This window comes from Choloepus didactylus, chromosome 3 (assembly GCF_015220235.1).
Source record: "Choloepus didactylus isolate mChoDid1 chromosome 3, mChoDid1.pri, whole genome shotgun sequence".
NCBI classification, from domain to species: domain Eukaryota; kingdom Metazoa; phylum Chordata; class Mammalia; order Pilosa; family Megalonychidae; genus Choloepus; species Choloepus didactylus.
The window spans coordinates 193,723,617-193,867,795 of NC_051309.1; positions in this window are offsets into that span (position 1 = coordinate 193,723,617).

Sequence of the window (144,179 nt, forward strand, 5' to 3'; positions counted from 1 at the left end):
ATTACTGTCATATAAAACCTACCTATTATTAAAATCCCCTTTTTCAAGTAGTAATTATTTCCTTATTATAAACCCTGTGAAGTGATACTCCTGTGTCAATAATTATAAATATTTTGAGGCATTTTTTGCTACAAAGAAAATGCCAGGGTTCTCTTCCCTTAATATCTTAACATTAATAATACAGAAATCCCACTTAATAAACACTCATCAATATGGTCAAATATTCAGTAAAGATACAACTATATGGGGCCAACATATGTGTGTGTGTGTTCTTGTGAGTATGCGTGTGTGTGTTTGTTATTTGAAAAGTTTGAGATAGCCATAAGAAAACAGAAATACCACATGCATACATCGTATGAGTGTATTGCTTTTTAAAGTAAAATGTCTCCAAAATTTGAATATCTTGGGAAAAAAAAATGTGTTTGTGAGATGCAAAATTGACAATGACAGCATCTTTTATTTGGCTTTATTTAAACAACCATTCCAGTAAAATTAAAGGGTAAAGAATAAAAATTTGTAATGCACTATGACTTTACAGAATAGAATTTTAGGATTACCAAAATAAAGAAATTCAGTTTGTTTTATCAGGACTCTTTAGCTGCAATCAAGTAACCAATATTAGAAGTAAAATTTCCTTCTCAGACGTAAACTACAGGATAGACAAGAAAGGTATCCAAATAAGAGACATGTAAAATGACATGTAGGAGTAGAAGGATCATTAGCAGGCAAGACTTGACTATAATATGACTGAATATATTAACATAGAAAAAACGAAACATCAGATTGCATGTTGGTGAACCATGGCACTTATATGAGGGGAATTAATTTAAGCAATCATTGGCAGTGTTTGTCTAAAATACTGTTTAGGGTGAATGTGCCTTGACATGTATCTATGTCTCTAGCTTCAAACTCTGTGGAATTCAAAGCCCACTTATGTAATGATGTAGCATAAGTATCCACAGGAGCATTAATTCAGATTGACACTGTCCACGTGTCAATACCAACTGCTTTCCACTTTTTATTTTTTCTGTATTTTGGTTTTAATTTTAATCAGTGTCACCAACATATATCTATTTTCTTAGGCCAGAACTTTATAACAATCTTAGACACATTCCTCTCTTTCAGCCCCTGCACCAGTTAATATATAGTTAGGAATTACCTTTGAAACTTCTCTCAATTTTTCTGGCCTGATATTTCTATAATATTTAGTTGCTATTCCATATCCTTGAGATATCCTACCCACAAATGCTGATAAGTTAGTATTACAATTAATATATGTGCATGTCATTTACTCGTTTAAAGTCATGCCAATATTTGCCCCTTTCCACCCAGGTCTGGTCCAATATAGCCGTCTTGATTTGACAGGCTGTTAAGATAAATACCATTCAACAGGTTGGCTTAGCAACAGGAATTTATAGGCTCATGGTTTCAGAGTCTAGAAGGCTTCCTTCCTCCCAGAATCAGTATCATTATGGCTTCTAAAACTGTTATGAACATTAAAAATACTTTTTTTTTCCTCATCTGACCATACATTGGATAAAGGTAGTGTCAGTTGCAAGGTTTTCACAATTATACAGTCACCTCATAAAAGCTATAATTATACAATCATCTTCAATAATTAAGGCTACTGGATTACAGTTCAACAGTTTCAGATATTTCCTTCTAGCTATTCGAATATGCTAAAAACTAAAAAGGAATATCTATATAATGCATAAGAATAACCTCCAGAATGAACTTTTGACTCTATTTGAAATCTCCCAGCCACAGAAACTGTATTTTATTTCAATTCTCTTCCCTTTCTTGTTCCAAGAAGTCTTTCTCAATCCCAAAATGCCAGGGTTAGGTTCATCCCTGGGAGTCAAGTCCCACGTAGGGTGGAGGGCAGTGAGTTTACCTGCAGAGTTGGCTTAAGAGGCCACATCTGAGCAACAAAAGCTGTTTTCTGGGGGTGATTCTTGGGCATAATTATAAGTAGGCTTAGCTTCTCCTTTGCAGGAATACATTTCATAAGGGCAATCCCCAAGTTCAAAGGCTTGGCCTATGAAATTGGGAGTCCCCAATACCTACAAGAATATCAGGGATTCTCCTGATGGGGAAGTTTAATATTTCCACATTTTACCCTAGTCCCTCAAGGAAGGCTTTAGCAAATACTTTTTATCCTTTACCCAAGTTACTCTGGGATGTATGAGGACATCATACTAACCTGTATAAACCAGTAAGATCTCATTCCCTATTTAAGATCCCATGAAATAATGGTGTTTGAATAAACTGACTGTACAAGTTATATTAGATAGTGTGCTACAGAAAATATAAATTTTGCACAAATAAATATCTCTTTCTTTGGTCTCAAACAGAAGTTGAAGTTTTAAAACACAGTAAATATTGTCCTTTACCCTTTAGTGTGAGTTGCCTTAGTCCTAACCAGATCAACATCATTCATATCTGTAATCAAAGTCTAATCTCTTTTTCATCATTTTCAATAGTTTCTGTGTAGGGTAATGCTGATTTTCATAGCTCAGATCTCTACCTCTAAGTCTCAGGTGTCACACAGATACCAGAAGTTCCAGGGAATGACCAGGTTATGCACAAAGTGCTCAGCATCTCAGAATTTAGAAATAACTGTAACAACTCAGGAATAGATATGACTGCTTTAAGAGGTTACAATCTAGGAAACTTTACAATAAGCCTTCCCCTGATAACCTATGCTATCAAATTCAATTCTCAGAGTTTGCATATTATAGTTGTCCATATTAGTGAGGCATTATAGTATCTTTTTGTTTCTGCATTATTACAGTCAATATACTGTCATCAAGTCTCATTCACCTAGTTGCACGCCTCATAACTTCATTCCTTCTCACAGTCACTCAGTATTCCATTGTATATATTCACCACTTTTCACAATTCTGTTCCATCAGTCAATATATCCTTAGGATACTCTATCCATTGCAAATTGTGAATACTGCCACTATAAACAACAGTTTGCAAATGTCCATTTGTGTTTTAGCGTTCAGTTCTTCCAAATATATACCTTATAAACAGTATTGCAGGATCATATGGCAACCCTATCCTTAGACTCCTGTGGAACCACCATTCTGCCCTCCAGATGGGCTGCACCATTCTACTTCCCTAACAGTGAATAGGTACATCTCTCTCTCCACATTTTCTCCAGCACTTGTATCCCTCTGTCTATTTTTCAAACAGTTTTATTCACACATCATACAATCCATCCTAAGTAAACAATCAACAGTTCCTGGTATAATCAAATAGTTGTGCATTCACCACCACAATCCAAATGAGGACATTGCCATTTCTTCCACAAAGGAAGAAGAGGGAAAAAAAATGAAGAATAAAAAATTAAAAAAAAATAAAAAGGAGAAACAGCAACAATAGTACCAAATACTTTCTCTCATATCCCCTTCTTATTGACATTTAGCTTTTGTATATTACCTTTGTTACAATTCGTGGATGTATATTGCAATGCTGCTAACTATAGATTCTAATTTGCATTGATTGCATTTTCCATATACTATCCCATTTTCAGTGCCTTGCAATGTTCACATTCATTTTTATCTCCTTCATTTAAAAATATTCTATTTGTACATTTAAGCACCATCATTGTCCATTCTAGGTTTTTCTAAGCTATACCATCCTAGCCCTAATCCTCTATCTTTCATTGTGGTGTCATACATGTCCCTTGCCTTCCTCTTTCACCCATACTCACATTCAGCTTTGTTATGTGTACTTACAATATTGTGCTACTGTCTGGTAGTATTGTCCTATCCATTTCTGGATCTTTACAATCAATCCTGTTAGACATTCTTTACCCCTTCAGCATCAAATGCCTGGACTCTACCCTCTTTATACTTCCTGATAACCTGTGTTCTCAACTTTAACTCTCAAATTATGCTCATAAATGATAGTTCATATTACTGATTTTTTTCTCTCTTTTTACCCTTCCTGATAGTCTTCATTTCTACACTCTTCTCCAGACATTGCTCTTCTGTTTTTTCCTATCTACCTCTAGTGCTCTCTTTAGTATTACTTTGTAGAGTGGCTCTGTTCTTCACAAACTCTCAGTGTCTGTTTGTATGAAAATGTTTTAAACTCTTCCTCATTTTTGAGGGACAATACATCCTACCACTGCCTCCCCCCCCTCCATGGTTTAAATTCACACATAGTTTTATCAAGCTTCCCTTTTATGGGATAGATGAATTTTCTCTTGATGCTTGACAATCTGCTCAATGTCCTGGAGTAGGTCTATTCAGATCTGTTCAGCTTGGGGTAGGTTATGCTTCTTGGATCTGTAATTTTATGTCTATCATAAGAGATGGGAAATTTTCAGTGATTATTTCCTCCGTTATTCTTTCTGCCCCCTTTCCCTTCTCTTCTTCTGGGAAATCCATTGCATGTATATTTATGTACTTCATGTTGTCATTTAATTCCTTGAGAACCTACTTATATTTTTCCATTCTTTCCCCCTCTCTGTCCTTTTGTGTGTAGAATTTCAGATATCTTGTCCTCCAGTTCACTGATCTTTTCTTCTCCCTCTTCAAATCTGCTGTTGTAAGCCCCCATTTTGTTTTTCATCTTTTCTAATGTGCCTTATATTCTAATAAGTTCTGCGATTTGTTTTTTCAAACTTTTAAATTTCTTCCTTAAGTTCACCCAATGTTTTCTTTACATCCTTCATCTCTTTTGCCATATCTTCCCTCAACTCATTGACTTGATTTTTGAATTGACTTAGCATGTTTACTGGAACATCTTTAATTAGTTCTTTCAACTCTTTGTATCTCATCTGAGGTGTATGTTCCCTTTACTGAGCCATATCTTCATTTTTCCTAGTGTAACTTGTAATTTGTGTGTGTGTGTGTGTTTGTGTGTGTGTGTGTGTGTGTGTGTGTGTGTGTGTCTAGGCATCTGGTTTCCTTGATTAGTTTATTCTAGAGGTCATTTTCACTCTTTTACCTAGGGTTTTATTATTGGTTGTATTTGTTCTCTATCTGTTCTTTGGCATTCAGTAGAACTTATTCTAGATGTATAGCATAGCTTCTGTTTACCTGATCAGAATTTTTCAGCTCTTGTTATTCTGGTTCTTACCCTGCCTATATGGAACTTTTTTTTTTTTGAAAAGGGTTTACCCAGATATGAACAACCCCACTCAGATTTACCTAGACCAGAGATGCACAGGACTCAGGATATGTGTGCAATCAGTATCAAGTTTCCCTTAGAACGAGGCTCAGCAGGTTGTCAGAATTTCCTGTGAAGCCTCTAGGCTTTGTTCTTTTCCTATCTTTCCCAGCAGATGGTGCTTGTCAGCCCTCAACTCCCCACAGGCTTAAAGAAGGGCATTGCCTTTAGTTCTCACCAGACCCTGTCCCTGTCTGGGGTGTAGTTGAGTCAGAGTTGGCAGAAGTACAAATCAAGCTTAAGCTATTTCTGTTTTGTTTTGTTTTTTTTTTTTTCTTTTTTTTTTTTTTTTTTTCTTTTCCCCACCTTTGGGTTCTGAAATCTCTGAAGGAGGGCATCCATTTGAGCTGGGATCTACCCACTTTTCTTGGGGAAAATATGCCTTTTAGACATTATTTCCCTCATTGGAGTTCTCACTTTGTTTCTCAGACCTATGTTAACTCCATCCTTCCCTAGGTCAGTGTTGACAATTGAAAATGCCTGAGGCTTTCTCTAATGAGCTACCTAGAAGAGTTTTTAAAAAAAGAAATAAAGAAGGAACAAATCCCCTCTTCAGAGCTATTCCCCAGACCCCAAGTTGCACCAGTCAAGAGCCAGACTTGGTACCTGTGTCTGTGTGCTCCTTTTCTTGGGGCACAGCCCTTTTCCAGTATTCTGAACTCAGCCTTCTCCAAAACCTCTGTTTTTATTCATTTATTTATTTATTTTCTGTCAGCCCTGCCTCTTCTCTGCAAGGAGAGACTTCAGGGTCCATTTCCTGCTTGCTCCAGTTTTATCTGTGCTTGTAGATTGTATTCAGTTTTCCAAATTTGTTAATTAAAACTGCAATTGGAGCTTGACCGAGCTACTTTCCCTTGCTCCTAGTAGAGGCTGCTTCATTTTTCCCACAGGGAATGTTCAAACACAGCTTGCTGTGCCAGTGGAGAAGGGGTGCCAGCTTCACAGTTTGAGGGCTTTACTTACAGTTCTATTCTGCTATCTTGGCCTTTATACCCATTCCCAGACTGGTGTATGATGTGTGTCCAGTCATGGGTATCTCCCAAAGAGATGTTCAAGAGAGTTCCTGGCTATTTACTAGCTTATCTAGAGGGCTAACAATTCCACATCCATATTCTGCCATCTTTTCTCACCCCTGCCAGACAATGTTTTTGTGAAATTTATATGAAGAGAAGTTCTGCCAACCTGTATGAAAGGGAAAAGAAGGCCACATGGAGAAGCCAAAATTTAGTGGGAAACTGGAAGGGCAGACACAAGAAGGAAGAGATCATTGCAAAGTGATGAGAATGACAAGGAATCCCACAGCCAGAACTAAAAATGTGATAGTCTTCAGGAAGAGGGAAGCTTTGTTGATATCTAGATTTTGGAATTCTCCTAGCCTCAAAACCATGATCCAATAAATTCCCACTCTTTAAAACATCCATCAAGGGGTATTTGTGATAGCAGCTCAGGCAAACCAAGACAATGGCTATCAAAGGACAGAAAGCCATTCATAGTGTAACTTGCCTGGGTAATAAGCCTCTAATCATCTCTCATTCTTTTGGACTTTATTGTCTAGCCACAATAATGGCCTTATTGTTCCATGACAATGCCTTATTGTTTCATATATCAAAGACACTTGCTAGAACACTTCTTCCTCTTCTCATAGGAGTTGACTGACCAACACATATGCATTTATTTTCTATAGACATGTCTACTTGATATGTCAAAGTAAACATTATTTTTACCTTATATATGATTTTTTGCTGCATTATTGAACCTTATATGACTTTTTGTCTTTCTTTATCTGTCTCTTTCTCTTAATGTACAGTCATATTTTAGAAAGCAGGAACTCTGTCTAATTTGTGAAATCCCTAGCACCTCCTACTTCTGTTTCTCTCATGTCATCCACACTGAACACATAAGTATTGATGGAAAGATAAAATGTATTTTATCATAATTAACCAAAAACTTCAAAATAAATACAATGGTATTTAAATATTTAATAACTATTTTACAACCACAGTTTGCTAATTTTAAAAATCATAAGACATAAAATTACATTATAGGAAATCACATCAAGGATTTACATATATACTTAATATGTTTTGCAGTCAAGGTTCAGATGCAAGTGATGGAAGTAATTCTAGGTACTTCAAACAGAAATGATTAAATATAGAGAACTGGGTGCTTATGAAATTATTGAGAAGGTTGTAAGGACAGGCTGTAGCTTTGACCTCAATGATTGCCTTACTGTAGAACACTGCAAAACTTGCCTACCAAGAGAATTGCTGCAGCTACTATATTCAGAAAGCCATTGTGCCAACTGCTAAAATACACAACTACCCCCATTTAATCCACACTGTGTAGATAAGAAAATACTTTCAAAACTCTTAGACTCTGCAGGAAGTGGGCTCCATAGCACTTGGCTGCTAAATCCAAACAAAGATTGAGCCAGTGCATCAAGAACACAAGTGCCAGGGAGTCTAGGAAATACAGCATAAATCTTCCACACAGTTCCTAATGGCAGATGTCTATGCAAGAAGAGCAGTAACAAAACTGAGTATAATGATACAGTCAGAAATTATCTTAGTCTTTGTCATTAAAATTTATATACAATATTACCTCACCTATGCCAGAAGACCTGAGCTTATTTACACATTTCAGAGTTAGAATCAAGAAATATTTACTAAACACATTCTATATAAGAATTCTCCAACATGTAAACAAAATGTATACACTTCAAAACTTCTTGTCAAAAAATAAGTTACATAAAACAAGTAAATTTAAACTTTACTCAAAATTTTGAATAGTACAACCAATCTTAATAATTTCATTTGCACAATTCATATTTACCAATACTGCCCTTTCCTGTTGTAAGCATTTTTATTTTCTGAGATTAATTACTTGCTACAGAAATACTTTGAGTCTTTGGGACTATATATATGTGTGTGTGTGTATATATATACATATATATATATATATGTATATATATATAGATATAGAATCTCATCCTTATATCATTCAAAACCACTCAATATATATACATATATACATATATATGTATATATGTATATATATAGATATAGAATCTCATCCTTATATCATTCAAAAACACTCACAAACATATGATATATGTATATGCATATGTATGTATATGCATATACCTATATACATTTATTTATTTATTTATTTATTTATTTATTTATAACCTGTCACTGAGTTCAGAGTGTACTTAGTAGGAACTCTAATTTACAGAAAATTTTATTCTTGAATAAACATAGTAAATTTAATTATGATTTTTCTATCTTGGTATTACCTCATTTCCTAAAGCTCTCCACCCCCAAATTCAAACTCTTTAAACTTCTGCTTAATTTAACTCTTGTGCAAGACTTGAATACAGAGTCTTAGGCAATTCCTGACATGCATAAGCATAATGATTCATGTGCCTTGATCTAACAAATGTCTTTACAAGCCTATGTTATAATTCAGCACAGCTGGTAGAAATCTGAGACATGGACCAGTTGCCATATGCATAGTTGACTTAATCAAAATTAACATCCACCTTAGAAAATTTTATTCTCCATTTGTAAAACTCAGTGGTATAACATAAATGTCATGACATCTTAGGTCCTGCATCAGTAATTGAGTTGTTTATGATACAAACTAATTTTCAATATTCTGCTTCCTTCCCCAAAAAAGCAGGTAGAAGCATGAACAGGGAAGGTTATTATTTACTAGCCACAGCTCAATGCACCATGTAATCAAATCCTTTGTCAGAGCATCCTGCCACATAATCAGATCTTGTGAATTGTCAAAGGCAATTTTATAAATATATATTCATTTAAAGCCTTAGTAAGCCTGCTATGGTGTAGGATGATTACATTTTTCTTCCCTTTTTCCTGTTGTTTTTGTTGTATTCTGAATTCTTATGTATGGAGTAATTACATTTCTTAAATATATAATTCTACAGCACAAACTAATGAATTCACTATTCACCTATAACAAATATTATTCTTCCAAGCCTTATTCATTAAATTATTATGATTTGGTTTGCTTATAATTTTATCCCAGGATAACATCTTTGCAAAGTATTTAAGTGCATTTTTTCTAAGATTTTAATAATTATTTTTGCTGAACCATGTTAGAGTTTAATAACAATTCAGTGCACAGCCCAAAGATGATAAAATTTGTTTGGGTATATACACACAGACATTCACACATCCCTTTACAAAGAACATGCTTCTGTGTAATTTGTGTCTTTGCTTAGTTTTATTTGTTCCAGACAAACTGTTGAACACCTTTAGAATTTTGTTTATTCTTGGTCACAGTGATCAGCTCTCTTCACAAGGTTCATTGTATTGATTAAAATGACTAAGCTCCACATTGATCTGCACCTCCTAGCAGAGGCCAGTGACTCACTGCTAATAATAACAAGGTATTACATGGTTTTTCTTACAGGACAACAATTACAACGTCTCTGAGGAATAATAGTGAAAAGATAGGCCCTTGCTCTCTTAAAAATTACATATATGCCCTTGAAAATAAACTAGGAGACTTTTGCTCCTTCAATATTAACTTCAAAAAACTATGGAATATCTTCTCTTGTACTCAGTACAATTAGGAAGAAAAAAGGGACCCAGAGGATTCAGTCTATATTCATAAGGAGTGTTGGTTGATGAAAACTAGATACAGAAAATTGCAGAGGACTACGAAGGACAAAAAAGTACAAGTTAGTGGAGAGTGAATGGGAAGATAAGCCAGTGGCTAAGAAGCAATCATCAGGGTATTGTGGCTTAATCAAATATAATTAAAGAATAAATTGATTGAATGGTTTGGAAGAGAAAGCGACGTTGGACTTCCTAAGCAAAAGTTGGCAGTGGGCTTAAGAGAGATAGCATTTAGTGGAAGGGAGAAAATGTTCTCATTTGGGAACATCCTCTCCCCTAGCTGCATGTTTCCTCATGCAGGGAGATCCCCTAGTGTGACAGCCCTGATCTCTTGCTGCCCCTTAATCATCCCCATCATGGAGGCAGTGATGGATATATAACTGGTGGGTTTGGCAGAAGGTACTTAGCATGCTTGATTAAGACCTATCCTCTCCCTTTATGAGGATCCTTGGCCTGAAGACTGTGTGCTCCTCCCTTCTGTAGGTTGTGTAGGCAGATTCCCATGATAGTGGACCACAATCGTGCATTAACTTCAGCACTGCCTGTGATCACAACAGGTATAAATGTTAAATTCAAATGACTGATAAAGTAATTTGAAAGGCCTAGGCTTTAGACATCATTAAAATATGTATTTAATCTACATTTGCCTGACTTCTATGTCTGTCTCACAATCCATCCTCTACCTGGGCAAGGAACGGGGGTTAATTATTTGTTGGGCCCCCTCAAATGCCATACACTTGTCGCTAATAATGAGAAAAAGTGCAGCACAATGCTTCATAGATCATTTCCGTCTCTCAATGTTTATGATTTAAACATGTTTAAACACAAATACCAATTTCAAGCTGACATGTTATATAAAAATAGTATAAAATAGGAATAGACATCTATTTTTATATATACACAACAAATATGTACTTAATACTTGTTATTAAAGAGAAATATTTAAAGTCTATAATTCCCATTTTCAAATCACACATGCATCGTATACTGAGAGATGGTGGAACACTTTTCTGGATTCTGGGAAGGGTATGGCAGTGCTATTACACTGTATGATGCTTTTATAAGATCTCAATCTCATCAGAAGAAATAAAGGTGTTTTAGTTTTGTTCAGTAACACTATAAATGTAAATGCTTTTAAAAATGTTTATTTACTTTTAACTAAAAATGGGACATTAATAACTAGGAAAATTTATTCCATTGTTTAAAATAATTTCATCTTTTTTTGTTTTAAAAGTGCTAATTTAGCATGAACGGTTAATCAGTTATTAGCCGTTGGTTTTTGGTAAAAAACATTGGCATAAAAGTTAAAAGCATATGAATTTTGGAGACGGATGCATTTTCTTCCATTTCAAAAAGAATTCGCCTAACTTCAAGAGTGCCAAAGGGAAGAAGATAAAATCTCAATACTTTATTGGATTTTTATGTGAAGTTTTACCTGCAAAAGGAATCAAGGATACTTCAACCTATCATGTTTGAAAATTTAGATGCACTTAGTAAAACTTCACACAATAAATGTGAATAAGAATCAAACATCATGAATCCTATAAAAATTACTTCAGCAAAGAAGTTGAGAGAGAAAAGGCCATTTTTGAGGCTGTTGTTAAGGGTGGACTAAATGCAGACAAACCCTCCTGCTGAAAACAAACAGAAATCTGGCAAAAATAACAGTAATCTACATTGGAAAGCTAGTAAGATAGTTAGAAATTACTACATCAAAATATCAAAAGGACAATGTGTGGGATATAAGCCCAGTTTGAGGGATGCTGTTCCAGAGGGTGGTTTGCTGAAAGCCCCCTGGTTTCCAGAGGGTGAAATGCTGAGGGGCTGAGCAATACTCGTAGCAACACTGGAGGAAATGAAACTTAGAAGACAGCTCTGTTTAGTTTTTAAATCCCTCAACCACAACATTGGTTACCTTTCTCAAAAACAAAAACAAACAAACAAAAAAGTAGGGTTGGGCCACATATAATGTGCTTAATCCTCTGGATTTTTTTTCTCTTCTGGCCTTGTTCCAGATATCCTTGATGCCTTGTTATCTTTCTTATACTTTCAAGGAATTTAATTTTAAATGTTATGATATTTTATTGAGTATATTGGTGCAAAACAACTTAACCCACTATTGCTCAAAAAAGAACTCCCTCCAAGCTGACTGGCTGGATTCATGGCGAGATAGGAAGGTGGAAAAAGATAATTTATAGATAGATAAATAGATGGATGGATAGATAGATAGGTAGATAGATAATAGGTAGAGATATAAGTACAGGTGTAGGCAGATATAGATACAGGTACAGATAGAGGTATAAATGAAGAAATAATTCATGGATGCAGAAAAAAATTCATGGTATTGTTCTGTTAGGGCATTATTTAAAAGTATGAAAAAATATTAAGAGAAGAGTTTACCCACTTTTCCCAATTCTTTTTTCTGAGGCTAAAGGATAGTTTTCTTCCCAAATTAGTTTCATGCCAATCTTTTACCAGGAGGGAAGCTCTATAGTTGCTTTTCTTCTTTATTAGTTTTTTTTTTTTTTTTTTTTGATGCAATATGAGAAGGAAAGCAAGAATGATGGAAGAATACAATCTCTAGTCTTGAAACCATGTGGAAGAGGTGGACTTTGGGAAAAGGAAACAATGCCTGATGAAAATTTGTGAATGTTTGAGTTTAATGAAGTCAAACAATGCCACTCCACATCCTCAACAAGTCCCTTTAATTAAATGTACAATAAAAAATAAGATAGCTGCACTGAGCTTGTTTGAGTCCTACTCTGCACCGGTAATGAGAAAGGTAGATCTGAAATTCATCAGGTATAAGTGAAGAGAATAAAAAGAGTTAAGAAATGAAAACCTGAGTCCGAAAGGTGAAAAACAACATTTGATGGCAAATTTTTACCTTCCACGTTTCCTGTGTAATCCAAGATTTAATTTCTGTAGAGCTACTCATCTTTACACACTAAATTGAAAGGTTGCTCTGCTCTTCCCACAACCTGATATTACTTGTGTACTTTGGCATTTTATTGGCCATATATGACAGATGGGGAAACATAAATAGATTAGTTATTGTAGACATTTTTGTATGTCAACTGACTCAATCTTGAGAGAAGGCGATGGTGATGAAGCACTTAGAGCAGGCTCTTGTTCACTTACATTTCCTCGTATACATGCTACCAAAAATGAACACTGACATGCCAGAAAGCATGATTTCAAATTTGAATGGGGTAGAAATACTTTCGCGTTATAACGACAATCTTCGTCTCATTTTTCGTGTGAAATTTCTTGTTTGAAAGAAAACCAAATTACAGGACACAATGTGACAAAATATATTTTACTATTAATAATCTCAAAATACCAGTGTTAAAAAAAAGCCAAAATAAACTCTTCTCAAAAGTTTTAATGTTTCAAATTCCAATAGTAAATTCAGTTATTACTGTGCATGCAGGTAATTTAGTTTCTGAAATTTAAAGCAAATAAGAATACACAGTTAATGAAGAGATACTAAAATAATGCTTATTTACTAAGAGTTGCATCTCATTAAAACTAGATTACTTTCATTAATAAACTAACCTAGAGTTTTATGTTTTTCTCCACAAAAAGTTTGGTCACTTTTGTTTTACTCTTACTGCAATTCATGAGCAAGATAGTAATATACATGCAAACACATGCACACAGATTATAGAATGCACCCACGTATTGAGAGAGAAAGACAGAGCAAGAGAAGGAGAGAGAGGAAGGCTAGATGAGACCTTATATGGTTGGCACTCACTGTCTCATGGTCTCACTTTTTCACAACACCTCTGAAAAATGGATACTCCTCTCCCTATTTTGATGAAGAAACAGGATCAGAGCTGTTAAGAAAACCACTTAATTGTAGTTTTATTTTCCTTTAAAGTTATCTGAATTGTTTTATTCAGTGTCTTTTTTCATTACTTATTTTATGCAATTACAACATGAGTTCTCAGGCTTTGAATTCTTGTTTTGCTAAGTCAAAGACTATCAATTTATCTCTGTTTACCTCTGTAGCTCCCCAGCTACTTATAAGCTAGTTTACTTTCTCTAAGCTGCACTAAGAGATAAAAACTATTCAAATCACATGATAATAAATTGATGTATTATGGAATTGAATATCAGATTTTACCATTTTGTTTGTTTGTTTGTTTAGTAGGTGCTTGTATTCCATACCCAAGGAAAATGATTTAGATTTGGGATAGAAACAAGAAGTCTGAAATTTTGATGCAAATGGTTCCAGTAACATACTTTGGGAACAATATCTAAAGGAGAGAGCTGAATTTAAATTATGCCATCCATTACGGGAGCTTCTACTCCACTCTTATTTGGTAATGTTTTGTGTGAGATAAAGAAAGGAGGAGGAAAAGAGGAAAGACAATATATTCGTATACACATAAATATATCATTGTAGACAAAGTAATCTTTCATCATGAAAGATTAAAGCCAGGTGCTTCTAATAACAAAATTTAATGGAGAGAATGAGTTTATTTAATTTTGGTAGCGATATCTGCAGTGTCTGCAAGTATAATTTAATTTAAAAAGGAAAACTTGATATTCAGGTAATGTGTTTTTGAACCTTCTATCTAATTACCAATTATAAGTGCACTGACCTCATGTGGCTACTAAATGACTGAAAATAATATAAAAAAATATTTCCCTTAGTTTTCCTTACGAATTAAGTGCAGTTAGCCAATTATAAATAAGCATTTTCTTTCACATTTCCATTTAAGCTTATATGTGTGTGTGTTAACATTTAGAACATTGGAATTGAAGGAAGATGGCAGAGTAGGGAACTCCAGGACTCAATCCTTCCACCAAAACAACTATTTATCAGGCAGGAACTGTCTGAAGCACTATTTTAAAATTCCAGAGGCCAGAAGAACACTTGTGCCGGTTTGAGTGTATTGTGTCCCCCAAATGCCATTATCTTTGTGGTCTTGTGTGGGGCAGACGCTTGGGTGCTGGTTGGATTTGCCTGGAGTGTGCCCCACCCAGCTGTCAGTGATAATTTTGATGAGATGTTCCCACGGAGGCGTGGCCCCACCCATTCGGGGGTGGGCCTTGATTGGTGGAGCTATATAAATGAGCTGACTCAAAGAGAGAAAAGAGAGTGCAGCTGGGAGTGATGTTTTGAAGAGAAGCAAGCTTGCTGGAGAGGAACGTCCTGGGAGAAAGCCGTTTTGAGGCCGGAGCTTTGGAGCAGATGCCAGCTGCCTTCCTAGCTAACAGAGGTTTTCCGGAGGCCATTGGCCATCCTCCGGTGAGGGTACCCGATTGCTGAGGTGTTACCTTGGACGTTTTGTGGCCTTAAGACTGTAATTGTGTAGTGAAATAAACCCCCGTTTTATAAAAGCCTATCCATCTCTGGTGTTTTGCATTCTGCAGCATTAGCAAACTAGGACAGATTTTGGTACCGGAGAAGTGGGGTGCTTTTGCTGCTGAGTTTGCAGATACCAAACATGTTGGAACGGCTTTTTAAATGGATAATGGGGAGTTTCTGGAAGAGTTGTGAGGAGCTTGATAAAAAAGGCCAAAACTGCTTTAAAGAGACTGTTTGTGGAAATATGGACTCTAAAGATACTTCTGACGAGGTCTTGAACAGAGATGATCAATGTGTTGTTGTGAACTGGAAGAAAGGCGATCCTTGTTTTAAAGTAGCAGAGAATTTGGCAAAATTGAGTCCTGGTGTCAGATGGAAGGAAGAATCTGGAAGCAACAACCTGGAATACTTAGCTGAGGAGATCTCCAGACTACATGTGGAGGATGTATCCTGGCTTCTCCTTGCAGCTTATAGTAAAATGCGAGCAGAGAGAGATAAACTTAGAACTGAACTCTTGGGTTCAAAGAAACCAGAAGCTGATGGCTTGGAAAATTATGAGCTTCCAGGGGGTGGAATCCCAGAAGCTACAGCCCAATGTGAGGATGTAACCAAACATGGAACCCAGCCGCCATTTCAGTACAAGCCAAGATTGGAGATGGAATTATCCAGAAAGGATTTGTGGAAAGTCCTATTGTCTAATGGCTTTGACCCCTGTGTGCTTCATGCAAAGCCAACAGAATTTTTGCGAGATCTTTATAGACAGAGCCATTGCCAGTCTGGACTGGAGGAGACAGACAGGAAAAAATTAAAGGAAAAATCTCTTCAAAGACAGAGCCATGGAGGTTGAGGTCTGGAGTCAAGAGGCCTTGGGCTGGGAGAGCGGAGCAGCCCACACGCATGGAAAGGGTGAGTTTGCCCCGGAGGTCGAGGGTGGGCATTCCACCTCGATGCTCTGGAAGAGTTTTGCCACCCGAGGTCCCAAAGAGGGTGGAGCACATTCCCAGGGAATTGGGGAGAGCCTGGCTGCCACCACACTGTTCTGAAGGGGTTGAGCGTGTGCCCCGGAGATGGAAGGGAATCCGGGAGCTGCCCCGATGTTTGAAGAGGGTGGGGCCGAGAAGGTGGTCTCCCCAATGTGTGGGTATGTTCTAGCACTCACCTAAGCGTTTGGAGAGGAAAGAGCCGCCGAAAAGGCCCTTACGAAGGGTTAGGCTCCCGCTCTCTCAAGCCCCAAGGATGCAACGTTGTTCTGTAAATGACTCTCAGACTTTGAAATCTAATGGAGTTTGTCCTGAAGGTTTTAGGAACTGTTTTGCTCCTGTTAACCCTGTTTTCCTTACTGTTTCTCCTTATGGCAATGGAAATGTTTATCCTATGAATGTCCCTCCTTTGTATATTGGAAGCATATAACTTGTTCTAAGTTCACAAATCCACAGCTAGAGGGGAATTATGCCTGAGGACTGACCACGCCTAAATTGATTTTGATGGGATTTTGTACTTAACTTTTGTTACTGAAATGATTTGATTTTTTGTGGTATTGTGATGGAATGAATGTATTTTGTATTTGGAAAGATAATGTCATTTTGGGTTCCAGGGGGTGGAATGTGCCGGTTTGAGTGTATTGTGTCCCCCAAATGCCATTATCTTTGTGGTCTTGTGTGGGGCAGACGCTTGGGTGCTGGTTGGATTTGCCTGGAGTGTGCCCCACCCAGCTGTCAGTGATAATTTTGATGAGGTGTTCCCACGGAGGCGTGGCCCCACCCATTCGGGGTGGGCCTTGATTGGTGGAGCTATATAAATGAGCTGACTCAAAGAGAGAAAAGAGAGTGCAGCTGGGAGTGATGTTTTGAAGAGAAGCAAGCTTGCTGGAGAGGAACGTCCTGGGAGAAAGCCGTTTTGAGGCCGGAGCTTTGGAGCAGATGCCAGCTGCCTTCCTAGCTAACAGAGGTTTTCCGGAGGCCATTGGCCATCCTCCGGTGAGGGTACCCGATTGCTGAGGTGTTACCTTGGACGTTTTGTGGCCTTAAGACTGTAATTGTGTAGTGAAATAAACCCCCGTTTTATAAAAGCCTATCCATCTCTGGTGTTTTGCATTCTGCAGCATTAGCAAACTAGGACAACACTGTATACCATCCAGGGAAGAGCAGGAAGAAGAGGTTGATAAATTATGCTAAGAACAGTCAAATTGCTCTCTGCACAGGGATTATCAGTATCCATCCCTCCCTCTCTTGGTAGACTTCTAAGATATCCAGCCCCTGGCTAGCTCACTTGTGTCAAAAACGGATGTAAAAACACTCTTCCCAAGAACCAGGGGTAGGCACAGCCAATCACAGATCACAGCTTTGGATTAGAGATCTTGGATTGCAGGGAGCCTGCTCTGAGGGCAGCCATTGCTTCAATTCATCCAGACAGGACCAGCAGCTGCCATTATTTCAAACCACCCTGGACAGGGGTGGCAATGGTGGAAAAAAGATTTTGCACTCCCTTGGGGATGCAGGGGGAAGTTAGTTGAAGGGCTGCATTTGCTAGGCAGGACAAGAAAGCTCAGCTTTGGAGAGCTGTGCAAGAAGCTCTTGGTAGTCTTCCTCTTTCCCTTCTCAGGACACTGTGGAGCTGTTCTGTGCTTCATTTGAGACAAAAAAAAAAAAAAAAAAAAAGAGTTTAAGGAACTTCAGAGGTGGAAAGTCTGGGGTAAAAGTTTGCCAGCTTCAAACACCCAAGAGAGGGAGATCTGCCTGCCTCCTGGGCCAGCCAAACTCCTGTAAATAGGGAATCTCCAAAACAACTAACAAGCATAAGCCCAGGGCAAGACAGAGGCCCAGTAAGACAGGGAAAACCCTAAACACTGCACTCACCTCGGGCAGACCTTCCTGACAGGAGGGCTGAAGCCCAAGAAAATCTCTTTCTTATCAGCAGCTGGTTGCAAACTAAAAAACAGATATCTCAGGGAATAAATTCAAGAAATATCATTTTAAAATATTAAAATGTACAGTGTGCAATTAAAGAGTAGAAGACAAACAGAGAAATGGGAAATGATGGCTGATCTACGGGTAGAGGATAAAAATCCAGAAAATACCAATGAAGAAGACCAGAATGTGGATATAGCCAATGAAGCCTTTAAAAAGATGACTGAAAAATGCTCAAGGAGATAAAGGAAAATACAGAGAAAGGACTAAAGGATATCAGGAAAACAATGAACAAGAAATATGTCATAAAGTAAAATGACAACCTGCACAATGAGAGAAACTATTTGGAAATCGCATAGGAGATAAAGGTTTAATATGCAGAATATATGAAGAAATCCTTTAAGTTAAAAAGACAAACAGCTGAATTTTAAATAGGACAATAGACTTGACTAGACATCTCTCCAAAGAAATATGCAAATGGCCAGAAGACACATGAAAAGATGCTCAACATCATTAGTCATCACAGAAATTAAAATCAGAACAATAATGACATACCATTTCAAACCCATTAGAATGGCAGCTATTGATAAAATGAAGAATGGCAAGTGTTGGAGAGGAAGCAGAGAAATAGGAACAATCATCCATTGCTGGTGGCTGTTAATCATGTTCACAATGTGGTGTTACCATCACCACCATCCATTACCAAAACATTTCCATCATTCAGAATAGGAAATCCAGTGCTTTTTAAGACTTAACTTCTCATTCACTCTACCCAACCTGTAAAATGGTGCACCTGCTGTGGAAGGCAGTTTGGTGGTTCCTCAGAAAGCTAATTATAAAACTACGATATGAACTGGCAATCCCACTACTTGTTATATACCCAAAAAAATTGAAGGAGGGTCTCAAATTTTGCACACTACTGTTCATAGAAGCATTATTCACACTTGGCAAAAGATAGAACCAACTCAAATGTTCATCAGCCAATGAATGGATAAACAAAATGTGACATATACATGCAATGGAATATTGTTTAACCATAAAAAAGAATGAAGCCCTGATACATGTGATAGTAAAGATGAACTTTGAAGACATCATGGTAAGTGAAATAAGCCAGACACAAAAAGAATTAATATTGAGTGACCTCACCGATTTGAAACAATTAGAATTAGCAAACTCATTTTTCAGAGTCTATCTAGAATATAGGGTATCAGGGGACAGAGTGAGCATGGGGAAGGTATAGTTAATGCTTAAATTGTACACAGTTTCCGTTTGGAATCATCACAAAATTTTAGTAATGAATGGTGGTGATTGTGAACATAATTGACAGCACTGAATTATATATGCAAAATATCCTTTATCTCTTTCACCATATTTTCCTTCATCTCCTTGAATTGATTTAGGATATTTTTTTGAACATAATTGATTAGTGTTTTCAAGTCCTGTATCTCATCTGAAATTTTATTTTTTTTCCTTTGACTGGAACATGTCTTTCTCTTTTGTAGCATGTTTTGTAATTTTTTCTGGTGTCTAGGCATCTGATTATCTTCAAGATTTTTCTCTGGAAGTCAGTTTCTCTCTCTTGGTAGTCTTCTCTTGTTGATTGGCTTTGTGCTAAAGCTCTTCTTTGACACTGAGTTCAACTTATTTTAGACCTTTAAAATTGCTCATGTTTAATTGATCCTAATTTTTTCAGCACTTATTCATCTGATTCTTGTCCTGGATATACAGTACAATGGTTGAGTTTACACTATTTGTGCAATTTTTTCAACTCCAGAAAAAAAGCCTCCTTTCCCTATTCCTCCTTTGGGAATGCTGATCTATTCTGTTTGTTTTTGATTCACCTCTGTATGATTTAAACCCTCCTTTTCTTATCTCTAGCCCCCATTCCTTGCCTTTGCAGTGGCTATAGAAACGTGATCCAGAGTACTGGGTTGGCCAGCTGGGGCCAGGAAAACCTTGTACTCCATAAGTTGGTGTTGAATGTCTGGGTCAATATGGGGTATCTATAAGCGCCCAGTGCAGATGCTAGTCCTCTGGGCAGCAGCAGATTCTGGCTTCTAGCCAGTATCCAGTGGAAAAGCAAACATCCAGTTCTCCTTCTTTGGATCTTTCTTTTTCCTTCTGTGTGTGGGGGTTTCTTCATCTGTCAGATCCTTTGGGATCCAACACCAGTGGTAGCCTTGGTGTCAACTCTCTTGACAGCAGCAGTTACAGGCCTCACATCAGCATCTACCAGGACATAGAGTTGGAGTCAGTGCAACAAATAAATACACTCTGAGACTGTATATATATATTTGTTGTTGTTTCCTTTCTTTTTTGTGGTCTAGCAGATCCTTGAGGGACAAGCATGGGTGAAGCCTAGGTTTCAAATAGACAACACCAGCTCCTGGCTTCAAACTAGTATCATCCAAGAGACTTGTAGAGTCAATACATTACTTTTTTTAGGGTGTTAGTATTTTTTCTGTTTCCTTTTTTTTTTTTTTTTTAATTTATCTCTATCTTTATTTTCTTGTTTTTTTTTTTTTTTATTTATTTATTTTTTATGGTTATTGGTCTGGCAGACTGAGGCATGGGAGTACAAACCTTCTAGAATGCTTTCAAAGACTCTGAGATTATAGAACACTTCCTATACAATTTTATGAGGCCAACATTACTTGGTTACCAAAACCCAGTAAAGACATCAGAAGAGCTATCCCTCATGAATATAGATGCAAAAATCCATAACTAAATATTAGCAATGTGTATCTAACAGTATATTGAAAAAAATATTCATTATGTCCAATTGGGATTTATCCCAGGAAAGCAAGAGTGGTTGACCCTGAGAAAATAATCAATATAATAAACCACATAAATAGAATAAAGGAAAATATCCATGTAGCTATTTCAATATGTGCAGAAAAAGCATTTGAGAAAATCCAGCAATCTTCCCTGATAAAATCACTCAGAAAACTAGGAATAGAAAGAAATTTTCTCAACATGATAAAAAACATTTATGAAAAACTGAGAGGTAACATCATATTCGATGCTGAAAGACATAAAGGCTCCCTTTAAGAACAGGATCGAAACAAGGATGCCCACTTTCACCACTGTTATTCAGTATTGTACTAGAAGTTCTAGCCAGAGAAAGTAGTCAAGGAAAAGAACCAAAATGCATTCAAATTGGAAAGGAAGAAGTTTAAACGATCTCTATATACAGATGGAATGATAGTGTGTTTAGAAAATCCAAAGGAATCCACCATAAAACCACCAGAGTTAATAAATGGCTTCAGCAAAGTGGTAAGATACAAGGTTGACATGCAAAAATCAATTGTGTATCTATAACCTAGCAATGAATATTCCAAAGAGGAAATTAAGAAAACAATTCCATTTTCAACAGCATCTAAAATAATATAATATGTAATAAATTTAACCAAGGATATAAAAGACTTGTACACTAAAAACTAGAAAACACTGCTGGAAAAACTGAAGAAGACCTAGATAAATTGCAAGATGATCGTGTTCACTGATTAGAAACCATAATAGTGTCAAGATGTAAACATTACTCAAAGTTATATAGAATTAAAAATGGGATCCCCACTAAAATTCCAGCAGCCTTTTGCAGAAATGGTAAAGCTATTGTTTAAGTTCATATGGAACTGCAAGGGGACTCAATAGCCAAGACAATTTTGAAAAAGAACAAAGGTGGAGGATTCACACTTTCCAATTACAAAACTTGATACAAAGCTACAGTAATCAAAACAGTGTATTGCTGGAATAAGGATAGACAGATAGACCAACCAGACAGAATTGGAAGTCCAGAAATAGACCTACCCATTTATGATTTTGAAAAGGTTGCTAAGTACATGCAATGGAGAAAGGCAAGTGTACTTTGAAAATGGTCTCAGGAAAACTGGATATATACATTCAATTGAGTGAATTTAGATCCCATATCTCCCACCATAAAAAAAATTAATATGATCTAAAATTATAAAACTTTTAGAAGATAACATACAACTTCATGAACTGATTCAGTAAGGGATTGTTACATATGACACCAAAAGCATGAGTAAGAAATGGAATAATATATGAATTCACCTTCATCAAAATTAAATACTTTGTACTTCAAAGGACATTATCAAAAAAGAGGAAAGAAAGTCTACATAATTGGAGAAAATAGTTGCAAAGTATAGAATGGATAAGGGCTTAATATATAGAATTTATAAAGAACATTTATAATGCAGCATCAAAAAGAAAAACAACTCAATTAACAAATGGACAAAAGATTTGCATAGACAGGTTTCCAAAGAAGATTTGTAAATGGTCAATTAGCATATGAAAAGTTGTTCAATATGTTAGCTATGAGGCAAATGCAAATCAAAACCAAAAGAAGATATCACTGTTAAGTGACACAAGAACTGCTATTATTTAAAAAAAAAAAGAAAAAAAATCAGAAAACATGTCAGAGAGGATGCAGAGAAATTGAAACTCCATTCCATTGTTGGTGAGAATGCAAAATGGTGCAGTCACTGTGGAAAGCAATATAGTGATTCATCAAAAAATTGAATATAGTTATTGTATGACCTAGCAATTCCACTTCTAGGTATGTACCCAAAGAAAGTGACAACAGGGTTTCAAACAGATACTGGTACACTTATGTTTATAGCAGTATTATTCACAATAGCCCAGCAGTAGAAACAATACAAGTTTCCATCAACAAAAGGATGGATAATCAAAATAATAATTCCCACAATGAAATACTATTTGGGCATAAGAAATAATGAGGTTCTGAAACATGCTGCAGCATGGAAGAACCTTGAAAATATCATGCTAAGTAAAATAAGCATGATACATAAGGACAAATATTGTATGATTCCACTTGTAAGAGATGTGTTGAAATCACAGATTTGCCAAGAAAGTAGACTGGAATTTTCCAGGGGATGGGGGAAGGGAGAAGGGGCAATGCATGTTTGGTGTATATGGAGTTTATGTAAATAAAATTAACTTTATAAAAACAAGAAGTTTTCACATATGATTACTATCTTTTCTTTTACTTTGCATGCCACACACCATCACAACAAACTTTTAAAGCATTAATATATATATATATATATATATGATGCTCCAAGCTCATATATAGATTTCAAAATGGTCATTTTAGCATGAAGCCACATCTCTGAAACTTTAGTTAAATCTGTGACTGTAGTGGCTATATCAATGTGCACCAAGTTCTTGCTCTCAGTCACATTTTCTAGAAACAGTGTTCTAAAAAGTATCTCAAAACCCCCAAAATATGCAACTTTATTTAAAAATAAACCTAGTTTTGCATCTGGCACTTGGAAATTAACTGAGTCCCACTCGAGTCTTATGTCAATGCATTGGGTCTATATCCAACATAGGTATATTAAAGAAAACTTTTCTCTAAGTTGTCAAAGTGTGATGGACATATTTGTCACTGTAGAGGTCAGAAAAAGTATAAGCTATATTTCTCTTAATTTAATGTTTTATTTCTAGTGGAAGATATGCCAAATACTTTTCCAAATTTATCTTTACTAAGTATATATCCTCAAGATATAGATACAGGCATAGCTCTCATCTGTGATCATGTTAGCATATTTTTTTAAAGAGCAGATTACTTTCCTTTTGAATGGTTAAAAATTATATGGCCCTTATTATTTTATCTTGAAAGAGAATGATAATATTAACAGTAGATCAAAATGCTGTTTAGTTCAACAAATAGTCTAGTACATACATCTTAAAATTTTATTAAAGGATATGCTTATTAATAACTATGTTCATATGCATCATGTGCTTTGCAATTTAAAATACTTACACATGTATTAACTCATTAAAAGAAAGTTGGCAGGCAGTATAATGAAATGTGGACAAGTGAAGAAAGAGAGGATATAGACAGTAGATGCTCTTGCATCATTTTTAAGTTTCTCAGTAAACTTAGTCAGTCCTTTTCAACTAAAGTCCTACCCCAAAGTCATCTAATATTTTTCCTTCTCATTAGAATGGAGTCCTATACCTTTACATGACCACAAGGGCCTACATTGGAGCTTCCCAACATAGTGTCAGCAATTGGTGCCACTAATGCTTGGCTATGGACCCTTCCCTCTCAGTTCTCACATCATCGGGATGGGCCGTGGGGCAGCTGCACTGCAAGCAACCCTATCCCTAGAGTCCAGTGTGTCACATTTTCTCTCTGGGACTTTAGGGGGAAACTGTTGGAAACAATGTGTTCTGATTATCTGGCTTCCAGGAACCTCTCTACTGCATCTCCTAACATTTTTCCCCTTGTTCACTCCTATGAGCCATGCGGGTCTCCCTGTTATTCCTTGAACAGAGAATAGAAACTGTAGGACCATTCACTCTTCCTGATCTTCCCCAACTATCTGCATGGTTTGAACCCTCATTTCTTTTAGTTCCTTATAAAATGCCACCTCTTTATGAAGCCTTTCCTTAACCAACCTACCTGAAATAGCATACCATCTCCTAAATGCCTAATTTATTTTTTCTCCATAGCATTTACAACTACCTGATATAGTATATATTAACCAATTTGTTTATTGAATATTCTTCTTCCCTTGTGGAATGTGTCATGAGAGCAATACCTTTGTATTCTTCACTGCTGTACCCCAGCATCAAAAATATATAGTTAGTGCTAAATATTCATAGGCTAAGTAAAGACGGTGGAATTCAGACTGTAGTGTTTACCAGAAAACTGTAGCAACCAAAACAACTAAATTTTTAAGACTGGACCAAAAACAGAAACAGAAACATTCCTGTTAATCCAAGATATTAACATGTTTTCAGCACATTGCTATTAATAGCCATACTGCATTTGATTGCATGTGTGTGTGTGTGTGATTGTGTGTCTCATAGCTCTAGCTTTCAAATTAGTAACAATTTACAATAGGAAGAAAAAATACATATACATAAAGCTGAGAGTGAAAAATTAAGTGCTGAATTGTATGATTTAGGCAATTGTTTACCAAAAGGAGCTAGTCATTGGAATCAAAGTTGTAAATATTCAGGTTTTAAACCACAGATTCGGTAGACATGGGATTAAGAACTGAAGACTTGCCTTTAAAACCTCCCTGGATGCATATGTGATTCCTTAGATTTTGGAATCACTGCTGAAGATAATCACTATCTTAGGGTCTAACATGTAGGTGTATCAGCCGTAATAGTTCTGTTGTAGGAAAAATTTAAAACCTTGAAAAACATGGGATTTAGGCAGCATGCAAACATAAGGAGAACTAGTCAGGAAGCAAAAATATGGGAAGTGATTTGTACTTCTCCAAGAGTTAAACCAGAATGTGCTACTGCCCTTTTACTACAAACACTGTCTGAAGAGACTAGAAAACAAGAAATCTTGAATCCAAAACACAAATGAGAATCCCCTAGGGAGACTTGAGGTTGAACCCTGATGTAGTATGGGTGGTAGATGGCTGCTGCACAGGGCAGCAGGAGCATGAGGAGGTGGTTAAGAGTATGTGGCAGATACTTTTGAAGTTCTGCTCCTGCCCCTTCTCAAAGTTGCAGAAATTGGTCGCTGTAGTTCAGGCCATCAGGCCAGTGCCTAAGATAGGGGTGTATCTTGCCATTTGGGGAACAGGACTTGATGAAGTCAAGGGGTGAATGGACCACATGCTCTCAGACAGTTATTCCTTTACCCTTTCTCCCACAGCCTTTCTTTCCGAGTGCTTTCAGGTGGAATCTAGGACCTCAGGAAGTGCCCTGGAAAAATGGCTGCAAATGGGAGAGACTAGCTACTGTCTCTGGTGCCTGGGAAATCCTTTTCAAACTTATACTTGCAACTCATCCTTATCATATATAAGAAGTCAAAAACACATGACAAAATTCTTCATGTATAAAATACTTTTTTAAAAAAATCAAGAAAAAATGTAGAAAATATGTAAAGAGGGTGAACAGACAGTTCATACAATTGGCCTTTAACTCCATTTCATGCATAATGAGGGAAATACAAAATAGAAGCATACTAAGATGAAATTTTTCACCTGTCAAATTATAAAAGTTTCTAAAGCTTGACAACAAAAAGGTGGTTAAGGCTGGGAATATAATGTTGTCAGTGGGATATTTCTTCTAAGGACAAAAATAACTCCAAAGAAATCTTGAAATTTACTTAGTATATTTATTATAAGTGATAGTATAGCTATTTTTTATATTTCACATTTATTGTAGGATAGATCAAATGAATAAATATGTTGGTATTGTTGTGAGCCAGGATTCTCAGTGCTACAATTCAGTAAATAAAGCAGAAAAATATTAGTCCATAAATATAGCTATTTGTGAACACTTAGTAAATGACAGAGACAGTATCTCAAATTAGTGGTAAAATGAATGAATTATTCAATTAATGGTGATGAGACACATAGCTAGTTCTTTAAATAAAATGTTGGATCACTAATTTGATCATCACATCGCAATAAATTCTATGTGGATTAGTTTATGTAACAAATTACTAAGAAAAACATTTGAGCTTATTTATAATCATAGAGGTGAGAAAATTTATAAGTAAGAAAGAAAGCCAAGAAGAAACAAAGAATGCACAAAAAGTGTAACCAGTAAAATAAAAAGAACATTTTGAAAAAGTGGTATGGTAAAAAGACATCATGAATTTTTAAAATATTTCTTTATGTGAAGAACATTTGTAATGCCTATGAAGGATGATAGTGAAAATTCCTTAGTTTGCTGGGAAATTGCAAATTCATAGAAAATAGATGAAACATACAAAAGGAAAATTTGGCAAATGAAGCAAACATTGGATAATTAAAAATAGCAACTTAAAATTTGCTCACATTTATTCTTAATTGAAGACATGCAAATCAAATAAAGATGAGGTAACATTTTTCCTGGGTTGGATCTATAACAAATACAAAGTTTGATAATGTCCCATATTGCCAATTGAGTTAGAAAATAGTAATTTTCATGTATTGCTAGTGCAGTGCTGATATACAGGTAGAATGCACAGGTATGATCTTATGTTCTCATTATTACCAGTATCTGTTCTGATTGGTGAGTGTCTGTGATCTAGTAATTAAAATACTTTAAATACCTCCTATCAAGAAAAGGAATATAAAGTGACCAACATTTTTTATAGCCTACTTGGAATTATATATATAAATAAATATGCATGCATGTTGATCCCACAATTTCATTGCTAGGAATTTATCATCCAGTTATATGCAGAAATTATTTGTGTCCAAAAACTTTTACAGCTTTTTTTGTAATAGGAGAATTTTGTTGGTCTATTTAATCATGTATTATTGGAAGAGAGTTGATAAAGCAGTGGAAGGGCTTGAGGGGATTGACCTCAATTTTGAAAGTTCTACTGTGTGTAAAATGGTGTCAAACAACATCACATGCTACAGAGAAATCTTTCATGAAAGGAAGAGTCAATCAATGTGGCAAACTTCATTGTTGTCTTATTTTAAGAAATTGCTACATAAGCCATCACTCAGATCACTAAGCAGCCATCAACATCGAGGCAAGACTCTCTACTGCAAAAAGATTATAACAAAAAATGCTCAGATGATGATTAGCATTTTCTAACAATAAATTATTTTTAATTAATTAAAGTATATATGTTGTTTTTTAAAGAAATATTGCACATTTAATAGATTACAGTAGAGTGTAAACATATCTTTTATATGCAATAGGAAACCAAAAATATTCAAGTGAATCATCTTATTGTGATATTTGCTTTGTTTTGGTGATCTGGCACCAACCCTACAATATCTATGAGGCATGCCTATATAAAGTTGTCCTACATCTGAGCCAATTTCTCAAGTGTCACTTCCATTAGTGTTGGCTATGATCTTTTCTCCATCTGCCTATTTTTTCACTCTTATTGATTAATTGATGTTGAAATAAGATAGATAAGAAGGTTAATATTTATTACGCTTCCCAGAAATTCTGTCATTTATAATAGAATACTGTAATTCAATTTCCTTACCTATAGTAGAGGATAATAATGCTACCTACTTCATAGTATGTGTTAAACCAAGTTTATGCACTTAGATTCAGTTTGCTCCACCTGCTCCTGGGCTTCAGTTACTTTTTTAGTAAGACAACTTTCAACCAAAGTAGTTGCTTCATCTTTCCAAGAAGATCATATGTCCAAATTTTCCCACTTTATGCCTGTGACCTTAGTATAATTATTATTAAAGATCCCTTTACATTTCAGAAGTGTCTCCAGTTGGACAGTGGATTATACGACAGCCTGCTTATCTTTGCTGGCTCTTTTAGCCTCCTATGGGATAAAGGCTGGGCTTTGGCACAGCTTCTTTCATTGCCATTCAGTGGGAGCTCCAGTAGCACGAACAACCAGGTTCAACAGACCCAACATGATGAGAACACAGTCTCAGAACCTGCCCAGAGGGCCATATAATTCAACACAGAAGAGCAAAAACATTATGCACCATAGGTGAAAACTTATTAGTGAAAGGAGGCAAGAAGAGGCTAGAGTCAAATTCATCACACTTTTCCCTCTTACAGCTGATTTTGAGGGTCAGTAGTTTCTTAAGTCTTCTCCAAGTTTCCAGATAATCAGCAGTATTTTGACAGACTATGGCCAGCTCAGTAAGGCTCCTCTTTGAATTTGCTTTCCCATTTTCCTTGACTCACTGTCTTTTCTCCTTTATTTGATGCCCTGGGATTTTGTTCATGGACATAAAACATTATTTTTTTTTTTTATCTGGTCATGAAAGAAAAACACTCATAATGGGGACTTGGATTGTATTTCTTACCTCTCTGGAAGTAATAAAGTCCTCTTGGCCTTTTTATAGTATAGTAGTTATGGCATGCCATAACGTAACCCATTATTAAAGTTTTCACTTGTTTTATTGTCATGAGGTGTATATGGAAGCAAGGCATTAGAAGATCAAGTGGCTACTGAACTAATTTACTTAGATGTTATGATATATAAAAGATTTGTGGTATAGCATGACTGTTTTTGATGATATTGCAGGTCTTCCAAAAACAAAAAGAAATTTATATGCTCGGGGCACTTAATATCTAACTTTAGACATGTCCTAAAATCTGAGAGCTTTTAAAAAGCTTCAAAGGAGACAATTATATCCGGCAAACATGGTACAGGCCCAAGATGTGTCAGAGCAACTCAGATAAATATGTCATGTTCTAGACCAAATTTAAGGCCCCAGAATTGAAAGAGTGGAAGTCTAAAAGCAACAATGAGAACATTTGGGTAGTTTAGCTTGGGAATATTTAATCCCTCATATTTTCCTGAAACTTCTTGGTTGGAAGAAGCATCCCTATCCAACTAACAGAAAGAAAACATCCGCCTCTTGCCTGAAGACTCTGAAATGATCACAATTTAAGCATTTGCTTTACAAGTTCTCACCTTTTCACCTCATGGTCCACAACACTACTCTGCTTTGCCTTCAGGAAAATGGCACTGTAAGTCTCAGTACAGTCAGGGCTAGGGATGATGAAGTCTACTCTGGAAAGAAATAGCCCAAGAGATAAAATAATTGGTGAAAGTAGAGAAACATTTTTGGGAGTGGATTTTGAGAGTGTTAGTTGATAGGGACAAAACACAAGGCTGAATAGGGGAGAAATCATCCATTGAGGCACTAGCCTATGACGTGGGATTCAATGTTCTGGCAGGGACCCCTAGAGTTGGTCACCAGGTCATCATATTTTGCTGCAGTGACTTCTTGAGGCCAGAGACACAAATAAATAGGCACACTAAATGTGGTGGAGATGCCAGAACTAGTGTGAACATAATAAACCAGACTGTGGTAGGGATCTGAAGATTCAGAGAAGTGAAAACCCCAGAAGGGAATTCTGAATATTCACCACCTCAATATGTTCCCCAGAATTGTTCAAGAAACCAGTCTTTTTACTAAAGCTCTATGGACTGCACTGGATGCAGGGGCACTAATATGTATGAGAAGCTGGGTGGTGGTTTCCCTCTGTAGGCTGGAGGTGAAGTGGGATATGTTGCAGACTGAGCTCCTTTACATTGCTTCCACAATGGCAGAACCTGGTGGCAGTCCTTTAGTGAAAAAGATACATGGATGCAGTTATCTTAATGGGAAGTGTTCCAGTTTGTTAGAGCTGCTGTTTGGCAAAATACAAGAAATGGATTGGCTTTTATAAAGGGGGTTTATTATGTCACAAATTTATAGTTTGAAGGGCATGAAAATGTCCAAATTGAGACATCAACAAGAGGATACCTTCAATGAAGGAAGGTCGATGGCATCCAGAACACCTCTGGCATCTGGGAAGGCACGTGACTGTCTTCTGCTTATCCTTTGCTCCCGGTTGCATTGCTTTCAGCTTCTGATTTCTCTTAGAGTCTGGGAGTCCTTTCTTGGCTTCTCAGGGATGAACTCTGGGCTTTATCTCTTATCTTAGCATGTCCAAACATTCTTTTGTCTGCATCTCCAAGCATTTCTAAGCATCTATGCCAGCACCAGCTCCTGTCTCTCTACCTGAGTCTCTTAAAGGACTCCAGTGATCTAATTAAGATCTACTCTGGATGGGGGTGGGGCACTCCTCCATGGAAATGATATAATCAACAAGTCACACCCTAATCAAAAGACTAATAAGTCTGCCCCCACAAGATTGCATTAAAGAACATGGCTTTTCTGGGGGCTATAATATATCTAAACTGGTACAGGAAGCAAAGCTGAAGTTGCAAGCAGAGCCCACAGAAATATATGGCATTGGCTAAATAAATAAATAAATAAATAAATAAGAGGGAGAGAGAAAGAGAGGGAGATGTCCTCACTATAGAAGGTCAGAATTCCTAGTGCATCTTTCAGATCTAGACCACCTCACAGACTCAGAGCCCATTGCTAAATAGGAGACTGGAACTCTCAGATAAGGTCCTTAAAATGTCATCAGAAGCATATAGGGCTAATAGTGTTCCATTCCTTTTCCAAAGGGCACTGTGATCTTTTGCTAAGTAACAGCTTCTGAGTGAATGTCGAATAACCTAACTTTTTTTGAGAACCATTAGGTAGAAACCAGAACACCCTCATAAGTTGGGTTTTACTGTACTGTTTAGGTTAAATGACTCCAATTACTCCTAGAAGCTAGGGTTGGTCCTGCACAATAGAAGGAAGGAAGAGAAAAAGTCTAGAATCCAGGGGATTATGTGAGCAAATAAATAAATAAATGAAAAAAATACTAATAGAATTAAATTGCCTCCTTATCTCTTTGATGCTCAGATCTTATGTTTCTCAGATGGAATCAGTGGATATATATTTGCTCTTCATGGAGTTTAGGAATATATTTATTTTATATATTGTATTCTAAAATAATGATCAAATCTGAAATAATCTAGATGACCATTTAAAAACAGCATTTTGCTACCTAATTGAAGAGCTTACCTTTGTATCTACCACTATGTTCCACAAAAATGTGTTTTCCTGTGATTGAAATAACTTACTTGCAGTTGAAAACATTTTTATAGATTAAGACTTTTGATCACTTGATTACTGAAGACAGTTAATACATTGATATTTCTATTTCCCTTTAGGAAAATAACAGTAGAATCTAATAATCAATCCTTCTCATTGTAATAGGCTTATAGGAAAATAACAGGGGAGATTTAATATGGAAGTATTTCCATAAAATGCAGGGAATAGGTATCACCAAACATTGTATAACTCCATTGTCAGAGGAGTTATTTTCATTATCATACTTGTTTATTGAGCAGATCTTGTCTTTACACATATAATTGGCAACAGTTCATTAGATGTAAGCTTACAGGAGTTTTAAATAAACAGAATTTTGTTTTCAGTTTTGTCTTTGGAGATATTCTATTATATTGTTTCATAAAATAATGATCTGGTGCTTAAAATAAATTCTCTGTTTGAACGGAGAAATATTAACAATTATTAAATTGATGGTCGTTCATGCTCAAAAGCAAAATATTGAGTTGACAAGAAAAGCAAAATATAAGAAAAGACACTACTTTATTATTGAGCACAACATTGGTAATTTATTTTCAAAAGCCAAACAATATCACTTTTGTTCCCATAATTGTTTCTAACTTATTATTATTTTAAAAATCATTTTTAGGATTTTTTAAAATTGTAAACTTATAATAGCCAAAAGCATAAATGAATATAATCTACATTTGTTTGTAATATTCAAATATCATTATAATATAACTTTATCCATGAACCATGAGTATCTCTTCTGATTTTTTAAATGTCTTTTTTTCTAAAATACTCAAATATGAAAGTCTAATTCCACCCTGAAAAACTGAGCTGTGATTTTCTCCTATAATGAATCCTAAGATTACCATGACTCTGCCCCCAGGTCCTCTGAAACTGAGGAGATTTTGTTTACTCCAAGATATTGTTTGGAATTTTCAACTCTTTTTATATAAATTCATGAACTATTACAATCCTCAGAGTATATCAATCTCAATTCTCTTCCTATCCCTTACTTGTTCTTGAATTCACATCCAAGAATCTAAGGGCATTTCTTTTACATGTCTGTGTATATACTATTTTAGACTTTTTTAAAACCACTTGATTGTATGGGAATTGATTAAGTGAAGGCAAAGAAAAGACACTGACAGGCATTTAATTTATATCTTCATTTAAGGAATCTTAAACTATTAAATTAGTTATATTCCCTGGAGATATGTCATTTCCTTATATGACTTTGGGAAAAGATTCTAAATTCAAAATTAATGTAACAATAAAATATTTGACATTTTTCAAAAATATTCACATTGAACCCTTAATTTGGGAAGGAATGATAATAATATTGTAAAATTCATTATTAAAATTATGAATCTATGTTTGAATAAGACAGATTCAGGCACAATTTTCAAATATTCTATAAAAAGTCATTGGATTTTTAAAAATTGTTTCTGCTAGGAAGAAGAAGAAGGGAAACTGGAAGTTGTTAAAGCAGAGGGTATTTAACAGGTGTTTGAAGTAGAATAATATCATTTGTTTTAAAATACCAAATCATTTTTTAAAAATATACATTAGAGAAATGTGTTTTTATTATTTGTCTCTCAACAAATAATACAAAAAAAGATCAGTGCTGGATGCTGTAAGGGTGAACATTGACACTATACTAAATTACTCCTGAGCATTGTATGATATATACCCTACTAATATGCCTTATTTTTCAAAATAACTACCTAATATCCACCATTTTGGAAGGGTCAGTAATTACAAAGATTGTACATTATTTTAATAAAAATTGATTTTTCTTGTTGATGAAGAAAACTTTTATTATTAAAACTTACCTGTTTTTGACTCAGGTGAGTTTCAGTGAGAGAGAGAGAGATATGCCATGGATTAGAGTAGAATAGGATATCTACATAGGACCTTTTCTTGTCATAGTATTATATAAAACATATCAAGAAATTCCCGTTGGACTACCAGAAATGTAGAAATTATGGACATTTGCCTGATAGTATTCTCTCAGAAAGTTTATCCACATATTCTTTCTTCCTTGCTAAAAATGATACTTTAAATATTAATTCTTTCACTCCATACTACTTTTTATAAACTGAAAGCAATTTCTTTGCAGAAAAGGTGAAATTACTAAAAAGCTGCAAAAAGTTTCCCCTTGCCGGAATTAATTTGAAAAGTGACATTTGTATCAGTAGGAAAATTTTATTTGAGGAAATATGTCAATTAATGTCACTATTGTCAAAAAGTTACTATAAATATATGTTCACAAAATTAATTAGCTGAATTTTAAGTGATACACTATTTACAGTTAACTCTGCAAAAAGTGGAGTTAGTGTCATTAAGTTTCACTGCGACTGTCTCACTCCAAAGCAGACATATTGTAGAAGTCTGAGTTTTGAAAACTGTATTTGTGCATTTTCTTTACTTGTCTTATTCTGGCCAAATTTAAAGAAAATTGTGTATCTCTTATCACACTGACACAACAAAGAAAGATCAATGCTGGATGCTGTAAGGGTGAACATTGAAACTATACTAAATTACTCTTGAGCATTATATGATATATATCCTACTAAAATTCCTTATTTTTCAAAATAACTACCTAATATCCACCATTTTGCAAGGTTCAGTAGTTACAAAGATTGTACATTATTTTAATAATGAGAAAATCAATTGTAGTCAGTTTCGTTTGATATTGTTCTACTTTTCTGGTATTTCTCACTTGAAATTTCTGGAATATGTTTTTTATCTATGGGAGATAAAGCACTCCATTTTGTATGTCTATATTGAATAGGAAGTGGGTGTGGGGATTCAGGGAGGTGCACTGAAAGCTTGAGTAGACCTGACAATTAAGCAAGAAATAATCCTAATTATATTCTAAGAAATATAGTTAAGCTATAGGCTGAGTATGTGCAATATAACTGTAGCAGAGCTAAAAGAATTAAAAATCAGAACCCAGAATTAAGAATTGGCTTATGTATAATTCTTTTTTTATATTAATTGAGGCACTTCAAGTGGGACTTGATCTTTATACAGCCTAAAATGAAATTGAGAGATTGAGTCTGATTCTGCCCTACTTTCAGCTAACAGATCCCTGATTCCTTTATCTGCTGAGGCTAAATAATTTGGAAATCCTAGTACATTGATTGATGGTTTGTCAGTAAAATAAAGTAAAAGCAACTTTGTTCAAGTCCAATCATCTTTTTTTTTTAAAAAAAAAATATTGAACCCAGATACCTATGTTTCGATCTTATTTCTTAGGGAAAATAGACTTATTTTACTTATGAAGAATACTGGCATTTAGTCCCACCTCACATATGTGTACCAACTAGTAAAATTTCTGAAAAGGCTTGTTTTAATTAAACTTATTTTTTTATTATTTTATTGGTTTTTAATTAAACCAATTTTTTTGAATTATAACTTGTACATGACAAGATCAAGAAGAACTAATGATCTTTAGAAAATTGTTGGAAGTCTAAGTGTTTAGAAGTTATGGTTTTGTTTTAAATCTCAAATCATGTTACTTGAATCAAACCAAACTTCTACTTTGGAGCACTAGATAAAATTCTCCCTCTAGAAAGTGTGATTGTGCCACATTTTTGTATATGCTCATTAACTATATCTCAGCTTTCTCTGAGTGAATAATACAAAATTTTTATAACATCTGGAATTCTTGGCCCAATGATTTCCCAGAAGAGGTACTTAAATAATATTAAACAAAATAAAAGAAGAGAGAAACTCAGAAGAAAATTTGGGACTTAATCTTCATTTCTTTGAATTAAGAAATGCTTTCTTCTTCATGATCTTTGGTTAGGGGATAATATTTTTAGATACTAAACCAGAAACACATGTAGAAAAAATTTGAAAAATTGGTAATTTTTCTGATAATTCAGAAAAATTAAAAAACATTCTGCTTCAATTCACACCACCAAGAAAATGAACAGAAACACACTAAATGGAAAAAATAACTGCACATCATATATTTGATAGAAGATTTATATTCAGGCTATGTAAAGAACACTTACAATGCGACCCTTACAAAACCATTAAATTGTGCATTTAAAAGATGCTCAGCTATATTAGTCATTAGAGACATGCAAATAAAAAGCATGAGATATCACTCCCTTACCACTAGAATGGCTACAAACACAAAGATAGACAATAGCATGTATTGGTGAGGATGTGGAGAGATTACACGCTATATACATTGCTGGTGGGAATGCAAAATGACACTACCATTTTGGAAAACAATTTAGACATTCTGAAAAATCATTTTAAAAGTTACCATATATACAAACAATCCCACTCTTAAGTAAGAGAAATGAAAACATATGTCCACACAGAAATTTGTAGAATGCAAATAGTAGCATTATTCATAATAGCCAAATAGTGTAAACAACATAAATGTTTATCAGTTGATGAAAGGATAAACAGATGTAGTATATTCATAAATGTAATATTATTTGTTAATAAAAAGAATGAAATGCTGATAAAGGAATAAACCCCAAAAATGACAGTGGTAACCAGTCAGAAAAACATAAATCCATACATTGTATAATTCAATTTAATCAAATTATTATAGACAATCTATAGGGAAAGAAAATAGATTAGTGGTTGCCTAGATCAAGGGAGGAAAGGAACAGGCTTTGACCACAAATGGGTTTCAGATTTTTTTAGAGGGTAAAGAAATTGTTCTAAAATTATATTTTGATAATAGCTACATACTTGGTAAATATATTAAAATAATTAAATCGTTCACTTTAAATTGGTGAATTTTATGTTAGGTGAATTATATCTCAATAAACTTGTTTTTTTGTTTTGTTTTGTTTTTTTTTTAAGTGGAGGGAAACTAAAACCAGGCTTCAAATGTTGGAGGATGAAAAGGTTGAAGAAATAGTTCAAATATAAGGAGAACTATAGCATTTTATTAAGATAGCTCAAAACTACAAAGCAGAATCAAGACAATGCTTCCGCATGTGTACCTGTATGGATGTGTACACATACTTGGAACACCAAATGACAAGTTTTGTGTGGAGATTGTTGCCGGGAGGCTAAGTTATATTGGAAACTTCCTCTAATGCTGAGATGCCTGAAAGATAACACCTTCAGCAGAAAAAGTAAGAACAGGGGACTCTCCTACTTAAGGAAATAATAGCAACCTCAGGGTTTCAGCTTTAGTTCTGAATGGAGCAGATAAAGTCTTCCTTGAAAATAACTAAGCACAAAATTGAATGAATATTGGTTTGGGTTTGAATTCACTCATTCATACTTTCTCATTCTCCACACACCCCACCAAAAGTAAAATTGTTAAAATTTTTGCTCTTTGGGTTCTTCCCACTGTCCAAGTAAAAGAATGTAAATTCTTTGTGAAAGAACAGACTTTAAATTTGGGCCTCAAGGGAGTATCATAAATAGTTTCAAAGAAGAGAACTTACAATAAAAAAAATTAATTAACTGGAGAAAACAGCTCAATTAGAAGGGCCAGTTGAAAGAAACAAACAAAAATTGTACAATAAAACCTGAAAAGTTTAAAAATCTTGAAATCATAAGAAAAAGAATATAAAATGAGTTCTAGAAAGTAAAGAAATTTAAAAGCATTTTGAAGGAATGATAGCAAAAGAGATAATAAAATTGACCAGATTTCCTTAAAATAAAAAAATATAATAACTGAAATTAACATTTCAATGGCCAGCAGGACACATCAAATTCATATGAATTAATCATATATATAGCTGGCATTTATTTTGTGCTATATAATAAGCTACATACTTTATGTGAACATTCTCATTTCTTCTTCAAAAATATACTAGGTGAAAAACAGTCATTATCTCCTGTTCATAGACAAGGAAACGGAATAAAAAAAAAAAGTTAACATTTATCTGAAGTCACACAGCTAATACATAGTGGAGTCAAGATTCAAAAAATGTAGTCTGACACACTTTCAGCTACCTGTATTACTCTGGTGAAAGTTAGTAGCACAAAAGAACAAAAAAGTAGAAGCCATAAAGACTTTATAAAGACTCAAATCTTAATTTGGTGATATAGGAAGCAGCTGCAAGGAATGAAATTTTAAAGAAATGCAATTTAGAAATACAAAAAGGACCAATTTAGAAATTGCAGGTAATCAAAATTGAGTGTTGAAATCAGGTAAGACTTTTACAAATAAAAGCTGTGATAAATAACGTGTTTTCTTTTCTTTTTTTTTTTTTTTTTACTTTTGAGTGCATATTTTCCCCTTTGTGGTAGTTTGAATTCTGTTCCCTAATTAGACATGTGCTTAGTCTTACTAGAAGTCCCTGTGGCATGTGAACTTATTGTAAATAAGATCTCATGGAGATGTTATTTTAGTTATGGTGAGGCTAAACTGAATGAGGTGGGCATTAACCTAGATTATGGGAGTCCTCTATGAGCAGAAGAAATTCAGGATAATCAGAGGAAGCCACAGGGAAGAGTTGGAAACTGGAAGTCAGAGGGAACCTGGAAGAGAAAGGAGAAGACATTACCATGTGAAGGGAAAGCCAAGGACTCTGAGATTGCCAGCCAGCTAGAACAATACCAATCCTGGAAAGGAGCAAGACTTCCTGCCTCCAAAACTGAGAGACACAAGTTAACACTTTTTAAGTCAACAATGTCAAGCAGCCTTGAAACTAAGATACTTTTGGTACTGGAAAGTGGAATGCTGTTATTAAAAATACCTAAAAATATGGAAGCAGCTTTGGAATTGGGCAATGGGTAAAGAATGGGAGAATTTTGAGGTGCTTGACAGAAAAAGCCTAGATTGCTTCAATGAGGCTGTTGGTAGGAAGAAAAATGGATCTTAAAGCTGCTTCCAATGAAGTCTTAGAAGGAAATAATGATTGTGTTTTGGAAATTGGAAGAGTGATGTTATTATTGTAAAATAGCAAAGACTTTGGCTAAATTATATCCTAGTGTTGGATTAAAAGTGGAATGTGTAAGCAATAAACTTGAATATATAGTTGAAGAAGTTTCCGAGCTAAGTGTAGAAAATGCAACCTGGTTTCTCCTTTCAGCATATAGTAAAATGTGAGAGGAAAGGGAGAACTTGATAACTGAACATTTAAGCATGAAGAAACCTGCAATGGATGGTTTGGAAAATGCTCAGCCTACCCAGAGAGACTGTTCTCAGACTAGAGCCAAAAGCAAATTTATCAGGGCCCTCCTTGAGCAGAAATCTAGAAAGTGAGTCTAGAAAGAGAACAGGTCAGTACATGAGGGTTTAACTGAACAACACAAATATGATAAAAGATATGAATATACAAATCCAAGATGTTCAACAAACACCAAGCAGAATGAACCCAAAGAGAGCTATACAAGGATATGTTATAATCAAACAGCCAAATGCCAAGAACAAAGATAGAATCTTGAAAACAGCAAGGGAGGAATAAAGTATCTCATACAAAGGACTGTTAGTAAGACAGACATCTGACTTCTCATTAGACGCAACAGAGGCCAGGATGCAATGGGGTGCCATATTTAAAATTCTGAAAAAAAAATAGTTACACAAAAATAATCTATCTGGCAAAGCTGTCCTTCAAAAATGAGGGGGATATGAAAATATTTCCAGGTAAACAAAATCAGAAGCAGTTCATTACAACTATGTGTGCATTTCAAATAATGTTAAAAGGAGTCCATCATGTTGAAAGGGAAGAACACTGAGAGTAACTCAAAGTTGTTTGACAAAATAAAGACCTCCATTATAGGTAACTATGTGGGTGAACACAAATGCGCCTATTACTGCATTTTCTTTGGTATTTTGTAATGTTTTCTTATACTTGCAAAATGGCTTAAAATTCAAATGCATAAAAATAAATGCAAGCCCCTTTTAATGGGAATATAATATATTAAGTTATAATTTGTGATAAGAACAACATAAAGTGGAGTGGCATAAGATATGGGAACAGAGAATGTGTAGGCTATTAAAGTTAAGCTGTCATCAATACAAACTGAGTTGTGATAGTGTAGGATATTAAATTTTATCACAATAGTAGCCATAAAGAAAATATCTAAAAATTTAAGTAAAAGGAAATGAGATGTGATTCAAAATGGGCCCTTATAAAAGATCATGTAAAAAAAGAGAGTAATAGAGAAAAGGAGGGACAAAATAATATATAAGACAAAAAATTATCAAATTGTCAGAAGTACATTTTGCCTTATCAGTAATTACCTTAAATGTAAATGAATTAAACTCTCTAATCAAAAGGCAGGATCAGCAGAATGGCTAAAGAAACATGACCCAAATATATCCTGTTTAAACATAATCATCTTGGATCCAAAGATGCAAACAGGGTGAATGTGAACGTATGCAAAAAACGTCCATGCAATTACTAATCAGAGATGATCTGGAGTGCCCATGCAAATATCAGGTGAAATACAATTTAAAGCAAACGCTATTATAAAATGCAATGAAATATATTACATACTGATAAAAGGGTCAATTCTACAAGAAGGTATGGCAATTGTAAATATATATGCACTTAACAACTGGGCCCCATATATGTAAAGCAAACCTTGACAGATTGAAGGGAAAAATAGTTCTAAAATAACAGTTGGAGATTCCCACAAAATGAAAGACCTGAATAACATTATAAATAAACTAGATATAACAGACTTACATAGAAAACTTTACCCCAAAAGAGCATAATAAACACTCTTAATTTTTTTTTAAACAAAACCAGATTATCCCTTAATGGCATGCATAAAATGCATCACATTTTCTGTTGTGCTCATGCATGATTCTCCAGTCACATTGTTTATGAGCTAAAGTACATCATGTAACCCCAAATCTCTTAAACAAGAGTGGAAGCTGCTAGAGAGTAATGCTGCTTCCTTTGATTATGTGACCACTGAACATCCGTTTTCCTCCTCCTCAGATGACTTCTTCAGCACGTTAGAGCAGTAAGGAATGGTTTTAGTCTCATGATCATGTCAGAGTGAAAACATTGGCCACATAGAAATAAGCTCCTTTAAAAAAAAAATTATGAATCTTGGACAACTGTTCTTTTTAACTAGCTTACAGGTTCTAAAATCAGTTATTGTCCAAAGCTGGAAGAATTTAATTCTTCTCAGATAAGCATGGAAATGAGTGGCGGGAGGTAAACAAAAATAAAATAAAGTAAGATGAAATCTGAGAGAATAACAGCCAGATAAGAAATTACTTAAAATTTAAATACATCATTTCAAGTTTGGTAAAATTGTATGTTTGCAATTTTAAAATAGCATTATTTTATACTGTTATAAATGAAATATATGGACAAGTTTGAAAATCTGGAAAATACAGAGAAGCAAAAGAAGAATTAAAATATCTCCTATATATTACTATTTGTGTTTTACTGCACCCAAGAGTGCTGTTGAAGTAGCCTATTTCATTAGATTCTAGTGAAATTGGCCCAATCTCCATCTTTATATTTTTCTGTTGCCTTTTCACCTCAGCACAAAGATAAAGCATCATTTTTTACAATGTATTCCAATGTGGTGCAAACTTTATTGAAGGCTAAAATGACAATGAGGGCTTACTTCATGGTACTACACAAAAAACAACCAAAATTGAATATCAGATGCAAGTACATAAAGTTCTTTTGCATATGGAAAAAGTATCCTTTCTTCTGTTAAAAAATGGGCCAATTTTCCACATTTATGCTTTGTGAGAAAGAAGAATTGGCAGAAGAATTACAGTCTTCCCCTGTAATTTTCATAACTTCTGGCACTGAGAGTACAAGGAGGCAGATTAACTGTTGAATATATCAATAATTCAGTGTATCACTCTATAATTTACTATATTATGTGACCTAATGGGTATAAATGACCAGTTACATCATAAATATTTTTCTTGTGAATCATTTATCTCTTAATATTCTCAATGATGCAGGTAGGCATATAGAAGAGTTTTGGTAAGGTTTGCTGTAAAACATAGTTGGTTTTAAAGTTGTCATTTTCAACTTACAAATAATTCTGTATCTTATAAATAATTCTGTATCTTTATATCAGATGATTACATACCTACATGACTTGTCTTTCTCCTTTGCTTAAAATATCCTACTTCATTTGAAATAATTTTAGTACACCTTATGAATAATGGATGTTAGAGGTAAGGGCATACACCATGAATTACACACTGCAGGCTCAAAAAGAAAAGAAACATTAAAAAGAGTAAAAAGAAACATTTATAATCACAGGTCCACCAGGATATTAGAAATGTGGTGGTTCCCAAGACACTCGACATTTCATGGAGAGACAGACTTGCATCAGTGAGAAAGTTTGGTTGTGCTCCAGGAGAACTTCAAATCCTCCACTGCCTTGCCTAGTCAGATTGGGAGGGAGCATGAATAACAAGACCAACTCAGAAGATACTGAGCTTTGCAATCAGTGTATGGGCTTGATGGTATGAGAAACATACTCTTTCTAAATGCTGAAAACTGGCAATTTGGCATATTAGTATTGGGTTCAGCTAAGGGTAAGAATTCCTAGCTGTTGAGGTATTTCATTGCTAGGCCACTTGAGGGAAAGCAGCCAGGGTTATCCAGGAAAAAGAAAACTGCTTTGACTTTTGACAGGGGAGTTTATGTGATACTTCTTCCAAATCTTAATCAATGTCCTCAGACCATTTATGTACTTTTTAAAATTAGTCCTTTACTCTTGAAATGTGATTAAATATCATTCAGAAGATATACATATGTGCATGATTGTGTGTTTGAAATATGTTTTGGGGGGAAAGACTCTTAATTTGCTCCATTAGTTACAAACCACAGACATATAATCTCAGACAGTGCATATAATATGGCTATAATAAATAAATGTTGCCATGGGAAAAAATCAATGAAAGATGTTATATATAGATAAAAGGACCTTTTCTACTAGAAGATGCAACAATTGTAAACACATATGTACTTGACAACAGGGCCCCAAAGTATACAAAGCAAACACTGACATGTTGAAGGGGGAAATAGCTGGTTCTAAAAAAATAGTCGGAGATTCCAACAAAATGGTAGACCTTAACAACATTATAAACAATCGTGATATAACATACATATGCAGGAAATTTCACCCAAAGAGAGCATGATACACATTCTTTTCAAGTTTACATGGATTATTCTCCAGGAAAGACCATATGTTAGGCAGAAAAGAAGTGTTGATCAATTGAAAATTATTGAAATCATACAAAGTAACTTCTTCAACCACAATACAGTGATGCTAAAAATCAATGACAGTAGAAAAGTGGAAAAAATTTTAAAATATGTGGAAATTAAACAGCAATTCTCAGGTAAGACATGGTTAAAAAATTACAAAGAAATTAGAAAATAGACAAATAACTAAAATCAGAAATATCATGACTGATCTTAAAAATTTTTTAGAAGATTGTAAAAGAATACTATGAACAATCATATGCCAACAAATTAAATAATTGCAATTAAATGGAAAATTCCTGGAAATAAGCAAATTATATAAATTAATTAAAAAAAGAAATAGATAACCTCAACATATAAGAAATTCAGAAGACAGACCCAGAAACTCTGCCACTGCCACCTCAAAGCCAGGCCCCTCAGAGGCCCCCATCCATCCCACCCACTCTCGCACCCCACCATGCTATCCAAGAGGACCTTTAAGCAGCACCATGCACCTTGGAACAGAGAGTAAAATATGTCCAACTTATCCAAAAACAGCATCTTACCAAAGTCCTCATTCTAATAGAAATACATAAGGGCAAGAAGCAGCTTCCTGTACTGGATAAAATCAAGCCTTTTACCAGATCATGTCAATGTGAGTTAGCTAATCAAAATAATTAGAACATGCCTGCAGCTGAATGCTAATCAAGCCTCCTTCTTACTGGTGAGTGGGCACAACATGGTGAGAATTTCCACACCATTTCTGAGGTGTATGAAAGTGAGAAGGTTGAAGATGGATTCCTGTATAGGGAATATGCCTCTCAGGAGAATTTGGAATGAAATTGTTGGTGTAAGATTGTCAGATGCATCTGTTCTAGAATTTATAAACCCTTACACCAAGGCAAAAAGAAAAGGGGGGGGGGTGATGTTACCAACTGAGATTGATTGGTCATCTAATCACAGGTCATCAAAACAATAGTGTTCCCACCTAGGAGTGGTAGGAAGTTGTTTTTTTATATCAAGAAGAAAAACTGAGCTCCACATGAGCACATTCAGCTTTGGAAAACTGTTTTATTTAACCTAGGGCATCTTGTTTCAAATTTTAGAAGTTTTAATATAAAATACTTTACATTTTAAATTGCGCTTTGAGTTATTTTAATGCACTTTCCTCCACAGTAGGAACTTGGCAATGTGAGCCATAACTTAAAGGCATTCTGAGAGGCACTGCCTTGTCTTTTAAGTTTACACTACCTTCCCACTTTTTATAGAAGTGTTTTCATTCAGCTAGAGAAACCTCCATAGGAGGATCTTTAAGTATATGTTGTCAAACACAACCTACCAGAAAACCATTTGCCATAATAATTAATGCAAAGCAGGGTACATGGGGATATATAAAAACAATTCTGACTCTGAACTGCCTGTCAATGTTCCTGATTCCCAATAGGACATATACCAAGTCAGGTCTACTGCTGCTTTGGTTTGTTCTCTAGACAATTACTTGCAGAAAAACACCACAGCTTTCAGGAATCTTAAATAACTTAGAATTTTGGACTGTCTTCTAAAAAGGTCTAAGAGAAAAAGGAGTGCCATTTCTTACCTAGGATTTTTGAAGAACTCAAACTGATTTGTTAAAAAAACAAGAAGCTTTATTACTTTAATTAGGACAGTGGCAAAAACTAAAACTCAAGCATTAAAACTCGGATGCACTCCATTCTACCTTTTGGCTTAAATGTATAGATGATTCATGTTATCTGTTAAGTGTGTAACTAAAATGTTATTAAATATTGATCACATTTTTAAGAGTACTTATCGTTAGGTGAAACAACCAGCAAAATTCTCCCGCTCTTATGTGCATGTTAATTGTGAAGAAAATGTAGAGAAGAAGTTCATAGCTCTTTATGAATATTAATGTTAAGAATACAACATCTTCCAAGTCCTGACTAGAATAAGTGACTTGATGCTCCCTGCTATGTACATGGGGTTTACTATTTGCTATTTTCATGAGAGTATCACAGAATTATCAAAGATATTTTGATTTAGACTGTTTATGTAACAGCTCAAAATTTATTCTGCATCTTTAGGTGTGTGTGAAATTCCTGTATCTCCTAGTGGGAGTTGTTTGCTGTAGTGGTGGGGAAAACAGTCTTACTTCTGGGATTACTTCTACCCAGCCTTGAAGGGACCCACCTCCTCCTCACCTCCCCCACCACGGGTCTGTTCACACTGCTAACTTTGAATATGTGTATTTTTACCACCTTACGTAAATTCTGAATCAGCTTGTCTTGTTTAGATTGTGTATGTCATTATAGCTGACATTCTTTTAACTACTGTGTGCTGGTTTGTATATATTATGTCCCCCAGAAAAAGCCATATTCTTTACTGCACTCTTGTATGGGCAGACATATTAGTGTTGATTAGATTGCAGTTCTTTGAGTGTTTCCATGGAGATGTGACTGCCCAACTGTAGGTGATAACTCTGATTGGACAATTTCCATGGAGGTGTGGCCCTGCCCATTCAGCGTGGGCCTTCATTAGTTTACTAGGGCCTTATATAAGCTCAGACAGAAGTTCAGCTAGCTATAGCTGAGACGGACATTTTGAAGATGACCATTGGAAGCTGATGCAGACATTTTGGAGAAAGCTGTTTTGAAACACAACCTGGGAGCAAGCAGATGCCAGCCACGTGCCTTCCCAGCTAACAGAGGTTTTCTGGATGCCAATGGCCTTTCTCCAGTGAAGGTACCCTTTGTTGATGGACACTTTATGGCCTTAAGACTGTAACTGTGTAACCAAATAAACCCCCTTTACAAAAGCCAGTCCATTTCTGGTGTTTTGCATTCTGGCAACATTAGCAAACTGGAACATACTGTGTGATCAATAAGACTCCTATAAGAAATACTGTTTTTAAAAACACACAAAAATAACATGCTGAGAGGGGTGACTTCTATCATACATTAGTGAGTTGTTGCTTTTTTTTATAGAATATTTAAGTGAATAAAGGCACAATTGAAAACTGTTAAAAAAAAAAATAAAGAGATTGAATCAATACTCCAAAAAATTCCATCAAAGATAAGTCTATAACCACATGGCTTCACTGGTGACCAACTATTTAAAGAAGAATAACAACAGTCCTTATCAAAGTCTTTCAAGTAATTCAAGAGGAGGGAATACTTCCTGATTTATTCTACAAGGCTAGCATAACTTTGTCACAAAAGCCTGGTAAAGATATCACCAGAAATGAAAATTATAGCAAAGTTCCCTTATGAATATAGATTTAAACATCCTTAAGAAAATACTACCAAACCAAATCCAACACATATTTAAAAGATGATCCATTATGACCAAGTGGGATTTATCACAGTGATGCAGGGGTGGTTCAATATATGAAAATCAATCTATGTGATACACCACATAAATGGAACAAAGAGAAAAGACCACGTGATTATTTTAACAGGTTTAGAAAAAGCATTTGAAAAAATCCAACACCCATTCAGATAAAATTACCCAGAAAACTAGCAATAAGAGGAAACTTTCTCAACATGATAAAGACCATTTATGAAAAACCCACCACTAACCTTATACTCAATGGCAAAGACTTAAAACTTCCCCTTAAGATCAGGAACAAGACAAGGATGCCTATTTTCACCACTGTTGTTCAATATTGGATTAGAAGTTCTAGTCAGAGAAATTAGGCAAGAAAAAGATATAAAAGATATCCAAACTGGAAAGGAAGAAATAACACTATCTCCCTTTGCAGGCAACATGATCATATATGTAGAAAATCCAAAGCAATCACTAATAAAACTACTATAACTAATAAACAACTCAAGTAAAGTGGAGAGTAGAAAAGCAACATGCAAAAATCAACTGTGATTCAATTCAGTGACAATGAACAATATGAAGAGGAAGGTAAGAAAAAAATTCCATTACAATAACATCTAAAAGATACAATATCTAGAAGTAAATTTAACCAACGATACAATAGATTTGTACAAGGAAGACTACAAAAAACTGTTGAAAGAAATTAAAGAATACCCAATTAAATGGCAAGAAACCCATATTCATTGATTGAAAAACTGTTAAGACATAAATAGTGCACAAAGTATCTGCAAGGTCAGTGAAATACTTACCAAAAAAGTTCAGCAGCCCCCCTTTCTTTTTGCAGAAATGGAAAATCTGATCCTCACATCCCTATGGAATTTCAAGGGGCCCAGAATAGACAAAACAATTTAAAATAGAAGAACAAGGTTGGAGGACTCACACTTCCCAATTCCAAATTGTACGACAAACTACACAGTAATCAAAATAGTGTGTTATTGTCATAAAGAGATATATAGACCAATAGAATAGAATTGAATTCCAGAAATAGAACCATGCATCAATGGCTAATTGATTTTCAATTTGGTTGCTATATACATGCAGAGGGAAAGAACAGTCTCTTCTACAAATGGTATATGGAAAACTAGATATCCACTTGCAAAAGAATGAATTTAGATCCCCTAACTCACACCATATACAATTTAACTCAAAATGGATCAAGTACTTAAATATAAAATCTAAAATTATAAAACTTTAGAAGATGACATACAACTTCATGAACTGGAATTCAGTAATGGATTGCTAGATATGACACTAAAAGCATAAGCAAGAAATGGAATAACATATAAATTCACATTCATCAAAAATAAATACATTTTTAACATCAAAGGACATTTATCAAGAAAGTAAAAAAAGAACTTATATAATGGGAGCAAATAGTTGCAAAACATACAATGGATAAGGGCTTAATATCCAGAAGTTATGAAGAATGTTTATAATGTAACAACAAAAAGACAAAAAAACTCAATTAACAAATGAACAAAGGACTTGAGTAGACCTTTCTCCAAAGAAGATGTATAAATGGCCAATTAGCATACAAAAAGTTGTTCAATATTATTAGGCAAATGCAAATCAAAACCAAAATGAGATATCACTAAATGCCACAAGCACTGCTGTTGTTTAAAAAAAAATCAGAAATTTAGAAGTGTTGGAGAGGATGCAGAGAAATTGGAATTCTGTTCCACTGGTGGGAATATGAAATGGTGCACCCACTGTGGAAAGCAATATGGTGGTTCCTCAAAATGTTAATATAGAATTACTGTTTGACCCAGCAATTCCACTTCTATGTAAATATCCAAAGAAAGTGACAACAGGCTCTCAAACACATACTTGTACACCAATGTTTGCAGCAGTGTTATTCCCAATAGCCCAACAGTAGAAATAACCCAAGTAGCCATCAATGAATGAATGGATAAGAAAAATGTGGTACATAAACACAATGGAATATTATTTGTCCATAAGAAACAATGGAGTTCTGAGAAATGCTGCAATGTAGAAGAACCTTGGAAACATTATGCTTAGTGGAATAAGCAAGACACATAAGGACAACTATTGTATGACATCACTTTCAAGAGATGAGGAGAAGCAGCAATTTTGTTCAGAAAGTAGATAAAAGGTTACCATGAAATGGGGTCATGAGGGAAGAGGAGGTGGACTGTATGTTTGCTGGATATGGAGTGTGTGTAAATGCAATTAATAAAATAAATAAATTATGGAAATAAAAAGGCAACCCACAGTTTTGGGAAGATATTTACAATATATATGAAAGTTATTATGTCCAGAATTTATGAGGAAATTTTACACATCAAAAATAGAAGGAAAAATAAAATAATGGAAATGGTTAAAATGCTTCAAAATTTGTTCCCCCAAAGACGTTTTCAAGGGTTAATAAACACATGATGTGGTGCTCTAATTTATTATTCATCAGTGTAATATATTATATATATATAATATATGTGTTATAAATATATTCTTTATAATATATAGCTGTATATATATAGCATATAATACCACTACATATCTGCCAGCATGGCTAAAATGAGAAAGATAAATAATCCCTAGCATTTGAGACTACGTGTAGATGTAAGAAGTTATACACACAGCTAATGGGAGTGTAAATTGATAAAGCTACATAGGAATACTATGTGGAAATAACTATTTTAATTAAATATATATATATGCCCTGTACCCCAGAAATCTCTTCCTTATGTGTATCTACAAATCTATGAATCAATATATTCATCAAAATACGTGTACAATGTGTTTATTCCAGTAGGGTTGATAAGAGCCAAGACCTTCTCAATACTCAATATTAGAATGGATATATTCATTGTGGTATATCCATATGTCAGTCATATGAAGGACTGTGTACGAACAAAGTAAAACTGAATGCAATAACAGGGATGAATTTCCTAAGCTTTATGTACAAAAAAGATACCAAACACACAAAAAAGAGAATATCAATGATCCAATTTATATGAAGTGGAAACAAAACGCAAAGCTAAACTATGATGTTAGAAGACATGACAGTGGTTATCCCTTGTGGAGTGTTCCTCGGAGTAGTTACAGGGTGTTGGTAAAATTGTTTCCTATTCAGGTGCCAGTCACATGGATGTGATTCCATTCTTGAAAATCCATCCAACTATTTGCTTATTTTTGCATTTTTATTTTTGCATGTTATACTACAATAAAACAATGTAAAATGCATATGGCTTTTGTAAGCTATCTTCATTTTACATGATTTTTCAGGGATTTTCTTAAGTTCATTGTAGCAAAATTTTTTGAATCATACCTCTTATAGATTCAAGTTGAATTACTAGTGACAAATTTCCTCAAAACAACTTTAGATACCTTTTGATACAATTAAACATGAAAAAATGTATGTCATTAAGATAAAGATATTATAATTTGTGACTCCACAGTCTTTTCAGTGACAGACTTTAGGTACTATGAATAATGCTTAAGTAATAAGCCATTAGGGTATAATAGTTATCATGACATAATATTACCCTGGAGGGAATATATGTGCCAGATGAGGTCATGTGCATTCAAGCACTCAGGGGTGTGTTATCTGAAAATTATACCTGCTGATTTCCACCCCTATAGTATAAACTTCCTGTATTTAAGAACAAACATTATACTCATTTTAGGTATATTTCTATGATCACAAGAAAATACAGATTAATGTTAGAATAGATAAATAATTGAGGCTATAATGTTATTAAATAGCTCACTATAATGTAAACTAGCCTATGAGATCAAAATCATCTTTTTTACTTTAGAGAAAACAAACAAGCCCTTCTCTCTCCCAACTTAATAAAAGACAAATAGCAAAAAATACTTTCATTTGCACATTCATAGCTATAAATAAAAAGTATCAGCTTATGTAAATCAATTAACTTTATTAACACTAATCATTCTTCTATATTGTCTTATTAAATAATAAACAGGGTGAATTACTTCATTAAATAATTATGGTGCTATTATGTTACCCTCATTATTTGAGAGGATAGTTATAACCTAACACAATGAGAAAACAAGTGAATTTAGCTGAATTTAACTTCAACAAACTTTTATAGATTATATTTCATTAATTGATGTTTCAAAAGTTGAAAAGGTTTTTAAATGATGTTGTTATAATAGTATGACATAGGAAATATGTACAAGATTAGTAAATAAATCAGCTAAGATCCTTTCATGATTATTACACAAAGTTTTAAGATAAAAAATTTCAAGATAATTTAAGATAAATAAAGTTTTAAATTTAAAGAAAAACACATTCACTATAATAATGATGGCCATCTTTTCAAAAATGATGTTCTATTATACGAGGGGAATTTTTCTTTCTTCCATGCAGTCATCTCAAAACCCTCTATGTTTTTGGGCTCTCTTTTTGCAATATTTAATTATTTTTTTGCATTTTCAACTAGTTATATTAATATTTAAAATTTCAGAGAAATCAGCACATTCATACACCAACAGTCAGTCTACAACTGATATATGGTTTGCTCTATTCTTTCTCCAATTTGCTTTCCAATGGAATTCACTGCCTCATTAGGAGCAACACAGGAAACACGAAAAAAATGTTGACATTTTAATCAAATCCCTTATGCAGGTAAAATATTTCCATTACTGTTTGTTCTTATGTCAACCAACCATTAAACACATTCAGTTCCAAAAACACCCCCTACTGTTACAGACTATATTGTTTGACTAGAAAATTGTTCCATTTTAAAACTCTATTCTAAGTTTCAACCTTAATAAAAAGCAAAATTTGTGATTTAAGTTTCACAATAAGATGAAATACAATGGGAAAAAACTTTCCAATTTTATTTTTCCCATAAATCTGATGCTATCAACTGTCTTTACTGAAAACAACTGTAAGCAAGTAATAGAACAGACATCATCAGAGCCAGAAAGAACCTAAAAAGATTAATCGTGGAGACAAATAAGAAGAAAAGGTTGATGTGAGGACAGGTATAGATTGGAAGAAAAACACACATTTCTGCGTGTGGAACATGTGCACACACACACACACACACACACAGCTCTCTAATAGCTATGTGTGACACAAGAAATAATGGCAGAGCTATCTTTTTTAAAATTATGGCATTTAATCATACAGCAACAATACACAAGCCACTAAGATGAAGTGAAAATAGGATAACATTGGAAATATTGCAAAGCAGGATTTTAGCAAATTTAAAAATATATAAAAACAGACCAAAAAAAGCAAACAAGAGAAAAAAGGAGGTAGCAAAACGCAAAGAATATCCATCTATAAATTGTTGTACATGTATCATTTCATTAAAACTTAACAAAAAGTCGCAGGCAAATACTTGCGAATACTGGAAAACTTGAATTCTGGGGCAATTTTTCATTGAATTGTCAAAGTTTCATATCCTCTAAACCTAGACATTTTATCAAATGAGTCTTGTTTTTATTTTAGCTCCAAGTTTTTATTGAATAAACTTCTGTATAATTTAGTCTCCTTGATAATCTCCAGATTTAAAATATTTTCAGTCTCTAAAGACCATACCATTTGTAATGTCTAACTGATAAGTATATAACTTTAAAAGGTCACTCTCTTTTTACTCTGTGGTAAGTTTGACACTGGCTTTAAATTTGGACTAAGCAATCATAATTTAAATATGGCATGAATGTTTAGCAATGCTTTAAAAATCCATTGTTATGGTTCCATATCAGTGAGGTCACTGAGCAAATACAGTCGAGATTTACAGTTAATAAATCCTTAGAGAGTTGAATTGCATGGCCAAATATCATTGGCAAGCTGATATGATAATTTACAAGAGACTGATTCAATTTCTTGCTCAATATAATTCTTGTGCTTATAAGATCTGGTCAAATATGTTTTAACCATAAATTTTAAAAATTCTGCCTATTTCATATCAGTATTTGTAATATGAAGTAGTAATATTTGGACTTGTGTCACATAAATTCTAAAAAATATTGAATTAATTGTTATACAATATGTTTGTGTGATCATATTGAATAATTTTATGTTTAGACCTAGTCTCTTTACAGTCCATATTTAGTGAATACTTTCTGAGAAATAGCATGCACACTCAAAAGGAGTGAATGATTCGTTAGTGGCATTGGTGATATGCTGACCATATTAAATTATTTTATATGAAAAACGTTCCCTTCCAAAATTGGCTCTACACTTGATGAGCACTCCTTTGATAATATGTTGACATTCATAAATATAATAACTAATTAACATCTTCTGGACAAAGAATATGTTCCATAATACCTCTTCCTAATACAGCAGAGTTTCAAGTTTGACTTATTGCCTGCCAGTATTTTCAGGATTGCAGTCATAGTGAACTCTCACAATAATATTGCAGTTTTTTCATTTAGGATTATAACATACATATTTTACACCTCAACAATGAAACATTAGTTATACAATTTAATAGATAAACATTGACCATCTTGCTGTCCAAAAATAGTGATAAATATTAGGTGCTTTTTTACAAACTGCCCCTCCAACAAGCATTATTTTCTGGAACTTGCTTCTTTTATTCTTTTTTTTAATTTATCCAGGAAATTCCCTTAATCCTCAAGAAAATAAATGAGTACTATGGAAAACAGAACTACATAAAACTACATAAAGCATATAAGAACTATATAATACAGAACTACATATAACATTGGTTTTCAAGTTGGGATGTATATACACTTCAAAAATATTCCCCTTAAGGATGGCCTACTAATCATAATTTAAATACTGCATGGATGTTGAATTTCAAAATATATTTTTGAAGATACAAAAATGTGATGGCTGCTTGTTTTACTTTTTAAAACAATTTATTTTAAAAACACTATCTTCAAATCTCTCAAGAAAAACAATGCAAGACTGCTAAGGAAATCTTTAGAAAAGAGAATCTAGCTGTGTATTGTATGCAATTAATTAAAAGAAATAGGATTCTATTACAGGACTAAAAAAGAGACATATTTAACATGTTAATTCATCAAAATAGAAACCATATCCATTCCATAGATTCTTAAAAAATATCAAAAATATTCAGCAGGTATAATGGTTAAAGCATATTCTATAGAGTAGGAATAATCACAAAGACATAAAACACAGATTATAAACACACATACATATATTTATCTATACTGTGTGTGTGCATGTGTGTGTGTGTGTTTACTATTACCTATTAGCCAGGATAGCTGCTTATATTCAATAAAAACCAACACCGGATAAGAAATTTTCCAACCTACACAATCTACAGGATTGCTGGAGTGCCAGATTTGGAAAACAGACTGGACCCAAGGAAATCTCAAAAGCCAAATCCTGAAATCATAACAGCTTGGTCAGAACTTTAACTCTGGCACCACCAATGATGAAATGCAACTGTGATTTCCTAATTCTGTAACATGAACAAGTTTAATCTTCCTGTGTTAATAATAAAACCCCTGAGGAAATCCATCCAATTTACCTAAAATATTTCAGATACCCTTCTGCCTGGGCAGATGGTAGTAGTGATAGCTACATATTTCATTTTTTGTTTCTACAGTGGAATTATGTACATTCTTATGTTTCACCAAGAATGTACCATACAAAGTTAATAAGATCTTTACTCGTTTATAATTTCTAACTCACTATAATTGTCATTTGATATGCAATCTTACTGATTATTTGTTTTATAGTAAGCAGATTGCTGAGCTAACTGATTCCAATAAATTTCTGGTTTATTATTTTAGATTTTCCAGGAATTCATATTATACATTACCTGAATATGAAGATAATTTTTCCTAATCATTTAAAATATATTTATATGTTGATACATATAGTTATATAGTTGATTCTTTACAATATAGAAATGCAGCAAATACATTTGACAATAAAAGAACAAAGTAGTGAGGAAACAAAGGTATACTGGAGTAAGGAAATGACACCAGGTGACACCTCAATTCCACAGGAACAAATGAAGTAAAGCAGAAGAGATGAATAAGAGGGTTAATATAACAAAATTAAATACATGTTTGCTTTAATTTTTTGGGTTCTTTAAAAGATAAATATTTATAAATTAATCATTACATTTTATAATTTTGTTTGTATGATTGTATCTATTAAAAACAGCACAAAATGGGTGGAGAAAATGGAGCTATATAGGAATAATGTTTCTATATTTCACTGTAACTATGTCAGAATAAACGTGAAGTTAAGTTTAAGGATATGTGTTTTTCTGGGGCACATAGCTCCAAACCACCAAACAGTCTACAGGAGTCAGGATTTCAAAAAACAGACTGAGAATGCTGCATATAGGAAATGGAGTAGAGGTAGGGAAAAGAAAAATTAAAGCTATATGACTAGAGAAATACTTGTGAGGATCACAACTAAGAAATACAGATTCACTAAAAGAGAGATTTAATTGCACAATGTTCCCCTTCCAACACACCTTACCACCACCACCACAGGGCTCCAGCATAGTAATAGTGAATTATTGGTGAAAGACCTGCAAGAGTCAGGTTTTCTCTGGGGAGACATCCGGAAGGAGTTGACGTTTCTGCCAACCACAGCTGCAGCAAACATTAAACATAGCCTGATTCAGCCAGACTGGCACAAAACCTCACACTAAATGCCTTTTTATTTTAGTTTCTTTGCCTAACAGCTCATGGTCTGAATTTCAAAAAAAAAAAAAAAAAAAAAAAAAATTACAAGGCATGCTAAATCACAGTATGAAAAGATAAGGCATGTATCAGAACAAGACTAAGATATGACACAAGTTTGGAATCAGTCAGGGGATTCAAAGTAACTATAATTAATATTTAAGAGCACTAATGAAAAGGTAGACAACATATAAGAACAGATGGATAAGTTTGCAAGAGATAAAACTCTAAGAAAAAATAAAGGAATTATAGAAATCAAACATTCAAAAAGAATGAGAAGGCCTTTGATGGGATCATCAACAGATTGGACATGACCAAGGAGAGAAATCAGTGAGCTTGCAATTAAGTCAATAGAAACTTTGGAAACAAAATTGCAAAGATAACAAAGAATAAGAGTGGGGGAGGAGAGAGAGAGAGAGAGAGAGGGAGAGAGAATGAATATTCCAAGAATTGTGGAAAATTTCAAAAATAGTAACAAATGTGTACTTTACAGAAACAGTTTGAAGAACATGAGCAGAAGAAATACTTGAGACAATAGTGGCCAAATCTTTCTACAATGTCACACAGCAAAAGCACAGTTCCATGAAGCTAAGGACCACACTCGGAAGGATAAATACAGAAAACCCCACACTTACCACATAAAGTTCAAATGGCAGAAATAAAACAATGAAAAATTCTATGAATAAGCTAGAGAAAATCTATAGTGGGACAAAGATAAGAATTACATCAGACTTCTCATCAGAAATCAAACAAGCAAAAAGAATGAAACATTTAAAGCATTGGAAGAAAACAAAAAACACCAACCTAGAATTCTGTATCCATCAAAATTTCCCATGAAATTAAAGATAAATATTTTCTCAATTAAGCAAAAACTGAGGGAATTCATTGGCAACAGACCTTCCCTGCAAGAAATTTTGAAAGAAGTTCTTAATGTGGAGGCAAGATAATATAATTCTGAAACTTGGAACTACATAAAGAAATGGAGAGTATCAAGGAAGTAATAAATTCCTACAAAATAAAATATCTTATTTTTCTTAATCATAATGATTTTAAAAGATGACTATACAAAGTAATAATAGTAACAATGTATTTGGTGAATATAGCATGTGGATATGTGCAATGAGTGACAGCAATGTCACAAAGAGAGGAGGGAGGGATTTGGAATATTCAGATATGAAGTGCAGTCAACACATGAAGTGGTATAATGGTATTTGAATGTGGGCTTAAATTAGTTAATACATGCAGAAAAATCAGCTGAAAAAAAAATCCAACATCCTTTCATGATAAAAATGCTAAAAGAAATAATGAATACAAGAAGCCTTAGTTTGCTAAGGCTGCTATGATAAATAACATACAGTGGGTGGACTTAAACAATGTGAAATTATTGTCTCATGGCTTTGAAGGCTTGAAGTCCAATGTCAAGGTATCAAAAAGGTGTGCTTTCTCCCAGGGCCCGTAGCATTCTGGTGCTAACTTGCTGCACTCCTTGAGGTTCCTTGGCTTGCATTCTACCTCCATCACATGACTTCTTCTAGCTTCTGTTTGTCCTACTTAGTCACCTGTATCTCTATCTGTATTTCTTCTCCTTATAAAGACTTATAAAGGCTATGGATTAATTTGGCCTCATTGAAACAGGATCTTTGAAGATTCCAAACCTTAACTAAATGAGTCCAAATCTTAACCTTCACTAACAACTTTCAGAGCTTCTAATTACATATAGGTTCATACTCAAAGAAATACAGATTAAGACTAGAACGTGTCTTTTGTGGGGGACAACATGATTCATTCCCCAACAGAAGGGAAAATCCTCAACAATCTAATAAAGGGCATCAACAAAAAGTACAGAGATATCATCACACATTGAATGCTTTGTCCCTTAGATCAGGAACAAGTCATAGATATCTGTTTTCAACACTCATAATTAAAGCTGAGCTGGAAATTGTAGCCAGTACAATTAGAAAAGAAAAAGAAATAAAATGCATATAGATTGGAAAGGAAGCAATAAATCTATTTGTATTCAGATTTAACATGATCTTATATGTAGAAAATCCTAAAAAATCCACTAAACACCAATTAGAATTCATGAACAATTTCAGCAAAGTTGCAATTACAGAATCAATATACAAAAATAAATTTTTATTCTATACACTAGTGATAAGCATTCCCAAATGAAACTAAAAAAATCATTAGATTTATAATAAACTCAGGAAATGAAAACACTAAGATATAAATTTAACAAAAGAAGTTCAAGACTTGTACAATAAAACTACAAAACATTAAAAGATATTAAAGAAGATTTAAATATCTAAATGCATCCTATGTTTATAGGTCAGAACACAATGTTAAGATCAGAAATCTCTCAAAATTCTTCTACAGACTCAACACAGTCCCTTTCAAATCTCAGCTGTCTCTTTTTGAAATTGACAAGGTGATTTCATGATCCAGAAGGAAATGCAAAGCACCTTGCAGAGCAAAATAATTTTCAAAGCAAAGACCAAAATTGGAGGATTCACTCTTTCTGAATTTAAAACTTACTAAAAGGATACATTAAGAAAGGGAGCATGGTTCTACCATATATATGAGCTAGATGAGATAGATAAGGGTAGAGACCAGACCAAGGGAATAGAATTGAGATTTCAGGAAAAAACAAACAAACAAACAAACAAACAAACAAAAAAACTTGCATTTACAGTAAAGTGAAAAATCAAAACCAAAACATGGGAGGAAATATTGTAAATCATGTCTTGTAAGGTACTTGGATTCAGAATATGTAAAGAAATTTTACAACATAATAACCAAAAGATAAATAACTCAATTTTAAAGTGGCAAAGGATTTGAACAGACAAGTCTGAAATGAGATACACAAATGACCAGTTATCACATGAAAAATGCTCTTGACATCATTAATCATAGGTAAACGTAAATCAAAACCATGAGATACCACTTCACTTCAACTATGATGCCTTATGTAAACACACATACACACAGAAACAGACACACACACAAACAGAAAATAACAAGTGTTGGTGAGGATGTGAGAAATTAAAGCCTTTATTCATTACTGGTGGGAATGTAAAATGGTGAAGCCACTTTGAATACAGTTTGGTAGTTCTGCAAAATGTTAAGCATAGAGTTACCATGTGACTCCACAATTCCACTTCTAGGTAGTTTTAGCTTCCTAAGGCTTCTGTAACAAACTACCAGAGAGTGGGAGACTTAAAACAACAGACATTTGTTTTCTCTAAGAGGTCTGGAGACCAGAAGTCCAAAATCAAACAAAGGCTCCAAGGGAGAATCCTTTCTTGACTTCTTCTGCCTCAGTTACTCCAGGCAGCCCGTGGCTCTGGTTGCATAGCTCCAATCTCTGCCTTGTCTTCACATAGCCTTCTTCTCTATGTCTCAGTTCTCCCTCTGCCTTTCCCTTAAAAAGACACCTCTTATTGGATTTAATATCCACCTGGATAATCCCAATGGTTTCATCTCAAGATCCACAATATAATCTCATTTACAAAGACTTTTTTCCCAAATATGGTTATATTAAGAGGTTCTGGGAGTTAGGACATGGATCTGCCTTTTGACGGGCACCATTCAGTCTGTGACATAGACATATATGCAAGAGAAATAAAAACACATGTTCACACAAAGACTTGTGAAGTCTTCCTAGTCCCCTTATTCGTAATAATCAAAGAGTTGAAGCAACCCAAATGTTCGTCAACTGAAGAATAGGTAAATAAAATGTGGTATATCCCTACAATTGAATACTATTCAAGAATTAAAAGGACATGTTACAACATGTCTACAACATGGATAAAACTCAAAAATATTATGTTAATTAAAAGAAGGTACAAAATTACACATATTTTATGATTATTTTTATATGAAATATTCAAAATAAGCAAATATATGGAGAGAGAAAATAGATTAGTGGTTGCCTAGAGCTTAGGGTTTGAAGATGAGGATGTAGTGACTACCAATGGGTAAGGGTTTCTGTTTGGGGTGATGTAAAAATGTGGTAAAATTACATTGTGTGGTGATTGTTGCACAACCCAGTGAATATACTAATAAACACTGAATTGTTCAATTCAAAGAGGTACATTGTTTGCCATGTTAATTTATTTCAATTACTCTGTTCAAAAAAATAGATTGGACACTCTAGAGTCAGACTGCCAGGCCAAATTATTACACAGCTCCAGAAAACTTTAACTTTATCTCTAAAATGAGAGAAATATTCTTCTTCAGGTTAACAACACAAAGACTACATGAAACCATAGTCGCAGAGCACTTAGGGAAGAATTTAAGATAAGGCAAAAATTTAATCATTGTTATTTTCATACATCTGTATTCACCTTTTGTTATGAGATCTTGAATTTCAAAGTTTCTATAAAAAGGAAAAAAAACTCTCTGATAGAGAATACTGAGTTTTGAATGAGTTTTGAATAAGTTTTCAACAAAGAGAATAACACCTAAAAAATGCAAAGTGAGGATGTTATGGTCTCTTCTTACAATTCCGTTATGCTATGTGCAATATTTTAAATTTTGTGCATTTTAATAAAACAGTGAAAGGAAAGGCTAAAGAAAGAAGATATACAAAATATAAATAGAGAAGCGCTATGGAAAAACAAGGGTACAGAAAGAAGCAAAAGGCATAAGAATCAAGGTCCCATAAGACACATCTAAGACTTTAAATTTCACCCTGTAAGGCAAAACAGCAATTGAGAAAAAATAAATTTCAGAGTAATATTTTCTAGGCTATAAATATTATTGATAATTCAAATAAGTCATAGATAAGTAGGTGGATAATTGGGGTCAGTGAATGAAATAATATAAATAAATCTGTGTTGATATGAGAATACAGAAAATGTTTTATAAGAGAAAACCTGTTCAGAGTTTAAGAAGTATGAAGCAAACGAATATGTATATTTGTGTTTATTTTTTAAAACTGAATATAATCAACTGATTTCAATGCATGACATAGTTTAAAGGATCTGTAAGATAGGTCTTAGATTTAACTGAAAAAAAAGCCTTTAGATTATGCTTAAATGTGAGATGATGAGTTAAATCAGAGCCTTGCAACATCAGCTAAACAGTAAGTAACTTATAGCACTATCAAAAACAAGCAGTCTCATAAAACCAATTAAATCAGTATTTCTGGGGGTTGGACAGGATATAATTTTTAGATATTTGATTTCTAAATGTTCCAAATGATTCTTTCATAAGAAAGGCTTGAGGGCCACTAACTTTAGTAATTTAAATTGTAGAGGGATTATACACAAAGATAAGTTTTGATAACTTATTATTAAACACATAGGTCATAATTAAGATAATATCTTCACTTATAAAATGTATTTTGGAATAGAATAAGTGTAAATAAGTGTTAGCTAGCCAGGGCTGCAGTAACAGAGTACCACAAACTAGTTGGCTTAAAGAATGGAAATTTATTTTCATTTCCTCATGGTTTTAGAGGCTGAAAGTATAAAATCAAAGTTTTGGCAGGATCATGCTTTTTCTGAAGTCTGTAGCGTGATGGTGGCTGGGTGGCAATTCATAACTCAGCGCCTACCTTCATCGTATGACCATATCGTTCTCTGTCTGTTTTCTACTATCGTGTCCAAATTTCCTATGCTTTAAAGACTGTTGTAATATTGGATTAGCACTCCTCCCCCCCCAATAAAGTTTGGCCTTATCTTAGATAATAATGTCTTCAAGGTCCTATTTTAAAATGTGTTCACATTTACAGGACCAGGAGTTAGAATTTGAATATGTCCTTTTGTAGGACATGATTCAATTCATAACAGTAAATGAATAGATAAATATTCAGTGTAACTTTACTTTAAGCCAATTAATTTTTAAAAATGCAGGTCAATTTAAGTATTATTTCCCTGAAGGCTAACTAGGAAAAATTTGGTATATTTGAGGGTATCACCATCATTTTAAGATCAGAATCCAAGTAAAAAATTGGCAAACTTTAATAAAGTTATTGATTTTGTAAAAGAAAGAGCAAGGCAATGAAAAATGCATCTGGGGAGTTAATTTTATATTTGTCCAAATTCCACCCTATTGAATATAGGCAGATTTCTAGCCAGTCTATTGTGTGTATTATTAAACATTAATTTATTGGTAAGTGACAGAAACTGAAATCAAATAGGTTTAGCAAAAAGGATTTTTTTTTCATAAGTACAGAGTATGCATATAGCTCACGGGATCAAAGAGCCCAGGCTGGATCTAGTGTTGTTTATGCATATCATCTCTCATTTTTGCTGGTGTTTGGCTTTCACTCTGCCCACAAGTTCTGTCTAAATGGTTCAAAGCATGGTTTTTCAACATCACTAGGAAGAAAAAGAATCTTTTTCCCCATATTCACATCAAATTTCTGGATTAAAAAAAAAAATTCTGCTACTTGTTCATTTGCCCATTCCCTGTACTAACTGATACTGCCAAGAAGATAGAAAAGATATTTAGATAGCCCTCAGATGCATGTTCATCCCTGTGGGCTGGATCACACTTTCTGTAACTAGAATAAGTTGAGTAGAAAAATTTATACGCAGAGCAAAAATATAAATAGTTCACCCTACTATGACTAAGAAAATAGTATAAGTATTGTGGTAACCACTTCTCTACTTTATCAATAACCCATTTTGAAAAATCAATACCCATTTCTTCCTTCTTGAATTATGTTACTATGAACAATAAATCTGCTTTACCTATGAAGTTTGCCACTGCTGGGTGCTGCACATTACTAAATTTATTTTATATTGTGAGGCACCAAATAGAAACTACTGATGAGTTGGTTAGATAATAGTAATTAATCTGTTCTCTTAAATCAGTGGCTTTCAAACTTATGTTTCTATCAGGTTTATAGGTGTTGATGAGGATGTTGGTCTGAATATCACACTTTAACAACTACTGCTTTAAATCATTCCTACAATTCATAAATTCATATATCAATATATTAAGAAATGTTTCACTTCGTAAATTATATTTCAACCTTACAAACCTCATGGATATCAAGAAATATATTAAAATAATTTATGAAGAGCAAATGATAAAAGTCCAATAGCATATCACATAGTTTTCATGAAATATTGAGAGTTAAGTAGAGGTTCTAACATTCTATCAATGATATAAAAGCCAACTCAAACCAACCTTAACAAAAACAGATTTATTGATTTTATGTAACGAAAAAGCCAAGGACAGGGTTGGCCTCAGTCAAGAATAAATCCAATGACTCACATAGTATCACTGAAGTTGTAGTTCTTTCTTCTGCTATATTTCTGCTCTACAGGCTTCATCTTCAGGTTATGAAGTGTGCCTTTCCTAGCCTAAACCATGACTGACTACTCTACCCACAGCTCTACTAGTTAAAAAGAGTGGTGGAAGACACAAACTTCACATTTTTATGGCATAGCATGCAAGAAAATAAAACATTTATTTTGTTTTCCCACTAGTTATAACAATTTATGCTCATATCTTGCTGGCTCTGCTTGAGTAACATGCCCATCCACAGAGACCGAGAATATCCGATACAATGATATAATTAAGGAAATCAGAGGTCATTCCTGTAGCCAAGAGTGGGGTTAATCCTTCCCAAACTCCATGAGTGAAGAGTAAGGGAGGTGTTACCTTTAGAAGAAAATTTAAACACCAGTTTGGAGAGGAAAATTGACAGAAGTCTATGACACTAGCTAATCAATATCAAACATATAATCTTTAGGATTATATTCATATATATGCAATACTATACAAAAATGAATAATTTCTAACACATTATTATACACAAAAGGAGAGAAACAGAAAAGCTATATGTTGGCAAGTATTTCTGTTTTAATTATTTATCATTAAAAGAAAGTTTCATGAAGCAATTTGGAATTTCATAAAAAATGCAGATTTTTGTTATTCACATCAAAGATTTTTGTTCACAAAATATAAAGTGGTTCCACAAATATGCATGGTTAGCAAGCACCAAAACGATAACTCTTCCATTTAGTCAATCTCTTAATATACCATTAAAAAGTTTTATTTAAATTTGATATTCATCTATACATTCAGAATTTTAAATGAAAACCAGTTAGAGTAAACATGAGGTTAATCCTTCCCAAACATCATGAGTTGTGAGTCAGGGAGGTGCTTCCTCCCTGTTTACAAAAAGAAGTGTTAGATTGTTTTCCCTGAACATTAGAGAAAATAAAGTCAAATTCATAGGAACAAAAAAAGTAAGTTGGAAGCAGAAAGGATAAAAGATTAAATTGATACCCATAGGATCTATATCTATTCTTAGGTTCTGTGGGGTGCCATGTTTCAGACTCTCCACTCGGCCACCAAGGTGGATGCAGACTCAGAATTTAAAATCTCACCTCTCCAAGTTCCATGGAAGAAAGAGAAAAATGTAATTTATTAGCAACTCCAACAAATAACAAATATGTCCCTGAATCTCTTTGGTTCCTATCATCAATTGCTCATTGCTGAACCAAACACATTGTGTGTGTGTGTGTGTGTGTGTGTGTGTGTGTGTGTATGCATGAAGGGCACAAGAAGGACACAACACCCTTGGGAAACAGACCTTTTATTACTCACAGCAGATACAGCTGCCAGAGCGATATCTCGCCATTATGATCGCTGGATATTACCAGTGCGTGTAGTGAGGTTTCCCACTGGAGAACCCCAGAATCAAGAAACAATGTGCTTGTATGGAGTTGCTGGCATATCTTCCTATCCTCCCCTCCAGAGAGAAAAATAACTCAGTATCCTGAAATGTAACTACATTTCCCTGGGGGGAGAAGGGAAGTTGTATCAGGTTATTGCTACGGAATATATTATGAAATATAAACAAGCACCTCTGGAGACAGCAAAGAGAAGGCTTAATATTTACTCTCTTGAGTTTTTTTTAGGAAGATAGGATTCTCAGTTATTCTGGAGGGTACACTAACTCCAGCGTCTAAGGCATATTTGCTGTGCAAAGATGTGCTTTACGCAGAAGGCCCAGGCAATTCACGAATGCCAGAAATCCATGGAGAATTGTCTTCTCTTTTTTTACTAATTCTCTATATGACACCAGATTTAATTATTCAAATCTTCACAGATAAGTAGAATTTTAAGTGGAGGGCTGTTTTATCTTAAAGATGCACATCTGACATTTCTTTGCATGTCTCAATCAATAATTGGCTATGTATATTATAAATTATAAACTAGACTCTCTCTAGGAACTTAACATATTGAAAGTTTAGAATGACTCATACATCAGTTTTCACAATGTGGCAGTGAAAAAAAGAACAGTGATATAAGTTAATGATAACTTCAACCAGTACCCAGCATATTTGAGTTTTCCAGGAAACTTTTGACCCATTTATTAAACCTTGTAGGTTTTCTTTAACTCTTTTGGAACATTACCTTGTAGCCTATAAAGGAACTGTCATTTCTTTAATTTAGTTATGAAGGATCAAGAAAAAGTATTTATTCAAAGAAATATATTCTTTAATAACTGTACAAAATATTCTTTAAAATTTGTCCTTAAACATATTGTGTTTAGCTAGTGTTAACTCGCTTATAAGATATAGACTCAAAACCAAGTAAATTTTAATCTTTGCAATGTAATTGTCTTAGTTTTCCAGGGCTGCTATGAGAACTACCACAAACTGGTTAGATTAACAACATGAATTTATTAGCTGATAGTTTTGAAGGCTAGAAGTGCAAAATAAGATTATTGTCAGGCCTTGCTTTGTACAAAGTCTATAGTGTTCTATTGGAGGCTTGCTGGCAATCGATCTCTGCCTCTGCTACATGTCTCTGTCTCTTCTTCTGGCTTCTATATCCATGTCCAAATTTCCTTTGCTTATAAGGACTCCCTCCAGTCATATGGATTGAGGTTTAACCTGAGTGAATCTGGTCTCATCCTAGAAGACCACATTCACGAATGAGCTCAACACACCCACAGACCAGGGCTTACATCTGGAACAGGTCCTTGTGGGAGGGGGCATGATAAAATCTGCCAGTCCGGTTAAAAAAATCTTCCATCCATTGTAATGTGGTTTCTTATATTTTCTTTTATATTATCACAAATAAAGAATAAAGATGTTAACATTGAATTAACCTCAATAATTTCTCAATTGCTTCATTTTTGAAATCACTCAGCCATAGGTTTTTCTCAGTATTTTATCATTATCTGCAAAAAAATTCCTACTTCTTCAGGGAGTCTAGAAATGTTTCATTCATTTTAATCAAGCAGATAAAAGTAGTTATCATTTTAATATTTTAATGCATTTTACACTCTCATTATAAAGCAAATACCGTGGTTGCCACTACAAATATTGGCCAAATGAACAATAAACTATAGTAAAATAACAGAAGGAATCAGTGACTTTTCACATTTTAATATACTCTTAATTCCACACATTGAAATGGCATCTCATTTTTCAGTCAGTCCCAGAACAGCAGGCATATACAACTCCATCAAAACACATGAGTCAATAGACTAAACAAATTACACTGTAGTGGTTTATACATCAAAAACACTTGTCTATTTCTGTGAGCAGTATCATCAAAATCAATATATCTCCCAATCTACAACTATTCCCCAAACTACTCTTTCATATTACATATTCAAATAGCTGTAAACAAATTAATAAATTGCTCTGGACTTTTGTTATCTCTCCTCCAGAATTTTAATTGATTCCTATCACTGGCATATCCATGCAGGCTTGTTATCTTGGCTTTTTTCCCTTTTCTGGCATGAGAGAATACAGTGAATAAGAGCGTCAACCTCACACTTCACTAACCACTGGTAGTTTTGATGTTAGACTCCAAAGAGAGCTCTTCTCTTAAACATTTAGTATGTAATTTTATTCTATCATTGAAAGACAGAGTAAATGAGTTTTGTTATCCAGACCATAGTGATGAGTCCTAGAATGCCAGTGAAGCACAAAATGTACAGATGCCATTAGAAGGCATCCAATCTATGCAAGCTAGTAAAGTACCGATTACATAACTTGCGTCTGCATAAGCTAAAATATGCAAGAATGGTTAATTACTAAAACTTTTCCTTGCATGTCATATTAAGGAAATTATCCTATTGAATTCCATTTTCTTAGTTTTTATTGTTTTTATTTTCTTTTTTGGTGGATCTTTTGTGTTTGTTTTTTACAATGAAATGGTACTATTTACTTTTGTAAAATTATATCTAGGGAACAAACTTCAACCAATGCCACAGTTTAAGTGCATTTACATCTTAGTGTTGTTAAAAATATTTGAATTGGTTGCATATGAGGCTTGTATTAGTTCTGATCCTAGATACGGGATTATAGATATAGTGTGGTGGCAAAAAGAGAACAGAAAAGTCATGGTTTTGGCATGTCAGATGCAACATAGTTCGACAGCATGGCCATGTTAAATGATTCACATTAACCAGATGTTATTCAACTGTCAAATGTGGATTATGACACATACCACTTATGATTATTTTCAAGACTAAAGATGAAATATTTAAAGTATCTGGTATAGTATTCAATGATGTGCTTTTTTCTGTACTCCATCTGCCACTTTAATTTACTTTAGGTGATTAATAGAGCTGTACCTCTTCTGTGATAAGCATTAAGTGGCCTGCCCAGGAATCCAAGGAAGTGTCTCAGACAGGGTCACATAATGGCCAGCTAAATCAATTCTAGTCACTTCTCTATTTGTGATAAATCTGAAATATAACACAACCGCTATGTCTAAAAGGGCAAATGTAAACACTGATGTGCATTTAATTTCAATAATTTTTCTCTTCGGAGTTTACAGTTGGGAGGGAATTCCTGGGTTTTGAACAGATACAAGTGCTCATAGAAAATATAAATAATTGTACTTCCACTTCTTAAATAATCAACAAAGACGATGGCTGTCAAACAACCCTTCAGCAACTGTACTAGATTCTATTGCTTCTAAAACAAATTACCAAACTTAATTGCTTAAAATAACAAACTGTCTTGATAGCAGGCATAAAGACACCAAAAATGAGGGAGACTTTCTGTGCAAGTTTAGCAGACTACCTCCGACCTACATCACAAACTACCAAAGACACAATCCTTGAATGAATTAGCAAGAAGTATAAATGTTTGAAAATGATTTATGAGCAAATCATTATAGCCATATTGAAAGTTTTTTTAATTATCCATAGTGAGTGAAAAATTTTGGAATCCAACTGGGATACCCAATGGTAAAAGGGAACTCAAGATAGCATGATTGGGGACAATTAATTTAAAAACAAGTTTTATTGTTTTAAATATATTTGACACTTCTCAATCAAGATCAATACATACACATAGGAGGTAGACAGAGTAAATGGAGCTGGAGAAGGGATATACAGGCAAATGAGAGCTTTAAATTGTAGAGTTGGGAGACTATGAGAACATAAGAGGAAATGAAATAGAAAAAGGAAAAGAAGGAATCTGAGTGAGTTGTTTCATGGTGCATCATGGAAACACAGGTTCAGACACAACAGAAACTTTCAGCAAATGATGAGTTTATTATTTACAAAGCACAAAAGTTCTAAGGGAGCAGGGTAAAAGATCCCATCATGGTTGGTTCCTTGGGAGGGCCAACTGCTATGGTGAAGGTCAGATGAGACGCCCTGTGCTGCTTGAGGCCTGAGTATTTATACAACCCAGAGAGAAGGGACCCTGCCACAGAGCAATATGCATACATTAAGCAACCTCTGAGGCCTTGCGCTGATAAGCAACTGGGGCTTCTTGTTTCCAGTTTTGAGTTCAAGGTGCAATTAGACCATTCTGTTAAGTCATTTCCTCTGGGCTGCTGAACGGAAACATATTGAAACATCTGTATGCAATAGAAAAGGAGGGATGGGATAAACAGGGGCTGGAAGATATCTGCTGAGCGAATTCCCAGAGGAAGGAAGGAAAGGGGGGAAGGAAGGAAAGAAAGAAAGGAAAAAGAAAGAAGGAAGGAAGCAAAGGAAAGGAGGAAAGAAGGAAGGAAGGAAACAAAGGAAAAAGAACAGAAACAGAGAAGGAAACAAAAAGAAATGTAAAATGCTGAAGCATGCCAGCAAAGGGGTGAAGAAAGGTCAGGAAGTGAGGAAGATTGAAAACATTGTCCTGATAACCACGTTAATGATCTTGGAATTTATCCATAGGGTGGATGAAAGCCACTAAATGGTTTTCATTAGGGATCATGACATGATTGTATTTGCATTTTATAACCACCCCTCTGATTGCCATCTTATGTCCAAATATGAGCTAATTTCAATCCAAACAAGATTTCATTATTGCCTAAATTATTAGAAGAGCAAATGGAATGTAACAAATGGTCTTAAGTTTGAGAAATAACAGGAGAAGTATTTCTGGTCTTATTTTGAAATCAGAAATGAAGAATAAGGTCTAGAAAAGACTTAAAGATAAGCCCAAAGTTTATGTCCTGAACAAGTGTTTGTTTTGTCATTTACTATTCCAGTTGCTATTGCCACATAACAAATCACTTCAAACTTTGTGCATTCAAGCAACAATAATTTATTATAATCTCACAGTTCCTGGGATGGCTGAGCCAATCCTGGCAGTCTTTGCTAGGGATCACTTACATGGTTGCAAGAAGACAATGGATAGTTCTGGAGTCCTCAAGAAGGTTGTCTCGCTCACATGTCTGGTGGTTGTTGCTGGCTGTAAGCTAGGTCCTTAGCTAGGGACACTGTCCACAACTCCTCTCCTTGTGGTCAGGGCTACTTATATCTTGATGTATTGAGAACAAGCATCTCAATAGAGGGAGAGAATCAGGTGGAAATTGCATAGCCTTGGAAGTCAGGAACCTCAATTTTTCTGCATTATATTTGTCAGAAGGGAGTGACTAAGGCAGTCTATATAAAAAGAGAGGTGAATTAAATTCCTCTCTTAATAGGAGAGGTATAAAGGAATATGAAGAGAAGTTTTAAGCCCCCACAATCTCTTCCCTGGCCCCAAATTGTTTACTTTCCTTCCACGTGAGTATACACTGGCCCCTCCCCACATCCCACAATGTGCATCTAATCTGGAATCAGCCTCATACTGGAGGTCCAGAATCTCATCATGTAAATCAGATCCAAATACTGGTGAGACTCCTCATTTGTGTTTCCTGGAGGATTGATTCTTGAGTAATATTCCTCTTGAAAAATCCGTGAATTTAGGAATAAGTTGTTCACATACCACACACCCAAAAATACAATGGTGAGATAGGCATATGATTACTACTATAGCTATTCTTGTTCAAAAAGTGAAAAACACGGGAGTCATAAAATAGTTAACGGTTCGTATCAATTTTGAAACCCAGCAAGAAAGCTAGGGTCCTGTCCTACAGCCGGGGAATAATTCTCCAAGGCTCTTGGCCCTTGTCTTTGGGCTTTTGGTTCATCCTTCTGAATTATACTTCCTTTCCATAAAATGTAGCTAGCGTTTGCAGCTAAGTCTTGTCGTCCTGCTTTCTGCCCATAGATATTTGGGGTCTAAAACCCTCTCCTCATTTTGTGTTTTCTGTCCATTTTAGTCCAAGCTGCTTTTTCTATCAAAAATGTACACACATACTTTCCTTTAAGCATTTTGACTTGTTTTAAAACCACCACATATGCTTGAATAGGAAACACCAGTGAGAGAGCATATTACAGGTGGAATAAGAGGAAAGAACAGGTGGAGGTGGGCATACTGAATTTGCGGCACCTTTTACACATACAAGGGGATGAATGTTTGAAAGAATGTATAAACACTGTGTTTTCCAATTGTATCGATCATGTTTCTGGCAGGAAATAATACTCAAAAATATGACTTAACGTAAAGAAATTTTAATAAATGAACCACTTCATTGATGTTTCAGGGTTAGGGAAAAAAAAGGAGGAGCATTGCAGTCCAGTAATAGCTGAAAAATCTAGCAGGGCTTCCAGGTGGGGGTGTAGATATAGACAGATTATTCAGTTTTTTAGTTTCTTGATGCTCAAGTAAATATTATCAATGGATCAGCTTAAACAATAGGAATTTACTTGATCATGGTTCTGAGGCTAAAAGAAAGTGTAAATCAAGGCATCATCAAGGTGACTCTTTCTCCTTGAGAACTGTGGCTTTCTGGAGCTGGCTGCCAGCAAGACTCAGTCCTCAGCTTGTCACATGGCAGTGCACATTGTGACCTCTTCTGGTCTCTCCCCCCTCTTCCATGTTCTGTTGATGCTCAGGTTCTGTAGCTTTCACTCTGTCTGGATTTCTTTCCTATTAAAAAGGTCTCCAGTAATAGGGTTAAGGAATGAGGAATGAAGATAGTCAGTTAAGGTGCTTGAGTTGGGCCACACGCCTTAACTATCTTCATCAAAAGGTCCTACTTACAATGGGTTTTCACCCACATGAATGGATAAAGTTTAAGAACATGTTTTTCTGGGGTACACACAATACTAGACTACCATACTAGATGTGGCTAAAAATGATACCAAAGTAGGAGGAATCAGGGAAGAAATATTACAACCTCTTTCTTCACCTTCTATTGTCTTGCCGGTGCCTCCCATTAGCTGAACCACAGAAACTGCATGGAAACACGCGTGATTCAGTCCATGTGGCTCAGCATCCTTGAGTTCCAAGCAAGACAGAAAAGGACAGAGAGTTGATGGGGATGAGGTGACGATGGCACTAGTACTTAGTGCAGTGGGTGACACAGTGGATATTGAATACTATCTACTGAGTGAGTGAATGAATGAAGCAATATATGTATTAAATCAATGTAGAAAATTATATATATATGGTTTTAGAACTCATGAGGGAGGAAGAGGAGTGTAGTACTTATTTGGGGGTTATTGACATATATGAGTATGCCATGTCTCAGAAGACAGGGGAAAATAGCGATCACAAGCAAATTTACTGGTAGTTTCCAGGCAGCTCCAGGTTACAAAATACTGCGTGTGTTTCTTCTGCAACAAGAAGCATATGAGATTCACTTTCAGGAAAATCATAACCTCAGACAAACCATTCAGCTGATACCCGTTCAAGGCAGTTAAATGCATTGAGGTTTAATGAAAACAGAATGTACTTTTAAGTCAGTGACCTCTGCTCTATTCATTGTTGGAAAATTAACCCTGAAAAATGGGCAGAAATCATGTTTACTTCACAGGTTTTTGGATTGAGCAAGGCTTTATTACTCTAAAATAAAGAGAAGATCCCAGCCTGTGAAAAGGTGAAGGAAAGATGGGAAACAATTACTGTGTACCTACTGTATGCAGAGTACAGTGATAAATAAGTCTTATATGTTCCTAACCACTATTTATGTGTGACAACTGGTATATTCATCTGCAGTGCCGAAAAAAAGAATCAAAAGTTTAGAGAGGTGAGCCAGTGTCCCCTTATTTACCCAGCTGGTAAGGGACAGGGTCTGTATTTGACAAAGTGTAATATTAGAGAAGAAAAGTGCTATTATTATGACACTGTGGAGAAATTAAAGCCATTTTTAAATATGATTACTGTGACAGAATGTATAAAACCCCTAAAGATGTCCATACTCTAATCTCCAGCACCTGTGAATATTTGTAGTAAATAGAAAAGGAACTTTGCAGATGTAATTAAGGGGACAAACCTTAAATTGGTGAGATTACCTTGGATTATCTAAGTACATCCAATCTAATCTCTGAAACCCCTAAAAGCACAAAATTTTCTCTGGATAGAATCAAAGACATAAAATTGAAGAAGTCAGAGATTTGAGATGTGAGAGGGATTCAGCCTAGCATTGTTGGCTTTGCAATTCAGAGGCTGAAGCCTAAGAACTAGGGAAAAAATAGAAAAACATGAGACAGAATTTGAACATTTTATTGGAGTAAAGATTAACAACTGGCTGACGGCCAGCTAGGAAATGGGTATCTTGGTCCCACAACCACAAGTAACTGAACTCAGCCAATAACTTGGATGACCTTGCAAATGGATTTTCCCCCAGAGCTTCCAATAAGGAATGCAGTCTTGATGTCACCTTGATTTTAATCCAGTGAAACTAGTATCAGGTGTACAAAACTGTGATATACTACATTTTTGTTATTTTAAGAAATTGTGTTTGGTAATTTGTTACAGAAACAATAGAATCTAGTACAGTTATTGAAGGGTTGTTTGGCAGTTAGTAATTTTTTTATTGCTTATTTAAGAAGTGGAAGTGTAACTATTTATATTTTTTATTTATATACATATTTATACTTTGTATTTATATGCATTTTGAGCATATATGATATATTTTGTATTTTTATTTTCATACATATCTTAAATATCTCCTTCCAGGACAGATGGGTGATATGTTTGCTCTCTAAAATAATAAAGATAATATCCTCCTGTGGTCAAAGTGTACAAATTTACAGCAACACCCTTATTAAAAATGGTGGCTTCCTAAATCCAGCACTCTACTCTTTTAATGCAACCCACTGAACAAGCTTCACCTGCCCCTTGTCACATCACTCTATGGGAATTGGAGCTTGGGGATCCAGTGTGAAAGATTTTATTTGGATGACAGTTATTGAGATGAGTAATAAACTATCTTTTGTTCCTAATTCTGGAGTCTCACATCTTTTAAAATTGTCTATGAAATTATGTAATGTTTACTTGTTAGCTTGCAGGGTAAAATCTCAGATATTTCACAGTTCTTGAAAACTGCTTCTGGCAAATTGCTGTCATCATTTTTTAAAATTTTATTATATATTTTGGTTGCTGCTTTTTTTTGTAAAATGCTGTTCCCTTAGGTTAGAAAATCTGTATTATTATTGAGGCTACTTTTTTACTTCATTTAGGGGACATCCAGAGAAACTATTAAAGAAGCTCCAAATTCAACTATTCTTGAGCCTCGGAGATCACTCTAAGAGGTCCTGGTGACCCCTAGCTGTGTTACTCTGATAAGCATGTAATAATATCCAGTGGGATTTCAATTCCCAATATTTTCTACTCTCCTTGTAGCCTCGATTCTGGTCTATCAGTGCACAGGATCCACCTTCCCTCTTTCCCAGAAATATAGTAATGCAAAGAGTGGTGTCTGGTCTGGGACTTGATTTTGTCTTACTTATGTTAATAAGTCAGTTTATTTTTGTTTCTCAGATGCTGGCAGAAAATATGAGACTCTTTTCTCAGAGGCAAGGGACACTATTACACACAGCATGAGCAGTAGTGTGTGCATTGTTTCCACTGTCCCTAAAGCCCCATGGGACTGGATCATGGGCCCAGATGGCTGCTGCACATACAGTGGTTTGTGTCATAGCTGAGAAACACTGGGCTTGGAGGATCTACCATCTTATATTGAGCAGTAAACATTTCTGCTTCTTGTCCTGGGGCATGATATTTCTTCATCCCTCAAGACTGCTCACTGCAAACACAACTCTAAAAAATGGCCTGGATGAAAAGCAGTCAGGGCCTTGCACTCTTGGCATACCCCAAAAGACATGTAGACACATGAGAGACCATGGATAACTCTTCCAACAATGGACTATGCTTCTTGGACCCAGGCCCTTCATCTAGGTTCTCCTTCCTTTAGTATTATTGACACAGGTTAGTAAGCCCTTTGATTCTGCAGACATACAGGGAGGGATGGAGAGATCAGTCACTCTGTATCAGAGACAACACAAGCTGCATAAGCAATCCCCTTGGGACTTATTCTCTCAATTGTGGACACAGAAATGAATCAATATTTTCCACTCTCTTTTCCTGTGAAGAATTGAAGGAATAGTATAGTTCTTCATCAACTTTTACTCCAAAAATGGCAACACCACTATTCAAATACTCTTACTTTATCTATATCATAGGAATAGGAAAATACGTTTTACCTGTTCTCAAAAAGTCTCACTTTCAACTAGCTCAATATCTGGTAGTTTAATGAATTAAGAATTTGGGGTATTTAACGTCCCTTACCCTTTTCTCAGGATCTAATAATCAATTTCGGGAAAAAATAAAATATATCCTGCCAAGTAACTTTTTCTACTTTCTATAAGTCACTTGCTCAAGGAAGTCCCATAATAGGTGAGGGATTTCTTTCCACCTACCCTGATAACCTGATAGTAATTTCCACAGTGTTCAGTTCTTCTACATTAGTCTGAAAATCTGTGTGGACTGGAACCATGATTTGACTTTTTAATTGTTATATCTCTAGCAACTAGCATATTAACTAGCAAATATTAGATGCTCATAGTATAAACGCTGGTTGAATAATAAAGAAATGAAATTGATATTTTTATTTGAAAAATTTTCCTTGGACTAACTCCCCAGACTACCTTGCATCATTTAAAAACAATCTTTTCAGTAGCCTCATATATCAATGGAAATGTCTTTACAGTAAGAATTTAAAAATAAGGAAGGAGAATCTCATATACCAGATGGTAAACAGAGATGTTAGTGGCGTCAACTACCTGACCTTATTTCTCTTTCCCCCTCATTTCAGAGTAATATATTGTATACACTAGGCATTCTTTCCTTCAGGATGGATTTGACTTCTGTGGAAGTTGCGGTCTCTTCATAGACATCATTTGCTTTTTTTTTTTCTTTTTTTCTGACACAGGAAGAACCAAAGGATTAGGGTTTGATCTTACTTTAAGTAGAGAAATTTGATGTTCAATAGAGTCTGTGGAAAGATTTAAGACATTTGACAGAAATCCCGCTTGCCCCACTATTTTAAATCCACCAGAATTTCTCTCAGTAAGGACAGTTCTTTAACAGGTTCTTTTCTGCTCACCTTGTTATATCACTAGAGGCTTATCTATAACTGATTGTTTTACCCTTAGCTGGGTTCTAAGTTTAAGGATTAAAATCACTATTTTGCTGTGCCAGTTTGAAGCTGCTATGGACTGCAGAAAAGCTGTATCTTAATCCAATCTTGTGGCATAGGAACATTTAATTGTATATTTCCATAGAAATGTGACCTAACCCAGTCAGGGTGGGTCTTATTTAGATCACTGGAGCCACTAAGAGAGCTCACAGAGAGAGGGAGCTCAGAGAAGCTGAGAAGAGACACTTTGGAGAGAAGCTAAAATATGTAATCCCGAGTTTGTAACTGGTGGAAGCTAAGAGCCAACACAGACCTAGACCCTTGTAGATACAGACAGAAAGACATATGGGGATGCTAAGCTAAGAGATGGAGCCCAGAGGTTGCCCTGGAGAAGCTAAGAGAGGACCTCAGATGCTTATAGAGAAATACCCTGGGGGAACAAGCAAGGAAGCATAGGAACTGAGAGAGAAAAACTAAGAGAGACAGAAGCCCAGAGACATTTTGGAGAAAGCCAATTTGAAACCAGAATTCAGGAGCAAAGGAGCAGGAGATTCCAGCCACATACCTTCCCAGCTGACAGAGATATTCCAGATGCTATCAACTTTTCTTCAGTGAAGGTATCCTCTGATTGATGCCTTAGTTTGGACACTTTTGTGGCCTTAGACCTGTAAATTTGTAACCTAATAAATCCCCTTTATAAAAGCCAATCCATTTCTGGTATTTTGCGTAATGGCAGCTTTAGCAAACTGGAACATTTGCTCAAACATTTTGACTGACTTAGGGAGTCAAGTGTAATAAATCAAATACTCTTCTTACTAAATTATGATGATCACTATAAATTTATTTTGGCTTCATGATGTGTTTTATGCTGAAACATACTCCCTATCTAAACCAAGAGCATACCAAAAATGCAAACAGTATCCATATAAAATGATTTTCATAGATGACTGGCATCTTCTTTATTCCAGGTTGCCTGTTGACTTAATCACAAACAAAATATCTTAAAAATACCAAAAATTAGCATTGAAAAAATCAGTCTACACACTGGAAAAAAGGGAAGATAATTTTCATTTGGTGAACACTTACAAGTAATTTCCACTGATTTCCTTATTTAAATCTCAAAACATTGTATCAAGTAGGTATAATTATTTCACTTTTACAGATGAGAAGACTGAGTAAATAATTCATCTGAGATCATGCATCTAGTGGGACCAAAATACCATGCCCAAACTGTCATGTTCCAAAGCCCATGCTCATTACCTAGACCATGCTGGGGTCCTAGAAGGGCATTTGCTTTTGCATTTTATAATCTTTCAAATTCATATCTAATCACTTGGTTAAAATTAGCTTTTTTTAGGCTCATTACGGCATAAAAAATTCCTTTTTGAGCTATTAGTTTCTCCTTAATGGAGCACACTTAATTTTTCATGGTTTACTCATTTAAGAAAGAATAAATTGTCTCTCATAAAATATAGGGTTTGAAATAGGTATAATATACACTTTCTTTTGTCAGCATAAATCTGGGAATTTTGACAGCACTTTACCTATACTTATTGAAACTGGAAATTTGTGTTAAAACTCAGATTTCATTTATAAAAATTTTGAAGGCGATAAGATTAGACCCAAAGTTAAATGCAGATATATATCAGCACCATTCCCCATTAGAATTCTACATGTCCAAACAATTGGATGCATTTAATTTTCCCTGATTATATTAAAATCCTGGATCCCCAAGATTAATATTTTGAATTATGGGAAGCAATTTAGAAGTGTCTCTTTAAATCTTTTTTTGCCTAGATTACTAAAATTTTGTAAGATATTTCCATGACTAAGGAAGATATTTAAAAATAAATTCACTAATTCTCAGGTATATTTCATACCTCTAATACCTGTCATTTTATAACATTTTTACCAGCATATCTGACCACCATTCAATTGTTGCGTAAGCACAAATCAGATTCAAAACTCTTTTCCATGTATCCTAGGACTGCCTGGTCTGAGGATCACTGAGTGACACATTGTCCCTCCATGTAATTTTTCTCAGGAATTCTTTATGCTAATATTCTTCATATTAACTTTTAAACTTTCCAGTCTGTTTCTGCACCTGGATGATTTTTTACTAAGCCCTTCTCCTTCAAAAGCTCTTCTCCATCCATAAATTACTCCATTATGAGCAATTCTCTATTATAGTCCAGATGACTTAGACCAAAAACAACCTGACAGAATATGTGTGTGTGTGTGTGTGTGTGTGTGTGTGTGTGTGTAATCACATCATAACTGTGGAAAGACATATGAGATAATATAGCATAGTTGCAAATAATTTGAATTCTGGAGTTAGAAAACTTTAATTTATAACCTGACAGCACCAAATAATTAAAATTATTCAGGGAAAGTGATTTAATCCTCTCTGTATCTATTGCTATAAAATGTGGATAACAGCAATACCCACATCAAATGTGAAGAATAAATGAAATAATACATGTAGAGATATCAGCACATGGCTGCCACAATTTTATTGGATTAACTCAACATGTGTTAAAATTCTAAGTCCATTCATTAAACCATGCAGGTTCAAGGTGTATCACTTTCAACAACTAAAATTCTTTTTCTGGTGTATGGCAGGAACAGAAAATACCAACATTTTGATAATCAACTTCTTAGAAGGCTACTAATATATCTGGATTTTAAATATCAATATCAGATTTGCAACTTCAGGGAATTTCATACCAATTCTCTTTTCTGAAAGACTACCTTTGGGGAAATAAATTATGGGGAGTTATACTAATATGTATCCAAATCTCACTCCCCAAACTTTAGTCTTCATTCTTTTCTTCATAAAGAAATAATAACCAAATTTACCTCATTTTCACCCTAGAAAACTGAGAATCACTCTTGAGTTTTCTTCATCCTGCAATTCCTACATTCCATTCAGCAGCACATTTCTCTAATTCTGCTTCAAAATGCTTCTTAAAGGTATCTATTCTTTTTCACCTCTAATGCCAACACCTTAATCTATACTGTAGTCATTTTTGTTCAAGTGGACAATGAGAAGGCATTCTAACCCTTCTTTCTACTTAGATGTTTCCCTGCTTCTCTGAATTCTCTCCAAAATGTCCTTCTATCACTCAGAAATATGAATATGGCCAGTTACAGATATTATTCAATTTCTTCCCATTATACTGGGAATAAATCCCCATTTCATTTCATGATATGCTAGACACAAACCTTGTGTGTCTTCTCAAATGCCCTCAATTGCTTCTCTCTGTCTCCTTCCTTCTCTGTTTCTCTCTGTTTTTATTGTTTATTGCCCTAGCATTTTCAGATCACCCCTTCAGTTATGTACTTCAAAGAAATGGCAAATCGCAGGAAATTCTGAATACTATGAGAAAACCTAGAAGCGAAGGGGTGTCATTACCCCACAGGGAGAACTTGGACTTACAGGAAACAGACAATGGGAGGAATTCACATAGATCCCCTTCACTTTTTTTTAATTTGATTTGTGAGTTTGCATAACAATCATATATAAAATAAAGGATTCCCATACACCACCAACACCTTGCATTAGTGTGGAACACTTGTTACAATTTATGATAGCTCTTTTTTATAATTGTACTTTTCTACTAACAGTCACTCATTGCCTTTGTTATAATTGATGAGAGATTATTAAAGTAGTACTATTGACTATCTGTCCATAAGTTCACATTAGGTGTATCTTTACCATATGCCACCCTATTATTAACACCTTGTATTAGTGTCGTACATTTGTTATAAACCATGAAAGAACATTCTTATATTTGGACTGTTAACTATAATCCATCATGTATAATAGGATTCACTGTGTTATACAGCCTCTGTTTTATCTTTTAATTTTTAATCTAGTAACGTATACAACCTGAAAGTTTCCCCCTTAACCACAAACACCTATATAATTTGGTGCTGTTAATTGCACTCATAATATGCTACCATCATCACTATCCTTTTCCAAACCTTCACAATCATCCCAAACAGAAATTCTTCATATTAGCTATTGACTCCCCATTCTCCAAACCCAATCTATCCCTTGGTAAACTACAGTCTAGTTTCCAACTCTATGAATTTGCTTATTCTAATAACTTCATATCAGTGAGATCACGCAATATTTGTCCTTCAGTGTCCGACGTATTTCGCTCAGCATAATGTCCTCAAGGTTCATCCATGTTCTCACATGCATCAGGACTTCATTCCTTTTTATGGATAAATAATATTCCATCGTATGTGCATACCACATTTGGCTTAACCAATCATCAACTGATGAACACTTCACGTATTTCCATTTCTAACAATTGTGAATAATGCCAGTACACACATGGTGTGCAGATATCTGTTCAACTCCCAACTTTTTGATTCCTCTGGGTATATACCTAGTAGCAGGATTCTACTACCTAGGTAGAATCCTAGGTAATTTTTTACTTAGCTTTCTGAGGAACTGCCAAACTGTCTTCCAAAGCAGCTGCACTATTTTACATTCCCATCAGCAATGAGTGAGTGTTCCTATTTCTCCACATCCTCTCCAACACTTGTGGTTTTCTTTTTTTTTTTTCAGTAGTAGCCATTCCAGTGGTGTGAAAGTATATCTTAATGTGATATTGATTTGCACTTAGCTAATAGTGATGTTGATGTTTTTTCATGTGCTTTTTAGCTATTTGTGTATCCTCTCTGGAGAAATGTCTGTTTAATTCTTTTGCCCATTTTTTTAAATTGGGTTGTTTGTCTTTTTACTGCTGAGCTGTAAGATTTTGTTTTATATTCTGGATATTAAAACCTTATTGGATGTGTGGTTTCCAAACATTTTCTCCCATATTGTAAGTTGTTATTCACTCTCATGAAAAGTCTTTGAGGCAAAAAGATTTTTTAATTTTTAGGAGGTCCGATTTATTCATTTTTTTTTCTTTCATTGATTTTGCTTTGGCTGTAAAGTCTAAGAAACCATTGCCAAACACAAACCCTAAAGATGCTTCCCTACATTTTCTTTTAAGAGTTTTATAGTCCTTGTTCTTGCATTTAAGTCTTTGATCCATTGTAAGTTAATTTTTATACAAGGTGTGAGATAGGGGTCCTCTTTCATTCCTTTGCATATGGCTATCCAATTCTCCCAGTACCCTGTGTTGAAGAGACTATTCTTTCCCAATTGAGTGGACCTGGAAGTCTTGCCAAAAATCAATTGGCCATAGAATTGAGGGTCTATTTCTGAACTCTCAATTCAATTGCATTTCATAAATGTATTTATCCTTGGTCCAGTACAATGCTCTTTTGACCACTATAGCTTTGTAATATGTTTTAAAAATGGGAAGAGTGAGTCCTCCAACTTGGTTCTTCTTTTTCAAGATGGTTTTGGCAATTCATGGTCCCTTACCCTTCCAAGTAAATTTGATGATTGACTCTTCCATTTCTGGAAAGTAGGTGTTGAAATTGTGATTGGGATTGGGCTGAATCTGTAAATCAATTTGGGTAGGCTTGACATCTCAATGATATTTAGTCTCCCAATCCATGGACAAAGAATGTTCTTCCATTTATTTAGGTCTTCTTTGATTTTATTTAGCAATGTTTTGTATTTTTCTGTGTACAGATCATTTACATCTTTGATTAAATTTATTGCTAGACATTTGATTCCATTAGTTTCTATTGTAAATGGAATTTTTTCCTTGCTTTCCTCCTCAGATTGCTGTTTACTAGTGTACAAAAACACTGCTGAATTTTGCATGTTGATCTTTTACCCTGCTACTTTGATGAATTTGTGCATTAACTTTGTTGTAAATTTTGTGGGACTTGCCATGTATATGGGATCATGTTATCTCTATATATGAAAGTTTTGCTTCTTCCATTCCAATTTGAATGTCTTTTATTTCTTTTTCTTGCCTAACTGATCTAGCTGGAATTTCCAGTAAATGCTAAATAACAGTGGACAATGAACACCCTGGTCTTGTTCCAGATCTTAGAGGGAAACTTTCAGTCTTTCACCTAAATGAGTACAATGTTAGCTGTGGGTTTGTCATACAGGCCCTTTATCATGTTGAGGAAGCTCCCTTCTTTTCCTATTTTTCTAAGTGTTTTTATCAATAAATAAAGTTGGCTTTTGTCAAATACATTTTTTCTGGGTCAATGGAGATGACCATTGTTTTTTCCCCTTTGTTTTGTTAATGTGGTGTGTTACTGTGGCAGTTCGATGTATTTTGTCCCACAAAACACCCTTATCTTTGATGCAGTCTTATGTGGACAGACATATTAGTGTTGATTAGATTTTTGAATCCCCTGGGTGTTTCCATGGAGATGTAATTCAATCAACTGTGGACAAGACCTTTGGTTGGATAATTTCCACGGAGGTGTTGCCCCACTCATTCAGGGTAAGTTTGAGTTAAATTACTGGAGCACTGTATAAGCTCAGACAGAAGAAGCAAGCTTGCCACAGCCAAGAGGTACACTTTGAATAATGCACAGAAGCTGAGAGAGTAGCTGCAGATGAGAGACAGTTTGCAGATGGCTGTTGAAAGCAGACTTTTACTCCAGGGAAGCTAAGAGAGGACAAATACCCCAAGAGCAACTGAGAGTGACATTTTTGAGGAACTGCAGCCTAGAGAGGAACATCCTGGGAGAAAGTCATTTTGAACCCAGAACTTTGGAGCAGACACCAGCCATGTGCCTTCCCAGTTAACAAAGATTTTCCAGACACCCTTGGCCATTCTCCAGTCAAGGTACCTGATTGCTGATGTGTTGCCTTCAACACTTTATGGCCTTAAGACTGTAACTGTGTAATCAAATAAACCCCCTTTTATAAAACCAATCCATCTCTAGTGTCTTGCATTCTGGTAGCATTAGCAAACTAGAACAATTACATTAATTGATTTTTTATGTCAAACCATCCTTGCATGCCTGGGATAAAACCCACTTGATCATGGTATACAATTTTTAAAATATTTTGTTGGATTCAATTTTTCAAGTATTTTGTTGAGGATTTTTTTAAAAGCTGGAAACCTCAACATCTCTTTATTTTTAAATGCAATTTTATTGAGTTATATTCACATACCCTATAATACATCCGAAGTATACAATCAATGGTTCAAAGTGTTATCATATAGTTGTGTACTCATTGCCACAATGAATTTTAGAACATTTTCATTACTCAAAAATAAGGAAAACAATAAAAATTAAAAAGAATACCCAAAACATCCCATACCCCTAACCCCCTATTATTTATATATTTGTTTCTGTATTTTATTACTCATCTGACCGTACACCAGATAAAGGGAGAGTCAGTCACAAGGTTTTCACAATTACATGGTCACACAATAAAAACTATATAGTTATACAGTCCTCATCAAGGAATCAAGTCTACTGGATAACAGTTCAACAGATTCAGCTATTTCTTTCCATCTATTCTAATACACTAGAAACTTAATGGGCATATCTATATAATGCATAAAAATAACCTCCAGAATGACCTCTCAACACTATTTGAAATATTTTAGGCACCATAACACTATTTTGTTTCATTTCCCTTCCCTCTAATTTCTCTAATGCTGGTCAAGAAAGCATTCATTCTCAATCACCCAATGCCAGAGCCAGGCTTATTCCTGAGAGTCATGTCCCATGTTGTCAGGGAGACTTATACCCCTGGGAGTCATGCACCATGTAATGGGGAGGGTGGTAAGTTTATCTGCAAACTTGGCTGAGAGAGAAGAGAGGATACATCTGACCAACAAAGAGGTTCTCTGGAGGTGACCCTTAGGCTTAATCATAAGTAGGCTTAGCTTCTCCTTTGCAGGAATAAGTTTCATTGGGGCAAGCCCCAAGATCAAAGGTTTACTTATTAAATTTGGAGTCTCCAAAGCTTGCAAGAATATCAGGAATTCCCTTGGTGTGGAAGTTTAATAGTTTTCCTCAGTCGCTCAAGAGAACTTTGCAAATACTTTTTTTTTTTTATTTTCTGCCCCAAGTACTCTGGAATGGATCAGGGAATTGTATTAACCTTTACAGAATAACAAGATCTCATTCCCCATTCTAGGTTCCATGTAATTATGTCATTTAAACAAACTGACCATGCAGGTTAAAATAGATAGTGTGCTATAGAGAACATAAATTTTGCATCAAATAATCATCTCTTAAATAACAGTTAAAAGTCAGGAATAGTTATGACTGCTGTAAGAGCTTGTAATCTGGGAACCTTTACAATAAGCCTTATTGAATATTCTGTACCCCTGCATTGTTGATTGTCCATCTCTGCCCACATTCTATCCCCTGATAACCTGTTCTCTCAAATTCATTTGTCAACTTTGCTCATTATAGTTAGTTCATATTAGTGAGGCGTTACAATATTTGTACTTTTGTTTCTTATTTATTTCACTCAACCTAATATCTTCAAGTTTCCTTCACATAGTTGCATGCCTCACAACTTCATTACTTCTTGCAGCCACTCAATGTTCTGTTGTATGTATACACCACAGTTTGCCCTACTGTTCACCCATGGATGTACCCTTGGGCCACCTCCATCCATCACAAATCATGAGTCCTTGAATGTAGCTCTGTACTACCATTATTATATTTGCTTCCTCATTCCCAGACAGCAAAATCAGGCATACAGTAAACTCTTTCTACACAAAGTATAAGGTTTTGAATGAAGGAGACCTCATCAGTGTTGTAGATAATCTGGAGTCCTGAGGAAATCATTTCCATGAGATAAAGGAGATAGTGTGACACTGTGTTTACCTGACGATGATCATATTCTTCATAGGAGAGGAGTTCATCTCCTGTATGCACATGGAATATAGTGAAGACATGTTGTTGGGCAGGGTTCCCACTTAAACTGCTGGACCTTATCAGCTTGACACATATAGCAGTAGAGAATTGCTCTCATACATTTTATAGCTGAGTGCTCCAACTCATGGGTCCTTCCCTTATCATCATCAATGTGCCTATATGCAAGAGCCAAAGTCCATGCTCCAGCAGCACAGTATAGGCGATCCTGGATCTTGGCTTTCTGATCATCACCACATGTTATACTGGGAAAGACAACTGTGGTTGGAACTTAATACAACAACAATTTTGACTTGACAATTCTGTAATAACGATCCAGTTTATGCAACCAAGTTTCATTATCAGGTCTAGGAAGATCAATGCTTTTAAGAGGTTCATAAACTGAGTCAGACCTTTAAAAATGGGTGGAGAGTAGACAACTGTAACAGGTGAGCTGGCCATTTCAAATTGTTGACTCTAATCACAAACATTCCAGGCCAAACTGAGCGCTTGTTCCAGGCTCTTTATTCCAGGATCTTCCAGCTCACTTTGGCCGAGAGTCCTGCTTTTCCAACCACAGTGTTGGTGTACCTCCTCTGTCCCTGGACCACATTTGTTGAGGAGTTTTGCATCTATATTCATAAAAGAAATTGGTCTGTAATTATCTTTGCTTGTAGTTTCTTTATCTGGCTTTGGTGTTAAGATGATGTTGGCCTCATAAAATGAGTTAAGTAGTGTTCCCTCCTCTTCACTTTTATGAAAGAGTTTGAGCAAGATTGATATTAATTCTTCTTAGAATGATTGGCAGAATTCACCTGTGAAGCCTTCTCACCCTGGGCTTTTCTTTTTTGTGAGGTTTTGGATGGCTGATTCAATCTCTTTACTTGGGATTGTTCTGTTGAGTTCTTTTATTTCTTCTAGAGTCAGTGAATTTTCTAGAGTCAGTCATATGTTTCCAGGAATTTGTCCATTTCATCTAGGTTGTCTAATTTGGCATGCAATTGCTCATATTATCCTCTTATGATCCTCTTTATTTCCATGGGGTAATAGTAATACATCTCCTCTCATTTCTGATTTTATTTATTTGCATCTTCTGTCTTTTTTTCTTTGTCAGTCTAGCTAAGAGTTTATCAATTTTATTGAACTTTTCAAAGAACCAACTTTTGGTTTTGTTAATTCACTGTTTGGACGTGCTTCTTGGACATGTACACTAATGTCTTTCATAACAGTTGGGAAAATTTCAGCCACTATTTCCTAATATTCTTTGTGTCCCTTTTCCCTTCTTTTCTCCTTCTACAACACCCATGACACATATGTTTGTGTCCTTTGTATTGTCACTCAAATCTCTGAAATACTGCTCAATTTTTCTATCCTTTTCTCTATCTGTTCTTTTGACTATATGATTTTGATGTCCTGTCCTCTGGTTCACTGATTCTTTCTTCTTCATGTAGAAATCTGCTGTTGTATGCCTCTAGTGTATTTTTAATCTCTATTATTGTACCTTTCATCCCATAATGTCTGTTATTTTTCTTTTTGCTTTCAAATGCTTCTTTATGCTAACTCACACATTGTGTTTTAATATCCATTATCTCTTTATGCGTATTTTCTTCATCTTCTTGAATTTATTTAGGAGATTTGTTAGAACGTCTTTGATTAGCTGTTCCAAATTCTGTATTTGTTTTGGATTTTTCATTTTTCCCTTGACAGAGCTTTATCTTCTTGTTCTTAGTATGGCTTGTAGTATTTTGCTGATGTCTAGCAATCTTTATGATTATCTTGATGAGTCAGCTCCAAATGTCAGCTTCTCCCTCTCATATAGAGTTTTATTGTTGATCACCTTGTTAAGGCTCTTCTTTGATGTTCAGTCCAACTTATTCTATACCTCTAGAATAGCCTGAGTTTAACTGGTTTTATTTTCCTGGTTTTTCTTCATCTTATTCTTGCTTTTGTTTTCCAAAGAACTATTCCAAGGTTTGTTTCCCCTTTGAAACACCCCTGTGATGCCCCTATGTTCTGTAAAAACACATGCCTTGAAATTCCAGCTGTAGTCTTTGCTTAGCTCCCTGTAAAAAATAGTTAACAAGGCAAATTATTGTATTTATATTTTTTTTCATTTTCCTCTTTGTTCATGTCAGCTTACTCCTCAGACTCACAAAAAAAAACAACAAAAAAAAGGTTTTCACCTCACAATGTGTCAGCATTTAATCCTTAACTCAGATTCTACTATTTATGACCTGGTTTAAGTCATGTACTTCATATTTACACCAAATTCTCCCTGACCTCATAGGAAAAGTTGTTCTCTCCTTAAGGTGCTCTTCCTTCACATATCTTACTTCTCATGTTTATTTGGGCTTAAATGTCACTTTTTCAGAGAAGCTTTGACAAACCATATAAAATAGCTCTTTCACATCATTATTCTTTTTGCAGCATTCTTGCTTTATTTCTCTATGTGTATTTTCATATTTTTATTGAAAATTTATTTGCTTCCAGAATTGCTTTAAGCACTAAATTGCAAGTTCCATGAGAAAACGAGCAATGTTTATTTTTCTTCATTACTATGTATTTAGAGTTTGGCTCAGACTATGGTATGCATTAGGTATAACCAAGTATTTTTTAGTTGTTTGTATAAATTCCTATAACCAAAGTTTGGAGTCTCATCTACCTTGTACATAGAAAATATATTATTCCATGTCCTAAGGTAATATCATGTTTAATAGTAACCAGAAATCTCCACTTGTTTCTTAGTATTTTAGAAGACTCAAACACTATGAAGAGTATTGATCTCTTCTAAATGTTTTATGGTCAGAAATTATGAATTGGAATATTGATTTCTTAAGAATTATCTGCTCAGTGGTCATGTTTAAGAAAACTATTATTATTTGAATTACTTAAATTTAATGTCATTTGAAGGGGTATTTATAACTGGACTTGCACTTGCTATCAAACCAAATCCAACATTATTGATTATTTCATCAAATTTTGAGGTAAGTACTTAAGGAAGTGTTAACATTTTTTGTCCTATCTTACTCTTGCCATCCCCTCAGTAATATTTCCTCTGTGACATCATTTGCATAACTGAAAAGTTAAAGTTGGGGGATAAGGAGGTAAGACTATATGTCTATCAATATATCTATACAGAGGTAAGAAAACTTGAGAAAATTTGAGTTGAAGAGGACAACAAATATTTCTATAGCCTTACAACCTTGAAAAAATGTGTTACCTACAAGGTGTATAAATCATTCTGGTCTCAGATTTAACTGCAAAATGAAATTTGACCAGATAATTAAGTACTTTCTACTGAATATGGAAGAGGAAATTTTGAAAGAAAAAAAAATCAGTTATCATCATAAAAATATGATAGTTCTGAAGAGCATACACCAAGACAACCTTCCAGGAAATATATATGAGTGTATAAACTTACATCTATGTATATGTATATGTATATGTATGTGTATGTGTATATGTATATAGATATATACTCAAGGTTGTTCTGAAAAATAAGAACTCGATAATGGGAAATTATTCCTTTAAAGAACTCGTGTTTAGAATGGTGACAACTTAACAATATTTTCCTATTGTGTTTCTCAAAGCTCTTTTCATTTGAAAATACCCCTGTGAAACCCCTGTGTTCTGAGAAAACATAGGCATTGAAAGTCCAGCTGTAGTCTTTGCTCAGCTCCTTGTGAAAAATAGTTAATATGGCAGATTATTGTATTTAACAAAAACTCAACACAAGTAAGCTGAAACAAAGATGAAGCAGGAAAGTTATTTATAGAAATGTCTAAAATGTTTAGAAATACACAGGAAGGAAGGGAGGAAGGAAAGAAAAAAGAAAGAAAGGAAAGAAAGAAAGAAAGAAAAGAAAGAAAGAAAGAAAGAAAGACAGAAAGAAAGAAAAAGAAAGAAAGAAAGAAAAGAAAGAAAGAGAAAAAGAAAGGAAGAAAGGAAGAGAAAGAAAGAAAATAAAAAGGGGAAGGAATGAATCTCAAGATAAACTGAAAATGCTTAGTTTGTTGAAGAACCCCGAGCTTTACAAATAAATACAATTTTAGACACTAAAATAAAATACCAGTGATTGACTCAATCCAAATACATTTCAAATATTTCTGCAACCTGGTGCTTTGGCATGCATTAAATTATACAGCATTGATAGTTTTAAAACATATACATAAACAAATGAAAAATGAATACTGGATAAATACTTTCAAATCTTACATTGTATTCACGTAAATGAGAAGTGTATTAGGAAGGGATAACACAACTGTGAACAGCTTTCTGATTTTTACAGCTGCAACAAAATAACCCTATGATCTCATTTTGAAAGTCACCATATGGAACTGGCAACTGAGCTTACTTTTAGCATATTTTGAATTTCCTGGAAACTTTGTTAATCAATGGTATGATTTCCAAAATACTCTTTATTATAAGCTGTCTAGCCAAACCCCAGGAGATTGGAGAAACATTTTGGCAACAGCGTATTTTGAGGTAAATGAAATTGCTATAATTTTTAAATCTCTGTATGGAATGTCAAATATTAAAATGAATAAATGTTACCCCTTCACATAAATGTTTTGATTATTTAAGCTACACTTGTTTATTTTATCTTAATACCAATACCTTTAGAAATATCTTACAAATTGTCTTTCTATTCCAGGGGAATTTACCATAAAATTTTGATCCTCCAATATTTGATTCAAATATCACTTCTTTCATCATTTTAGTCCCTTAGGTGTGAATATTTGTTTCTTCTGTTTCCCTTGGAACTTTATTCTGGATATACTGCTTTCTTTTTATATGACTGTGAATTGGTAAATTAGCTTCATATTTAAAGATGTTGTATAATGAATAATATTACAATATCATTTAGTTAATCCTATTGATTGAATAACATTAACTTTTATGTTCTCAGACAATGTAACTCTTAGCTTGAAGGAGCTGCCATGCCACATATCAACATAGAATCTTATAAAGTCTGCTTTAGTACAATTATTCATAAAGATGAAAGATGAGGAGATTTATAATTCTGCCAATTACATTTTTCCTTACCATATGGACAAGTTGATCCCATAAAATGTAGTGAATTCCTATCTTGAAAAAAATAGCAGTGCATTCAAGGCATGTATGTTTTTGCTGAAATGCTAAAAGTAAATATCCATCTGTGCTGCGCAGTTGCTTAGAATGGGAAGGTGATTAAAGGATACACTCTGGAGACACATTGAATTTTTGGAGCCACACTGTGCTTCAGTTTCTTCTTCTAAAAGATAAAATTTATCATATTTTCTTATTCATTGAACTGTTATGAGAAATGAATAGTATTTTTAAACAGACTTATGGAGATAAAATTAATATGCCATACAATTCACTTATTATACTCAGTGCTTTCTGGTGTACTGACAGATGTGTGCAAACATCATCACAGTCAATTTACAATATTTTTATCATCTTAAAAAGAACCCCATAAGTTTTAACTATTATGTTCTCAATTCCCTGAGCCACCACGCAGCCCTAAAGAACTATTAATTACTTTCTATAGATTTTCCTAATCTGCACTTTCATGTTAATGAACTCATATAATATGTGATCTTATGTTACTGGCTTCTTTCTCTGAGCTTAATATTTTCAAGGCTCATCCATGTTGTAGTATCATATCAGTACTTCTTTTTTTTACACATGAAAAATAATTCATTATATGCATATACCATACTATGTTTATCCATTCAACCTTTGAAGAACATTTTCATTGTTTTGAATTTTTGGATAAGTATAACGCTGCTATAAATGATCACATAAACGTTCCTGCCTGGACATGCTTTCATTTCTCTCCGGTATCTAACCAGGAGTGGACTTACGGGGTAATATGATAACTCTATGTTTAATTATTAAAGGAACAGCCACTGTTTTCTGAAGTGGCTATACCATTTTAAATTCTCGCCAGCAGTGTATGAATGCACAAATGTTTGAATATTCTCGTCAACACTTACTATCTGACTTTTAGATTCTAGCCAATCTAGTGTACATGAGGGATGTCCCATCTTAGTTTTTTTAAATCAGTTTTATTGAGATATATTCACACAGCATACAATTCACCTAAACTATACAATCAATGGTTCTCAATAAAATCAGAGTTGTGCATTCATCACCCCAATCAATTTTGGAACATTTTCATTACTCCCAAAAGAGAGCCTAAACCCCATACTCCTGATACCCCATTATTATTAACACTTAGCTTTGATGTGGTAACTTTGTTACAATTGATGACAGAATTTTAAAATATCACTGTGGACTATAGTCCATAGGTTGCATTATGTGTATTTTTCCCATATACTACCCTATTACTAACATCTTGTAACAGTGACATACATTTGTACTAGTTCATGAAGGAACATTCTTATATTGGTACTATTACCCATGGTTATCATCCAAAACAGGATTCACTGTATTATACAGTTCCATGTTTTAACCTCTAGCTTTCCTTTTAGCGGTATATGTGACCCTGAACTTCTCCTTTCAACCATATCCACATGCATAATACAATGCAAGTAATTACACATACAAAAATGTGATACAATTGCCTCATTCCATTTCTGAACATTTACAATCAAGCTAATTAAAAATTCTGCACAAATTAAGCCTCAGCTCCCCATTCTCTACTCCCATTCTATCTCCTGGTAAACTATATTCTAGATTATAACCCTGTGACTTTGCCTATTATAATAAGTTCTTATTAGTAATATCATGCAGTATTTTTCCTTCTGGGTCTGGCTTATTTCATTCAACATAATATCCTCAAGGTTCATCCATATTGTCACTTGCATCAGGACTTCATTCCTTCTTACTGCCGAATAATATTCCATCATATATATACACCACATTTTGTTTATTCATTCATTGGTTGATGGACACTTGGGTTGCCTCCATCTTTTGACAACTATGAATAATGCTGCTATGAACATCCATGTGTAAGTGTCTGTTCATGTACCTGCTTTCAGTTCTTCTGGGTTTATATCTAGCAGCAGTATTGCCTAATCACTGGGCAATTCTATACTTAGCTTCCTGAGGAACCACCAAAGTCTTCCACAGCAGCTGCACCACCTTACATTTCCACCAGCAGTTAATGAGTGGTCTTGTTTCTCCACATCTTCTCCAACACTTGTAATTTTTTTTTTTTAAAGTGACCATTCTGGTACGTGCAAAATGACATCTCATTGTGGTATTGATTTGCATTTCCCAAATAGCTAGTGATGTTGAGCATATTTTCATGTGTTTTTTAGCCATTTGTACTTCCTCTTAGGAAAAGTATCTATTCAAGTCTTCTGCCCATTTTTTTTAATTGGGTCATTTGTCTTTTTATTGTTCAGTTGTAGGATTTTTTTATATATTCTGGATAATAAAGCCTTACCAGATATTTGGTTTCCAAATATTTTCTCCCATTGAGTAGGCTGCCTTTTCACTTTCTTGACAAAGTCCATTGAAGCATAAAAGTATTTAATTTTGTTGTTTGTGCTTTGGGTGAAATGTGTAAAAAAAGTTGCCTAGCACAAAATCTATTGACCACAGATGTGAGCATCTTTATTTCTGAACTCTCAATTCAATTTCATTGGTCTATATATCTGTCTTTACAACAGCACCATTCTGGTTTGACCACCATAGATTTACAAAGTTCTTTAAAATCAGGAATTGTGAGTCCTTCAACTTCTTTTTCAAAATGTTTTTGGCAATTTAGGGCCCTTTACCCTTCCAAATAAATTTGATGATTGGCTTCTCAAATTTGATGATAGGCTATTGGAATTACGATTGGGATTGTTTTGAATTTGTAAATCAATCTGGGTGAATTGACATCTTAACAATATTTAGTCTTCCAGTCCATGAGCACAGAATGTCCTTCCATTTATTTAGGTCTCCTTTGATTTCATTTAGCAATGTTATGTAGTTTTCTATGTACAGGTCCTTTACAACCTTTATTAAATATATTCCTAGATGCCGATTCTTTCAGCTGCTATTGTAAATGGAAATATTTTCCTTGATTTCCTCCTCAGATTACTCTTTACCAGAGTATAGAAACACTACTGTTTTTTGCATGTTGATGTTCTACTCTGCCACTTTTCTGAATTCATTTATTAACTCCAGTAGCTTTGTTGTAGATTGTGTGGGACTTTCCATATACAGGATGATATAATCTGAGACTATGAAAGTTTTACTTCTTCCTTTCCAATTTAGATGTCTTTCATTTCTTCTGATTGCCTGTTTTGACTATGATTTCCAGTCCAATGTTGAATAACAGTTGGTGACAGTGGGAATCCTTGTCTTGTTCCAGATCCTAGAGGGAAAGTTTTCAGTCTTTCTTCATTGAGTACGATGTTAGTTGTGGGTTTTTCACATAAGCCGTTTATCATGTTGAGAAAGTTTCCTTCTATTCCTATCTCTTGAATAGTTTTTATCTAGAAAGGATGCTGGATTGTGTCAAAAGCCCTTACTGTATCAGTTGAAGTGTTCATGTGATTTTTCCCTTTCTTTTGTAATTTGGTATATTACATTAATGGATTTTCTTGCCTTGAACCATTGTTTCATACAGGGGATAAAACCCACTTGATCATGGTGAGTAACTCTTTTAACATGCTATTGTATGTGATTTGCAAGTATTTTGTTGAGGATTTTTGCATCTATATTCCTTTGAGAAATTGGTCTACAATTTTTCTTTCTTTGGTATCTTTATCTGGCTTTGGTAGTAGAGTGATGTTGGCCTCATAGAATGAGTTAGGTAGTGTTTCCTCCTCTTCAATTGTTTGGAAGACTTTGAGCAGGATTGGTGTTAATTCTTCTTGGAACAATTGGTAGAATTTACTTGTGAAGTCATCTGGTCTTCGGCTTTTGTTAGGAGGTTTTGGATGAATGAATGATTCAATCTCTTTACTTGTTATTAGTCTGTTGATGTATTCTATTTCTTCTAGAGTCAGTGCAGGTTGCTTGTGTGCTTCTAGGAATTTGTTTTATCTAAATTGTCTAGTTTATTGGCACGCAGTTATTAATGGTATCCTATTGTGATCCTTTTTATTTCTGTGCTGTCAGTAGTAATGCTCCTCTCATTTATCATTTTATTTGTGACTTCTCTTTTTTCTTTGTCAATTTAGCTTAGGGTTCCTCAATTTTAATGATCTCTCAAAGAACCAACTTTTGATTTTGTTGACTCTATTTTTTTTCTTCTTAATTTCACTTATGTCTGCTCTAATCTTTATTTCTTTCCTTCTGCTTGCTTTAGGAATAGTTTGCTATTCTTTTTCTAGTTCCTCCAGGTGTACCATTAGGTCTTTGATTTTAGCTCATTCCTCTTCTCTAATGTAAGTGTTTGGAGCTATAAATTTCCCTCTGAGCACTGCCTTCACTGCATACTATAAGTTTTGATATGCTTTGTTCTCATTTTCATTCTTCTCAAGATACATACTGATTTCACTTGCAATTTCTTCTTTGATACACTGATTGTTTAGGATTATGTTGTTTACCTTCCTTTATTTCTGAATTTTTCTGTTCTCCACCTGTTATTGCTCTCCAGCTTCTTTCCATCACGGTCAGAGAAAGGGATTTGTATAATTTCCATCATTTGAAATGTATTGAGACTTGTTTTGTGACCCAACATGTCATGTATCCTGGAGAATGATCCAAGAGCACTTGAGAAAAATGTGTATTCTGCTGTTCATGGGGACTATGATCTGTTTATGTATTAGGTCTAGTTAATTTATCTTAGTATTTTTATTTTCAGTTTTCTTATTAACCCTCTGTCTAGATGTTCTAGCTATTGATGAGAGTGGTGTTTTGAAATCTCCAAATATTATTATAGAGTTTCTCCCTTTATTTTTGCCAGTGTTTGCCTCATGTATTTTATTGCACATGGTTAGGTACATAAATATGTTTGTTATTCCTTCCTGATGGATTGCCCCTGTTATTAATATGTAGAGTTCTTCCTTATACAACTTTGTGTCTTATACAACTTTGCCCTTAATATCTATTTTTCTTATATTAGTATAGCTTCCCTAGTTCTTTCATGGTTACTGTTTGTGTGAGATATCTTTTTCCGGCCTCTCCTTTTTAACCTTTTTGTGTCTTTACATCTGATATGAGTCTCTTGTAGGCAGCATACAGATATATCACAATTTTTTATCCATTCCACCCATCTGTGTCTTTTGAATGGGGAGTTTAATCCATTAGCATTCAATGTTATTACTGTATAGGCAGTAGTTACATCAAGCATCTTATCCTATTAATTTTATGTGTCATGTCTTATTTTTGTCTCTCTTTTTGCCACTTTTAATTGCCCTTATTAATAATCTTCAAAACTACACTTTACTCCAAACTCTTTTGGAGACTCTCTCCTGTCTTTTCTGTTCAGCCTGTAGAACTCCTTTTAAAGTATTTTTTTTAGGGCAGCTGTTGTTTACAAACTGTGAATTTCTGTTTATCTGTGAATATTTTAAATTCCCACTCATTTTGAAGGACAGATTTGCTGGATAAAGAATTCTTGACTGGCAGTATTCTCTTTACCTACCTTACATATTTCATGCCACTGTCATCTCAACTGCATGGTGTCTGATGAGAAATGGCCACTTAGTCCTATTGTGGAAAAATCACTTTTCTCTTACTGCTTTTAGAATTATCTCTTTATCTTTTGCATTTGACATTCTGTTAGTGTGTGTCTCAGAGTAGGTCTGTTAGTACTTATTCTGTTGAGTATGTTCTGCTTCTTGGACAAGTATATTTATGTCTTTCATAAGAGTTGGGAAATTTTCAGCTATTATTTCCTCAAATATTCTTTCTGTCCTTTTCCCCTTCTTTGCTCTTTATTGGACTCCCATGACACATATGTTTGTGTGTTCATGATGTCATACAAATCCATGGGACCCTGCACAATTTTTTTTCTATTCTTTTCTCTATCTAATCTTCTGTTTGTAAGGATTGGAATGTCCTCTCTTTTGATTGGTGATTCTTTCTTCTACCTGTTCAAATCTACTGTTCTGCACAATATCTTCTGTTGTGTCTTTCATAACCATAATTTACTTTATGACTCTCTTCATACTTTCAAATATTTCTTTATGCTCACCCAGTGTCTTCTTAACATCCTTTATCACTGTCCTGGTTGCTAATGCTGCCAGAATGCAAAACACCAGACTTGGATTGGCTTTTATAAAATGGGGTTTATTTGGTTACACAGTTACAGTCTTAAGGCCATAAAATGTCCAAGGTAACACATCAACAATTGGGTACCTTCACTGGAGGATGGCCAATGGTGCCCAGAAAACCTCTGTTAGCTGGGAAGGCACATGGCTGGCATCTGGTTTCAAAATAGCTTTCTCCCAGGATGTTCCTCTCTAGGCTGCAGCAGAGTCTGGGCCTGTGTGGCTCTTTTTAAAGTACTCCAGTGATCCAATAATGATCCACCCTGAATGGATGGGGCCACATTTCCATGGAAACATTCAATCAAGAGGTCACACCCTAATCAAATGTGTCACTCACATTTGGGTGGGTCATATCTCCATGGAAACACTCAATCACAAGGTTCCAACCTAATCAAAACCAATACATCTGCCCCTCAAGACTGCATCAAAGAACATGGCATTTTGGGGGACTTAATACATCCAAACTGGCACATTCCATCCCCTGGACCCCGAAATGACATGATCTTTCCATATACAAAATACATTCATCCCATCACAATATCACAGAAACTTAAATCATTTCAGGAACAAAAGTTAAGTACAAGATCCAATCAAAATCAGTTACAGGCATGGTCTCTCCCAAGGCATAATTCCCCTCTAACTGTAGACCCATGAAACTTAGAACAAGTTATCTGTTTCCAATATACAAAGGAGGGATAATCTTAGGATAAATTTTCCCATTGCCATAAGGAGAACCAGTAAGGAAAACAAGTTTAACAGGACCAAAACAGTTCCTAAAACATGCTGGACAAACTCCATTAGATTTCAAAGTCTGAGAGCCATTTAGAGAATGGCATTTTATCTTTGGGGCTTGAGAGAGTGGGAGTCCAACCCTTTCCAAGGGCCTGTGTGGCAGTTCTTTTCTTTCCAAATGTTGGGGTAAGTGCTCCAACATATCCACACATTGGGGAGACCACCTTTTTCTAGGCCCCACACTCCTCAAACATCAGTGTATCACTCAGACTCTGCCTCTCCAGGGCAAAGGATCTCCCCTCTTTGAAAAATAGGGTGGCAGCCAGTCTCTCCCCAATTCCTGAGGAATGTGCTCCACCCTCTTTAGGGCCCAGGGTGGCAACACTTCTCCTGAACATCCAGGTGGAAAGCCTACACCCCAGGGCAAACTCATCCTTTCCATGTGCATAGGGCACTCAGCTCTCCCAGCCTGAGATTTCTTGACTCCAAACCTCAACCTTAATGGCTTTGTCTTTGAAGAAATTTTTCCTTCAATTTATTCCTTTTCTGTATCCTCCAATCCAAACCAGTCATGACTCTGGCTATACAGTTCTCTCAAAAATCTCATTGGCTTGGCATGAAGCATGCAGGGGTCAAAACCATCAGACAATAGGACTTTCCACAAATCTTTTCTGGATAACTCCATCTCCAATCTTGGCTTGTACTGAAATGGTGGTTGGGTACCATGTTTGGTCAAATCCTCATGTGTGGCTGTAACCTCTGGGATCTCACTTTCTGGAAGGCAGAATCTTCCAAACCATCAGTTTCTAGTTTCTTTGTACCCAAGAGTTCAGTTCTTAGCTTATCTCTCTCCACTCACATTTTACCAAAAGCTCCAAGGAGAAGCCATGATATATCTACACTTTTAGTTTTGAAATCTCATCAGCCAAGTATCCTAGCTTGTTGTCTTCAAATTCTTCCTTCTGTCTGACACCATGACTCAATTTTGCCAAATTCTATGCCACTTTAAAACAAGGATTGCCTTTCTTCCAGTTTGCAACAACACATTCATTATTTCTGTTCAAGCCCTCACCAGAAGTATCTTTAGAGTCCATATTTCCACAAACAGTCTCTTCAAAGCAATCTAGGCCTTTTCTATCAAGCTCCTCACAATTCTTCCAGAATATTCCCCTTATCCATTTAAAAAGCCATGTCAACATTTTTGGTATTTGCAAGCTCAGCAGCATGACACTTCTCTGGTATCAAAATCTGTTCTGGTTTGCAATGCTGCCAGAATGCAAAACACCAGAAATGGGTTGGCTTTTATAAAAGGGGTTTTACTTGGTTACACAGTTACAGTCTTAAAACCCTAAAGTGTCCAAGGTAATGCATCAACAATAGGGTACCTTCACTCGAGGATGGCCAATGGTGTCCAGAAAACCTCTATTAGCTGGGAAGGCATGTGGCTGGTGTCTGCTTTGGAGTCCTGGTTTCAAAATGGCTTTTTCCCGGGATGTTCCTCTCTAGGCTGCAGCAGCTTCTGTGCTGTGTGGCTCTTTTTAAAGTATTCCAGTGATCCAATAATGATCCACACTGGATGGGTGGAGCCATACCTCTATGGAAACATTACCTCAAGAGGTCACACCCTAATCAAAGGTGTCAGACATTTGGGTGGGTCACATCTCCATGGAAACACTTAATCGCAAGGTTCCAACCTAATCAACACCAATACATCTGCCCCCACAAGACTGCATCAAAGAACGTGATGTTTTGGGAGACATAATTCATTCAAACTGGCACAATTACTTTAGCCATATTTTCTGTCATCTTCTTGAAATGATTTAGGAAATTTGTTCAAACATCTTTGGTTAATTATTCCAAATTTTGCATATCCTCAAAAGTTTTAATTTATTCTTCTGGCTGGGCCACATTTCCTGTTTCTTAAAATGTCTTGTAATTTTTTTGCTGAATCTAGGCATTTGTTTATTTTGATTTGTTTACTCTAATGTTAGTTTTTCTCTCTTGCCTAGGGTTGTATTGTAGATTGGCTTTGTGTTAAGCTTCATCTTTAACACCTGACTCACCTTCTTCTAGACCTTTAAAATTGCCAGTGTTTAACAGATAAGATTTTTTTAAGCTCTTCTTCATTTGATTCTTGCCCTGGATATGTGGTACAATTTTTAAGATTGTACCATTTTTTCAATTGTTTCAATCCCAGCAGAAAGCTTCCTTTCCTCTGTTTATCCTTTGCAAATCTTGATCTGTTCTATTTGTTTTTGTTTTGCCTCTATAGTTTTTTACACTGCTTTCATTGCATCTAGCTGATTTTGTCTAGAGGGCTAAGTCTGGGTGGAAGTTGCCCCCGAGAGGACTTTCCAGGTCAATATTTCTCAACAAAAACAGAGCCCAGGACCCACCCCTGAAGAGAATACAAACCAGTTCCAAAGAACCCTGGGGGGAGTTCCAGGAGAGATTCTGTTATGGTTTGCTAATGCTGCCATTATGCAAAATACCAGAAATGGATTGGCTTTTACAAAGGGGGTTTATTGGTTACAAAGTTACAGTCTTAAGGCCATAAAAGTGACCAAGCTAAGGTATTGACAATAGGGTACCTTCACAGAAGAATGGCCAATGGAATCTGGAAAACCTCTGTTGTCTGGGAAGGCATGTGGTTGGTGTCTTCTTCCTTTGTTCCAAGGTTGTGTTTCAAAACGGCCTTCTCCCAGGACATTTCTCTCTAGGTATCTGGGGGTATTCTCTTAGTTTCACCCAGCCAAACTCTGGAGTAGCAAAAGTCTTTCAGTGATCATCTTCAAAATGTCTCTCTTGGCTGCAGCAGTGAGATCCTTCTGTCTGAGCTCTTATAATAGGGCTCCAGTGATTCAATTAAGACCCATGCTGAATGGGTGGGGCCACATCTACATGGAAATAATCTAATCAAAGGTATTACCCATAGTTGGGTGGATCATATCTCCATGGAAACAACCTAATCCAAAGATTCCAACCTAATCAATACTAATATGTCTGTCTCCCACAAGATTGCATTAAAGAACATGGCATTTTGGGGGACATAATACATCCTAACCAGCACAGATGCCAAAAAGCCTTTTTTTATATTTCCCAGCCTGCCCATCAGATGGAATCTTCAACAAACTATTTTCCGCAGCCATAATGAGGCACTGTCTTTAAACCTCTACTGATTCACCCCACCAGGGCTGGCTAAAACAGTAGCTCAGAGCTGGGAACCAGTAATCCAAATTTGCTGATCAAAAGCCATGATCAATGCTGGGCTATGCTTGCCCCCATTCTTGGGGAAGAGGACTCCCACATGTTTCTCCATCTGCAGCCACCAGCCAGGGGCCTGTCCCCAAGACAGCCTGCCTTGAGAGTGGGAGATGGGCACTGGCAGCCACTACAGAAAAAGTTACTCACAGTTTTGCACTGAAGCTTCTTAGCCTCCTCATCCCACTCTTTCCTGTATGCTGTAGAGTGCTTCCCTGGCCTTTGGAGCCCCAGAACAGTTCTTTGAGACAGTTCATGCCTATCTACTGGTTGTTTTTAGATGAGTGTCTCCTGTAGATTCCTACTCCATCATCTTCCCTGGAAGTCCTCTGTACCCAACTTCTTGACTGCATATGCCTGGGATAGATCTTCCATAACATGTTGCTGGGGGTGGAGTAGTGATAAGGAGTGGGTTATGGCTGAAATAACACAGATTCTTGCTGTGTTTACCAAGATTTAATAGATATTCTGCAATGAATGTTTATTTTGATTTATGCTGTTAGGAGAATTCTCAGAGAATTTAAATTTTCTTTTTTATTATTTATAACAATTAATTTTTTGTTTTACTTGGAAAAGCACATGTCAAGTTCCTTATTGAGGCATTCTGGTAGTTTTGCCTCTGGAGCGATTATTATTAATCATTATACTTCACTTCCTAAAATAGCATTGTTTGAACCTAAATACTCTATCACAGATTTTTCAGGAGCTATTTTGGAAATTAAACTAAGTTTAATGATTACAGACAATTGTTTCAACAGTTTTTGGAATCACTGTAAACTAGGTGATACGGTGCTTCCTCTACAGAATAATATAAAACTAAATCAGAATAAAATAGTAATTATTTATTAGTTTATAACTGAACTAGGAAATGTGAGCCATGGATCAAATGTGGAACAAAGCCAGTTTTCAGGATAATTAATGGTAATTTAAAACAGATATTTTACAGGACTCTTAAAGAGACAACAAACACAAAACAACACCAAGCTATTCAGATGAATTAATTTAAAAACTAAAATTCAAGCCACGTGTGGAAAAGAGGGTGAAAGAACAAAGACAATAACTAGAATCTGTATCCTATGATATGAGAGTAACAGGCTGATCAAATAGAGACAATAAAATGTACTTTCTAAATGGCTTGAGTCATGAAAGAAATAAAAAATAACAGGTCCATCTGAACAAGGATTTAAATAATTTCTGGAAATGAAAATATATTTTAGGAATTAATAATGCAGTGACAAAATAAACATAGTTTAGACTTAGTTCAAGATGAAATTCATTAGTTCAATGATATACAGAGAACAGAACAGAAAGACAAAGAGAAATTTGTTAAAACAAACACAGAGAAAAGGCAGTACCAAAAAAGAAATTGCTTAGGCATAGTAAAGGAGAATGGAATGTTATCTTTCAAGCAGATTTAGGATAAAATTCAGTAAACACTTATCATTATTTATATGATAGTGATAAGTTGCAAGGTCTTTGATTACTGAGTGATTTTGTGTAGGGTTACATGGATTCCAGCACAAATCCCAGTTTTTAACTCTGATATTAAAAAAAAAAAAAAAAGCCCAGCAGAAATAGTACAACTATATGCTCATTTGAAAATAAATATGATGACTAGATATAAAAAATCCCTGGTTATTTAGCCTTTTCTCCCTGCATAAAAAGCTAGTAATTGCTACCATCAAAATATTATGAAGAAAATTAAAATTGAGTAAATATCAACTCTCTTCATATAAAGTATTAAGTAATTATAAGCTTTAATAGTTATGGAATGTGCTCAAATATGTCAGCCATTTTGTAAATGATGCATTTTTAAATTCCTGTTTTAGTCTCCTAACTGCTAAAGCAAATACAATACAATGGGTTGTCTTCACAACAGGAATTTATTGGCTTACACTTTCAGAGGCTAGAAGGCTTGCTTCCTCCTGGGGTTGATATATTCTGGCTGACCTGCAATCTTTGGGGTTCCTTGGATTTCCTGTCCCATGGCAATGTACATGGTGATGTCTTCTTTCTCTTCCAGATTTCATGAATTTCTAGCTTCATCTTTCTCTCTGGGGCCTTCTCTATAAGGCCTCCAGTTTTAGGATTAGGATTCATCCTCTTCAGTTAGGCACACATTAACTGAAGTAGCCTCATCAAATAGTACTAATTACAGTGGGTTCACATTGACAGTAATGGATTAAGGATAATAACAGGTTTTTCATGGGTATATATTTCCAAGCTAACACAATTCTAGAAGTTTATAGTTTCTCAAAACAACTGCCCTTAGAAAGTCAAACACCTCTTTATTTCACAGTAACGATGATAATTAATAATAAACTCTTTTTTTGTTTTTATATGTGGAACTTGAGAGAGATTAAGTGATCTGATTGTGTAGAAGAATCACAAGGAATGGAGAATTGGATGTTTTGTCCCCTGGATCCCCAACACATTAGGGCATGTGATTGCCAAAGTAGAATTACATGGTCCTCATTGACATGAGCATGTGTGAACACATAATTCATACACGTAAAATCATACATTCTCTCATAGCTTACAAGCAACATTAGATACATGGACATCTTATTATTGCTATGTTATTATTATTATTATCATTATTATTTCAAGATAGATCTTTGATATAATTTATTTGGCTTGTTTTCTCTGATGGACACTGAGTTGTTTACAGTCTTTTATTATTTAAGTGATACTGAAATGAATAAAAACTAACCTTTGAAAACACTACCAATAAATCAATTTTATATTCTCAAAAAAAGCCTAAAACTAAAGCTTTGTATACATAAAATCACTGGTATTTGACCATACTAGCCTAGAAACTGGCAATTTCAGATTGTTTAACTTAAATAAATAAAATAAACATGGAAATTTCTCTAGTTTAGAGATGGTGAATAACTATGTAAACCAGTGGTTTTTACACAGTTAACCAGTTCTAACAATACCCACAACTAAACCCAGTATGAGGAATCTAAAAACCTGTTTTCATTTCTTATACAGAGCTACATGCTGTCAGGTTTTTCAAACTGGTAGTTCATTAAGTTAATTTCAGTTATCAACAGATGCTAACATAAAGCTCTGTTCTTAATGTGTTAAGCTGAAAAGTATAAAACCAGACTATCAACCATAAACAATTACTTTATAATTTATACAGCCTAATGTTTGTGGGGAGTAGTTTCATTAATTTCTATTTTGTTAATATAAAAATACAAATATATTAAATTTTAGATATCTTTAAAAGGCTTAACACAAATGAAGACTGATTCAACTACTTCAAAATAATTAACAATAACACACCCAGTTTTATCAAAATAGTATCTGAATACACATTCTAAATTTAGCCAGAAATCATTATGCACTATGTAAAATTATACTATTTTTTATATAATCTGGGCAAATTAATCTCCAATCACAAGTTTCTTTTATTTTGACCTCATCCGCCCCCTGTACAACCCACTCTATGGAGAGAAACACAAGGCAGTGATTTAAATGTTTCTATCAATTATTTGGATTATTCAAGCAATCATGCTACATACCTCTTCCCAATTTAGAATAGTTTGTTTTGATTATGCATAACTGCCTGGTGAACAGTTTTTTCAAAGGTTTTATCCACTCCTTCAGTTAAGGAAATGCTGGTTTGAAACACACACACACACACACACACACACACACACACACACACACACACAGTATTAAAGTATGAAGCTTTCTCGAATTTCTGCACATGATATTCAAGCAACTGAATGGTTTCCTTCAAATTATCTGATTTTAGGTTTATTATCTGCTCCCCTGCTCATGTATTTAACATGCCACAAAGAGTTATTTATATTTCTGAGCTATTGCCCTACTCTACTCCATGTTGCTCACTCCGTGGATTGGTATGCAAATCTGAAGACAAAGGTACCAGAGCTTCCCTATGTATAAAATTGGGTGACAGGTACCTTGGTTACTCGTATCTGAGACAATCAACCTGCCTACTATCATCCGAAGAGTGATGAAAATACATTCTTAATTGCCCTCTCTCCAAGAGTGCTGTTGATTCACTGTCTCAATAAATATTACCATTTGCTCTATGCTGTGCTTTGAAAGGGCAATTTGGCAACAGACCACTGATATCCAAGGGCAAGAAGCTAGTCCTAATCACTCTACAGGAATGACAGAGAAGTTCATCCAACTCAAATACAAACTAATATTGTCAAAATAAAGAGGACATGTTAAAAAAGCTATATAGGTTATTTTGAAACAAAGTGAATTTGAACCAAAATGTCAGGGTATTATTGAATAGTTTATTATTTCCAATTCCTACCAAAATGATATTCAGAGAACTGAAATTGGCATCTGAGAATCTTAAAGATAAATCACCCAATAATTGTCTGTTTTTGTACTTGAAGTAAGCAATATATTTTGAAATCAAGAAAATGGATCAACACATTTGCTGTTGTTGAATAACAACAATGATCTTTTTTAATCACATTTTTTATTGAAGCATATAAAATATATACATAGAAGTGATAACTTGCCAAGTGTAATTTAACAATTAGCAAATTTCAAAGAATATTATACGTTAAAGTTCCACAGTTTCAGTTATTTCCTTATTGTGAAATATAACATATATGTAAAAAGACATTTTTCAAAGTATGATTTAAAAAGTAGTTATATAGGAAATTTCCAAAGTTGTTGTAAGCTACAGTACCATATTTTAAGTTACTTCCTTATTGTGAAATATAACGTATATACAAAGGGGGATAGCTTTCAAATTACAATTTAACATGTAGCTATAGAACAAATTTCAAAGTATGCTATGGGTTAGAGCTCTACCATTTCAATACTTTCCTTCTAGGTATTCTAATACCATAGCAAATAAGAAAAATAAAATTATATAGAGATTCAATACACATAATCCTTTCTTAAATTCCATCTTGTCTGTTGCTAACCCTTCCTCTAATTTAATCACTTTCCCAATCTTCAGGGATGTCGAGGCAGTGAGCACCCTAACTTTTCATGTTGAAAAGGGGACACATCTAGTTGATATTACTGAAGAGACTATTGCCTCTGGATTTGGGAACTTAGCTGGCATAGGAGTTCTCTGAAAGATTTAAGTTTCTGAAGAATAAACTTAGTGAGTGGAACTTTTTTATATAGTCTCAAATAGGGATCCAGGTATTCTTTGTGGTTTCCAGGTGTACTGTTGACTTGGGCTTATCATATTGTGGTCATTTGGCATATCTAGGTGAAGCCTGCATAAGACAGCCTATTGACTCTATTTGAATTCTCTTAGCCACTGGGACCTTATTTTGTTGACTTACTTTTCCCCCTTTTTGTCAAAAAGGCATTCTCAATCCCTCTTTCATTGCTCAAATGTGGATTTTCTCTCTCTAAGCCTAATTGTGCAAATAATAACTAACATTATTGGGTATTACTATTTTCCTGGCACAGGAATAAGTAATTATATGTATTAGCTCATTAATCTTCACAAGAAACCTAAGAGTCAATTAACATTTTTCTCATTTTTACTGATAAAGTTAACAGAACCACCTAGAGTTTAATTGATAGCTAAAACATGTTAAAGTTGAAATTCAAACCCAGGTAATTTGGCCACAGAACCACTGTTCTCCATTGTTTCTCTATATATTTTATCAATCATATTACTTTTAAATGTTATATCTACCATGCACCTACTTCTGAGGCCTCTTCTATGACGTTTTGTAAAATACATGGATGCAAAATATAGTTGTGGAAAAAAAAAAAACTAACACATGAAATTTTTAGGCAATGCTTTTTAGATGATGGCATACTGATGGCAATTCTTAATAAAGTATAGATTAGGTGTTTTGAGAAGATGGATCAGGGTCCTGGGAGGAAGTGTTGTCACTTCAGCAAAACTTGAAGAAGATACAGCATCTGCAAACTCAAAGAAGGAAATTCAAGAAGATAGAGTCCATAATATAAAAAACAGCAAGGGCAGTGATATTCAGGAAATATATTACAAGAGTACCAACCATGAATTTTGACCATCGTTATTTTTCCACTAGAAAATTCTCCTTGTTAAATTCTTGGTTCTTCCTCATAAAATCTTCTTGGATTTTGACTTGCATGAACTTCTGAATTTTTGCTGCTGGATTTTGGCCCTCCCTTTACTCCTTAGACTCATGTCTTGCTAATTTTAGTTTATTTAATGTCTATACATAGGCATAGAAATTTTGGCACTCTTGGTAATTTATTCGAAATCAAGAGAGCTAATATGGTGAATAGGGTGATCAAAATATCTGAGGTCAGAAATGAAATGTGAAACCATAAATAATGAAACTGACTTTATTGTGTGGCTTCTTAATAGGCCCTGTGATGAATTCCTAAATAAAATCTCCAGAAATATTATGAAAATGGAGTTTTTAAAAAATAAGAAATCATTTTTTAGTACTTAAAACTAAAAACAAATTATAAAGCCCAGCAAAACAACATCATATAATAAAAGCTAGAGAATTGGAGGAGAGATTATATTTGAATATCATATTGAAAAAAATTAAAAGTAACTATAATTGAAAATTTGAATGAAATAAAATTGTATTTGCACACAGGACATAGCTCCAATTCTTGTGGCAAAGAAACACTGAAAATAAAAGACAATGGATTAAAACTCTGAAATTATTAGCAGCTTCCCAAAGTGAACTATTTGAGTAAGTGCTTATATTTAAAAATTTATTACTATGCAGCTTCATTTCATAAATTTGCCACATATATATTATGAGTAGAATTACTAGTGGTAAGAAATTAGCAAACTTTTGGTTCCTGATGGATATTGAAAGGAGCTAGTAAAATAGCCATGCAAAGTCGCCATATAACATCAGTTTCTTCTTAAGAGTTAAGTTATTATTACTATTTAGATCTTGTAAATAACTTCAAACACTTTGTTTTTTAAGATGATTCTGTGTTTGTTCCCATAATTAGTAGGATGAAGAGTTAGGCAATCTAAACAGCAGTTTCCTACTTTGTATCACTAGACTACAAAGCCATATTCAATATGTTTATTTGGATTTCTAAGTGTCCCATTCATTTTTGAAGTGCAATTAGTGACACAGTGCTATTAGGAAATCTGCAGATTACTATCTTTTTTTTTTTTAACTTAACACAGATAATTTATAGAATTGCAATGCAATGAGTACTATGAAGAAAATTATAGGAAATGATTAAAATAATGATAAATGATCTAAACATTAATAGATTACTAGACAACTAAGAATATGAATACTTGAATGGCTGAAAGAAAATTGAATTTCAACAAATTCTATAAAATGATCTGAAGCACTTTCTAAAAATTAATTCATCTCAAGTATTTTAGATAAATAAAAATATATCTACATCTATATATGTTTTGAATTTTACATTTTAAACAAAATATATTAGAGAAAAACTTCTTTAAAAGAACATCCACTACTTTAACAAGCTTTGCAACTTTAATCAGTTTCTCACAGAGATATTTGGAGTAGGAGAAATTATGGATTCTCAATTCAAGTTGAGTGGAACCAACTGCAAATTAAAATAAAAGGAATAATGGTGGCAATAATTTTAAAATTGAATACTTGCCTGTTTTTATACATAGTGTACTCTTCTTCCAGATTTGCATTTTACTTGTTTTATATTATTTTTAAGGGTTTTTATTAAGGTACGTTCAAGTATCAAAAAGATATTAACAAAGATTATCCAAATGTGTTATATTCCATTGAAATTACCTACAGCCTCGCTATTAAAATTGTGGCATTCTGGCCAACTTACTAGAAATGCAGTGTGAGGCACCATTACACATTTAATGAATCAGAATCTATATTTAACAACACCCATACATTAAAATTTGATAACCACTGTTTTAGATTTACTATCCCAATTTAAAACCACCTAAAATAGCAAGTGCCTTTAATTGTGCAACTGATTATCTTTTTCTTTTTCATTATTAATGAGAAATCATCTTAGCATCAGTGTTTATATTTACACCCTGAACAATATGAATTCTTTTTGCTGAAAGAATTATTTAAAACATAAATGAATGGATGAATATAGTAATAGGTACTACATATTTGATCAAGTAGAGGAGAAGCCAAAACAAAAAAAAAAAGTTTAGTCCACAAACAAAAATCCAAGGAAGAGAACTGCAGAGAGTAGCACGGAGAAAGTCCTGCTTCTTATGAATGTAAAGCTCACAAAAAGTGGTACCATCTCCATTAGCTTCCATGTACTGGCCCCTCAAGTTCTGTGATTTGATGCATTTATAGCAAGGGAAGCAGAGAGTTGACTTAAATTTCTTTTCTTTTTCCATTGTAGTTTACGAGGTAGATTAAAAGAATTATCAAAGTAGCACGCAGTTGATGTGAACTGTGATTTGGGAAGGGGGCAAGTTCTCCGAGATTAACTAAAAGGAATATGTTCTGCCGCTAAGTGAGATAGAGAGAAGGGAACCAAGACTTTCAGGAAAACACAAACCATAAATAAACATGGGCAAGTTATTCTATTAAGTCACTGTCAATTGTAGGCATAGAGTTTGCTGGCAAAATGTAGAGAAGGCAGTATGAAAATTTTAAAGTAAGTCAGCAGCAAGAGCCCTGGCAAAAGAGAGCTAGTATTTCACGTGCTTTGGTAATAGAGGGGTGTCGCTGGAGTTCATGAGCTTCTGTAATTATGGAAGGGTTTACAGATTCATAAATCACTCTAGTAGATTATCTGTTTTGGATACCTTCTATCTAGAAGACAATCTCAAGCCAAAAACTTTCTCGGCCATTACGGATCAAAGATCACTTTAACAACCCAAGAATCGTTGTAACGGGAAAGTGAACTACACTTTCCTCAATTAGATTCACGCTGTTAAAGTCTGATGCTTACAACAGTAACTGGTTTTTGGTTGAGTTTTGAAAGAACTGTTAGCCCATGTGCTTGAAATTGTTTCCAAATTCAGACAGATTTAATGCAGTTTCTGTCAAAATCCCAGCAAGAATTTTATAGATATTGAGAATATTCATTTAAAATTTGTATGGAGAGTATCTAAAACGGATGAAACAATTTTGAAAAGGAACAGAGTGGGAGAAATTGCTCTAGATTCAAGATTTATTATTTAGCTACAGTAACCAAAACTATCTGGTGTTGGCTTAGGAATAGACACAGAGATCAGTAGAACAGAATAGAGAACCCAGATACAGCCTCACAGAAGTATAACTGATTTTTTACAATGATTCAACAGAAACACAATAGAGAAAAGATTGTCTTTTCAGTAAATTATGGTGGAGCAATTCAATAGTTACAGCAAAAAAAAAAAAAAAAAATCAAATCAATGTTGATCTAAACCTCATACCTTTCACAAAATTATCTCAAAATGGATCATAGATTTAAATATAAAATGTAAAACTATGAAACATCTAGAAGGTGACAGAAGAAAATTATCAAGAACTAGGGCTAGCAATAGTTCTTAGATTTGAAACAAAAACCATGATCCATAAAAGAAGTAATCAACAAATTACGCTTCATTAAAATCAAAGATTTTACTTTGTGAGATACCCTGAAAGGATATGAAAAAATATGCTAGGAACCGGGAAAAAAAATCTTTGAAAATCTCATATCTGATGAGGTACTAGTATCTAGACTATGTAAACGACTCTCAGTATTCAACAGGGAGAAAAACAAAACAAAAGAAACAAATGATCTAATTTGAAAAATTGCTGGAAGTAAATGCTTAAAATGTACAGGGTTCCTATTTGGAATAATGGAAATGTTTTGGTAATGGATGGTGGTGATGGTAGTACAACATTGTCAATGTAATTAACAGCATTGAAATATATATTTGAGTATGATTAAAAGGGGGAAATGTTAGATTGTATATATGGTAAAAATAAAATATTTTTGAAAAATCCATGGAACTATACTTCAAGGACAGGGACCCCTAAGTTAAACCAAGAACTTCAATTAATACTACAATTATAGAAATGTGTTTTCATCAATTGTAACAAATGTTCCACCCTAATGGAAGGTGTTGGTGGTGGGGAGGTGTATGGGAATACTATATTTTATTCATGTTTTTCTGTAAACACACAATTATTCTACTAAAAATTATGTGCAAAGCAAATGAAGGGAATTTTATTAAAGAAGATATACGGATGACAAATAAACCCATTGAAAGATATTCAACATCATTAGTCATTAGAAAAATGCAAATTAATACCAATCTGAGAAATCACTACCTACCTCTTCAGAACAGCTAAAATTAAAGAAAATGATGATAATAAAAAATGCTGGCAAGAATGCAATGAAAGTGGATCACTCATACATTGCTGATGGAAAGATAAAATGACTCAGACATTCTGGAAAACAACTTAGGTGATTTTTTTTTAGCTAAATATAAAATTACCATATGGCCCATAATTGTACCTCTGGCATTTATTTCTGAGAAATGAAAACTTAGTAGAAACATGTTGGAAGCAAGATAGTATTTTAGGTTATTTGTTTTTCTTATTCTTTTGTTTTGGTTTTGTTTGAAATGTTTTTTTTTTCTTTTTTATTGCTTTTTTTTACACTTTTTTGATAAAAATAAAAAAATTAAAAAAAGACTGTGCAAAGAAAGCTATGGGCATTTATGTGATTATGCTTGTGCTGTGGGAAGAAAAAAAATACCTAGACCTTTGGATACTAAAATAAAAAAGAAAAAGGAAAAAAGAAAAAAGAAAAAAGAAAACTTATGTCCAGTTCAGACAAAAATAAGCACAGAATTATTCATAACAGCTTTATTTATAAGGGCCCAATACTGGAAACAACCCAAATCCCCCTCAATAGATGGATGGTTTTAAAAAGCATCTGTTGTACAAACATACCAAGGAATACTACTTCACAACAACAAAAAAATAACAAGCTATTGATGCCCACCAATTGGATAAACCTCCAAACAATTATATTGAGTGAAAAGCCAATCCAAAAATGTTACATACTGTATTAATTGATTTATATAACATTATTTACATGACAAAATTATAGAGATGTATAACAGATTAGTAGGTATGGGGTTAGGGATGGTAGAGGGAGGGAGTGGTTATGACTATGAAACGATACCATGATCTTTGTGGTGTTGGAATAATTCTATATGATGAATTCCCAAGTTACATGAATCTGCTTATGTGATAAATGACATATAACCATGCACACACATTATACCAATGCCAAATTCCTGGTTTTGCTACAATTATGTAAGATGTAACATTTGGGGAGGAACTAGGTAAAGGTTACATTGGTTCTTTCTGTACTGCCTTTGAGGCCTCCTCTGAACCTAATTATTTCAAAATAACAAAGTAAAATAAACTTTAAACCTAAGAACATAGCATGAACATAAAACACTAATTAACTGAAAAGAAGAACATGAACAAAGACCAAGATTTTAAAACAAAGTAAGTTCTAGGCATATGTAGGTTGTTCCATAATTTACCTTATATTTGAATCTAATTCTTGCTTTTACTAAAACAATATCACATGGGAGATTGTTAGAATTGCAGAACATGTGGTTCCATTCCATTTCTGCTGAGTCTGAATCTACATTTTGACAAGGTTCCCAAAGAATTTGAATGCACACCAAAGTTTGAGTAGCACTAACATTTAAAAAAAATATATTATCTTAAAGTTTACTCAAAAGTCATAGTGAATTTTGAAAACCCCTAGTCCAGTCAACTTCTCAATTAGTCTATTATTGCTTTCCTAAGAAACCTGGATAACCCTGGAGACCCAGGTGAGTTAATCTGATTGATTTAGTCTTTGCCGACTGTAATTATTGTACTGAAGGAATATGTGTTTTACTTTACTGTTCTATCCTTGAGGGAAGAAGCTTCTCTAGCCCTAATTTCTAATTCAGTAGCTTTTTTGCAGTTCTTTATATTAAGTATGAGGTGGAGGGTGACCTAATATACAAAGGAAATGCAGAATCTTTTGAAAAGATATTATGTTTAGTTCATGTTCCCCCATAAAAATCTTTTATTTGCTTCCCTAATGTACTCACAGGACAACAAAATTCCAAGTGACTGTAATATTTATAATGCAATCTTTCTCCTTTTATCTTCCTTCTTTCTCTTTTCAATTAAATTTCATTTACTTCTTATGGTGGGCAATTTCACTGGGTCCAGATTGCTCCCATAAAGTGCTTTACCTGTGTATTGTCCTTCCAGCAATATATAGGTTCCTGTGTCACCACCACTTATCAATATGTGACATTTTTCAGCCGTCTGTGTTTTGCTATCCTAATATCAGTAAAGTGGCGACACATTTAAAATTTGCATCTCTCTGGTTGTGAATATTTGCCTGTTTCTTATTGATTTTTAAGAGTTTCTTGCATGTAGATATGAATTCCTTACTAATTTGACATGTTGTCATTACCTATTCACATTTCATCTCCCAGCTTTAATATAGGCTACCAAGTGGACAAATATTTGTAGGGCTATGATTAGTGAGGAAATTACTAAAGAAGCTGAATTATGGATCATACCAACAACACATAGAACAGAGATAACATTCATTGAAGAAGGCTCCAAAGGCAAAGATGAGCAAATGAACAAATGTCTTTGAAAATCTGCAAAAATTTTTAGGATGAATATTGGATCTCCACATAGAATGGAACTCAGAGCTTCGAGCCAACTTTACTGAAGAATGAAGGAGATTGAAATCATCAGATGATATCTGGTTTAAACAGCTTAAAAAAGAGACATGCATTAACTATTTCCCTATAAAAAGTGTATTTAAGTTATAGTTACTTTTATGAAATAAAAAGGATTAAATTCTATAATATTCAACAGTAGAAATGTTAAGCAAATGATACAGAAATTAATGTAATTTCAAATTTTCATTTTGATAGCCTTCCTCTTAAGTCATATGCTAATTTTAGATGGACATTTATTCTTATAATGCTATGGGTACAATTTTATACATTCTAATGTGATGCATATACAAATTAAAGGGTCTTTCATAAAGATTAAGGATAGTATTTGTATTTCAGTTGGCCTATTCATGCCACCGTGTTTCATTTATGTTTGGACTTTTAATTATGTTAGGTACAATAGCCATTTTTTTAAAATTATAATACAGAAAAATGAAGGAATTCTATAGACCACTTGGAAATTATTTTGATATCACTATTTCATTTTTTTTTTTTTTTTGGCATTATGCTGATGCTTCTTTCTTGCCCAGTTTCTGGGTAACACTGGAAACTTCTTTGAAATATGATTATTATTATTACCAATATCATACTGTCCCGGCCGGCGGGACGTTCAACGGAAGCTCCAAATCCTGTGAGGGAGGAATGGTATGGGACAAGAGACGCGAGGAACAACAGCAAGACAGGTTTCTGATCAAGCTGCAAAACTTTATTGAAGAGGCAGGGTATATATACTCTAAGGTAGAGGGAGTGGCTAGTACGAACGGGTGGCGGCCTAGGATTGGTGGCTGCAAAGGCGGGTGGCAGTCTAGGATTGGCTACTGCTGTTGCTAGGGCGGATGGCAGATGTAAGGCTAGCACAGGATTGGTGGCTACTGTTGCTGGGGTAGAAGGCAGGTAGTAAAGCTAGCACTCTAGGCGCAAATCTTAGGCGCGAACGGCTATCACTTGCGTAGAAGGCTGAGGGCAACTTAAGCCGCTATTGCATCAGCCCTAGCGGTCATGTTGCATATCTCCGGCATCGCTGAGGGTGGATTTTATACATGCTACCTTAATCGTCCCCAACATCATATCACCTGTATTAAAAATGTCCCAGCAGAAAAATACATAATCTTATTCAAAAGTATCTAGTCATTAATATATGCTACTTCTGACAATTAACTTATTATGAGCAGAGATGTCTATATCAAACTTCTTTCTCTTTGGTTAGTGTGTGCGTGTTACAAAGTAAAGAAAGCATACTTTACTCTGACAGCAATGTGCAGTAAATAACTTAAAGCTATGTAACCATAATTTCAAGTAGAGTATTTAAATAAATATCAACAAAGCACAATATGAATTTTTATTAAGGTCTTTGTTAATCAATAAAGTTTGACACTGTATCCATCATTCAAGATAACTGGGAATACAGAAAAAAATCTCCTTTTCTGCTTATTCCACAGCGTATAAAGACTCTGAGATGTAATCAATGCTACAAATCAATGTTTGGGAGAAATGTGTTACTACATTGTTCTGCATTTTAACTTTAAATGTTATGTTATAAAGAATGGCAAGGGGAAGCAGGGAAAAAAAAAACCTAGAATTCTGTACATCATTTTAAAAAGATAATGATGGGGACAGAGTAATAGAAATAGATATGAAATGAAACTTCACTGAATATAATAACTTGTATCACATAAAATGCTTTTTTCTTTAAAAATATTTAATAATTATTCTTAAAACCAGAAAGTATATGAATTTAATAAAAATATTGTGAAAACTTGGGACCTGTCCCTGCTACTGTCACACATAAATTTTATGCCATTCAGGAAATTTCTTAAACACTCAGGCCTTTTGCCTTATTATTACAATAGGAATTTTGGATCTAAAAAGAGCATCTTTAAGGAACATGGCAGTTTTTAAAATTCTGAAACTGATATAAAATTCTACTTAGAATGACTTACTGTTTATTAGGTCATTTCTTAGTTTATAAAGAGATGTTGTAGCTTTTCAGAAAAATCTTGCATAAAATGCATAGTTTCCATATGCCACCCTATTATTAACTCCTTGCATTGGTGTGGTGTTCATGAAAGCAATTTTTATAACTATACTATTGCTTATAGTCCCTCATTTACATTAGGGTTCTCTGTGTTGAACAGTCTTATGTCTTTTTTGCTTTTTAAAGTTTTTATTTAAAGGGGAAATTTTAGGCTGTAAATATGTTACAAGAATTATTTATATCAAATTCCTTGTAACGTACTGAACTATATCTCAGTGTTGGTCATTCTATGCCAAAATTTCCTTGATCTCTTTGGAAAAGATACAGCCATTTAATCTGTCAGTATAGCTGATGTGTTTTTTTTTCTGATTTTATTTATTAATTCAATATTCTAATGTTTTCCCATCTATTGTTTTAATCCCTTTCTTCAAGGACATCAGTTAAGCAGAAGTTGGATGTTCTTTCCTGCCTTCTGCACAACTATTTCTCTTAGAGTTTATTTAACTTTTCAAATTTTCATTTCTTTACTCACTACTTTTCAAGTTTTTTATGTTTCTTATTATGTCAACTGTGCTATTACCTTTTACATTGCTTTCATAGTACTCTAAATTCTTTTTAACACATTTATATCACTTTCCCTTCTTTCTTGATATCTATGAGTTTATTATTTATCTATTGTTTTCTAATAATATTTCCTGAATCCTTATTGTTTCCTTTTTTGCTCTTGTTTTAGAGCAATGAGTCCATCACTACATTTTTCTGACCTTAAAAATGGCATTTATGGAGGATATGTGGCTGTGAGTAGCCACAGAGAAGGCTGATAAAGTGAATTGTGCTGGATTGCCTTTTTCCATTTCTGTTCTAATTCCAACCCCTTCTATGTTCTGTCCTTATCACAATAATTGGATATTTTAGAAACTATATTCTGTAACTGTGTTTAGAACAGACCTCTAGGAAAAATTCTATCAATGAGAGGCAATTGCACAATATTTGGAAACCAAAATGGAAGAAGCAGCCATCATTGCCCTGCCAGTGATAAACAGCTTATGGCCTCTAGCAGGTAGCCAGTGTGATATTTTTTGCAAAAGCATATGGGAATTCTCCCATGAATGAGCCACGTCAGTGCATGAGGTAGCTGAGATCATCAGTGGTGGTTTCCTACTATTCCTGCATTTCTAATCCAAAACACTAGCATCAGCTTTCCTGGCTATCATGCTTCACTTCAGACACTTTGGTGAGCCTCTAATTCCTGGTGTTTACAACTTTTTGACTGAAATGTCTAAAGCAGGTTTTGTTTTCCTGACCAAACCCTGATCAAGTGGCATGGAGATTTTCAGCTTCCTTGGAGCTAGGTCACAGCCATATGTCTTAGATTCAATAGATGAGATACACACATCACATTCCTTGTCTCAGAATCAGATAACTCAAAGAATCAGGGGCAATGTCAATTCCATTTTAATAAGGGTGATGGTAATAGTAATAATTTTTATAGGTAGCAGTTGTAACAGTTTTAGTGGCAGCATCTAATATCCAGTGAATGTGGGGTTTTGGTAGAAGTTGTATATCTGTGCCATCAGAGGATAACCAAAACATTTCAATATTTTATTTCTCCACCTGAGTTCAGTAGAGTTTCTTACTTTCTTATTCATTTAGCACCAAAACTGAATGATAGAGTAAATGGTACCTGGATTTATTGTTTGAAAATAGTGGAACATCTGGCACATGTGGAAGAAAGTATTTGGGCTGGTGAGATAATGAACAGTGAAGAACCATTCATGAATAAGGCATGGCTCAAGGTGTGCAGTGGCAAAAGAGTTCATTAAATTATTCTGTCATCACCCAGAAAAATGTACCCTTGCAGGAAAGGGAGAGCCATAGAATATAATAATCTGTGACCCTTGCTGTCTCTCTATATTCCCCTTTTGCTGCTTTCCTTCTTTCCATAGCACTCCTCATCAGTGAACATGCTATATGTTCACTTACATAAGTTGTTTATTGCCTGCCTCATTTTGTTAAAAAAATTTAGTTCCATAGGTTAAAGATATTCTCTCTTTTGTTCACTGCTATATCCTATTAGCCTAGAAGAGTGTTTGAAATAGAATGGATGCTCAATAATTATTTTTATTAAATGGGAAGATGAGTTCAAGTCCTGAGGACTAAATTACAACTGCCAGAGCAGGAAATGAAGGATATGAGTAGTCCAAAGACTGTGTGTGGATGATTTCTTCAAATGCTCTGCCTAAATAATGAGGATGCAAGCTTCACATTTCTAAAATTTTAGATCAGACTAAATTCAGGAAACATCTGTGATTATACTGAAAGTTTTCTTCTCTCTTCCAATGACAAGGAAAAGAAAACAGAAAACAAATTCAAATTTGAATCCCTCTCTGGTGCCAAATTTCAATGTCACTTGAACACATTTCTTTGTAGATTTATGCGAACTCTTGCTAGTCATTTTAAAAGAGTCAGGGATCAAATTTGAAAGCTTGGAATCATTTATTCATCACATAAATTTTTACTGAATGCCATTATATGCTACACCCTGTTCTAGTGCTGATGAAAACAAAGCTGATTCTATCATGAAACCTACAGTGAAGTGTTGCCCTTGTAGCCCAATCATTTCTTCCTTCCCTTTCTGAAGACTCTTTAACCACATTTCCTGAGGAAATAATCTTGCAGGAGGAAAGCAATCTCTTACTGTCATTTATTTCTCCAGAAAATCCAGATTAGAGAATGTTCTGTGGACCAATTACAGAGTCAAACCTGGGAGCAGAAGACTTAAAGGTCATGATTGTAAAATTTTCTAATTTATATAGGAAAAATTCAGGAGGAATATATCTGTGAATAGTTAGTGATAACGTAGAAAGTTAAAGATTGGGCATAATTTTAGGTTTGTTTAAATTTATTGATACAAGTGCACTTACCAGATATTCTGCACTTAATTGTGCTAGGTTAAGCATATGGAAATGTTTATAATTACTCTCTTATTGAGTTGACAAATGGAGATATAGTAGTGGTCTGTGAAAAATAAATTTGATATGCCAGAAATTCCTGATTATAATGTAGTGGAAGAAATTCAAGAACTTAGAGATATAAAAATTTTGAGTAGATATATCAGCTGAGAGGCAATCACTAACTTCAAACTATGTACTCTGAGTGTACCCAGAGGTCAATTCATTCACTTAGTCTTTAAGAAATTCATTGAATAAGGACCACTGTGGTTTTTAAAAAGTGGTTATGGACCAGTTTCTGTCTGTAGGGAGATGCTTCAGTTAAAAGGGCTTTCTGAGTTCAATTGGACTGCCAGGATTCCCAGGATAGTTAAGTCTAACAAAGTATTTCATAAAACATTATAGGTATATACTGTATATCTAGCTCCTAGAGTTCCTCAAAGTGGACTGCTGCCATTTTTCCAGAGTAAATAGTACTAGGAAATAAAAATACCAGGGCATTAGAGGAAACATTAAAAAGTAGCTCTGAGCTCATCATGAAATCTGGCAAACTGAACACTTCTGTGTGCCACTGGTCAGAGTGGAGTTTATTTTTGTCAGGTGATAAACATTTTTCCCAGTGAATCTGTTAATACCACCTGAAATTATTTTTACGTTTTTAAATGTATATTTGTAGTAGCACCTAGCAGAATTATATCAGCTCTAATCCTCATATGAGCATTGAGGCATGAGGGGCCAAACTGAACATCTTTCTCCCCAAATATTAAATTGAGAGCAATACTACTCCATTTGGAGAATCAGAGAGAACATTGTCACCACCGGGGCATAAAATATGACTCTCGGTTTGACCTCCGTAGAAATTAGATGGCATTGGGAGAAAGAGAGTGGGGTAGAATAAGCTTTAATAATTGGTAATTCCAAATTTAGTCATTTTTCCCTGATGTGTCTTCTTTACTTGAGCAAATTAATATAACTCCTGGAATTCATAAACAACCATTAAACTGTCATATGCATTTTGTTTTGTTGTTTCCTTATTCCAATAGTAAGGAAACACTAGAAGCAGAAGTTGTCAGAGATAACAGTATATTTTCACTTTATCACATTAGGTTTTATTAAGCCCATGATTCTGTGACACAAACTAGTATACAAAGGCCTTCATTGTATGACAGTCCCACAGGACATTATGGTGTAGATTTTTGTTCTTTTCCTGTTAATTGGATAGTTAATAAAATAGTAGGTTTAAGATACCTTGTTAAGACCTGGTTGAGTACAAATGGGAGGTTAATTCCATGGAAACCAGAGGTGTGCCTCTTGGATGAAATTTCTCTTGGTCCATTGTTCTAAGGCAACGTAAAAGGAAGAATTCAGACATGAATGAAGAGACATGATTCATGATTCTTAATGAATCTTTGGAGCCACAAACACTACATTTGGTGGGCTGCTCTGACTATTTCCTTGGGGTCTTGAATGGTAACAAAACAAGGAAAGCTCTTTAGCTGTTCTGGAGTGTAAGTAACTTTTCCCCATTACTTTTATTATCCACAGGGGACTAAACTACCCGAGCTTGCCTTGAAAACTAAATGGTGCTCTCTGGTCTGCCAAGACAGTCATCAAATGCAATATATTGAAGGAAGGGCCTTAGTTTTGTTCAGTGTTATATCCCTTGCACCTAGAATAGTGTCTGGCACATAGTACGTGCAATTTCATAAGTGTTGAACTTATCAACAAAGAAAATGGATTGCTCCTAATTGCTCTCAGTCATCAACCGGAAGTGAAATATATGATGTTAGTCCTAAACAGGCCTCAACAGCATACATAGTTTCATGTTCAGGCTACTTTATTCATTCTTCCAGGATCCCAACATTTTTTCCACTATTACTGTTTCCTCAACCCACACATATGGCTTCCTGGGAACTTCTCCATGACAAAAAATTACAGTTGGGTCTGTAACATCTAATACAACACTAACACAAAGTGGCTGTCTGTGTCATCATAACCCCTTCAGGAATGGTCCAGAAGGTGAGTGAAGCAGGGAAGTCATCTTACAAGAAAATTTCAAACACCACATGCCATTTACCTTGTCAAGAGCTAGAGTTGATCTGTGGTACCTATTTACATTGATTCATGGCAGTGGCAAAATGTTTAGCACAATGTTTAGAGACTCAACAGAGCAGGACTTGGAGGCTTGGTGACAAGGAAGTTTGGTGAAAAGATGTGTGGATAGCTTGCTCAGAACTTGTCCAAAGTCAGATTATTTGTGTTATTACACCAATCCTCATAAAGATGCCTTCATTGCAATGGAGTCTCTCAGTAAAAAGATGCAGATGTTCCACCCTGGAATATCACTAAGCCCTTGTCTCCAGTGTCTGTCCTCACTCCACCTCTTCTCCCCCATTCTTGCCAGATCAGTTCATAAGTAAAGTGGCAATGTTGTTAAGAGAGGGAACAAAGCCAAGATTCACTGACATGGAATTTTTCTCACAAAAGGTGATGAGAATATGCTTTTGTTGCAGGAACAACTTGCCAGAATATTAATCAACTTGATTCTTCAACATAATTTTTACTATGCCCTGTCACAGCCATACAGCTATGTCACAGTAGGTTGATTATATTTGGAGTAGACACAGTGTTTTCTTATTTGAAAAGATAGTTATGTAAGATTTGAATTTCCTTCTTTTACTCTTCAAGTTAATGCCAATACTAGCATATTTGGGCTTGCAAAATCCCTTAAAACAATCATGTGATCCCTATAATGGCATCTCCTTTATCCAAATAATTCATTACAAACATACATTTAATATAATGGGCTGAGACCCATGCCATTCATTCATAAGATGACCTTAAATTCAGATTTTCTGTGACATTCCTGGACTAGATCTACTTTGGGGATATGTTTATTAAATATTATCTTAATTTTCCTTCCCAAATTCTCAGCAGTCAACAGTGTCTCTATTTATATGATAAATTTACAAAAGTTAAAACACTCTTTCATTGGGCTTATCACATTCCTCATTACATTGGAACAGTACTTTTTATAATATAGAGCGGCACTGAAAATGTAGCAATGGAACCAGTTGGGTGATAGTAAATTTAGAGGTTAGTTTGAGGACATATAGATATGCACTAGCAATGTGTGATGGTGTTTCTTCTCCCTTAGACAAAAAGGAAAGATTTTAAAAAGGGAATTTAAAAATGAATCAGAACTTTTATTGTTACATCTGATGATTCATTAGATGGCTTAATAGGATCATCTGAGTTGGAATTTTTGCTCTCCAAATGAGAAACACTTCACTGGTTTAAGCACATTGGTTCCTTTTGTTTAATTGGAAGATGTGCTGGTTTGAATCTATTATGTACCCCATAAAAGACTATATATTTTTTTTAATCATCATTTCATTCAGATATATTCACATACCACGCAGGCATACAAAACAACTTGTACTTTCGATTGTTTACAGTACCATTACATAGTTGTACATTCATCATCTAAATCAATCCCTGACACCTTCATTAGCACACACACAAAAATAACAAGAATAATAATTAGAGTGAAAAAGAGCAATTGAAGTAAAAAAGAACACTGGGTACCTTTCTCTGTTTGTTTCCTTCCCCTACTTTTCTACACATCCACCCATAAACCAGACAAAGTGGAGTTTGGTCCTTATGGCATTCCCAATCCCATTGTCACCCCTCATAAGCTACATTTTTATACAACTGTCTTCGAGATTCATGGGTTCTGGGTTGTAGTTTAATAGTTTCAGGTATCCACCACCAGCTACCCCAATTCTTTAGAACCTAAAAAAGGTTGTCTAAAGTGTGCGTAAGAGTGCCCACCAGAGTGATCTCTCGGCTCGTTTTGGAATCTCTCTGCCACTGAAGCTTATTTCATTTCCTTTCTCATCCCCCTTTTGGTCAAGAAGATGTTCTCCATCCCACGATGCCGGGTCTACATTCCTCCCCGGGAGTCATATTCCACGTTGCCAGGGAGATTCACTTCCCTGGGTGTCTGATCCCACGTAGGGGGGAGGGCAGTGATTTCACCTTTCAAGTTGGCTTAGCCAGAGAGAGAGGACCACATCTGAGCAACAAAGAGGCATTCAGGAGGAGACTGTTAGGCACAAATACAGGGAGGCCTAGCCTCTCCTTTGCAGCAACCGTCTTCCCAAGGGTAAAACTTATGGTAGAGGGCTCAACCCATCAAACCACCAGTCCCCTATGTCTGTGGTCATGTTAGCAACCATGGAGGTGGGGTAGGCGAATACCCCTGCATTCTCCACAGGCTCCTCAAGGGGGCACTACATCTTTTTTTTTTTTTCCTTGTTTGTCTTTTTTCTTTTTTTTTTTTTTTTTAACTTTCCCTTCTTTTTTAAATCAACTGTATAAAAAAAAAAGTTAAAAAGAAAACAAACATACAATAAAAGAACATTTCAAAGAGACCATAACAAGGGAGTAAGAAAAAGACAACTAACCTAAGATAACTGCTTAACTTCCAACATGTTCCTACTTTACCCCAAGAAAGTTACAAAATATAGCAACATTTCAGTGAACTTGTTCCTACTACATCCATCAGAAATTAACAGACCATAGTCATTTCTGGGCATCCCCAGAACGTTAAATAGCTTATCTGTTCTTCTTGGATTATTGTTCCCCCTTCCTTAATTGCTCTCTACTGCTAGTTCCCCTACATTCTACATTATAAATCATTTGTTTTACATTTTTCAAAGTTCACATTAGTGGTAGCATATAATATTTCTCTTTTTGTGCCTGGCTTATTTCGCTCAGCATTATGTCTTCAAGGTTCATCCATGTTGTCATATGTTTCACCAGATAGTTCCTTCTTACTGCCGCGTAGTATTCCATCGTGTGTATATACCACATTTTATTTATCCACTCATCTGTTGAAGGACATTTGGGTTGTTTCCATCTCTTGGCAATTGTGAATAATGCTGCTATGAACATTGGCGTGCAGATATCTGTTCGTGTCACTGCTTTCCGATCTTCCGGGTATATACCGAGAAGTGCAATCGCTGGATCGAATGGTAGCTCTATATCTAGTTTTCTAAGGAACTGCCAGACTGACTTCCAGAGTGGCTGAACCATTATACAGTCCCACCAACAATGAATAAGAGTCCCAGTTTCTCCACATCCCCTCCAGCATTTGTAGTTTCCTGTTTGTTTAATGGCAGCCATTCTAACCGGTGTTAGATGGTATCTCATTGTGGTCTTAATTTGCATCTCTCTAATAGCTAGTGAAGCTGAACATTTTTTCATGTGTTTCTTGGCCATTTGTATTTCCTCTTCAGAGAACTGTCTTTTCATATCTTTTGCCCATTTTATAATTGGGCTGTCTGTACTATTGTCATTGAGTTGTAGGATTTCTTTGTATATGCAAGATATGAGTCTTTTGTCAGATACATGGTTTCCAAAAATTTTTTCCCATTGAGTTGGCTGCCTCTTTACCTTTTTGAGAAATTCCTTTGAGGTGCAGAAACTTCTAAGCTTGAGGAGTTCCCATTTATCTATTTTCTCTTTTGTTGCTTGTGCTTTGGGTGTAAAGTCTAGGAAGTGGCCGCCTAATACAAGGTCTTGAAGAGGTTTTCCTACATTATCTTCTAGGAGTTTTATGGTACCTTCTTTTATATTGAGATCTTTGGTCCATTTTGAGTTAATTTTTGTGTAGGGGGTGAGGTAGGGGTCCTCTTTCATTCTTTTGGATATGAATATCCAACTCTCCCAGCCCCATTTGTTGAAAAAACCGTTATGGCTCAGTTTGGTGACTTTGGGGGCCTTATCAAAGATCAGTCGGCCATAGATCTGAGGGTCTATCTCTGAATTCTCAATTCGATTCCATTGATCTGTATGTCTATCTTTGTGCCAGTACCATGCTGTTTTGGCAACTGTGGCTTTATAATAAGCTTCAAAGTCAGGGAGTGTAAGTCCTCCCACTTTGTTTTTCTTTTTTAGAGTGTTTTTAGCAATTCGAGGCATCTTCCCTTTCCAAATAAATTTGATAACTAGCTTTTCCAAGTCTGCAAAGTAGGTTGTTGGAATTTTGATTGGGATTGCATTGAATCTGTAGATGAGTTTGGGTAGAATTGACATCTTAATGACATTTAGCCTTCCTATCCATGAACATGGAATATTTTTCCATCTTTTAAGGTCCCCTTCTATTTCTGTTAGTAGAGTTATGTAGTTTTCTTTGTATAGGTCTTTTACATCTTTGGTTAAGTTGATTCCTAGGTACTTGATTTTTTTAGTTGCTATTGAAAATGGTATCTTTTTCTTGAGTGTCTCTTCAGTTTGTTCATTTCTAGCATATAGAAACATTACTGACTTATGTGCATTAATCTTGTATCCCGCTACTTTGCTAAATTTGTTTATTAGCTCTAGTAGGTGTATCGTTGATTTCTCAGGGTTTTCTAGATATAAGATCATATCATCTGCAAACAAGGACAGTTTTACTTCTTCTTTTCCAATTTGGATGCCTTTTATTTCTTTGTCTTGCAGGATTGCCCTGGCTAGCACTTCCAGCACAATGTTGAATAACAGTGGTTACAGCGGGCATCCTTGTCTTGTTCCTGATCTTAGAGGGAAGGCTTTCAGTCTCTCACCATTGAGTACTATGCTGGCTGTGGGTTTTTCATATATGCTCTTTATCATGTTGAGGAAGTTTCCTTCAATTCCTACCTTTTGAAGTGTTTTTATCAAAAAGGGATGTTGGATTTTGTCAAATGCTTTTTCAGCATCTATTGAGATGATCAATTGATTTTTGCCTTTCGAGTTTTTAATGTGTTGTAATACATTGATTGTTTTTCTTATGTTGAACCATCCTTGCATGCCTGGAATGAACCCCACTTGGTCATGGTGTATGATTTTTTTAATGTGTCTTTGGATTCGATTTGCAAGTATTTTGTTGAGGATTTTTGCATCTATATTCATTAGGGAGATAGGCCTGTAGTTTTCCTTTTTTGTAGCATCTTTGCCTGGTTTTCGTATTAGATTGATGTTAGCTTCATAAAATGAGTTAGGTAGTGTTCCATTTTTTTCAATGTTTTGAAAGAGTTTGAGTAAGATTGGTGTCAGTTCTTTCTGGAAAGTTTGGTCAAATTCCCCTGTGAAGCCATCTGGCCCTGGGCATTTATTTGTGGGAAGATTTTTGATGACTGATTGGATCTCTTTGCTTGTGATGGGTTGGTTGAGGTCTTCTATTTCTTCTCTGGTCAGTCTAGGTTGTTCATATGTTTCCAGGAAATTGTCTATTTCTTCTACATTATCCAGTTTGTTGCCATACAGTTGTTCATAATATCCTCTTATAATTTTTTTAATTTCTTCAGGATCTGCAGTTATGTCACCTTTTTCATTCATTATTTTGTTTATATGGGTCTTCTCTCTTTTTGATTTTGTCAGTCTAGCTAGGGGCTTGCCAATCTTGTTGATCTTCTCAAAGAACCAACTTTTGGTGATATTTATCCTCTCTATTGTTTTTTTGTTCTCTATGTCATTTATTTCTGCTTTAATCCTTGTTATTTCTTTTCTTGTACTTGGTTTAGGATTGGTTTGCTGTTCATTTTCTAGCTTCTTCAGTTGATCCATTAGTTCTTTGATTTTGGCTCTTTCTTCCTTTTTAATATATGCGTTTAGTGCTATAAATTTCCCCCTTAGCAATGCTTTTGCTGCATCCCATAGGTTTTGGTATGTTGTGTACTCATTTTCATTCGTCTCTATATATTTAGCAATTTCTCTTGCTATTTCTTCTTTAACCCACTGATTGTTTAGGAGTGTGTTGTTTAACCTCCAGGTATTTGTGAATTTTCTAAGTCTCTGATGGTTATTGACTTCTAATTGTATTCCATTGTGGTCAGAGAATGTGCTTTGAATAATTTCAATCTTTTTAAATTTATTGAGGCTTGTTTTATGTCCCAGCATATGATCTATTCTGGAGAAAGTTCCGTGAGCACGAGAAAAGTATGTGTATCCTGGTGATTTGGGATGTAATGTCCTGTATATGTCTGTTAAATCTAATTCATTTATCAGATTGTTTAGGTTTTCAATTTCCTTATTGGTCTTCTGCCTGGTTGATCTATCTATAGGAGAGAGTGATGTGTTGAAGTCTCCCACAATTATTGTGGAAACATCAATTGCTTCCTTTAGTTTTGCCAGTGTTTCTCTCATGTATTTTGTGGCACCTTGATTGGGTGCATAGACATTTATGATTGTTATTTCTTCTTGCTGAATTGCCCCTTTTATTAGTATGTAGTGGCCTTCTTTGTCTCTCAAAACATCCCTGCATTTGAAGTCTATTTTATCTGAGATTAATATTGCTACACCTGCTTTCTTTTGGCTGTAGCTTGCATGAAATATTTTTTTTCCATCCTTTCACTTTCAGTTTCTTTGTGTCCCTGTGTCTAAGATGAGTCTCTTGTATGCAACATATTGATGGTTCATTTTTTTTGATCCATTCTGCGAATCTATATCTTTTAATTGGGGAGTTTAATCCATTTACATTCAACGTTAAAACCGTGAAGGCATTTCTTGAATCGGCCATCTTATCCTTTGGTTTATGTTTGCCATATTTTTCCCTCTCTCTATTAATATCCTTTATTGTACCCATACCGAATCTCTTTAGTACTGAACCTTTCTCCAAGTCTCTCTGTCCTGTCTTTGTTTCTCTGTCTGTAGGGCTCCCTTTAGTATCTCCAGTAGGGCAGGTCTCTTGTTAGCAAATTCTCTCAGCATTTGTTTGTCTGTGAAAAATTTAAGCTCTCCCTCAAATTTGAAGGAGAGCTTTGCTGGATAAAGTATTCTTGGCTGGAAATTCCTCTCACTCAGAATTTTAAATATATCGTGCCACTGCCTTCTTGCCTCCATGGTGGGTGCTGAGTAGTCACTACTTAGTCTTATGCTGTTTCCTTTGTATGTGGTGAATTGCTTTTCTCTTGCTGCTTTCAGAACTTGCTCCTTCTCTTCTATGTTTGACAGTGTGATCAGTATATGTCTCGGAGTGGGTTTTTTTGGATTTATTCTATTTGGAGTTCGCTGAGCATTTATGATTTGTGTATTTATGTTGTTTAGAAGATTTGGGAAGTTTTCCCCAACAATTTCTTTGAATACTCTTCCTAGACCTTTACCCTTTTCTTCCCCTTCTGGGACACCAATGAGTCTTATATTTGGACGTTTCATATTATCTATCATATCCCTGAGGTCCATTTCGAGTTTTTCAATTTTTTTCCCCATTCTTTCTTTTATGCTTTCATTTTCCATTCTGTCATCTTCCAGGTCACTGATTCGTTGTTCAACTTCCTCTAGTCTTGTACTATGAGTGTCCAGAATCTTTTTAATTTGGTCAACAGTTTCTTTAATTTCCATAAGATCATCCATTTTTTTATTTAGTCTTGCAATGTCTTCTTTATGCTCTTCTAGAGTCTTCTTGATTTCCTTCATATCCCATACTATGGTCTCATTGTTCATCTTTAGTTGTTTGAGTAGCTGCTCTAGGTGCTGTGTCTCTTCTGGTCTTTTGATTTGGGTGCTTGGGCTTGGGTTATCCATATCATCTGGTTTTTTCATATGCTTTATAATTTTCTGTTGTTTTTGGCCTCGTGGCATTTGCTGAACTTGATAGGGTTCTTTTAGGGTTTGTAGACCTATTGAAGTCCTTATCTCTAATTTATCAGATCTATAGCTTCGTGGAGTACACTTTCTCTAACTAACCAGCAGGTGGCGTCCATGAGCCACCTGTTCTCCACAAGCCAGTTCTCCCCTGCTTAGCCTTTTTGGTGAGTGGGGTGAGAGTCTTGTGGGGCCCAATTGGTGTACCAAGCTTGCGTGTGTAGTTGGTGTTGCCTGCCCTGTATGTGGGGTGTGTTTCTGGGCAGTCGGGGAGGGGGGGTGGCCCTAACAATCAAATCTCCCTGATGATCCTAGAGTTTTAAAGCTGCTGCAATAGTCTAATCCTTCAGTTCAGTCCTGCCACAGTTTGTCTCTGCCACTGACCCACAAGTCTTTGGTATTGGCGTATGGCTCCTGAGACTTGCAAGTGGGCCCCTCTTCCAGGCTGTGCACCCCGGGTCCTCTGTTGAGGGATGACTGTGCTATGTCACAGGTGAGTGCTGTCCCCCCAGGGCAGTTCTTGGCTGCTGGGCTGTGTAGGGAGGCTCCCAGTCTGCTCAAATGATGGCTGAATGGGGCTTTGTTAATTCACACTGCTCTACCTTCCCAGTTCTGGGACATTCAGCTGAAGTTGCAGGGAAGGCTAATGTCCACGCCCAGTTTTGTGGTGTGTGCCTGTTATTTGAAGCACTTCCGTCACACTGGGTTGTCTGGGGCAGCTCTGGGCTATGGGGCTGGCGATGGGCAGGAGTGTTTCCTGTCCACCAGGATGGTGGCTGTGAGCGGACACCCCCCTTTTCTTGGGAAGTTGTGTTGTTTAGTGAATTTTCTCAGCCACTGGATTATTGCCTTTTGTCTCAGAGCTCTCTTAGTTCTGCTCTTGACTTGACGTGCCCAAATTGCAATTCTTTGAAGCTTTCTGTATTGGGCTTCTTAGAGTAATTGTTTTAGAAAAAGAAAAAAGGATTTAAAAAAAAAAAAAACGGCCCTCCTCAGAGATCTAATGGGTTATTGAAATGCTAATAGACAAAGCAACCAGGGCCATTAAGGAAAGGTCCACAGGGCAGAGAGATCAGCTTTGCTTCGGAATTTGCATATGCGCCTCAAGGCCTGAGCTCCGCCCTTCCCCTTTCTGTGTTCACCAGAACTCCAAAAATCCTCTGCTTTTATTTTGGAGTTTTTCGTGTTGTTTTTTTTCTATGCCTGTCTCCTCTCTGCTGGGCTGGCTGCTCTCAGAGTCTCTAGTGTCTGGTCTCAGTCTATCTATGGTTGGAGTTTGAATCAGTAGAATGAGTTTCCGATAAGAGCAGCCACTGCAGTTCTCCCTTCTCCTTCCCGGAGCTGACAGCCCCTCCTCCCCCGGGACTGAGCCTGGCAGGGAGGGGCGCGGGTCCCCTGGCCGCAAAAAGTTACAGATTTCGCTGATCTCAGCAGTTCCACGTTTTCGTGAGTGTTGTATGAAGTATGCCCAAAGACAGATTGTTCTGTGGTGTCCAGTCCACGCAGTTCCTGGCTTTTTACCTACTTTCCTGGAGGAGTAACTAAAACTTACAGCTCACCAGTCTGCCATCTTGCCCCGCCTCCAATTTTTATATATTTAGGATGTTAAATTTTAACTCCATGGTAACCACAAGTAAAATAGACAAAAAATATGTCCAGATAGAAAGGAGAAGGCACTCAATATGGTACAACACAAAAAAGCAAACAAATATAAAAGTAGGCATCAACAGACGTGAAGGACAAAAGGTATAAGACTGACAAAAGCTAAATAGCCAGACTATATTTTTTAAATCCACTCTTGTGATGGCAGACCTATTGTGGGTGGGATCTTTTGGTTAGGTAGTTTCTATGGGGAAGTGACCCTGCCCATTCAAGGTGAGTCTTAAGTAGTTTACTAGAGTCCTTAAGAGAGCTCAGGGGGAGGGAGAGCTCAGAGATGACATAGTCCAAGATGCTTAGAGAGAAAATGCCTAGAGACATTTTGGAGACAGTCACTGAAACAAAGAAGCTAAGAAATGAAATCCAGAGTTTGCCCTGGAGAAGCTAAGAGAGGGCCCCCAGACTCTTAGAGAGAAACAACCCAGCAGAAACAAGCAAGGGTGCACAGGAGCTGATACAACAACACTAAGACAGAAGCCCAGGGACATTTTGGAGAAAGCAAAGGATACCTGATGCTAACCCTGGGAAAGGCCCAGCAAAATCAGGCCATGTGCCTTCCCATGTGACAGAGGAACCCCAGATGCCATCGGCATTTCTTCAGAGAAGGTGTCATCCTGCTGATGCCTTAATTGGAACATTTTCATGGCCTTAAACTGTAAATTTGTGAAATAAGAAATCATCATTGTAAAAGCCAATCTATTTCTGGTATTTTACATTCTGGCAGCTTTAGCAAACTGGACCAGAAGATAAGGTTTCATTGGACCAGCAAGTAACATAAAGAGTTATCTTGTTGGTTGAGGTGATTCATCTGACCACCAATGGAAATAGGCCCAAATGGAATTCAGGTCCAAAAAGAGAGGTATCTGGAACCTGAGGAACAGAACCAGGACCATCAAGGTCACATGTCAATCAGGAATGAAATTTGGGATTATCCAACTGAGTAAGAAGCTATTGCAATACTGCATATCATTTTCAAGTGTTGTTTTAAACAATTTCTGTAGCAAAGCAGTTGTCTACAATTCAATTTGTCATAATCTTCTGATAATGATGATGAAGGTGATGATGATGATAGGAAACATTTATAGGCCTCTTATTCTGTGTTCCTGAAACTGTTCTGTACATTTCCTATATAACCAATTTATTTCTAACAGTAACCTTCTAAGGCAGATATTATTATCAGGATATGTAAATCTTAAGGATGAATTTTATAACTTCCTCCCAAACATGACTCTTTCTGCTAGGGCACAGAATAGGGACATGGATAGTGGGTCAAATTTAAAGACCAGGGAAGATTATAATAGAGTTGGGGGGGGCCAAAGAACAAATGATAACTCTTGATCAAGACCAACCAAATTGAAACATTCAGTTGAACATAGCGACGTTGCTCTCACTCTTTTCTCCTTATTTTCCTTTAACTTTTCTATTCCTTACCTTGAAGAAAGTAATTCAGAAAGTCATGGATTGCTAAGCAAATTTAGTATCATTATTACTATGTATACATATATATATATACACACACACACATAGGTATCAGTGTGTGTGTGTGTGTGTGTGTGTGTGTTATTTGCTAAACTTTAAGAGGTACAGGGGGAGAAAGCAACTGCTTGAAAATATAAAACTATTCTCTCTGGTGATTTGTGTGCAGCTTGAAGACTGATTTTTATATTGGTCAGGAATTCTCAGAATGACAGCTGGGAATAGAAGGCAGGTTTCATATCAGCAAGCACTTCACAACTTCCAGCAGATGTTGTAAGAGGCTGGACAGATTTGTCCTACAATCAGCTGGGCAACTGTTTCATTTTGTTTCTCTTTGAAATCCAGTGTATCCATTTTAGTATGACTGACAGACATCGATTTTTCCTCTGGTGAATTTTTCTGTACCATTCTAAATGCAAACCTGATGGACAATGCTTGTATGAAAGATGGGATAATTTTCACTTCTCTTCCTCTAAAAATTGAAAGCAGTGATGGCTTCTGAACATTTAAGCAAGTTGCAGGGTTTTGAATTCTTGCTTAAATGTGAATCCATGTGAAAATTTTGAATCCTATGCATGTAAATCATGTTAATTTTATTTTACAAAAACTTTTCCATATAGTAATAGCATTTAGCAAGACCCAAGTGAAAAAAGTTTCTTGAATTCTTTGAATTTTCTAGTATTCTAAATATAATAAATATTATGAAACTAAATAAATAAGAACCATACTTTCTTATTTATTTGTGAAAGAAGTCTCAACATTTGAAATTTATTTAAAATTAACTCTGGGGTTTAAAAAGAGATAGATCTTTTTTAATATAGAGTATTTTTTGTAAACCACAGAATTGTCAGTGTTTGTTCATCTACGTTTTCTTGAATATATCATAGCATATGATAGTAGAAAAAGGTGGTAGAAAAATTTTTAGCATGCATAATCAAATAATAATTCTTTAAAATAGTCATCAGTGGGTACAAATTTTTAATCCAGAATCATTTTTATGAATACAGTCTGTTTTGACACGCTTATTTTGAATTTGTTTTTAGACATCCTTAAATGATTTTTTTTTTTTTTTTTTTTTGGCATCGTCCTATGTGATAGCAAATCTTCATCACTACTGGAATATAATATGATTTTTTTTAAAATAGACAACTAATGCAGTTGAATAATTTAATTTTTTCCAAAGCAAGATCAGTACATTGATTTTCTTCTGCATGTTATGATCTGGTAATTCCAAAAGTTTCACAAAGAAGATGACACATTCGGCAAAGAAATGATTTTTTGCTCTTCCATGAGACATACTTAGAAGAGGTCAGCTTATATATATATATACAATTTGGGATGCTTATAAATTAATTAATCTTATTAATTCCTATTGATTGAATAATATCCCACACAAAGCCATGTTCAAGTCCTAATCCCTGAATCTGTGGATGTGAACCCATTTTTAAATAGGATCTCTGAAGATGTTATTTATTAAAGTAAGCACAGACTGAATTGGTGTGGGGCTTAATCCAGTATGATTGGAATCCTTTTAAACAGAGGAAATCTGGACACAATAGTTAGAGAAAGGAAGAGAGAGACAGCTACGTGACAGAAGCAGTAATTGAGTTAGGAATTGCCACCATGCCACCCTCATAATGCCATGATCCTATAGACACCTTGCTTTTGGACTTCTAACCTCGAAAACTGTGAGGAAATAAATTCCTCTTGTTGAAGCCAACAAGTCTGTAGTACTTTGTTACAACAGTCTGACAAACTAAACTCGAATTTCTCAAAGATGATAAACTATTTAAGAATGATCCATAGTGGAATACATACTTACAGACTCTAGCTATTTCTCATTGAAAGCACTTATTTATATCCACAGATTGTGATTTATCATCCAGGAAACTGACATATTTCAGTTAAAATTTCTAGAGAAGAGGAAAAAGGCATCCAGATTGAAAATTAAGAAGTAACATTGTCTTTATATGCAGACAGCATTATAGTCTGTGTAGGAAATCATTTCCAATTTACAAAAATACTACTAGAATCAATGAGTTGATATAGCAAGTTTTCAAATTACAATATTGATCTGCAAAAGCAATTGTTTTTTTATATACTAGTAATGACCAATTCAAGATTGATATGGAAAAACCATTTACAATATGAGGGAAAACTGATGAAAGAAATCAAAGAAGATCCAAATAAATGGAGAGATATTCCTTGTTCATGAGTAGGAAGACTCAATATTATAAAGATGTGAATTCTTCTCAAGCTGATTGATTCAATGCAATCCCAGTCAAAATCCAAGCAAGTGATCAATTAATATATTGAGTTTAAAGATTATATGAAAAGCAAAAGGCCCAGAATTATCCACACCATAGAGAACAAGAAGAATGCAAAGACACCACCTGACTCCAAGAATTACTAGAAAGCTGCAATTTTAAAGACAGTGTGGTATTGGTGAAAAACAAGACAAATAAATTATTGGATTAGAATAAAGAGCCCAGAAACAGACACACCATTACAGTCAACTGGCATTTGATGAAGGAGCAAAAGGAATTTAATGGAGAAGGTATAGTCTTTTCAACAAATGGTTCTGGGACAACCAGGCATCTGCATGCAATAAAATGAATCTAGACACTGACCACAAAAAATAACTCAAAATGGATCTGGGGCTTAAAGTAAAACCCAAAACTATGAAATTTCTACTGCATAATATAAGAGAAAATCTAAGTGACCTTGGGCTTGGTGATGAAGTTTTTACACACAGTACCAAAATCATGATCCATGAAGGAAAACATTGATAATTTGGACATCATTAAAATTAAAAGCTTCTGCTGTGAGAAAGACACTTAAAGGAATCAAAAGGCAAGCCACAGACTGGAAGAAAATATTTTCAAAATATATATCTGATAAAGGAATTAAAGGCTTGAAACTCAACAATATGAAAACAAAAAACCCAACTAAATATAGGCAAAATAACTGAACAGAAGCTTCACCAAAGAAGATACATAGATGGAAAGTAAGCATATGCAATGATGCTCAGCATGATGTGCCATTAGGGAATTGCAAATACAGCAATGAAATATCACTACACTCTTAGTAGAATAGTTAAAAATCCATAAAAACATACAATGCCAAATACTGACAAGTGTGCGAAACACCAGGAACTCTCAGTCATTCCTGGTGGGATTGCAGAATGATACAGCCAATTTAGAAGCAGTTTGCATCAATTGTCCTTTTCTGTTTTCTGTTTGTTTACAAACATAGTCTTAAGGAATCCAGCAACTGCACTCCTAGGTATTGACATAATGAGTTGAAAATTTATGTCTTCACAAAAAGCGTGATTGTTTGTAGTGACTTTATTCATTGTTGCCCAAACTGGAAACAATCAAGATACCCTTAAACAGGTGAATGGATAAAAATACTGGGGTCCACCACACAATGGAACATTAGTGAAAAAAGAAATGTGCTATCAAGCCACTAAAAGACATGGAGGAATTTTAAATGCATATCACTTAGTGAAAGAAGCCAGTCTGAAAAGGAACTTACTATATTATTCCAGCTACATAGCATTCTGGAAAAAGCAAAGTTATTGAGACAGAAAAACGATCAGTGGCTGCCAGAGTTTAGGGGCTAGAGAGGGATAGATGAAAAAGTGGGGCACAGGGAATTTTTAGGGCAATGAAGCTATTCTGTGATACTGTAATGGTGAATTCATGATATTATGATTTGGCAAAACTCATAGAACTATACAACATAAAGAGTGAACCCTAAGTAAGCTATGGACTTGTATTAATAATAATGTGTCAATTTTGTTTCATCAGTTGTAGCAAATGTACCACACTAATGCTCAATTTTAATAAAAGGGGTAACTGTGAGCAGGAGAGAGAGGAAGTACTTGAGAATTCTCTGTATTATCTGCTCAATTTGCTGTAAACCTAAAAGTGCTTTAAGAATAAGGTTTATTAATTTTAAAAACATTATTTACAAAAGAATAAAAATACATTAAATATTTTAAGATAAATCTATGACAAAATATGCAGAAGAACGATTCAGATAAAACTAAAAAGAACCCAGATTTTTGTGAGAAATTAAAGAAGGTCTAAATAAATGGAGAAGTGGATAGTTTTCAGGGGTCGAATAGTAGATATTTTTAAAATATAATATTTTTAGAGCATAGGAATCATAAATAATGTAACTGAAATAAATTCTCAGGGAAAATCCAAGTTTTCAGAACAAGAACAGTGCCATTCAGTTGTGGAGGTTTATTTTATCAGCTTTCAGGTTTTCCAGGGTTTAAGGATTCATGAATTAATAGCCAACACCTAATGTTTTATTTCATTTAACTGTGTGCTATTGTGTTTTATCCTTAGAACAGATCATGTAGCATTCTAAAAGTTACTTATTTAATAATTATACAAAGTGCACATTAATTTACAGCAGTTGAGTTCTCATTGTAGCTTTATAAAATTTGTGTCATTTATCTTTGCATATTTAGAGGTAAGCAAAGATAAGTTATATAACTAATAGGCCACTTTCATGATCCAAATGCAAAAATAACTATAAAATATTGATCATTCATATGAAGTAACGTTTTGTTCACCTAATATTTTGTGTAAAATATGCAATGATTTATTTATTTCAAGTGTAATGGAATACTTTCATGCTCAACCATACGATGCAAATAATGTTTTCTTTAAATTTAATAACTCATAAAAATAAAAATTCTAAACATAATAATAATGCAAGGTAAACGAGGTAAGACTTTGCAGATTTTCTAATAGTACTTGTCTTCTTATCTAACTTCCTTGAGGTGAAATGAAATGAGTGTTACTGATTAAAAAAAATGATGTGGAGAAAATTCTGGCATTTAAGTCAATACTCTTCAATATGGGTTGGTGCACCCATTAGTTGTTGCTGTATAACACATCACCCCAAAATTTATTGGCTAAGGATTTATTTAGCTTATGCTTCTGTGAATTCCTAGCTTAGTTTTTCTGGTCAAGGCTGGGTTTCCTCTTGCATCTCTTATTATTTGAATGTTAGCTCTTGCTTGACTTCCGTGATCTTGACTTGTCTCTCTTACATGTCTGGGGCCTTGGCTGAATTAACTGGGATGATGTGGCTCTCGTCTATATAATCTCTCACTCGGCAGCAGGTTAGCCCAGCTTACTCACACAGAGAAGCCAGGGATCCAAAGAGACAGAGTGGAAGCATAAAAAGCTCGGAATTAGAATACCATCATTTCTGCTACATCTTATTCCACAAAGAAAATCACAAGGACATACCAGTTCAAGGGGAGGAGGTATAGATACACCTCTCGATGGGAGGTGGTGAAAATTCACATTGCAAAGGGAGTACACAAGAGAAAAGTGAAATACGTGGCCATTTTAAAAATTTACTATAATTGGAAGCAGAAGAATCTTCTATCAGGAAAAAAAATGAATAGTTACAATAAATAGAAAATGTGGGTAAAGATGGAGTTAGTCCATATTTATGAAATAATTTTAAATTGAAAACAGTCACTTAGTACTTTATTTTATCTACCATTAATCAAACAACTATTGTGGTGATAACTTTAGACCTGTCCTAATTTCTGCAAAATCACAAACACATACACACACACCACTAGGAATGCTGCCTTAAAATAAAGTGGCTTGGCTGGTTGTTTAGTCATTTTAGGGACTCAACTTACGATTTAATGTTTTTTTTAATTTTAATTGGATTTTTCCTTTCTTTTTAACAATGCTTTTTTTGTTTTCTTTTCTGAGTCAGTGGATCTGACTCAATGAATTTTATATTCATTTCTCCTTTATTTTTGTCCCAGAAAATGGAAATTTTCTATTAAAGTGAATTTTAGTTAGATATCTTCCATTTATCATTTATTCCTGACTAAATAATATCAAGTTATGGAAAGTGAGCTAAATGACAGGACATTAAATCTACAATTTTGAACCCTAAAATTGGATTACTGAATTTTTGATGCTGAAACTTACTTAAACATATATATTTCTGGTTATCCTTGTCTTTTTTTATCAACCTGAGATTCTCAAGGATTGAGATATTTTCAGTTACTTCTATTTATAGAAGTTTCCAGTGTAGCAGAAAATGAAGATTTCACAAAAGTGCAACACTGAAGTTGGAGAATTTTAAATGATTACATACAGCAAATTGACATCTTTTACACACAAAAATACAATACAGCATATGTGCATTCTATCTACTATGGTTTTAGGATTTCATAACTAGCAATTTATGGTGCAAAGGCAATGTGATCATTTAGAATATAAGTGGAAAGCAGCATGATGAAAAGCTTCTTTCAATTCTGTGTTTTGTCTCTGGTGAATAGATCTGTAGCATACTGGAGAGGTTGAATCAAAATTTTGAACTTGAAGCACTACTTAATGTCTTCTTTGTCCCTTGACAGGCACTCTATCCATCTGTTTGCGCTTTTCATATTTTATCTCTATATAGATGGACACTTCTTTGAAGACTGTACATGGTTTCTGCAAGCAAAATTTAGAGGAATGTTTTTCAGATCAGCCAAAATCATTTTAGTAAGGAAAATGATGATTCCATGAGCAAATGACACCTCAAAAAGTGTAAAAGAAAGTAAGGGATGCGAGTCAATACAACTGATGGCAAAGAAGGAGAATAATAGATTATCTTGCCTTGACCTCCAGGAAGACTGTTTCCTTCAGTTGTTGATTGAAATTGGCTAAAATAAATAAATAAATAAACAAACTGAAATTCTAGAGTTTGGTGTGGGAAATGTATTTATTAGGATAGTCTCTTTTTTTTGTGAGTGGCTTCGTCAGACATCATTTGTCTCTAAGAGCTCCAACAGCTCAAGGGAAGGAATAGCATCTAAGATAAAATTCTTGAAAAGTGGGGAAAAACATTTTCGCTTTAGGGTTAATTTTTTTTTTCATTTTTATTGAGATTGTTCAGATATCATACAATTATCCAAAGATCCAAAGTGTACAATCACTTGCCCCTGGGTACCCTCATACAGCTGTGCATCCATCACACTTAATTTTTGTTCAATTTTTAGAAACTTTTCATTACTCCAGACAAGAAATAAAGTGAAAGATGAAAAAAAGAAAAGGAAACTATAATCCTCCCCTATCCCTAACCAACCCCCCCCCCAATTGTTGACTCGTAGTATTGGTATAGTACATTTGTTACTGTTTATGAAAAAATGTTGAAATACTACTAACTGTAGTATATAGTTTGTAATAGGTATATAGTTCTTCCCTATATGCCCCTCTATTATTAACTTCTAATTGTATTGTCATACATTTGATCCAGTTCATGGAAGCAATTTCTAGTATTTGTACAGTTGATCATGGACATTGCCCACCATAGGATTCAGTTTTATACATTCCCATCTTTTGACCTCCAACTTTCCTTCTGGTAACATATATAACTCTGAGCTTCCCCTTTCCACCTCATTCACACACCATTCAGTGCCATTAGTTATTCTCACATCTTGCTACCGGCACCCCTGTTCATTTCCAAACATTTAAGTTCATCCTAACTGAACATTCTGCTCATACTAAGCAACTGCTCCCCATTCTTAAGCCTTGTCCTATATCTTGGTACCTTATGTTTCATGTCCATGAGTTTACATATTATAATTAGTTCCTATCAGTGAGACCCTGCAATAATTGTCCTTATGTGTCTGGCTTATTTCACTGTTTATTGCCCTTGAGGTTTTGTCATCAACCCATTTTTTTTTTCAATATGGTTTTGTTCACTCACCATACATTCCATCCCAAGTACATAATCGATGGTTCTCTGCATGGTCTTACATTTATGTGTTCACCACCTTCACCACTATCTATATAAGGGCATGTACATTTCTTCCACAAGGCAGGACAGAGAGTCAAAGAAGGTAGAGAGGCAAAAGAAAGAGGAAAAAAAAATGACAGCTAGGAAAAAAAAATGACAGCTAGGAAGCAGCAAAAAGAAAAATAACCTTAAATCAAAGTAGAATAAAGAATCAGACAATACCCAATGTCAAGTGTCTAACATGCCTCCCCTATCCCCCCTCTTATCTGCATTTACCTTGGTATATCACCTTTGTTACATTAAAGGAAGCATAATACAATGATTCTATTAGTTACAGTCTCTAATTTATGCTGATTGCATCCCTCCCCCAATGCCTCCTCCTCATTTTAATAACACCCTGCAAGGTTGACATTTGCTTGTTCTCCCCTCATAAAACATATTTGTACATTTTATCACAATTGTTGAATACTCTAGATTTCACCAAGTTACACAGTCCCAGTCTTGATCTTTCCTCCTTTCTTGTGGTGTCTCACATGCTCCCCACCTTCTTCCCTCAAGTGTATTCATAGTTATCTTTGTTCAGTGTACTTACATTGTTGTGCTACCATCTCCCAAAATTGTCTTCCAAACCATGCACTCCTGTCTTCTATCACCCTGTAGTGCTCCCTTTAGTATTTCCTGTAGGGCAGGTATCTTGTTCACAAGTTCCTCATTGTCTGTTTGTCAGAAAATATTTTGAGCTCTCCCTCATATTGAAGGACAGCTTTGCTGAATATAGGATTCTTGGTTGGCGGTTTTTTCCCTTTCAGTATCTTAAATATATCACACCACTTCCTTCTTTGCCTCCATGGTTTCTGCTGAGAGATCCGCACATAGTCTTATTAAGCTTCCTTGTAATGTAATGGATCGCTTTTCTCTGCTGCTTTCAGGATCTCTCTTTGTCTTTGACATTTGATAATCTGATTATTAAGTGTCTGGCATAGGCCTATTGATATCTCTTCTGTTTGGAGTACGCTGGCGCTTCTTGGATCTTTAATTTTATGTCTTTCATAGAGATGGGAAATTTTCATTAATAATTTCCTCTATTATTGCTTTCTTGCCCCTTTCCCTTCTCTTCTCTTCTGGGACACCAATGATACGTACATCAGTTGTACTTTGTTTCATCCTTGAATTCCCGGAGACGTTGCTCATACTTTTTCATTCTTTTCTCCATCTGCTGCTTTGTGTGTAGGCTTTCAGCTGTTTTGTTCTCCATTTCCTGAGTGTTTTCTTCTGCCTCTTGAGATCTGCTGTTGTATGTTTCCATTGCGGCTTTTATCTCTTGTGTTGTGCCTTTCATTTCCATAGATTCTACTAGCTGTTTTTTTGAACTTTTAATTTCTGCCCTATATATGCCCAGTGTTTCCTTTACAGCCTCTATCTCTTTTGCAATATCTTCTCTAAACTTTTTGAATTGATTAGCATTAGTTGTTAAATTCCTGTATCTCAGTTTGAAGTGTACATTTGTTCCTTTGACTGGGCATAACTTTGTTTTTCTTAGTGTAGTTGTAATTTTCTGTTGTCTACGGCATCGGTTTCCTTGGCTTATCCAAATCAGGTTTTCCCAGACAAGGAAACCCAGGTTCAGGTCCAGAGGGAAGAAATATTCAGTATCTGGTTTCCTGCGAGTGTGTCTTAGAAAATTGCTCCACCCTTTGATGCTATCGGGTCACTGTGCTTTCTGCCCAGCAGGTGATGCCTGTTAGCCTATAATCTTGACTGGTGTGAGGAGGTATGGCCGTGTTCCCCCGGCTCTGGGTCTGGTTCTTGAATGGAAAGGGTCCCACCCGTTTCCTCCTAGAGAAGACGACCCCCAGGTGGACCTCTGTCATTAGCTTTTCAATGGTCTCCTCTCTGCTTGTGCTGTCTCCACCCTTCCCCGAGTCACAGCCCTGGAAACTGTAAATGACTGGGGCTTTCTCCACTGAGCTGAAAAAGAAACAGTTAGTCCCCTTCAGACCCAGTCCAAGGCGACCCTCCGGCTCTCCAAGGTCAGTCATCACCCAAAGCCTCTGTCTGTTTTTTGGAGATGTGTACCTGTAGTGAGCAGTTCACACTCGCTACTTAAAACCCCAGTTGGAGCTCAGCTGAGCTGTATTTGCTTGCTGGGAGAGAGCTTCTCTCTGGCACCACAAGGCTTTGCAGCTCGGGCTATGGGGGAGGGGGTCTCGCGACTTGGATCTGCAGGTTTTGCTTACAGATTTTATGCTGTGTTCTCTGGCATTCCTCCCAATTCAGGTTGGTGTATGATGAGTGGATGGTCTCGTTTGTCCCCCTGCAGTTATTCTGGATTATTTACTAGTTGTTTGTTGTTTTTAGTAGTTGTTCCAGGGGGGCTACTTAGCTTCCACTCCTCTCTATGCTGCCATCTTGCCCTGCCTCTCTTTAGGGTTAATTTTGAAAATATAGTCATAAGGTATTTTTTATGTCTCAACCCAAACAATTAATTAGCCTTAAAGTCTTAAACACAAATATTGTTGCTAATTATGGATTTAAAAGAGCATTGATTTGAAAAAGAATATTTTTACAAATATTATGCATAAATAGTGCTGAGCTAAAAGTTATAGACATAGCTTCTAAATCTGTGACTGAAGAATTCAAACAATTAGGCCTATAATATACTCATTTATAAACGATTGTAGAAATAATCTTTACAGATCCAATATTATATTCTCACGGTGATGGATTCTTTTTCCTGAATGAGAAACAAGTGAGATTATCAGTTTAGAATTTTTTTTATTTACACTTATGACTTTTTATAACAAAAGCTACACATAAGAAGAAGCCAAGAGAACAGACACCCAAGGCAGGGTCTGGGAAGGTCTCACTCACGAGCTCCCTGTCCTCTCCACGTGGAGTCAGAGCCTGTCACCCTCCCAGGGCAGCAATGTCATTATCAATCACTATCATGGAAGCTCCATCAGCTTGGAGTTTGAATGGAGATGAGCGTGTGGGAAATTAGAGAACACCAAAAAATACAGGAAATCTTAGCTTATAGAGTAGGGAAGTAAACATGACAGAGACACATGGTTAGACCTGGTGGGCATTACTGTGACCCATTTTTAAGATTGAAAATTCGGTAAAGAGAATCTGTCATTTTGAGAATACAATGTTGGTGCCATAAAGATTATTTCTATAATCATTTATAGGTGAGAATATTTAATTTAATATATCCTGTTGGTTCTGTTTTCCCAAGAACCCTGACCAATGAAATATCTGAAAAAGCTAAGCTCATGGTGGCAGGTACAAGTTTTCCTAAATTCTAAAGTTTGCTTGAAATGACCAACTATATCATTGGCAACAAAATCCCTGTGGGTGTCCTTGAAGTGAAAGGATCTATTCATGTCCCAAAGTCTGAAAAAATAAAAAATAGTTTTATATGTGCTGTTCTTTCAAGTAAAAATGCTTTCCATAAATATGTGGCGAGTTCAGCTCACAACACAAACTATCACCCTTCCTCGACACAAAAGAAGTACTTAATGAGTAGTTACATTTTGTCACAGGAATAGCAAAAAGACATGTACCAAAGTGTCAATATTTAATAAAATTTACATTTTTCCTTCTTTATCGAGGACATTCTTATGTGAAAGTGGAATTTTTATTTTCTGCAAGTGAGTGATAGTGAAGTATAAAATTCCTATTAGAACAATTTGTGCCCCTGTCCTCATTTGTGCTAAGTTACCAAGTGTATTTCCCACTATTGCTTTGGTAGGATCAGTGCAAATATCAGCACAATGAACCATACTTTTTACTCTACAAACTCCCTGAAAGGGACTCAGGGACTCCTCAGGAATCCACAGACCATACTTTGATAAAATTTGCAATACAAAATTTTTTTACATGCTCTAACTATTTCTGTCACTCTACTTCAATCTGCTGACCCCACCAGGAAATCTCATACATGCTTTCAAACATAAACTTACAGCACGTTGTGCCAAGTGAAGGCCCCATTGTCATGTCTGGTGTAATCTTCACAGCACCTTAGGTTTTTTTGTTTTGTTTTGTTTTGTTTTTCTTTGAGATTCTCACAAAAGTTGGAATTTTTCATTTATTTAACATTTGGTTAATTTTACATCTTTTAAGAGATCAAAGATCACAACATAAAATAGCTACAGCCCCAGGGACTTCATGCATGAAATCGTGAATTGGAAGAATTGGATAGTTGGTGGGATAGAGGTAGTGGACAAAATAACATATACATGAAAAATACATGATGCTCTGTCAAAAGACATTCAAATCCTTTCCTTCGAGTAGTGGAGACTTGTTAAAGTCTCCTGGAGAAATTCACATTCCAGGACTCCAGTTTGTCAGCTGGACTTCATGACATGAGGGCAGTGATATTTTATGTGTATGTGTTTGTACATGTGTACACATACAAGCGTGTGTGTGTGTGTGTGTGCGCGCATGTGTTCATGCTACCTCAGCTGCTAACACAGTACTGGAAACATGGTGAGTACTCAAATAAGTTGAATTTTAGTTGCATAAAGAAATTATTAAGATATGAATGCATAAACAGTGTAATGTTTAAGAGGATATGGCAGTGCCCAGGCTATGAAGGTAGCTAGTGATTGTAGGTAGCAAGTGACTTTTGGGCTATATGAGGAATAAATTACAACTGGGTACAAGAAAGAGAAACTATACTGCTGAAAAACTTTGTACCTGCAGGACTGTAGTGCAATCAAACTGAGAGCTCTTAAGTCAGCAGAATAACAAATGATAGTTGAATATTTCCCCATATAAAATATACTTGATCTAAAATTTTTTACCCAGTTATATTAATTAAAACAAAAAATGAGGGGATAAAAAGGAGAGAGAAATGTGACAATCTAGGTAAGAACACGTAGACAATATAATTCAACCTTTATTCCAAAACCCATATTTCTCAAAAAAAGAAAGCCTCTTTTTAATTTTTTCCTATTCATATATCCTTTAACCTCTATTTTTCTGAATATCTACTATTTCCAAGGAAATTTGAGTAAATTCCATATTCTTGAACACTATCAGGAGATTTCAAGCCTATGTGGTAGACCATGATGAAATGAAATTCTTTCTCCTACTTAAGCTCAAATAATGCTGTATAACTAGTAAACAAAAATAACTAATTACTTAGACATTTTGTTAAAGTTATAAACATGCTACAACATACTAATATAAACATAATATATACTAGAAATGAGTATCTTAAAAATGGAAAACTTTCTTTATGCTGTTTATCTTTTTTTTTTTTTACATAAATGTTGGATTTAATGAAACTATTCTGTACTGCACTTTTTCCACTTAATAATATATCTAAGTAATCACACTATATTAAGCCACATAATCCCACTCTTCTGGTTTGCTAATGCTGCTGCTATGCAAAATAACAGAAATGGATTGGCTTTTGTAAAGGGAATTTATTAGCTTGCAAGTTTACAGTTCAAAAGCCATAAAAGTGTCCAAACTAAGCCATCGACAGAGGATACCTTCACTGAAGAACAGTTGATGGCATCTGGAACCCCTCTGTCAGCTGGGAAGGCTGGTGTCTGCTGGTCCTTTGCTCCTGGGTTGCATTTCAAAATGGCTTTCTCCAAAATGTCTCTGGGTGTCTGTCTTAGCTCCTCTCTCAGCTCCTCTGCATCCTTGCTTGTTTCTCCCATGACATTTCTCTCCAAGCATCTGGGCTTCTTTTCTTAACTTCTCCAGGGCAAACTCTGGGCTTCATCTCTTAGTTTAGCATCTCCAAATGTCCTTCTGTCTGCATCTCCAAGCATCTCCAAGCTACTCCAGTGGATCAATCAAGACCCACCCTGATGGGTGGGGTCTACCCCTCCTTGGAGATAATTCAATCAGAGTTATCACCGAAAGTTGGATGAGTCACATCTCCATGAAAACACTCAATCAAAAGGTTCTACCCTAATATTGTATTAAAAGATCTTAACTCTTCCAGGGTCCATAACAATTTCAAATTGGCATATTTACCTTATTAATTTTAATGACTGCATTCTATCACATTTGGTGCTTTACTAATTTCATCATTTCTCAACTGATGAACATTTGAGTTGTTTTTGGACAGTATTCCTACATTTCAGAGAGCAAATGACTTCATTATAAGTTTGTCATTTTGCTCACATAAAAGTATGTTGGAGCCATGAACTCATAGATATGTGCTTAGTCAGTCCAATGTGATATTTATTTTTATGGATTTTCCAAATGATCCTACAGTAGATATTGTATTACATTACAAATAAACATCAAATCTAAAGGCTTCTGTTTTGTCACACCTTAATCACCATTGTATATCAAAATGTTGGTTCTTTGCAATTTTACTTTTTTCAATGTGGTGGTTCAGAGTTTTATGAACCCTAGAAAACATGTTCTTAAATTTAATCCATTCCTGTGGGTGTGAACCAATTGCAATAGGACATTTTGATGAGGTTACTTCAGTATGGCATGTGTGGCCCAGCCCAATCAGGCCATTTCTGCAAAGCGCCCTGCTGCCTTTTTGCTTGATAAATATATGTAGAAATAAATATTTACATGATTGATATATTCATTGCTACTGGGTGACAGTTGCAGGAGCTTCTCAGAGGATAGAATTAGGAAATATATGTATTTATTAACATATGTATATGCATTTATCTGTATTTCTTTCTCCCTTAACTTCTCCCAGTCTCCTTATGCTTTCTTTCTATTTTATATATATGTCTTGCATTTATTCTGATTCATTTTTCCATTCACCTGCTGAATAATATCTTTGTCAATTCCAGTTTGGGCATTTATGAATAAAGCTGCTATAAACATTTATGAACAGGTTTTTGTGTAAACATAAGTTTTCAATCTTTGGGTAAATACTGAGGCGTGGGATTGCTGGGTCATATGGTAAGTGTATGCTTAATGTTTTAAGAAGCTCCCAAACTGTTTTCTAAAGTGGCTGTATCATTTTTCATTCCCATAAGCCAAGAATGAGATTTACAGTTATTCTGCCTTCTCTGCAGCATTGAAATTGTCAGGTTTATAGATTTTAGCAATTCTAATAGTTGTGTATTTTCTCACTGTAGTTCTAATTTTCTTTTTCCTGAAAAATGACATTGAGCATCTTTTTATATGCATAATTTTTATCCATATGTCTTCATTGATTAAGTGTATTTGGCCCCCATTTTTTAAAAAACATGGTTTATTTTCCTATTACTGGACTTTAAGAGTTCTTTATATATATATATATACTACGTGCTTTTAACTGGAAGTGTTTGCCAATATTTTCTGTCAATCTATGGCTTATTTTTACTTTATTTCTACACAGTGTTTTTCTTGAAGCAAAAGCTTTATTTCTTTTTAAATTTTATTAAGTCCAATTTATCACTTTTTAATGAATTAATCTATCTAAAATCTTATAATCAATCATAAATCCACTCAGATTTTCTTGTATGTTTTCTTGTATAAATGTTATAATTGTACACTTAATATTTAGGTCTGCAATCCATTTGAGTTAAATTTTATATAATATTTGATACATATGCCAGTATTCATTTTTTTTTGTTATGGATATCCAATTTTCCAATGTCATTTTACTATTTGTTCCTTTATTGTTGTGCATTTGCAGAACAATCATATGTGATAACATTCACTGCACATGTTGAAGCATGATTAATTAATTAATTAATGCATACTTTTATCTTTCAAGGATGTATACCAGAAACCTCAGAAAGCATAACATTTTTTGGTAAAATAGCAAAGTCTTCTCACTCTAAAAGTGTTTAACACAAAACATCTATTATCATTGCTCATAGTATTTATAGTCAGTG